This window comes from Crassostrea angulata, chromosome 7 (assembly GCF_025612915.1).
Source record: "Crassostrea angulata isolate pt1a10 chromosome 7, ASM2561291v2, whole genome shotgun sequence".
NCBI lineage: Eukaryota > Metazoa > Mollusca > Bivalvia > Ostreida > Ostreidae > Magallana > Magallana angulata.
In genome coordinates, this window is record NC_069117.1 from 3798342 (window position 1) to 3942520 (window position 144179).

At 35.2% G+C, this 144179-nt stretch overlaps 9 protein-coding genes across 15 annotated transcripts in view; 5 read left to right on the forward strand and 4 right to left on the reverse strand.

The window, feature by feature from the left end:
* The first annotated feature begins 520 nt into the window (after positions 1-520).
* LOC128191766 (innexin unc-9-like) lies at positions 521-6851 on the forward strand. 5 transcript variants are annotated; one of them, XM_052864044.1, is made up of 4 exons: positions 521-596; positions 3202-3276; positions 3738-3752; positions 4601-6851. In XM_052864044.1, coding segments are annotated over exons 2-4 (1278 nt in total). In that variant the 5' UTR covers positions 521-596; positions 3202-3274; the 3' UTR covers positions 5862-6851. The 5 variants fall into 5 exon arrangements, with proteins under 5 accessions (XP_052720004.1, XP_052720006.1, XP_052720003.1 ...); XM_052864043.1 differs by lacking the exon at positions 521-596 and adding an exon at positions 1614-1968; XM_052864042.1 differs by lacking the exon at positions 521-596 and adding an exon at positions 1614-1766.
* A 4332-nt stretch (positions 6852-11183) lies between these two features.
* LOC128191767 (uncharacterized) lies at positions 11184-12625 on the forward strand. Of its 2 annotated transcripts, XM_052864048.1 has the most exons (3): positions 11184-11458; positions 12015-12362; positions 12487-12625. In XM_052864048.1, the coding sequence occupies exons 2-3, from the start codon at positions 12020-12022 to the stop codon at positions 12594-12596; spliced, it is 453 nt and encodes a 150-aa protein (XP_052720008.1). In that variant the 5' UTR covers positions 11184-11458; positions 12015-12019; the 3' UTR covers positions 12597-12625. The 2 variants fall into 2 exon arrangements, with proteins under 2 accessions (XP_052720008.1, XP_052720007.1); XM_052864047.1 differs by lacking the exon at positions 11184-11458 and having other exon boundaries at positions 11972-12362.
* A 138-nt stretch (positions 12626-12763) lies between these two features.
* Positions 12764-74256, reverse strand: LOC128191768 (anion exchange protein 3-like). The gene is made up of 36 exons (XM_052864049.1): positions 72791-74256; positions 68096-68246; positions 65537-65596; positions 62281-62620; positions 61632-61831; positions 61026-61265; positions 60650-60911; positions 60258-60372; positions 59594-59772; positions 59186-59337; positions 58415-58595; positions 58026-58161; positions 54185-54380; positions 53752-54045; positions 53344-53536; positions 51062-51274; positions 50556-50704; positions 49744-49938; positions 49048-49329; positions 48759-48848; positions 48366-48532; positions 47902-48155; positions 47601-47770; positions 47271-47444; positions 41574-41690; positions 37744-37848; positions 34228-34362; positions 31938-31982; positions 23388-23468; positions 22963-23025; positions 22331-22416; positions 18391-18486; positions 17131-17310; positions 16830-16917; positions 16033-16186; positions 12764-15829 (listed from the first exon to the last, which is right to left on the reverse strand). The coding sequence occupies exons 3-36, from the start codon at positions 65570-65572 to the stop codon at positions 15372-15374; spliced, it is 5826 nt and encodes a 1941-aa protein (XP_052720009.1). The 5' UTR covers positions 65573-65596; positions 68096-68246; positions 72791-74256; the 3' UTR covers positions 12764-15371.
* Positions 74257-88947: 14691 nt separating this feature from the next.
* LOC128157391 (uncharacterized) lies at positions 88948-92219 on the reverse strand. Its single transcript, XM_052819908.1, has 9 exons — positions 92069-92219; positions 91507-91935; positions 91232-91408; positions 90922-91098; positions 90096-90303; positions 89729-89970; positions 89443-89547; positions 89304-89355; positions 88948-89124 (listed from the first exon to the last, which is right to left on the reverse strand). The coding sequence occupies exons 1-9, from the start codon at positions 92202-92204 to the stop codon at positions 89004-89006; spliced, it is 1647 nt and encodes a 548-aa protein (XP_052675868.1). The 5' UTR covers positions 92205-92219; the 3' UTR covers positions 88948-89003.
* A 6240-nt stretch (positions 92220-98459) lies between these two features.
* LOC128157393 (galanin receptor type 1-like) lies at positions 98460-108450 on the forward strand. The gene is made up of 6 exons (XM_052819911.1): positions 98460-98936; positions 103379-103500; positions 104338-104461; positions 104895-105097; positions 105238-105364; positions 107849-108450. The coding sequence occupies exons 1-6, from the start codon at positions 98658-98660 to the stop codon at positions 108185-108187; spliced, it is 1194 nt and encodes a 397-aa protein (XP_052675871.1). The 5' UTR covers positions 98460-98657; the 3' UTR covers positions 108188-108450.
* Positions 108451-108787: 337 nt separating this feature from the next.
* LOC128157392 (fibrinolytic enzyme, isozyme C-like) lies at positions 108788-112488 on the reverse strand. The gene is made up of 7 exons (XM_052819910.1): positions 112396-112488; positions 112092-112135; positions 111313-111479; positions 110188-110269; positions 109808-109982; positions 109414-109562; positions 108788-108980 (listed from the first exon to the last, which is right to left on the reverse strand). The coding sequence occupies exons 1-7, from the start codon at positions 112427-112429 to the stop codon at positions 108828-108830; spliced, it is 804 nt and encodes a 267-aa protein (XP_052675870.1). The 5' UTR covers positions 112430-112488; the 3' UTR covers positions 108788-108827.
* Positions 112489-113241: 753 nt separating this feature from the next.
* LOC128156072 (chymotrypsin-like serine proteinase) lies at positions 113242-116107 on the forward strand. The gene is made up of 7 exons (XM_052818063.1): positions 113242-113336; positions 113851-113930; positions 114876-115027; positions 115217-115304; positions 115402-115582; positions 115673-115821; positions 115915-116107. Exons 1-7 carry the CDS (start codon positions 113294-113296, stop codon positions 116065-116067), a joined length of 846 nt encoding a protein of 281 aa, XP_052674023.1. The 5' UTR covers positions 113242-113293; the 3' UTR covers positions 116068-116107.
* Positions 116108-121907: 5800 nt separating this feature from the next.
* Positions 121908-127792, forward strand: LOC128156255 (chymotrypsin-like serine proteinase). The gene is made up of 7 exons (XM_052818311.1): positions 121908-121965; positions 125988-126067; positions 126481-126632; positions 126899-126986; positions 127084-127264; positions 127356-127504; positions 127600-127792. Exons 1-7 carry the CDS (start codon positions 121923-121925, stop codon positions 127750-127752), a joined length of 846 nt encoding a protein of 281 aa, XP_052674271.1. The 5' UTR covers positions 121908-121922; the 3' UTR covers positions 127753-127792.
* A 12312-nt stretch (positions 127793-140104) lies between these two features.
* Positions 140105-144179, reverse strand: part of LOC128192867 (cytochrome P450 2C31-like) — a 10377-nt gene continuing 6302 nt past the window's right edge. Inside the window, exons 1-7 of one of the 2 annotated variants that reach the window (XM_052865881.1) lie at positions 142984-143131; positions 142346-142851; positions 141980-142189; positions 141541-141679; positions 141083-141348; positions 140576-140700; positions 140105-140461 (exon numbers count right to left, since the gene is read on the reverse strand). In XM_052865881.1, the coding sequence (XP_052721841.1) occupies positions 140251-140461; positions 140576-140700; positions 141083-141348; positions 141541-141679; positions 141980-142189; positions 142346-142851; positions 142984-143038 (1512 nt within the window). In that variant the 5' untranslated portion in view covers positions 143039-143131 and the 3' untranslated portion in view covers positions 140105-140250. Of the gene's footprint in view, positions 140462-140575; positions 140701-141082; positions 141349-141540; positions 141680-141979; positions 142190-142345; positions 142852-142983; positions 143132-144179 lie in introns of those variants that run through there. The other variant, XM_052865882.1, reaches the window with a different exon arrangement.

Below are 144179 nucleotides of genomic sequence, written 5' to 3' on the forward strand. Positions count from 1 at the left end.
TATATAAAAAAACATCTCATTATTTTGTTTGTTTATTTCGTTGATGTGTTTGCCCTTATCATCCATTAAAATCAAGAACAGAATATTTTTTTCACATTGTGAAATGCATTAAGAGAGATAACTCTAGGTAAACAGACAGTTTTCTTACTCAACTGTGACTAAACATATAAACTAATCAAGCAAAAAAAGGGTAATATTAATTTTTCAGTTTAACTTGTGTGTTTGGGAGGGTCCGAGGAATATTTTTTTTTTTTTTTATAATTTACTGTCATGGTGTGAATGAACAAATTTTTAATTTTCCCCCGCGCATGGGGATGGCCATGAATATTTTGTAGAATTAAAGTAAACATAATTTTTAGACTTAAAGTAAACATAATTTTAAGAATTAAATAAATATACGCAAACAGAAGGGCCCCATTCCAGAGAGAGAGAGAGAGAGAGAGAGAGAGAGAGAGAGAGAGAGAGAGAAGAGAGAGAGAGAGGGGGGAGAGAGAGAGAGAGACTGGCGCGAAAATTGATAAGTCGAGAACTTCCGGTACATTTTGTTACGATGATAGACTCATGAGGGACTTTCGGATTTCTCTTCATATTATAAAGTATGTTGTTTTTTTTTTTATCCATATTCATATTCATAGAAAAGTTGAATGGAATTTATAACATTGCTTGTTAATTGCAGTCTTCACGACAAATTTTTTTCAGCAAATGCCCTTCGGGCATGTAGACCCATCATTTTAACCCAGCCCATTCAAATTTTTACATGCCCAACTCAAAATTCTTATATTTACCAGTACATGTATGGTGCAACCAAAATAAATAAATAAATAGATAAAGGTTTTATATCAATTTAATTCTATTAGGGACAATGATTCAAATTCTTTCCAGCCCTCTCTCAATTTCAAGCTCTGTCATCTCCATGGGTGAGTTCGATCATTAACTAGAGTTAAACCACGGTAGTAAGGAAAATTAACTGTGTTCGAACGCACATTGGTCTATGTCTGGTTAAAAAAATGAGTAGATGTTAATTGCTACTTATAATTTTACTGTTCATGAAAAAAGATGGACAATACCCTGTAAACACATTAAATCTGACATGTGTGCGCTCTAAAATTTAACACATTGCATGCTGTGCTAATTAAAAAAAGCAATTTTTGGAGGTTTCGCTTTCTGCCGCCATTTTTAAACTACCTGACCAAAGACAGACCAGAGACTCTCCATTGGTTGGACCACCGTTTCATTTTAGTCCGACTAAAGTGAGTTCGATATCATTTTAGTCGAACTACGGCGACCGTGGTTTGTAATCGAACTTGCTCCATGTCGCTTTATTCACTTTCTGTAATTTAGCAAATGTTTATATACAATAGGTTTAACTAAACACTTCAATGATTACGATTGACGTTTATTTGACAAGTTGTACCGAGAATGTAGACTGCACAAAGCAAGTTACGGGAATACCTTGGGTAAGATGGAAGAAATGGCAAGTAAACACATAGTACATTGACAGAAAATTTACACATGCCCTCCGGGCATGTAATTTGGCAATTTTTACATGCCCGCCTGCAAATTTACTAGGCCCCGGGCATCGGACTCCCGGGTTATTTCGAAGACTGTAATTGTATGAACAGAGTGCATCAAGAAAATAATACAGTGTTTAAACAGTTAATACCGTGGGATTTAAAAAATGTGTGATGTGCAGCAGATTTCTTTGTTCAACTGCCGAACCGACCATTTCGTTGCGTTTCTTTGGGAAAACTCAGAGCCAAAAGCAGGTGGAGTTCCACTTTTTTATAAATATTATATTAGGATATACATATTGTTCAGTTATTGTAAAATTTAGTTGTAGTTTTTAGTTATTTTCTGTTTTTATCGGTATTAAACATGTGAATGCGCATATTATACTCGGTACATAGGCATATAGAGATCTAGTGAGAGGGGCGTTGCGGCATGGCTATTATCTTGAATTACCCATGGGTAAATGCTTTTGTTAAATATTTTGATTATGATAAACTGTTTCTTCTTGCTTGTTCAGTTTGTTTGTCATTGGAGAATTTTACTAAAAAGCTTGAACCCCCCCCCCAAAAAAAAGCAACGTTACATCATGTTTAAAATTCCCTTGACTGAAATAAATTCTATTTTAATAATGTGACATCAAGCAAAATACTGAGAGTGGAAATGTTTAGAAAAGGTCTGTAATAGCTTTAAGTATTGCAGCTGCTTATTTTTTTTTAAAGAATGATATTGCTTTCTGCGTAGAAAACAGAATTATGCTTATTTATTTCTAATGTCTGGGTCAAACAAAGACAAATTTTATATAAATAATTGCCATTTAAAGACATGAAATGAAATAGGCATGCCAATACATTGGATGAAGCATGTAATTTAAATGACATTTTTAAGAGTCAACGTCATTAATTGATTTACCAATGAATGAAATAACAAATCTCAAACTATTATATAAATAGTGCCTGTTTGGGAGGGTAACAGTTGAAATTGACACCCCGAGAAAACCATTGTCAACCGACGCGAAGCGGAGGTTGACAATGGTTTTCGAGGGGTGTCAATTTCAACTGTTATCCTCCCAAACAGGCACTATTTATTTTGTTATACTGAATGTCTTTTTTAAAAATTTTAAGAAAATTTTACTGCTTTTATATAGGAATAACGTGAATTCTACAGCGAACCGTACGCGCATAATTTTCGCGCATGTAACATTTTTTAATGTTACCCGTTGCCAAGTGCGTTGCTAACGCTGAGGGTAATAGTAAATATTATTAACTGCGTCTTAACCAATCAGATTTCAGTATTTAACATGAAAGTATAACAAAAAAAGATATATCCATATAAAAACATAGCTGGTTAAAAGCAGCTAAATCCAGAGAAGAAAGTCTTGTAATACCAACAGTTAAATGCTACAGGTTTAAAAGTATTTTTTATCTGCTTACTGGGCAAATGGCCAGCGATCTTTGGAGAAATAATTCCCTCTTTTGGCACTTTTGAATTAGTAACTTAAGCTTATAGAAATCATTTTCTTTACTCTATACAAGTAGTTAGATAGACATTAAACTTCAAAAACATATGTGATGTATTTGATAATTTTGTTTTAAACTGATAGCTTGATGACTATCCCATTGTTAAGGATTATTCTGGTAGGTTATATGCCATCTGACCCATGTCATGTGATGATTGCGTCATTGTGTTTTGTAGACAAAGAGTAAATCAACATGAAGCAGTGTTACATTAAATCTGAATTGGACAGTTAACCACCAGGACTAGCAAAATGTAAGTACACAGTCAAACCTCGTCATAAAAATCTCCCCACTTCATTCACTGGTCAGTGATCAGATCATCCATGTGTAAAGATTAAGAAACAGTTCTTTATTAATAATATGAAGTACCAGTAGTAATTACTTTAATTAGATACAATAATGAATTAAACATTTTTTGTCAATCTTTTTTTTTTAAATTATATATTATATACATAAGTACATCTCAGTTTCCTAAAGAAAATAATTTGTTGAAATCCAGCTTTCATCAGAATTAAGATAAGTCAATCAGAAGAATAATAACTAGAAATCCTTTGTGTCAGTTATTTAACATTCTCATGCTGTCATGAAATAGAGCTGTAAGCTTTTAACTTTTACTGATTTTTTATAGCAATAAGTTATCAAATCATTTACAATATATATGAATTGTACCTCACTAATGATATTTCTGAAACTTGTTGATTTGTTCAATGGTAGGTCAACTCATAGAGGGTAATAATTGCTGATCTTTCTGTCGTCAATACAGAGAATCAGATAATGCTTTTCTTTATTATTTTTTTTTTGTGGCTGTGGATTTAAACATGCTTATAATTGTGTGTGTTGTCAAAAACTGCTACTAAGGCCCACTTGGTTGCGGGTGACTTGTTAAATTAACTGATAATTTTTATGAATAGTGGTTTCCAAAAATATTTCTAAATTACCAATTTCAAAGGCATGAAAGTAAATTTTATGTATGACATGTGTACACACATGCACCCAAAAAAAAAAAAAAAGACGAAAAAGCTTCACATTTTCAACTACTGTCATCTTTACTTTACTTTTAAAAAAATTAAAACTTCAGAGTATGTCTGAAGTGTTAGATTACAGATTTGTTCAATATTTTAAATGTTTGCAAAATGAATGATTTTTAATGATAGAGGCTTTTGTTTAGTTCATTTATGTACAAAGAATTGGGTGTAGATTATGAAATCAGCAATGGACTTTGTACTAAACAAATTAGCCATGTAAGTGGTGTGTGCCTAAAGACTTTTGTATAGGGCTCTGGATTACAAGGAAAGATTTTGTTGTGTGATTTTTATTAACTCTTCTGATTAAGGGATAAACTTTAATCTGTTTTACAGAACAATAAATTTATATAGGATATTGTGGTTAAAGCATTAATTTTACAGATTGCAATGAAAGTAAAGAAGAAACAAATAAAAGACAAAAATAAATATTTTTTCCTCAAAACACTAAAAAATCAATTAAGGAACATGAAATTTTAATTACCAACATTTCATGATTTATAAATGATGTTGTAACTTGTGCAGTGTATTGAAGCATGTTCTCCTGTTTTGTAGGTTAACAACTGTGCTGGGAAGCTTAGCCAGCTTCTCCAAGATCTCGGGGAGCAGCGACGATGACTGGATAGACCGCCTCAACCACCTGTGGACTGTGGTGCTCATGACCTTGTTTGCGGTAGTGACCTCCTCCGGACAGTATGCAGGGAACCCCATTGAATGCTGGGTACCTGCCGAGTTTACCGGAGCATACACAAGTTATGCCAAATCTTACTGTTGGATTTCCAATACGTATTATGTTCCTCAGGAGGAACCAATTCCACACAGGATATCAGACAGGTACAATCAAGAATTAACTTACTACCAGTGGGTACCCATCATTCTGATGTTTCAGGCACTTATGTTTAAAGTTCCCAATATTGTTTGGCGAATGATGAATGGACAGTCTGGTGTGAACATGGAAAGGATAATTGCCCTCTCCGAAAATGGAATGATGGGAGATCCAGATGACAGAATGAAAAATATCTCGCACCTTGCCAAGTACTTGAACCGCTGGATTGAGACTCATCGAGAATACAGATACAACTTCATCGTAAAGATGCGGGAGAAATATTCTAACGTGCTTTGTTTTTGCTGTGGAAAAAGAGATGGCACTTTTCTGACGGGATTCTATATTTTTATCAAGTTTTTGTACTGTGCCAATGTTGTAGGACAGTTTTTCCTTCTGAATGCCTTTATGGCTACCGATTTCAATATGTTTGGTTTTGAAGTGATTGAAAATTTCATTTACGACAGAAACTGGAGGGAATCTCCTAGATTTCCCAGGGTAACTTTATGTGACTTCAAAATCCGCCAACTCGCAAATGTTCAGACTTTCACTGTGCAATGTGTTTTGCCAATCAACCTATTTAATGAAAAAATATTCATATTTTTATGGTTTTGGTTTTTTATTGTTGCCGCTTTGTCTTTTGGAAACCTTTTCCATTGGATATACCAAATCGTATTCGGAGAAAATAAAGTCACCTATGTTCGAAAATATCTCAAAGTAGCCGGTGAAATTCACACTAACTTTGACAAAAAATTGTCCAGAAAGTTTGCAGAACATTATTTGCGGTCAGATGGCATCTTTGTTTTAAGGATGGTGGGTAAGAATACATCTGCCATGTTTATGACGGATCTGGTTCAGTTACTGTGGAAGACTTTCAAGGAGGAGCACTGTTCGATGAAGAACGGAGTGACCGAGGTGGAGGAGACGCCGCTAATGAATGGAAACTGCCAGATGGGGGATATGGAGCCGCCATCTCTCAAAAGTAAACTGTAATACACTGTGGTCTCGGTGTCTATCCCACAATTCCAGTCGATTGTCTCACCATTTTTAATTGATTACCCATCCTGTATTTTCATTGAGTGAAAATCTCCTTAAGACTTACCGTACATTATGTATAGTTCATGGTATTCGATTTTTTTATAGTAATTAGTTAATATTTTGTATGTAGATTTCACATCCTGTGTTCTCATTTCTCAGTGAGGCTGCCTCTAAAACATTGCCCTACCCCAACACATGGTTAAAACATTGGGTTCATTGCTAGGAAAATAAACTTTTTTTTACACAATAACTAAATAGTTCATGAATAAAGATCTGCATATAACTTATTAATGGCTTTAAAAAATGTTATGCTGTGATTTTGTACAAAATTAGAACCGTTTTAACAAGAGCTTGGACTTTCTGTGGGATGTTACTATCTAGTTTGCTCACCAAAACAAGCTGTCAAATATTGACCTGCCTTCTTCTAATTCGCTAAGAGAGGTTCATAGACTGTCAAAACCGGAAAGTTTTTTGCCAATATCTGCTCTGCTGTGTGAAATTGGCGCTGTTTCAGCGAAATATACATCTCCGGGTGAAGTTGGGCAAGTGTCATTGCATTCAATATATTCATATCTATTAGCCAATGACTGGACAGTTAATCATAAGTAGACCCCGCCTTCATCAAATCGGAGTTTGTCACGTACTGCCCAAAGTCCAAGCTCTTGTTAAAACGGTTCTGTCTGGAGTTGGGTACTGTTATATCAGTCATTTAGGAGAGGGCAAACATTGTTTAGAGGTGGTCTGATACTGAGGTTTCGTTGTTGTTGCCTTCAGTGCCTTGTGTTATTTTTGTTCTAGTCAATAGCAGGTGCTCCTTATTAGAGAATAACTTTATTAAGTGGCTCTGTCAAATGTTGTGAGAATGCTTGTTTGCCGTAGTTGAATATGCATCATATTTTTGTAGAATTTTATTTTTTCTATAAAACAGCCTGAATTTACAAACTATGGATCTGTTGAAATAATTTATTTTTGTTTTTGATTTGACACACATTTGTATTATTATACCTAATTGGGCATTGTTCTTGTGCTGTGAAGTTTAGTATATAGGTTGTTATATTATAAAGTTCACATTAGTCACAAGTACTTTTACACAGCCCTTCCCCTGCACTTAGTCGGACAATCACTGCCATAGCTAGTCATTACTCGGGCATTTCTTCTTTATTTGGGCATTGCCGTATATAAGCCCTTTTTTCAATGGCATAATAAATAAAGCATTCTGTTTTACAAAATTCTAAAGATAGCATTCCATCGCATTTTGAAACAACCATTTAATTTACTTGGCTTCATAAATTTGTTTTATTATTAGATTTTCCTATATAGACTCAGTAATGAAATAGAATTAAAATCTTACTAAATAGGCCTACCTAATTTCTGAATGATTAAAGAAAAGGGATATATATTAACTGCTATTATATTTAATACAAGATCAATAGAAAGCTAACAAATCTTATTCTTTTGTTCCCTACATAAACTCTTTACTGTTGGAGAATAAAAGTATGTTGGCTCTTTTTACAGTCATGACACAGTAGGATTTAATTAAAGTACATGATGTTAATTGTCGGTCTTGTATAGAGGAAAAAACAAATCAATATGAGAAAAACCCATGTCTTGTCAATTTCTAAGGATGCATATGTTTCATTTTATGTATGTTTAATTTTTGCAACAGAACCAAGAGGAAATTGGTTAAGTTCTGAGTGATATGTTACAAGTATTTGTTCTGTAAACAACGGGACTGCGGTAACTGCTGTGTTGCATCAGTAACATGATTGTCTCAAGTGTCACTCTTCCTGCTCTTAATCAGAAGTACGTACTAATGGGGTGACCAGTAGATGACGGGGAGGAATTATACTGACTACGTCCTCACAGCAGCACTGAGCAGACATTGTACCAACCAGTACATTGTATTTTACTTGGGTTCCAACTCAAGATAAATCTATCAGGTTAAACTCAAAATGGTCATATGATCCTTTTGTATGATAATCTAGACACAAATCATTATTCAATCATTAAAGCTGAAACGCTTTAATCTGCTCATCAGCTAGTATTATATTTGACTACTTTAATTATCAGTATCTGTTTGTAATGGGGAATTTTTCTGCTTGTATCCACCTAAGTGATCTGTTTGGTAAATCAAAGCTCCTTTGGTTTTTAAAGACATAGTTCAATTTGGTAAGAGATTAAGTTTACATGGTTATAGGCAGTCCATTCTGGCTTGGGGTAAAATGCTGACGATGGACCCTCCACTTTGGAGGGTCCATAATGGAGGGGGTGGAGCTTGGTGTGTCAGTCTTAATTAAGAGTCCGTTTGATCTGTCATTCCAATTTCATCATGCACCAAATAGCTAAAACATATGGGTTGTTTATTAGAAATTAAAAAAAAGAAGAGGGAGGTCCTAACATTTAATGAATTTAGCAACTTCAAATGAACTTTATCAGGATACATAAATTACTCTATGTTTGTGTAACAATTATTCTGAGTCCAGTGAGACTGTGAACAGGAAGTTAACTCACCTCAACGTTGAGAGAGATTTATCTTTTTTCCCCGAGTAACAAATATTAATGTATAAATAGTAAAAAAAATGCTATCAATGGATGTTGACAATTATTTACAGAAAAATTAAGAAAACCACCCGATGATCTTGTTCTCAAACAATATGATTATCGGAAATATCTGAGTCCGAATTCCAAGTCAGCAAGAGTAATATAAAATAAATTAATCATTTTTACAAGACTTACACTTTTGTAGAATAAAATTCATAAGCTGTTATAAATTTTAAAAAGTTTGTCCATTTCAGCAATAATGCAACTGTAATATTTTTACTATATACACCTTGTGTAGAACTAATGAACAATTCTTTATTACCAGTACATGGGTTTTAATATGTTATTTCAAAAGATTTAGTACACTAGAGGTTTCTTTTTTTTTTGAATGTGATGTTAATAAAAATGTGCAAATACATGTATGACTGTAGCTACATAATGCGTGCAAATACGAAATATGAAGTAGTAAATGGATATAAGTGTACGCTATTAAGAGGTGCAATATTGTTGTTACAAGTAAACCCTGAATTTGTGGAGTGCTTCAAACCAGAATGATCTCAGCTTGTAAAACAAACTCTGTAACACATGTGTTTGATTTGAACTCCACTGAAGGGACTTCTCAAAGTTAATTTTTTGACAAACACTCAACATGTGCAAGATCTCTTCGTCCTATGATGGGGCGTTTTTCTTGGCTCTATTTATGATTTGCATGCAACAGTACTCAGCTTGCAGGTTTATGTTATTGTGACATGTTCAGTGGGAGAGATTTACCCATATGGAACAAGTTGATTACAGTGACCTTTTAGATTGATGTTGAAGTTGTGTATGTAAATGTCAGATTGTGAATGGTCACAGCGAGTGATGATTTGTTGTGCAGAATAGCTCCAAATTGATGTCAGTTTGTTGTTTTTGTTGTATGAATGACCTAGTTTTAGTACAGACATGTACAGTACAGATATTATGGAAAATGAATTTGGACCAATACCTATGACATTCACCAAAATGTTGCTCAATAAATCTTGCATAAAATTGAACAAGTGTTATGTGTTCTTACACTCCAAGAAATGTTACCATGAAATTGTTGTACCAATGTACCTGCTGTTTCCTGTTATATGTCTACTTATCTGTTCCTCAGTCTAATCTTTGGAAAGAAGGAATATGATACATCATTTTTCTGCCAAGTATAGGATATATAATACATGTATTAGAGAGTTTTAAATATGGCAATCAATATTTGATTACATTATACAAATCAAAGTTAATAAAAATGTAGGCATCTAGAAGACTAGAATCGCTCTTGTTCCTTGCATAAGTCGGGAACAATGTGAAGACATGGAGGAGGGCGACATGACGGAACAATGTGATGACATAGAGGAGGGCAACATGACGGTATAACTGACCCGCTGGTGGTTGACCTGGATGATAAATCTATAATTTTGAGGTCTTTCTCTACTGACCTCTCTGTGTTACTCATCAGTTTAGGTTCAGTCATTGTTGAGGTCAAATAACTCTTAGTATAAGCACTGATTCATGGCTTAATACTTTGGGTTGTTGATTGACCCAATCAAGAAAATTAGGGTGTATACAAATTTTTATCTTACTGTAAACATAGTTTAAGGCCTTAGGAGTACATGTATTTGATATATTTTTTAATTAGTTGGGAGGGCTATAGACTGTGAAACACTCGAGAAGTCAGTATAAAAGTAAAGTAGCTAATTTTCCCCAAATAACTTGGCATACTCAACAATGCATTTAGTGACTTCAGCATTGTTACATGTAGTAAGCATTGCAGTAAAACTAATACTGTGGAATCATTAATTTTATTTCGTGGGGGCCAATTTTTGTGGATGGCTTAAATTTTACAGGTTCGTTGGGACGTAATTTCGTGTATTCTTACATATTTACATTTTCCAGTGTCTTTGCCTGTGATAACACTACGTATCGATTTTGTACTATATAACCCATAATACAAATGACGCCAAATTGAGGCGCCAGCGGGGTTTGCTTATTCATATTTAAATATTTAATCGTACGATGCCTTAAAATTATATAAATATAAGTAATAAGGAATCATTCTTTGAATATTATGAGGTGATAATTTCAGTCGAGGCGTGATCAAATCTATCATAAAGCCCTTCGGGCTTTATTGGATTTGATCACGCCCCGACCAAAATTATCACCTCATAATACTCAAAGAATGATTCCTTATTCCTTATATATCTACAAAAGGAAATATGACTTTATTACCCTAATTTATCAATTCGTGGAGGATTTTATTTATGAATGAGAGGTACCCACGAATTTCACGAAAATTGAGCCACCACAAAATCTAATGATTCCACAGTACATGGCAGAGGAGGGGAAGGGGGGGGTGGGTCGATCATTTAATTCCACACTCACACCTGGTATCTGGCTACTTTTTCCTGTGGGTGGGGATTTCCTATTCTGTGTGTATGTTACTCAGGATTTCATAAAGTAAAACATGTTTGGTTGCATTACAATTTGTTGAAACAAATTTTTGTGGATTTTTGTTGTGTTGAGCTATAACCCCAAAAATGCAATGTTCATTAATGACATAATGTATATACATAGATACATGTAGTATCATTGGCCATGTATTAACATATTCTAGAATCACTTAATCCACGAAAATAGATACCACAAAAATTGATGAAAACAAAGACAGCTAGTATATAAAAGAAAACTACAAAATATTTACTATTGGCATGTTGTAATCAGGAAATGCTTGTATTCACAGTGCGTGCTTCTTTGACATTTCTGGACAATGGAATTCAGACAAAAGTTGTTTCCTTGTGCAATAAAACCTCAACTTCACAACACAGAGGTCAGAGAAGGCCGCGACTTCTTAAATAAAATGGTGGACCTTTTCTGTGATCTAGCACGACCTGTAATTAATATCTTACACCTGAACATGGGAAATGAACACTCAATGTATATATAAAATCAGCAAACCAAAGGATGGGCGGACTCCACAGTCATCATCCAACAAGGTAAGGAGATGGTCCTTCTGTCTGAATAGTTCTGTTTCCAAAGATGTCATCATCTTTGTTGATGATTTTTTATGGTTTAAGGAATATCTATGTATGACTATCAATATTGTGATCTTTTTAGGTACATGTATAACAGAAAATTTCAATTAAGATTTGTTAGCAAATTATAAGCAATAACACACTTGAGTTTTAGTTAATTAAACCAAATTATTTACAAATGATTATAACCAGTATTTTTCCAGATTTCATCTCTGATAAATGACAGTAATTTGCTAGTACATCAATTGATAATATATTGAAATGTTAGTAGGACAGACAGATGAAGGGATATTAATGAAACTACATGCATGGATACCCAGTTCTAATCATTGAAACTTGCAATATGTAAGAAAAAATTGGCAAAAAATAATTTTCTAACCATACAGAGTGATTCTGTTTCAACTAGTACTGTTAGTCAATTTTTTGGGAGAGTTTAATTTGTAAAACTGGTACTGGAAACAGTATCAAAAAATGGTCATTCCATGAAAGATGCAATTTAACATTGAAAGCCTTTCAGGCACCATGTCACTAGATACCCTCTGGAGCCTTTCTTTGGTGGCCTGCAGTTTGTTCCTCACTGTGCAGGGGGGATACGAAGGCAGTTCCAAGGGAAGATATGATGACAGACCTAGGGTGGGATATGATGACAGAGTTAGGGTGGGGTATGAAGGCAGACCCAGGGTCATGCTGGGGGAGACCCCTCTGGCAGGGATCATCCGACCAGTGCCATTAGGAAGCCTGGTCCCGACCTTTCACTCCCAGTGCTGTCCTTGCACTGCAGTCAACAGGATCTACCCCGATAGATATCATGTGATCAATGGGAACCAGGCACCCCCACCCCTCATTGATCTACCCTCATTTAATGGTATGGAATATACAGCAACCTGGAAGTATTCTATACATTTATCTATAACTTAACTTAAAATCAACTGCATGATTGAATATTTTTACATTTAAATCAACTTATTGATTTGGACCTTGTTTTCCAGCAGGTGCCCCCTTTTTGCTGTCACCTCCTTCAAAACCTGTACCAGTGCCATCAGAGGTGGAGCCCACTCCTGAATCAAATGAAGGACCAAACGGTGGTGGTGATCGCTGAGTCCCTATTTATCATACAGTAACGACCACAGCATCAAGGGAGAGCTGTCCATTGCAGCAAATTGACCCAATATAGGATCTTGCTCTGTTTCGACTCAAAGATGGATGGGATTTTTAATTTTTATACCAGTATTGTTCTTGTAAATGAATAATATGCAAACTAATAGCAATATTGATAATAATTTATTAAATAATACTCTAACTTACAAAAAATGAAAGGTTTTGTTTTCTTCCGATCACTTCACTACAGCTACTCATCTGTATTATTATAACAATTACATCCACTTATCAATAAACTATCTGTTTTCTTTACTCCAGGAAAAATCTCAGTTAAAAAAATCTATAAATTAAATAAAAGATTATTACAATTAGCAAAGGGCAATCACTTGGTGTTTTCATGCACCTAGCAGTGAGTTAATAGTGTTGCTAATGTAAATGTCTATATTACAAACAATATCACTCTAGTAAACAAGCTATATTTCAAATGCAAATCATAAATACCATTAGATTTTTTACAGCCAAAGACATGAAATTATAAAAAATGCCCTTCTTTTGCTCTAATCAATAAAGGAATTTAAACAAATGTACAATTATAAAAATTGAGGAATAAAATTCTTTGAACCTAGAGAAATGTTGTTTTGCATAAGTTTGAGGAAATGTTTACAGAGTTTCACTCTACATTAAGTTGATGCTAACTAAAACCAGATGTGTGGGGTTCCAGATGTCAAATATCTCCCTGAATCTGAAATCTGATCACTCAAAGAGCCTGGGAAATAGTTTGTAGAGTCAGAGTCATGGAGACACTGCAGATACTGCAGGGACTCTAAATAGTGTGATTATAATGTAGGCATAAGAACACCCCTAACTACAAGCCAACAAATGCTGAACTCCTGCAACTGAAAAACCTGCAGGTGACTATAGCACATGACAAGCCAGCTAAAACAATCTTTATTTAACAAAATTAATGATGAAGAAAATAGTTAATATAATCTAGAGCATTTCATATTCATGTACACACTGAACCGCACAAATTGAACTGATCTTGTACAAAATTGAGAAGAGGTAGATAGAATGAGAACTTCTTTCCAGTAGATCAAGGCATTATTGGTTCACCCTCAACATCCTATTGAAAAGGGACCCATGGGACAGTGCTTATCATAGAAACACTACGAAATGTAATGGGACCGTTAACTCAAATCTAAGCTGTTATGATAAAATGATTCCTGTTTACCTACATATTGCATAATCTGAGTATTCTTGATTTTACTGAATAACCAGTTTGAGCTTAATTACATTCTATGAACAGTTTTAATTTTGTAGATGGTATTTATGTGCTTCACATTTGTGAAATAAGTTATGAATATGCACAAAGTGTTACCAGTATTTAGTTAATTAAGTGACTGAATGTAAAATGAAGCAAAAATAAATGACCCTCAAGTAAATAGATATAAATCCAGGTAAATTATAATAGGTATGTATGCATCTGAATGTATTACCGATATAGAACATGAATCCCATACAGGACAAGTTTAGCTTTCAAAGTAGCTGTAAAGATCCTTATAATTTTTATCCTACTGAAATCGGGAATAGTTCCAGTTATGTATTGTAGAGCTGTAATGTTGACAGGTTAAACAGCAAACACCAGTCAGGGATCAAGAAAATCATTCATCTTGAGAGATAGTTTTATAAGGGTGCCTTTCTGAGAGTCCTAGAACTAGAGTTATGTTTAAACAAATAGACATAGAGTTGGTCTAGGATCATATTGACATTAAAAGACCTAGCCTGGGTCAAAGATCATTTAGGATATACTGACTGAAAGACCTAACCTGGGTCAAAGGTCATTTAGGATATACTGACTGAAAGACCTAACCTGGGTCAAAGATCTTTTAGTACATACTGACTGAAAGACTTAGCCTTGGTCAAAGGTCAATTAGTATATACTGACAGAAAGACCTCATCTGAGTCAAGGGTCATTTAGTATATACTGACTGAAAGACCTAGTCTGGGTCAAAGGTTATTTTCTATATACTGACTGAAAGACCTAGCCTGGGTCAAAAATGATTTAGTATACTGACTGAAAGACCTCACCTGAGTCAAGGTTCATTATACTGACTGAAAGACCTAGTCTGGGTCAAAGGATATTTACTATATACTGACTGAAAGACCTAGCCTGGGTCAAGGATCATTTAGTTTATACTGACTGAAAGACTTAGCCTGGGTCAAAGGTCATTTAGGATATACTGACTGACATACCTACTCTGGGTCAAGGGTCATTTAGTATATACTGACTAAAAGACTTAGCCTGGGTCAAAGGTCATTTAGGATATACTGACTGAAAGACCTAGCCTGGGTCAAGAATCATTTATTAACTGTAAGACCTAGCCTGAGACTTGGATGATGTAAAGTATATGTAGTAACTGAAAGACCTAGATGTAGCACACAGACAAGCACCATCATCAGAGATAAATAGGAGGACTTCTGCTATAAGTACACAGAGAGATTAATGTAGAAACCAGATGAAATTATTTATATTCCAGGCATCCATCTGCTTTTTACAATTAAATTTGACTTGAATAATTACTTCCCACTTGTGAAATAAATAACAAAAATGTACAGAGCTACACATATGTATGGAACAAACATATACTTTTATCTAAACCCAACAAATATACCAGTAACCTTATATATCTCAGTTCAAAAATATATAATTCTTTACATTCATAATAGAGACATTCAATGAGAACCAGTTAACAATAAGCGTGGTTTGTAACAATGTCTATAGATTTGTGCTATAATTGTCGGAGTTGACAGATGACCCTGAGGGATTTCGCTGATGGTCCTGGAGTTTCACTTTCATTTCCTTGCTGATGCTCCCAGTGGAGCGCGGCTTGGGAATCAGAGGAGACGACGCAGCTTTGTCATCATTGTTATCGTGGTCAACATTTTTTCGGTTATAAGGTTGCATTTCAATGTTGTCAACAACGACTCTGGAGTTGTTTTTGACAACACCAACGTGCACAGAATCGGGAGCGTCTCCATTGGTCAGACTAATTTTATGATCTATTGAGTCTCTTTTCGTATCCTTTGGTTTGGATTTGTCTCCCTTTAGAATTGCTTTGGCCAGGTTGAACTTGGAGGATTTGGCTGCTGCCTTTGATGTGGTTGTTTCTATTGAGTCTTCATCAATGGTTGCCAGTTTTGATGCATCTTCATCTTGTACAATGCTAATGTCATCTGCAAAGTAATCACTGGTCATTATATACTTAATCATGGAATACTATGGTTCAATTTCCTTGAATTTTATTGGTATATCATACCCATGAAATTTGATCTTCATTTCGTGAAACTAAATACCGGTAACTAATTACTCATTAAAATTAATTCTCAAAATTATGCGCCCAAACATAGAGTTCTCTAAGCTTTGACTGCTGTTTTACCTGGCAGTTTTTTTGCCCTAAAAGAGGCATTAGTAATGGCTGACTTGGAGATTGAGTGGGCGGAAGTCGAGGGTGTGACCGCCATCATCCCCCGCAGACTGTCCCTGGAGCTGGACACCACTGTCTGTAGGCTGTTAGTCATAGCACTGGTAACCTGTTAACAGCCAATCAAAATTCAATGTCAGGTATGTGTGGCCAATCAAAACTCAATGTCAGGTATCTGTAGCCAAACAAAATTCAATGTCAGGTACGTGTAACCAATCAAAACTCAATGTCAGGTATCTGTAGCCAATCAAAACTCAATATAAGGTATGTGTAGCTAATCAAAACTCAATGTCAGGTATGTGTAGCCAATCAAAACTCAATGTCAGGTATGTGTAGCCAATCAAAACTCAATGTCAGGTATACAAGTCAATGTCAGGTATGTGTGGCCAATCAAAACTAAATGTCAGATAAGTGTAGCCAATCAAAACTCAATGCCAGGTATAAACCAATCAAAGTTCAATATCGGTTTATATGTGTAGACAATTAAATTTCAACATCAAGTGTGTATAGCCAATCAAAATTGTATGTTGTGTATGTATAGTCAATTAAAATTCAATGTCAGATTTGTGCAATACTTGTTCTATACAAAAATGTCCTCCACCTAGTTTTCGTTAAGAATTTGTATTGCAATCTTGACTACTCTGCCTCATAATTTCTAAACACGATAAAATCTGAGAAGTAAGACTTGATTCAATCATGCAACACTCTCTTTTTAGTAAATTGTATTGATAACTCTGATGGTGTATACTGACCAATAAAACATCTGCATACAGTTCATAGCTGGCCCTGTAGTGAAGATCGTAGATAGCTTTCAACCCTAAGTGAGGCTGGCTGTTAAACCTGTACAAAGATCACAGAGTTATCTCCTCTTTCAAAAGTCAACACAATTGAAATGGTTGAATTGGATACATAAAATAACCTCTGAATATTCCATCGACACACAAAATTATCCCTAATGCTTTCAGAAACACACAAATGATTAGATTATTTGATACATACAAATAATCATCTCTTACAATCACAAGAGCACACAGTATCACCCCCGATACTTACGTGACATAGTAGAGGCCGGACAACATCTCTATGATGAGGGAGGGGCTGACGGCCAGTCTGGGAGGGAGGTCTCCGTACTGACTGTGTCGCCGCTTGGGCTCGGGGGAGTCGGACAGAGAGAAGGCAGTCTCCTCCTGACTCTGTATGTCCCCCAGGCTCAGAAAGCCTGTGGTTGCTATCCTACAACAGATAGATAGAAGGCTTTACATTTAGTTAATAACTCAGGAAAGGTGGCGCTGTCCTACAGAAAAAAAAGAAAGGGCCTCACAGATAGTACATATCTCAGGAAAGGTGGTCACTATCTTACAATGTAATAGAGAGAAGGCATCATAAAGGGTAAATAACTCGGGAAGGATGGTCACTAACTTATGACAGAGAAGGCCTGAGTGTAAACAAATAAAAAAAGATGGGAGTTCCAGGGACTTGAAACATTATGGATCTCAATCTTGATATCAATCAATTGATTATTCATTCTAAAAAATTCCAAATCTCTGCAATACCAGTAAATGTACCTGTAAATGTACTGTAGAAACATATATTTTCGTTGGGTCAAAATTTCGTTGTTTTTAAACCAAACAAGATTTCGTTGGCATTTAATTTCGTCATATCGTAATCTTTTTGTATTCATTAATACCAGGGTTAAAAATTCGTCATGGATTTAATTTCGTTGATTTATATTGCCAACGAAAATAACGAAATTAAATCCTCAACGAATATTTCTGCTTCTACAGTATATGAATTAGACATGACATACATTCAGGATGATTGATCTATAGAGCGCTTTTTTTTTTTTAATCTTGTATTTAAATTGAGGCTGAAGACCATGCCAGGTAGGGAGAATGAAGATATACGACATACATTCACTTTATCAATGCCACACATATTACCTACTATAACAGAAATATTTATGTTTTAAAACTGTGATGGTGTCCATGATTTAAACTGATGCCATGAAATAGCCTTAGCAATAAATTAAGCTCTGTCTCCAAACAAAATAAATATCATGTACGATGAGATTAATTGGAGGAATTTAAGACTCGTATTTGATCGTAAGTAATTCCGATTTTCCATTACACGATTAACTGAGATACGCAGTTTCTAGTAATTCACTGTTGATCCCCTGATCACTTCTTACAGACGAAGTTCGTCAGGAATCGGGGATTTTAGAAGGAAGACGTGAATCAGACCTGAAGAGCTCTGCTTGCGCTTAGCAGCTGTTAATTATAATTAATAATCCCGGCTTCATTATTGATTGTGTACCTGGAGCAAGATTTACAAAACCAATGATGAGACTGGGTTGTCAGCTCAGCAATCTCCGTCGTAAAAGTCTGAAGAACGGTGGACAGAATGGCTTGTCTGAAAAAGATATTAAAAATATTGTCCCTCAACAGAGCCTGCAAAAAGTAATCAACGAAATATCACATGTCACTTAAATTCTGCAACGAATGAACGCTCAGCCAAGTCTGGGACCTAAAGCCATATATATTCTACAGATCTGACGAAATGTTAACACGTAATGATACTCATGGTTTTAATGAATTTTAATTTCATTGATCTGCATATTTAGTTCTTCTATTCCATAAAGTTTATTATCGCCTCTATTTTCTGACATTAATGTCATGGTTTCTCTGCATATTAAAAGAGATCAGAGTTTACCTTCCTAATTAACTTGTCTATGAATTAAAAATGATCATCATTTCTTACAAAAATTGTTTTGTGATCCCCTAAAGCCTAAACACAATAGAGAGGTCAATGAGAACAAATTAACTTGCTCAAGTATGAAATTTCTAGTCTGGCTGTTTTTTCTTCATTATAGAAGAAAGAATTTTGTCTGCCCCCCAGAAGAAAATCTCTTCTATATTGATTAAAAGAGAAGACACATGTAGAGTTACCCTGCTAATCTGGAGTTGACACTGAAGAATTACAATGATTTAGAACTGTGAAGCAAAATCATAGTCAGATCAGTGGTAGATGGTTTGCTAATATGGCATCAAAAGCTGATCTTACATCTCTTAAAAATACATCATTTTATTATCTTACAGGTTACTGTGATTTCCATTTGTTTTTGTTCTATAATTTGGTTTCAAAATGTTGTTATTAATTACTGAATCTCAACACTACTTATATTATGAATTGTAGAATTGTTTATAGCTTATGTTAACTCTTTCATAACAAAACTGCTTAACCCTGCAGAAACCTCAGTCCATTTGATATCTTAATTCTGCTAAAACCTCAGTCCTACTAACTTGATCCTTCTCAAACTTCAATCCTGTAAATATTTTGATCCTGTTTAAAAACCTCAGTCCTACTATCTTGATCCTGCTCAAACCTCAATCCTGAAAATATCTTGATCCTGTTAAAACCTCAGTCTTACTACCTTAATCCTGCTCATACCCAAGTCCTGCTGCTATCTTAACCCCTAAAACCTCAGTCCTACATATATCTTGATTCTTAATCCTTGCAAACCTGACATGCCACTCATATTATGCCCTTGCTAATACATGTAATACCATGCTTTTTTAAACCTAAGCCCCTACTAATTCATGTACCTTCACCAGGTTAAAATTTGGACCTGCTTGAACCTCATCCTTTGTGAAAACCTTCCCCTTGTTATTACCTCAGCATTGAACCTCAACTGATACATCACAAGCAAACATAGACAGCACACTTTCAACAGATTAATGTACACAGCCACCATGTCTGATCAGCTCTAATCACTATAGACCTCAGCCAGGTGATTGATAGCTTACTGATTTGGAAAACCAACCACCTGATTTCTCATTCACCTAAATCTAAGGAGACTTCAACTCATGGGTATTGTGCATTGAATATTTGCCATGAATCTTCCAATCAATGATTTTTTGTCTGTATTCTGTCCAAAGATATTAATGCTGCACATTTTCTTAAATTTTTTGATATTTATAAATACCTCAGGGTTTTGATGATGTTCATTCAGTAGTATAAAAAAATCCCAAGAATTCTTTACCCCCTCTAGCTTGTCAGGTTTCAATACATGACTGAAAATAAAAAGTCTACTGGGATTTTGCAGTGCGACAGACAAGAAAAGTACCCGAATGATAACATTGAACATTTTTGAAAGTGCTCTGAGTGACTACTGGATGGAGAAAAGATGTCAACATTTCCCATTATAATTCTCCATAAGAAATCAGTTTTTGTTCCCATAAATTTTTATGAGTAAAAAATGATAAGGTATTAATAAAGATATCTTGGATATTTTCAATATCATTGATTTCAATTGCACTTTTTTTTTTACAGGTATGTGTATTTCTATTAAAAACTGTCCAAATGTGCTGCATATCTTGGGACAGACTATATAACATTCTGTCAATACAATTAAGTTTTTGTTAAGTGAATGGATTAGACTGTCTTGAACTCTTATTCTGCTAATATTTATAAACTCCCCTAATGACATCATTTGGTCATGTTCTGAGCCATGTCAGGCACAGGCCAGCAGTTTTCGATCTGAAATCATATGCCCTTTGATCATGTGAAAGCCTTAGTTGAACTTTGTTTTACTTCGATCAAGTGACATTTCTACCTACATCATGTGACAAACCTTACAACTGTAACAAATAGCAGTTGGACCATTTCTATAAAACAGTCCAATTAACTACCTTTGGCCAAGTGACAAAGATATGATCTCAACATTAGAGTTTTATTGAGGGACTCATTTTACCATTAGAAAAACTCTGACCAGTGTGTCCAAGGGATGAGATAAATTTTAGCCTAAGGATACTGGCTAAGTGCCTCAAAATTCTCCAAATTTTTAACTTTGGGATAGTGAACTTAATATATAGATTATTACATGGCAATTTTTCTATCGCATCCTATATTAGCCCAAGGTTGCTGTATATCAGCTCGATAGCCGTTAGAATAATATTACAGTGTGTATTAGTATATCAGGTCAGATATGATTCTTACATCCTATTTAGCTCATCTGTTATATCTACATCATAGCTCAATACCTCAGGTATATTTTTTCCCAGAAATCTTATTAAAGCTTACCATTTTTATTTTTTTACATTACATGTACCTCTAATTAGCTCACCTGTTCTGTCCATTGATGGCTCCATATTGAGGTAAGGACCCACTACAGAAAACCAATTAGCTCACCTGTTCTGTTCAGTGATTGCCTCTTAATGAGGTAGGGGACCACTACATCACAATTATAATTAGCTCACCTGTTCTGTTCAGTGATTGTCATGTACTGAGGTAGGGGACTACTACATCACAACTCTAATTAGCTCACCTGTTTTGTCCAGTGATTGCCTCGTACTGAGGTAGGGGACCACTGCACCACTCCTCTGCCTCCCGACGGTCCAGTCTGGATAGAGCACTCTCAGTGAGGGAGATACTGCTGATGCTTGATGGCTACAAAATGTTTGAGGCGATACATTAAACAATTTTTCTTAGCACAATATGACATCATCTGCTGGGCACAATATGCCATCTAGTGCTAAGCAACATACTGTAAACTAACCTTTATTCATGATGACCTTATTTATTTTGTGATTTACTAGAGATCGGCTGGTTTGTGGTGACAAATATTTGCAATCAATGTGTAGTTTACCTGGTAAATAAAATACCACGGACATATGAGGATTGGACTGTGCCAAGAAATAAGAGGCTTCCGAAATCCTTATGAAAATTTCTCCAACACGAATAAAAGGTGGTTTACAGTATGCCAGCAATCACTTAGCACATTATGCCTGTGAGTGCTTATAGCCCAATACACTTGCCCTGAAACCATTCTGATTGGCAAATTCATAAAAGTCTCCAATATATCAAACAATTCTCATTAATGATAATTCAATAAAATCCTACACTGAAAGAAAATGAAAATAGAAAAAAGTCAGAATGAAGATGATAATTACAGACTTAATAATCATCATTAGCGTCTGATACAAATACTGAGGAACTAAACAACTTTTTTCTGATTGTTACGGCACTGGATCTCTACCTTGAGACAAAATATCACTATTACTGCTGTCATATTTCATCAACTGATCCCTGAGTCGCTGTAATGAATATCTGACTTGTCATCTGTATCCGTCTTCGGTTTTAATGTAGACCACCTTATAATGAGAGATCTTGGCTTCATAAAAAGTATAGGATTTCTCTGGATGAAGAATAATATCTGGTTAGTCATTGTAACTGCTTCCCAGGAATCTATCCAGACAGGATGCTGCTGGCTGCTGATCCTTTCACTATCAAGTCTCGTTCACCTGACCAGTGAACGACCATTGGTCCAATTTCTTGTGTCCCCTGTTACCAGTACAATTATATCACAGCCAAGGATATTTGTTTACCTAGCAATAAAGGGACATGCTTTTTCTTCAAAAAGAATTTGATGAGTTAAGAAGTTGTCCTTGCATCACTATTATGACTGTAGGAAATTCTGACAAGTTTAAAAGTGATTCCAGAGCAACCTTGATTCAGAAACTACTGAACAGTTAAAAGTAGTTCCTCAGGTCTGTTTTCTGATTAAATACTATCAAGTTTTTAATTGGTTCCAATATTACATTATTTTAGGGAATGCTGACAAGTTTGGAGGTGGTGTCCATGTGTGCTTCTAGAGATGAATGGACTTTTCCAGACTCATTCCATTAACCTGGGACTCCAGTAGGACTGAAGACTTAACATTTATTGTCAGGCAACACTGGCTAGCTTCATTATAGAATTACTCCAATTACTGTAATGAAGTTTTCAGTGAGGAGTTGCAATTGCCCCTGTATCAGCAAGATAATCTGTTTTGGCATCACAAGCCAGATGGTGTTTCAATTGGCCATACAAAAAACATGCAAGGCTTACCAGTGCATGTTGTACCATTGTTGATGAAGTGTCTTTGATGTCTATGGTGAACCCAAAGCTTTTCTGAACAAATTTCTCAGAATTTCATCCACCCAATCTCAGTCAAGTTGTCAAAACTTTTCACTCAACCAAAAAGGAAATCGACCAATATTTATTCTTCGGAATCATTTCAGTTTATAGGGACCAGCTTTCTTAGATTGTCTACTCTTCAATGGTTGTTTTTCATTGATTTGCTTGTATACATTCATAATTGTATAAAGACAGTGTTTCATTAATTCTTTGGACATGAAGATTCATGGGTGAAGGGTACACACAAAAAAATAAGTAGCCATGAATTTTTATGGTTCATGATAGCTGCATGTTGACTTGATACATGCATTATGAACCTGTCATTCTACAATAAAGACAAGAAATCATTGACCTACCTCATGATAGATGGAGGGCTGAGAGAATGTGGGGATACGGAATGTCTTGACATTGGGTTTTCCATCAGGCAACGTTGTTTCCTGCAAAATCAAAATACCAATTAATTGCACACCGCAGTTACAGAGAAGACCAGTCATGGCTGACCTCCAATCTAAGGTAAAGAAAACCTGAATAGAAATATCATGGATGCCAAGAAATGCCAAATATTAAGCTGGATTAATCATAATATAGCAGTTTTTGGTGATGTCTGTTTGAGATACCAAGATAAGATAAGTGATGCTGAATTGAGACAGTAAGACATGAATGGCCCTCTCATGGAGTTTCAATTCTGCTGTCATAATGGCTCACTCCTAATATGTGCATCCTTGAAAATGAGGACAGAGATGCCTTAGAGAAAAATTAGCTGTCCTGTTCATAAATCTGACAAACAAATTCACTGGTCGTGGTCAATCAATGCAGTTAATATGGGCTCTTTGTTTCATCAATGCTCATAAAACAGGATTGTAATTTGTTTAATGTACAATTATTTTAGCTTTAATCTCATTTGGGAGTAAGTAAGAACGTCTGCATGTAAAGCATAGTGATTAAACAAATTAAAATCAATAAGAAAGAACCATGTGTTTTCTTTTTGCAATTACCTCTCCAGCAAGGCTTTCAATAATTACACAGAGCATTCAACATAAAACTATGCCATCATCAGAAGGCTTTTTTCTCCTTTCCAGACTGGATTTAAGTTTCAGTCTTCAGACAATTAAATTCTAAGGGTCTGTCCTGCAGATCTTTGATGAATTTTAATCATATCTCTGCAATGACTTGTGGAGAATATCACTATGCCTCATTATTTTTTGTAATAAAAGTTTCCTGGGTTTGATCATTATTTTTCCCTTATTACCTGCATCAGAGCCATTCAAAGGTAAAACTCAAAGATGGCAGTTTAAGTTTCCATGGACAGATTTTCTTGTTTTAATTTCTGCTTTTTAATATGAGACTATCCCTGTAATCACTGGGACAAAAAAATTGTTTTACCTTTTAAAAAAAAATCAAGAAGAAACTGATAACAAAGCCAGACTTGAAAAACAATGTATTTACACAACTCAAAAAAATCATTATAGAGGAAAACAAAATCTTCTAGTTTGTTCCAATAGTTTACTTTGAGACTAAACTGGTGTTTAAACAGTATTTTTAACAATGCTATACTTTTTAATCAACTTGTCCATCAGCTTATGACATTGTCAAAATTAGCCTTGGAGGAAACCACTTTGTGCAAATCAGCCCTGAAAATTACAAAGATGTCAAATTTCATTGGAAACTCTAATCATATGTCCACCAAAAATGACTGACTGCCAGGGTGATGACAGTCATCAGACACTGACCACTTCCTGTGTGGAGGCTGCTGACAGGATATTTAGGGTAATTAGCCCTCACTCACTTTTTTCTGCAGCATTCTTTTGAATTTCTCCTTCCTCCTAACAATATCTCTAGGAACTGATATAAAAGCTCTGGTAATATTTCACATGAATTGTCTAACAGGTGTTCTCCAATCACAAAGAGACTCATTACCTGGCTAAGGTGAGCAGCATCCTCTGAGATCTTAATGAGAAGGTTCCTTAAAACTTGCCGCACATTTCAGACAATAGACTTATTAGGAACAAAAACAGTGGCCATTATCATTCAGAGTCCCCTGTCCTCTCATGTGTCTCCTTTAAGGAGCCACCTACCACAATGAGTGGGCGTATCTTAGAACTAGAACAATGCTTAATCAGAATTTTACAGCTACAGAAAGCTTTCACCAGAAGATAAGACAAACTTCTTTCCTACATCAAACAAAAGTCATTAATCCACAGGGAAACGTCCCTTGCATCAAATAGAATTGATCTACTTAGGACATACTTTACTTTGATTTTTTTCATTAATATTTCTTTCTTTGCTGGTATACTATAGCTGTCAACTTCTGTTACGAGCATACAATGAGACTAATACATACAAAATCTTCCTGCAGAAATCAAGAAAATTTCTTAATTTTTATATCCATAAATTAGCTTTCTGCAGCTCAATGAAGAAAATGATACTGTTGTGATTTCAGCAGTAATGCTAAAAATTCAAGTTCTCGTGCTGTAATATCAAAATTGCATCACATGAAATATTGAGGCGAACATGATAATCAACATATATAAGACTTGTTGTCGCTAAGGCTCTTTAAGGCACATATCACGCATTACACCATAGAATCACATGACATACAAAGCTGACAGAAAATTACATATTAGTGCTAATGCACAAGTTAAAAGGAACAACGGCAAAGCGCTCTAATATATTATCAAGAACAAGCATTTTTTGTAGCAATTTCTAGCATCACAAATATGTTTCTGCATTTAAACATAGCAGTTGACTGGTTTAATGCACTAACTTAATACCACAAGACCACACAGCCACAGATGACAGAAGCAGACAACAAGACAGTGCTGTTAGTTTGGCTGTTTTCTCTGCAAATCAGTGGTACAACTGCTGATAAGTTGATTTATATCTAGCAATCCACCACTGACGAACAGAAATCACAAGGTTAGTAAGGCCAAGCTCCATGGCAACGACCCTCACAGACCATCATGACCCCTATATCACCACCAACAATTTCAATGTCTCCAAGAAAAAATGATGATCCTTAACAAAGAACATTTCATGGTAATTATCAAACTTGACACAGGGATTTTTTTTCTGATGGAGACTATATAATCTTGCTGTAGCTTACTTATAATTAGAATCCTAATACACTGATGTACTATAATGATCATGACATTAATTTAGTACATGATGTAGCTATCTGTACTTCTCTTAAAAGACTGGTGTCCCCAAGATGCTGTAATTCAGTAAACCCCAAAAACCTCTATCATAAATCGCCTTTATTACCTGTGAGCTGAAGGTCACCATTGAATTTCTTTATTCACACCAAAATCATGTTCTCGTTGTTCGAATCCGACATCAACTAACACCACAAGTAGTTGAACCTGGCCAAAAAATCATGACTAAACTGTGAGGAGGCTCATTCCACAATCCAAACCACTGCAGATGGCTGGAGCAAGATTCACACCTCCACCCAACACTTCTTGGTCAGACAAACCAATTTCACAGTTTCCCTCAGGTTTTTATGAAAAACATGCCATCACCTTTCTCTGTGTGGCCAGCCAGGTATATTCCCTTGTTGATTACAGGCTGTAGCCATAGGTAGTCAGACTACAGGTAACGTCTACAGGTAACGGCCACCTATCTCACTGACAGAACAATGGCCACCAACATAGTCCAGGTACTCTCTAGAACAGATCCCTGAACTGATGCAGCAATCACGGCAAAAAGCATGGGCTTAATGAAAACCAATCAAAACACCACACTGAAGCCTCAAAATACAGCAAACAGTCATACTTACCTTAAAAAATAATTTCAATTTACAGTATATTGGATTTAATGTACACCTTGATAATAAATCTGAACTCTACAACCTTTGTTATTTTTTCTAAAGAAATTGAAGTCTCAGAAATGAGTTCTTATCAATATTTGAAATTACTGGTAAATGAATACAAGGACAACTTAGAAGTTCAATCTGAGATGTAAGGTCAATCTTTAAACACAAGCCATTAGCAAAGAAAAATAGGAAATCATGTATGCAGGTTCAAAGGTCTGAATGAAAATTTTCATTGCCATAGATAAGTGCATATAATTTAATCATTCAATTTGTACTTGATTAATTTTTGTGAAAAGGAATTAATATGGAAAAATACTATTCTCCAGTCTATGAAACAAACCATTCCTTACAGTTGAAGAATGCAATCAAAGGCGAAAAACGCTAACACTGATCAAGTTCGGAAATTTAAAATATTTATAACGTTAATCTTTCCCCAAGCATTTGATCCAAGGCTACAATGGCTGGCCATTTTCTTTGATCGGTGGAGAGGCTTTGAGTGTCATCAATAATTCAAATTTAATCATGTATCTAGTTTAATGATCAAGCAAGCCTATTCAAAAAAACCCACCCAAAACACTTTCTTGTAAGTTAAACAATTTCTGTTGTAATTAAATAATAACATTAAGACCATCAGGGGTATAACAAACAAACCTTTTACAATAAGCATCAGAATTTGTTTAATTTCAACTGAATGGGTCTGATGGAAATCTTAACACCGAGACCAGAGGACTCTGGACACACTGAAATCCTGCGCGTTACATTCCTGAATTGATCTATCATAAAACAAAATGATTTCCCGATGAAAGAGGCCTGACAGATATTGTATTGTTGAGCATCAACCTGATTAAGAGTACCTGCTAGTCTACCTGAGTGAAAAATACCTTGAGGAAAAACGACAATCTTACCTGGAGTCATCCATCTGAGCCGGCGTAATTACAAGACCATCGGAGAGCATTCACACAGACAACACAGTGATGTGTGCATGAGAGGAGTAACTCCCATTGGGTTGATGGAAGCTACAAGGCTTGCAGCTATAATATACCACATTTAATTATCACCCTCAAACAGGTGGGATGAGGCTACACAGAATCCTACCAATCACAGTCCAGATGTAGAACTGTTTCCATGGAAACAGATATAAGGAAAAGTAGCCTAGGTAATATTTATATTACATGATAAGCAGCTATTTTAATCACTGAGAGGGAAAAGGGTTCAAAAAGCCAACGTATTGCAGCCACTTGTAATTATTAGCTAATTAGCTAAGTTCCCTTTCTGTAGTAGCAGTGTGTGATTTGGAGGAGATGAGTATGATTTGTCAAATTTTCACATACTTCACACAGGGAAAGCAGAAGAGGTGCTAATGAGCTTTACACCTGTGTAGCGTCACAGAGAACAGGTGTGCTACAAAAGTCACAGTGTCCGTCCCTATTGCTGACCAACAGAGCTAATTACTGAGCCCACCCTGGGCTGATTTTGACACCCTGGGGCTGGGGGAGACTTTAGTCAGCTGTCCGAGCTGAACTCAGTACAGTCAACAGTCGATAATTCTATTTCCAAGTTATTGTCATATAGGTTAAACCCAGATTCTAGAAGACTTAGTGATTATAAAATTAAAAATTGATGAAAATTTGAATTTACCAAATCAAAAAAACAAGAGTACTCAGTAATGATCCCATGTACACAGAGATATAAAATGTTGGACTCATAACACCTGACAGCAAATGATGTTTTTTTTATAAACATTTTACGAGTCTTTTTAGATAGGTAAGAGGACTCTGAAATAGGTCCAACAGACCTGATTATTAGAACCATTAAAAGTTGAGATGGAGTTAAAGAAAGATAAATCATATGGACACACAAAACTCATTCTGTAGAGAGATAAATGTCTGCAAACGACAAAAAACAAGGCAATGATCCACAATCAAAATTCTGATTTAACCTGTTGCACAAATAGATCTACTGCAGTATGATTTGGTAAAGAAGAATGTAGCAGAGGTATCTTGATCCACCAGTAGCTAGTATCAAATCAAACCTCATTGTGACAGTGGTATAGCATGCAGTGGAATTAGTACAAGCAGACACAATGTAGCTAGCATTGAATCATTGCAGTGGATAATATAGCATGGTGTGGAATAGGAGAAACAATATGAGGTAGCATAAAACTATACTTCAGTGCAATTGATTTATAGCAAAACTTCATAGCGACAGATATATAGCACCGTGTGGAAAGGAGAAACAATATGAAGTTGTATAAAATTATACTTCAGTGCAATATTGACTTTAATCATATGTTTATCTCAATATACGGTATATATCACTAATGGAATAAATTTTCATATTACACAGTGTATTCTTACGCCACATTCTTACGTCACAATTAAACATTACATGTTTTCTATCCCATCGCCAAGGCTTTGGGATAGAAAACACACAACTTGTTGGATAAAAATCATATACCACTGCAAATCATGAGAGATTCTTTGCAAGGCATGGAATAAGGCAGACAACGTGGTAGCATTAAATTATACTTCATAGCGACAGATATATAGAATAGCATGAGGCAAGGCAGACAATATGATGTAGTTTTAGAATATACTATTAAATAGCAAACATGAATTGATAATATTATATTCCCTTCAAAACAGGCCAGTAGAACTAACATTCTCATGTGAATGATTTTTATACATGACTGTTCAAAGTACTAGACAGTGTGATACAGTCCTACGATAAGACTGAATAGTAGGGCTGTTAGTCCTACCCAATGTAAAACATATACAGTTCTATCATTAGACTGAATAGTAGAACTGAAATTATACATATACAATCCTATTATTACACATATACTGAATAGTAGGAATATTAATCCTTCACAATGTAATACAAATACAATCCTATTATTACACTGTATAGTAGGATGATTAGTCCTTTACAATGTAATATAAATACAATCCTATTATTAAACTGAAAGGTAGGACTGAAATCCTTAACAATGTAATACATACACAATGCTATTATAAGTCTAAATAGAAGGATTGAAATCCTTAACAATGTAATACAAATACAATCCTTTAACTAGACTGAATGGTATGGCTGAATTCCGTCAGGATGTATTACATATACAAACTTATTATTAGACTGAATGGTAGGACTGAAATCCTTAACAATTTAATACATATACAATGCTATTACAAGTCTGAATGGAAGGATTAAAATCCTTCACAATGTAATACAAATACAATCCTATTATTGGTCTGAATGGTAGGGCTGAATTCCTTCAGGATGTATTACATATTACTAAAATCCTTAACAATTTAATACATATACAATGCTATTACAAGTCTGAATGGAAGGATTAAAATCCTTCACAATGTAATACAAATACAATCCTATTATTGGTCTGAATGGTAGGGCTGAATTCCTTCAGGATGTAATACATATACAACCCTTTTAGACTGAATGTTAGGACTGAATTCCTTCATGATGTAATACATATCAATCCTAGAACTTGAATTAGACTGAATGGCAGGACTAAGTTCTTAACAATGTAATATATATATACAATCCTACTATTGGACTGAATGGTAGGACTTTACAATGTATTACAATACTTTCATCAAACTGAACTAGAGGACTATACAATGTTATACAGTCCTATCATTTAACTAAACACTACCTGAAAAATTCTGCACAGTGATTTAGGATTGTTTTTGTAAGCATAAGGGGTCTTTTATATTGCACAATGACTCTTTCTGAGGAAGGAATAGTATGTGATAGGGGTATAGTCTTGTACAATCAGCAGGATTACTGCTGTGAGATGGTAGTAGTCTATAGATAATAATGTTACATCGTACTGCTGTCCTTTAGTTTCTGTTGTAGCTTTTCCTGTACAATATGGTAGGACTTTCTTTACAATATAAAATGACTATTCAATGAGGTAAGACTATTCCTGTGGTGAGGTTGCAGTCCCTTGTAATATAATAGGATATCTAATAGGATGTTTAACTTCAGTAATTTACAAAAGGTATATGCTGTCTTTATTCTTGTACAACACAATAGAACTAATTAACATTGAAAATGCATAAAAGTATAGTTGTTACAGAACAAAGAAAGCAGACTCAAAATGAATGTTACAAAACCCCATAATTTGATTTATATTTTCTAAAATAAGCCATAAAATACCCAAAGAATGTTTTGAAAGAAATATTAAATACTTCAAAATTTGAAGTCTTTGAACAAGTCTTTAGTTTAATATTCTGATATTTGGTAGTATGATGTTACATGAAACTACATATATTCGTTACTTTTATTCAGCAACATGGGAATACTTATCAAGTCTTAATAATTCACAAGATAATATACTGTAGTGAGGAATTCTGCTTACATTGTGCACACAACATTAAGAGGCAGGTTGGGAGCACCTGTTGGATCTAACAAGGAGCTAAGATGGTCATTACCAGCCGGTGCATTAGGGGTGGATCGTCAACACAACCATTAGTTGTCAACTGCAAACGAGATGCTAACTGCTGCAAAAAGCCACCAGTAATTACAGTGAGCAATCTGTGGCTTAGTGTGCATTTACCAGGTATTAACAGCAAGATGGTCCTCTCTCATACAATTTGACTAAATGCTTCATATTTTAGTAGATGATATTGCACAGAAATGAAATCGATTCCTGACAGACTACTGCTTCCCAAGGCACAGAAAAGACATGGTATCCAGGTACTGACCAAAATATTGGAGAATTAATTGAAAAACCTACAAATCTATACTTACTGCCTCCAATAGCCTCAGTAAACAATCAATGCTCCACTGAATTACCGATGCTCTGCACGTTTAGGATTTTTGTAGCAATCTCTCTTATATTTCATTGACAAACCACACAAAATAACCATGGTTAACCTTATCATTTTCTTCATAATTCTCCTGCTAACCACAGAATTTTTTCTTCAATGTGAAATCTTAAATTCAATATTTGATTCTCTAAAAATTACCTAAATCAAAATTTGGGGCTTGACTGAACATTTAAAGAAGGGGAATGAATAACTGCTGATCATGCCAACATGCACTTTATTGATATAAATCAAACAGTACTCACCAGATTGTACACTCCCAGCAGGAATGCCTCAAGTCCTCTCACTGACTGTAATTAAACAAAAAGAGAAGTTAAATCTTTCACAATTTATGTAATCGGGTTGTCAACAGTAATACCACTCTTAGCCAGTTAATGAACAGGCACCATCAGTTCTCCAGCATTTGTCACTCACGGGTTCCGCATGACTGCAGTAGCTGGCTGCAATTTGCTTTTTAAGTAACACGTAAGTCATTAAAAATTTATCATCTGGACACTACAAATATCTTAGAATAATCATCTGGTTTTGTTTTAATCATTGTCCTTTTTTTCTTATAAATGGCAAATTTGCTTAACTCTTATCTGGTATCAGATTTGACCTTTATTTTTTTTATCATTCATCAATTTCCTAAAAGACTAGCTATGATATAAGTAGATGCCAGAAGAAAGGAAAAAAAGAGAAAATGAGCCTCTGATCTTTAATTCAGGCTACCAAAAGCATTGTTGATTGTGCATCATTTTCAAAGATATATTTCTGGAATGTTAAAGTCAATACAGAATCAAGCATTAGACATAATTTGATTATTGAATAGCTTATAACGATAAAATTCACAATTTTACAAATTTTTCTGAGCTAACCGAACTTTATTTGCGAGTGAAATGGCAGTAGACATCTTGATGAGCCATTTGGGACCTACTCAAAAATAGAAAGAGAACAATTGCATTGTCTGTGGCTGGGAATAGTCCAAATGCTGTTGGATTCTGAGGATGAATGAACTTTAACAGTACCAAGAACTGGTGATAGACAATGTTGTGCAGAAGCTTACTATCGTATATCTTAGTACTGAAACCAAATTTTTTTCACGTGCGCGAATTTTTCGCGAGTTTAGCGAGAGCCTTTTCATCGCGAATATTTCTCACCGCAAACCAATCCTTTGTCTATAGTTTTTTTAACAATACAGGTCTGGATAAGGCTTGGTTGTGAACATTAGTCGTCGCAAACCAGTTTATTGGCATTTATTCGTGAAATAAAGTCGTTTGGAATAAAAATTGGTTTACAGTATGTAAAACACCAGAATTTTAATCAGTTGAGAAAAATACCTTATACACGGTTAATGTTTGTACAGTATAAGTTGTTTAGTACAACCATGGTTAAAGCAAAACCTTGGCTGTAGAGATGCAGAGTCCCATCAAAATTCTTCACAAAGCCTTGTAAAAGTTTACCATTAAAACAAACTTAGATATACATGTAATTAATTCACCTCTAATACTTGATGTAGTAGTAGCAAACTGAATTTGAGTCCTACAGAGGTAAAATATGATAATAATAATATCTTTTACAATGACTTGTTATATTGTTTCATAAGTAAGCAATACAAAATTACATAATTGTATGAATTAATTAATTTCACCATAGATCAAACAAATTACAATCCAATAATTAAAAGAAATCCCTGTAAATATTACGGTTAAAATGAACTAGGAAGATAATACAAATTAACAGATAAATCAGTGTATAACATTAGTGTTGGGAAAATTGTTTCCACATAAATTCCTCAAATTGCAATCCAATAATATTAGGTTTACAAAGAAGCTTTTTGATTTAATGCCTCAAATAGCATAACTGTAAGTAATGTGGAAGAATAAATGTACAGTTGAACCTCGGTATCTCCAACACTGTTATCTCGAATACAATGGATACATTGAAGTGATTTGTCAGTTTGCTATGCTTATATTTTCTATTTTGTGATAAATATATTATATACCTATTTACTGGCTATAAGGACAATGGTAAGTTTATTGTCCACCAAGCAGCAAGTATTTAGCAGGGCAAAGTCGAGGGAAATAGTTACTGTCGAGGGGGACAATTTGAATAGTCAGTAAAAAGTTATTTTATCATACCCACGAAAACTTATTTGTCGACAATGCAGATTTTGTTGAACCAATTTAAGTTGGACTTTGAATTTAACGTAGCGACTCGCATTACGCCAGAGGTGTTCCGAGATTAAAAATGAGAGAAATTGAATGCCATTGGTAAATAGTTTCAATAACTTTTCCCCGTGGGCAGATAGCACAGAAGCTATTTCACTGTTAAATAGAACAGTATGTTCATTTGTTGTCATTTTACATAGAAATTATACACAGTGGTATAATAAAAATAATTATGTGATACATGAATAGCAATGTAAATCTACTGATTTGTAAGGCTTCGCTATAACCAGGTTTTACTGTCTTTGTTTCTCTGATAAAGAATTTGACCCTATCAATGCATATTAAGAAAAGTTTGTATAGGTACTTCAACTATAATGATACACACCTTTTTGCCGGATGTACTAAGAGCAGACAGGTAGGTCCAGATAACGACAGGTATCAGCTCCCTGCTGAAAGTCTTCAGCTCCGATTCTTTGGACCGGTAGAACTCAAACAGCTGGTGACAGACTGGATCTAAAACCTGAAACATTCCACAGGCTCAGATTAAAGCTTCAGGGTTAGAGTTGAGGGATGGAAAGAGTACCTTAAAGGATGTGTTCATGAATTTGAAGAAATCATACAATTTTACTACAGCTGTACATGTTTTCTTACATTCAATATTGTCACTTTTGGTTTGGTGGTGCTTTTGCTTTTTTTTTATTACAACAAAGTCACAAGAATCCAATTTGTAAAATCTAACTTTATTGGGCATGGTCTTTGAACAAAAGTAATCTATATGCTTATATTATAAATGGTGAATTTTTATGCGACTGTGTTATCATATTCATCTGCAATTTTTTCGCAATTCAACTTATCAGTGATTTAAAGCAAACCTATGCTTGATATGCAATGAATTGTCAATAGCCAGAAAAACAAAGTTGGTTTCTTTTTTGTGCACAATTCAGTTGAATAAATAATTCTTATTATAAATTTACTGGTACTGCTTATAATTGAAACTTATCTTTCATGTTGATGACAGTGCAGAATAAAAATCTGCATGACTGCTTAAAGACTCTCAAGCATAATTCAATGCCAGACATGATCTATCTTCCATTATTTCGAAAAAACAATTTCTCATCTCTCCAATGTGAAGATTTCCACTACATCATTCAATAATTATTTTTCATGTCATATGATATTTACCTATTTGGATATAAAGTTTCAATGGCATAATATTATATTGAATTTCTATAACTTTATTTATAAGCGTCCAATTGCATTTTGCATGCTTTTAAAAGGAAATTCGGTACTGATCCCCAGGATTTTTGGCCATCAACAATGTTTAATGCAAATAAATAAAATAAATAAAGAATAAAGAATAATCTTTCATGGAAAATTATTTGAAATTGAGGAACATCTTGTGTGCCTTAAAAAATATTTATGTATCCTATGTAAATGTCATGTAGACTAAAGACCCATCCTGTACTAGATATGTAGACTAGAGATATTCATCCTGTAATAGCTATGTAGATTAAAGAAACATGCAGACTAAAGACTGATCCTATCTTAGCCACGTAGACTAAAGATTGATCCTATCTTAGCCATGTAGACTAAAGACTGATCCTATATTAGCCATGTAGACTAAAAACGGATCTTATCTTAGCCATGTAGACTAAAGACTGATACTATCTTAGCCATGTAGACTAAAGACTGATCCTTTTTTATTCATGTAAACTAAAGACTTATCTTATCTTAGCCATGTAGACTAAAGACTGATCCTATCTTAGCCATGTAGACTAAAGACTGATCCTATCTTAGCCATGTAGACTAAAGACTGATCCTATATTAGCCATGTAGACTAAAAACTGATCTTATCTTAGCCATGTAGACTAAAGACTGATCCTATCTTAGCCATGTAGACTAAAGACTGATCCTTTTTTATTCATGTAAACTAAAGACTTATCTTATCTTAGCCAGGTGGACTAAAGACTGATCCTATCTTAGCCATGTAGACTAATGACTGATCCTATCTTAGCAATGTAGACTAAAGACTGATCCTATATTATCCATGAAGACAAAGAGCAGTAGACAGAATAAAGAATCTCTCTCTTCAGAACCAGTTATCATCCAAGCAGACAACAGACTCCATGTTTTAGCTCTGTACCAGACCGTCAAGGCTAGATGAAATAATAGGAATGTGATAATCTGGTTAAGCCAATGCTTCATTGATTGTGTATACTATACTATGTTCCAAATGGGGAAAAAAACAAAGATCATAATTTACACAACAAGTTACCTAATCTTACAAACATGTGGTGCATTAAAATGCCTATTTACTGCTTGAAGTTGTTAAATTTTAGTTTGAATCATTTATATGGACATAGATTAGATTCATTTTTGCTTTGAGAGACTAGAATTGTGTTTTCTTTACTTTTAATAGAGTTATTGTAGCAAACAAAATCTACGGTATCTAAATATCATTCATAATATGAACAGCAAAATCAGGTGATAGTCAATAATTGTACTGTGCTGAAATTTAACAAAACCTTCCAACAAGTTTCCATGGAAACCGTAACATTTGATCTCATTACTGGTTTTCAGTATTTATAAGCAGCTTTTAAAGGGCGTAACTTAGATATGTAATTAATACAAGAATCAATAGGTATTAGGGATCACACATCACACATAAAATACAGGTGACCACATCAGAACTACCAAAAAGGTAATGAAAAAGATGACTTTCCATGGTGTACATGATATAGGAAAAACAAACAACATTAATAAAATTTTAATAATCACTGGAATCATGGTCTACTTTCTGGCTCTGTCCTAGAAATTCTACACTGCAGAGATCTCAAGTGGTCAAATACCTGACATTATATTCTCCATGGAAACAGGAGTCAGTAAGAGTACGAAGCTGTTCCTGTGGGAAATTCTATCACAATGCTTGTACATGAACAATAAAATGGTCGCTGAATTTTTTTAATTTGTTTATCTTAAGTAAGGTTAAAATGCTAACTCATCAATACCCTTCTTCTAAATAAGGAAATAAATACTGCTGCACAATTTATAGAAGGTAATAAACAACCCACAGTGATATACCATGTCTTCCCAGAGTCTAAGATTCTTAGAGAGTTCTAGTTTAATGTTATATAAAACAGAGACACTGCATGTGACCCTATCATCAATGCTTTAAAAAGGATGAACACATATTCCAACTTATTAAAATTATAATGAAAGGAGGCACTGCAGGTCATGGGGAGGGGCTGGTGGGGGTGGAGTGGGGGAAGTGTGTGTTCTATTGCAGACTTTCAGATTGAGAACTTGGCCATAAAACACAAAATCAGTGATGACATCCTGTAATGGGGTAAGATGTTGGGCCCTTACTTTGCCCTGTGGAAACATAAGCCCAACCTCTGGGACACCCTTTGGAACCAATACCTCCAACTATGGGATCATTACCTCAGCCTGTGGAACCAATAACTCCACCTATGGGATCATTGCCTCAGCCTGTGGAACCATTACCTCGGCCTGTGGAAACAAATACCTCAGACTATGGGATCATTACCTCAGCCTGTGGAACCCAATTACCTCTGTCTGTGGGACCATTACCTCAGCATGTGGGAGGTTCCCCTTTCCTTTGCATATGGGACATAACCTGGCCTGAAGGACCATTACATCTGCCTCTGAGACCCCTGTGGAACCAATATCTCAGCCTGTGTAATCCCTAAGGAATCCTTACCTTGGCCTGTAGGGCCCTTACCTCAGCATTACCTTGGCCTGTGGGACCAATACCTCCACCTATGAAACCATTACCTCAGTCTGTGGGACATTTACTTTCGCCTGTGGAACCCTTATCTTGGCCTGTTGGAATCTCTGTGGAACCCTGTGAGACAATTACCTTGGCCTGTGGGACTCTTACCTCAGCTTGTGGGAGACTCTCAAACAGACAGTACAGGTTGGTGGTCAGTTCCTCATTCTGCCTGACCGTGCTGGCATAACTGTGAACCTCATTGTCAGGGAGGGACTGCAAAAGCAGAACCACAACTCCTCAATCATCAGTTTAAATTATTCAGATAAAATCTTAATCTTTCCTAACAGTTATATCTACTTGTTCTTAAAGAAAACTGTCAAATGGTTAAAAATTCAATGTTTGCATAAGAAATAACATGATTTCTCATACATAATGTTAAATTTGAAGGTATTTCATATCATCTGTTCAATTAACTTTCAATTCACAGTCAAACTGCATGTACCGGTATATGATTGTCCAAAACTTTATATCATAAGCTGGAACTTCACATGAAGATCCATTCCTCATTTAAGCCATCAATTATTAAAAAAAAATATTTTTCATAGACCCCCCCCCCCCCTTTCTCTATTTTTTTTTTTACACCTTTTTAAAAAATTTAAAAATGAACTTATATCAAATGATGTTCATAAATATATACAGTACATGTACTTCAAAAAAGTAACGTGAAAATGATTATGTAATACACAATTCTATATTCAATAACAATACAACAGCTTGGGTCTGAATCAGAGCTCATTATTCAGGCTTATGAAACACTTACAATAGTATAATTGATTTACATGTTTATATAACATGTCTATCTATCATTGTCTGTGTAAATCTAATGGTCGCATGATAATTTCAAACATGTATACATAAATAAAAAAAGTTGGGTTGGGGAGAAAAACATTTACAAAGACAAGGCATGACAAAAATAAAGATGATATCCCAGGGTTCAATCAGAGAACATCAAATCAAGAACAGTAAGGATAATACCTAGGTGTTAAATTCACCATGACAACCCATCTTTCCTCCGACTAATTACTCAACGAGACTTCTGTGAATTTTGTCTTATATAAAATATATTTCATAACACATTAAATATTAAAGCTGCTTAATTGATTTGGTATTTTTTATGGTAGTTGAAGAAATAGTATGCACAAACTAAAATGGAGTAAAAATATCATCACACAAACATGACAAATGGGTTTATATTTTATTGAATTTTTGATTGATGAGCTTCATTTGCTGAGAGATTTACTCTATACATGTGTTAACTTTTTTTCCTGTGTCTCAATGACTTTCTTCTAAATCGTAAATAGATGCTTACTGAAATCGCAGACAAATTCTTATTGTATCTATGAGTCCATTTTTTACAAATCTAGAAGTTTAATTGCCTCACAATGTACATCTAAGTCAGGTCTGACTGGTTGATGGACTACATAAGCTGTATGTCTAACTCAGTAATGACTGGCATAGTGGACTACATAAGCTGTATGTCTAACTCAGTAATGACTGGCATAGTGGACTACATAAGCTGTATGTCAAACACAGTAATGACTGGCATAGTGGACAACATAAGCTGTATGTCTAACACAGTAGTGACTGGCATAGTGGACTTCATAAGCTGTATGTCTAACTCAGTAATGACTGGCGTAGTGGACTACATAAGCTGTATGTCTAACACAGTAATGACTGGCATAGTGGACTACATAAGCTGTATGTCTAACTCAGTAATGACTGGCATAGTGGACTACATAAGCTGTATGTCTAACTCAGTTATGACTGGCATAGTGGACTACATAAGCTGTAAATCTAACACAGTAATGACTGGCATAGTGGACTACATAAGCTGTATGTCTAACACAGTAGTGACTGGCATAGTGGACAACATAAGCTGTATGTCAAACACAGTAATGACTGGCATAGTGGACAACATAAGCTGTATGTCTAACACAGTAGTGACTGGCATAGTGGACTACATAAGCTGTATGTCTAACTCAGTAATGACTGGCGTAGTGGACTACATAAGCTGTATGTCTAATACAGTAATGACTGGCATAGTGGACTACATAAGCTGTATGTCTAACTCAGTAATGACTGGCATAGTGGACTACATAAGCTGTATGTCTAACTCAGCTATGACTGGCATAGTGGACTACATAAGCTGTATGTCTAACTCAGTTATGACTGGCGTAGTGGACTACATAAGCTACATGTCTAACTAAGTAATGACTGGCATAGTGGACTACATAAGCTGTAAATCTAACACAGTAATGACTGGCATAGTGGGCTACATAAGCTGTATGTCTAACTCAGTAATGACTGGCGTAGTGGACTACATACGCTACATGTCTAACTAAGTAATGACTGGCGTAGTGGACTACATAAGCTGTATGTCTAACTCAGTAATGACTGGCATAGTGGACTACATAAGCTGTATGTCTAACTCAGCTATGACTGGCATAGTGGACTACATTAGCTGTATGTCTAACTCAGTTATGACTGGCATAGTGGACTACATAAGCTGTAAATCTAACACAGTAATGACTGGCATAGTGGACTACATAAGCTGTATGTCTATCACAGTAGTGACTGGCATAGTTGACAACATAAGCTGTATGTCTAACTCAGTAATGACTAGCATAGTGGACTACATAAGCTGTATGTCTTACTCAGCTATGACTGGCATAGTGGACTACATAAGCTGTATGTCTAATACAGTAATGACTGGCATAGTGGACTACATAAGCTGTATGTCTAACTCAGTAATGACTTGCATAGTGGACAACATAAGCTGTATGTCAAACACAGTAATGACTGGCATAGTGGACTACATAAGCTGTATGTCTAACTCAGAAATGACTGGCATAGTGGACTACATAAGCTGTATGTCTAAATCAGTAATGACTGGCATAGTGGACTACATAAGCTGTATGTCTAACACAGTAATGACTGGCATAGTGGACTACATAAGCTGTATGTCTAACTCAGTAATGAATGGCATAGTGGACTACATAAGCTGTATGTCTAACACAGTAATGACTGGCATAGTGGACTACATAAGCTGTATGTCTAACTCAGTAATTACTGGCATAGTGGACTACATAAGCTGTTAATCTAACACAGTAATGACTGGCATAGTGGACTACATAAGCTGTATGTCTAACACAGTAATGAATGGCATAGTGGACTACATAAGCTATATGTCTAAATCAGTAATGAATGGCATAGTGGACTACATAAGCTGTATGTCTATATCAGTAATGACTGGCATAGTGGACTACATAAGCTGTATGTCTAAGTCAGTACTTACTGGTATAGTGAACTACATGTACACAAGCTGTACATCACGTCAGTATTTATTGGATAGTGGATTAACCTACCTTGAACTCTGCCAGCCACTCTCGCACTGTTTTGGGTAGAGTCATTCTGAGTGTCTACATGATCACCTGAAATTACAGGAGAAAAACAGCATACATTAGAGATACCTATATAAAACCCTTCTCTGCCTTTCTCAATGATCAGATTTCTTGGTTTACAAAACCCAAAAGCAAATGACAGAGTTTCGATTTCATACAGGCTAATAGACCTGAAACAGATGTATCATTATTTGAGAGATCTGAAAAAACCTGACTACTTCAGATAAAAAGCCAATTTAAGGTCAGAACAGGAGTCTGAGAGTTACCAGCATGTTGGAATCTAGAAAAAACCGTGAAAACTTCACAAATAATTAAAAAGTCAAGAAACAAGCTGATTTTTTGAGGTTACATAACATTACTTATATCATCATACAGGTACTTCTTTTTGTACTTGAGATTATCAGGCTGTTTGCTGTAATGAAAGAGAGAGTAAATAGCCTTGAAATGAATAATCCAAGAAAAGGGAATTTATTTCAGATTTCAGGGACTATCAGTGCCACTTTGCACAATGAATGAAACATGGTTGTGTATGTTTACAATATCTGCAGGGTTAGGTTTGAATTTGAGTCCCTGTTGGGTCTCCTTGCTTTTGTTACCAGGCAACTGGCGGATCACAGATCTGCGCTTAAGCCCCACCCACCGTGGCGACGGTAGCTAAGAAGTGAAATGCCCGACAAAAAAACTTTTTTTTATTCCTTCCAAAGTTTTGCTGAATGAATATTAAATGTTACAATGAATATTAAAGATAACCAAATGTTGTCAGATGACTGACTAACTAATAATAAACTTTTGATTTAGCACTAACTATTCCTTATTCATAAATTGATATTAAGTGATACAGCTTACTCTAGCTAATTTAATATAATGGGCAGCATGAAATCTTTTTTTTTATTTATTTCAGTCACATTCAATAGAAAGATTAAAAAAACCTTTAAGCTGTAAGGTATTATATTACATGTATTTAAATTATATCCTAGCACTGAAATATATATGCCATCTTCCAAAAAACCACTGTTGATGGTTATATATCATTCAAAGTGATAAATTATTCTATGTCAAATGTTTCTTAATCAGTCAAATTCATCTGCTTTGAAAGTATACCCATAAAATAAACAAATACTTTATTTGCCTCTTTTGATTACTAGTAACATTTTTATAGTACTTGTAATAAACACAAGAAACCTGGGGACTGCAATGAAACAAAATAGCAAATAAGCGAAATAGCAAATATTCAAATTTTTGAACTAAAATATTAGAAATTCTTCTTAACTTAATGACAGATTACATCTGAAGTATTTATATCTGAAAAATTCAGGAAAATCTGAAGGTTCATTTGTGGGCCACCCATCCTCCTTTAGTAGTACATGTATATCACATGTATATGGTATACCCCGGTAGGTAATTATTACATGTATATGGTATACCCCGGTAGGTAATTATTACATGTATATGGTATACCCCGGTAGGTAATTATTACATGTATATGGTATACCCCGGTAGGTAATTATTACATGTATATGGTATACCCCGGTAGGTAATTACTGATGTAAAGGTGCTACTGAAATGTTTGATAATGTTGTTAGTTGACCCAAAATCATTTCAATGCCACCCACCAATATTAACACTCCTCCTGTTTCAATAAGATAAATGTACTATACAGAGGCTTAATCATTTTAAAATACCATGCGAGTCTAAACAAATACCTATGTGGGCAGTTATGTCTACAGATGTACTGTGTATACTGTGGAATCATTAGATTTTGTGATGGCTCAGTTTTTGGGGAATTTGTGGATACCTTCATCCATGAACAAACATCCTCCATGAGTTAATAAAATTAGGGTTTAAAGATATCTTCTTTTATAGGTATAAGAGCATACACAAAATTACATTCCCACAAATCTGTAAATTTTAAGCAACCCATGAAAATTGCCCCTGGACACCAAAGATTGTATAACTATATCACCCAGTCTGATGGGTGCAGGACAACACACCCATTAACTGACAACATGCCCCAGGAGCCTGCTAATTCAACCCCAACCAACTGCCATCTCACTACCAGTCCAGTTAAATACTAAAAAGACTAAATACAGAAGCTTGTGCCGTAACTTGCAAGTAAGAAACTGAAGAATTGTTTACAAACTGGAAACAAGAATGTCAGCGATGCTATTGAAATAATATATCTATTGCCATGACAACACATTCAGTTTTAACCAAATCACATAAACAATCCTTAATAGTTAAAAGTGTGGCAGATAGTCACACACAGTCCAGACCCTGGTTAGGTGACACAGATGTTACAGTGATGCCCCAGTAACAGCAGGTAAACGGGTAAACATATCATTACTAGTTAACTGCCCTTTATATTTGTGTACACTGACTAGATATGAAAAGTTTGAAAAGTGCTCCTTCTATTGCTTGTTTTGTTTATAATTTGAGAAATATCTGGGTGTGATAAGAGTCATCATTTAGGAATTACTGCCTTACCAACAAGATCAACAGCATCCTGAAGTTATTTGAAACACAGGCCGAGACTTTGACATTTCTCTTGTATTTAAATCTAATGGGGTTTCAGTATCAAATAACACTATGTACATGACAATATTTCAACCGATGTTATTCATTAACTTTCCTCAGGTGTACTCACTCAGTTAAATAGGTGATAAAATCAATAGTTGGGCGTATGTTTGACTGAGGAAATTCGAAACCACAGAAAAATCATTTGATTACAGAGTTTGGCACTCAGAAACGACCAGAATTTGAGGATGATATTGTATATTGACTGGATAGAACTATCATGTAATTCATAGAGAACCGGCTACTTACAAGTAACAATTTTTGTTTTCGTTGACAAAAATAGATTAATCCGGAATACTCCACTTTTATTAGATAACTCGTACGATGTTGTTTCGACAATAAAGTATCCTAGCGTAAATTTCATCGTCGGATTTTTGCAAATAATTTTACTGCTTAAAATCTGACAATAGTGTCTATTTCTCTTGCAAGAAATCTGCAGAATTGAACCCTCCTAAACTTTCAACTTTAATCCATTTTGAACGACAAATTGCTAAATTCCGTTTTGTAATTCATCTAAAAAAATCAAGGCCTTATGACATATAAAGCGCTGTTTTGAAAAGCTGTTCAGTAACCATGAGCAATGGATAAATCCTGATATTCTGCATGCATTGCCAAGTTTACAATGTTGATGATTCTTAAATATTCCACTATATCTTAGATAATTAGATCCTTAATTCTTATACAGGATCTATATTTAGTAATAAAAAGAAACAACGAAAGAATTAAAAACAAAACAACCTTTAATCACAGACTTTCTAGTTATTTCCATTGTATAAAATCTTATCCCATCCAATCATCATTCACACTACAATCCTCGCCTCACAAAAACACACCTGTCCACATTACAATTAACAGTGCACACGTTGTTGTAGTAAACCAAGGAAGTGCATAAATACGATTACCCAGGGTTGGTGAGAGGTATCAAATAACAGATTAACATCATGATTATTAACAACATACACACAAAAATGCAAATGACAGCCCACTCAGCTGAAATGATTGAAATCATGAAAAGTAAACGGAGATGTCGGCTGTGGTCACCACTTCTATACCGATGAGACAAAATCATAAACATACATATATTCTACAGTACTATATAGGGCATAGCTGTCCGTTTAAAATTGTAAAATAAATACTCTAATATATATAAGTATATACTCATCATAATACAAAATTGTTAACTCTATTTCATATGTACAGTCAAATATTTATAAATAGAGTCCAAGGGAATGATGTTGTACATAGGAAGTTGCAACAAAAACCTTGAAGAATTGAGCAAAACTTGAATACATCAATATCAGGCATTATACAAACACACCATGCAGGCCTTATCAAACAAGTATTTCCAATCAAGATAAAATGATAAAATATAAACTATCCTGCTTTCATTCATACCATACATTAAAAACTTCTGAAGAGAGGCTCTCAATCTAACGACATTAAATATTTGTAAAATCTGGCCCAGGAAGATTACGGATGGGACTTAAAAAATGTACAGAGATTTGATGGCTGATGCATCTCGTTCGTTTGTTCAAATTAGGTAATGTTATTTGTTTTCTACTGACTTTTGAACACATAAGTGATGAAGGCTGGCATGTCATATACAAATAAATGCAACAAATTTCAGATTTCTCAGTCAACAGAATCAATCAGCACACAGTCTTCGGTGCACTCTTCATGAGTCATGCCTTGTCTCTCCTAATCAGGCAGAGAGATAACAGAAGCTCAATCACTGCGGTGTGTGTCAGTGAGTGGCCTGTCCAGTCAACTGCTACACCTCAAAGTAACGCCATTTATGTAGTTGTGACTAGATACTACAATTCAACACAAAACCAGAGTTCTACATGAAAAGACTAGAGAATGTGCATTGAGCTTAAATATATTGGACCTTTTAGTGAAACAAGTTAGATAACCTGCTGATTAAACCAGTGTAACTACACAGAGACAGAATGTTTCGGTGCAGAGTAACACTAAAAGCTAACATAAAATCGTGCTTCTGAAGGAATAATGAAAACTAAGAAAATTATTAAAACATGTCTTGGCAAAACTTGAAAGGCATGTCATAGAAACAATTCTGTAATACTTGTGTCGGTATTGCTACTCTTACCCACATAGCACCCATTTAGTTTCTAACATGCGCTGAATGACTTTAAAATACAAGTATGATTCAGCTTTCCATCCCGGCACATTAAAAACATATTGTTTGGTGCAACATTTTAATTTAACTCCAGGACCACTAACTCACTGCATTCATAAACTTTGCTTCTGTACAATTATCGAAAAAAAGTTTGCACATTTTATTAGCAATGTTTAGGCATAAAGAAGGTGGACGTATAACCTTAATTATTTAAATTGCAACTGTGTAAGGTTTTATCTGTCATTCTAGTGAAAATTTTGTAAAGTGAGTTGAATCTGTGTGAATAAATTTGTTCTCGAATTTGTATTATCCTCATTCTCAAATGTTATTCCAGTGCACAAGAGTTATTTCCCCTAGCAAATAAAAAAAGTCAGTTTCCTCTCTATCACTTATAATCCAATGTCTTAGTCAAGGTCTACAAAACAATTTAACTCTTTTCTATATGAGGTTACCAAGGAAATAGGTAATAAATCATGAGGGATTTTCACTTGGCACATCAATTTCTGGGAGAGACAAACTCACAATGCTGCTGCAAAATAATTCTAGAAAAATAATCATGTACATTAGATCACATGGTCTTTAATATACATCTAAAAAAATAAAATGCTGAATAAAAAATGGATTTCAGCCAGACATAGCATCAAAATTCAGTTCGCTGATTGAAACACAGATATGGCAACTCCTACATGTGTACTATTGCCCCAAAAGTGCAAAGCAAATAGCATTCATCTGACACAACACTCCAGATTATATTGTACAAAATTAATATCACAATAATTTGCCCCAAACTGGACAGACAGTGGTTTGAAATGGTCTAGGCTAGTGCATCGACTAACAGTGCTTGACACAAGGAACCATTCACTGAAGAGGGCACATGGACCAGCAGTGCCTGCACCCTCAGAACTATCAGTAGTCACTTCATATGGGCATTGGCCAGTGATGATAAAACTCTCAGAACTAGTTACTTCATATGGGTGTGGGCCAGTGATGATTGAACCCTCAGAAGTAGTCCCTTTATATGGGCATGGGCCAGTGATGATTGAACTCTTAAAAGTAGTCCCTTTATATGGGCATGTGGGCCAGCTGGTAGAAGTCACGATCATCTTCATCTTCAAAGTCGCTGTCCTCATCCTCTTTGTCGAGCTGTAAACAATAAAATGGGCACATCAAATAGGGTTTTCCTGGTTAAGGAAAAAATAGATTACTGTCCATAAACTTTGTCAGGATGTGTAAGAAACTGTAAACATATCACCAAAATATTGAAAAAAAACATTAATGAAAATACGGTACTCAATTTGAAGACTCCAAAATTTATTTAAGATTTGAGAGTGCAAATTTTTTTAAGCTGCTGCATTCACTTTTGCAACCAAGTAAACAAATATTCAGACAAATGTCACACTGGAAAGCTAATTTCAACAATATCAAGTCAATGTTGCTCCCCATACACCCAGTAATCAGAAAACCTCGCCATACATCCATTGATTGTAAAATCTCACAGTACATGTATTACATAAAGCACTCACCTCTTCAAGTTCATGTTCAGAAAAGAAATAGTTCATGATTCTGAGTCGGACTGGAATTAAAAGTATCACAAACAGAGGGAAAGCTATGGCCGCTGAGGAAAGCTTCAGGCCGAACATCAAAGCCAGCAAAAGGACTTGTATAACAGTGAACAGATGCATCTTGATGGTTCGGACCTACAAAGTCAATGGTCGTATTGTACATAAAACATATCAGTTAAATCTACCCGACCAAGATTTTTATAGAAGGAGAACTGGTTAAATCCAATTGCATGTGTAATTATAATCGCTAGAAATGAATGAGATAGGTTGATGATGCTTCTTTGGACTTACCCGTCGGACATATCCCGTGGAGGGATGATGTTTAACTGGAATAAATAACAACTTCATTCTGCGGTAAAGCTGTAAACTGCTAAGGGCCGACACACCCACGTATAAAAATATCCCAAACAGGACGGCCATGGGAATCAGCCTCAGCAATGGCCCCCATAGCAGAGATAAACCTACACAACATGAAACAATTCAACTTCATGCTTAATAGCACCCTAGTAGACTGAATCTGTACACGAAAAAAAAATTCATAGATAAAATTTAGATTCCCTTTAAATTTGCTGATATACACAAACTCGCTTACCTAATAATAAATTGACAGCAATATTTGTGACCCGTTGCTCCCGCACTTTCACGAGTTTTGGTTTTTCACCAGGTGCATGGTAACGACTATATACACTGAGAGATGAAACATGGCACAATGTTCGGACTGTGGCTGCACACATCCACGGCAATCCAAATACCCCCCCGATGAAGGTAATGATCCCCAATAACACCTGGTCCAGGTGATACCCAGAGCCTTTCTTCATTTTAAACTCCTTCTTATTCAGGGTCATTCTGAAAAATAAAGTAATAAATAAAAAAAATGCCTTAACAAATGTGAAGAAATCAGGTACTTTTGGATTAATGCCCAAATGCAAGATTTATGTGCAGTATGTGGTACATGTATAAGTATGAAGATATCCTCCTTACACTGGACACCAAAGATTTATTATTCCATTGTTCTTTGTGAAAACCTCTATGCCAATTTGTATATGAATCACTTACTCTGTAATTTGAGTTTCCAAGAACAGCAAAATAAAGAGAAGAAATGCTGGCAGACTTGCTCCGATGATCATGTCGGCATTCATCCTTTTTTTACTCCCCATGGGTGGGACAATCCAACCTCTCTTAGAGCTGTCTGTTGGTTCAAAGTTGTCAGAGATAATGAGTTTCTGAAAGGAACCAAAAACAGGTTTAATAATCCACTTAATAACTATGCACAAAGCCCACTTTTAAATTCAGAGTAAGACCAATTGTTTCTCTTTAAACCACTCTAAAGTCACTGAAGTATTGCAGGGCTATATGTTATAGGATAGTGATAGGTTACTTAAGAGACCAGTCACCCCAAACCCTGGTGATCTCTCGGGCCCCTTGTCGAGTTCCGTTGAGCTCACTCACCTGAGTATAAACTGTGGGGGTAATGGCATCTAGAAGCACCATCAAAAACAAGGCGATTACTACCCCAAAGTCTCCTAGGGCTCTCCTTGCCTGAAACAAACACAAAATCTTCTAAACGAATGGGGAATAACATACAGTAATAGTACATGCACGTATACATTTCATTCATTAGCGGTATGTGTACAGAATAATAAGTATGTAATAAGTATATATCAGTAGCTCCAGATACAAAGTGTTTTCAATGTAAATATTGAAAGTGTCGTAAGTGTAAAGTTTTCAATTATCTTACACTTCTGCCTAGGAATTTACTGTTCCTAAAGATTCGTAAAAAATAAGCGATGAAGAAAGTTCCGAGCATGAGGACGAGGGAGAGCAGGGCTGTGTTGGGTTGCGGGACTTCGTCGTGGAAGGCGTGATCCTGCTGGACGTGATACAGGTTCTCCGGGGTGGAGAGAGTGGAGTAGGCCGTGGAGTTGTCCAGTGACTTTGTATCGTTGAATGAGACGTTGTAAGCCGGCCCCACACCACCACAGTTAGTGTAGGAGACTTGTAAAGGATGATCATAGAATGTCTGAAAAAGGAGAAATTCAACAATTAAATCAACATAAAAGTATATATAGTAGTGTCAAATACTATGACCAACATGTAAATGGAGGACCAAACCCTCAAAGTAAAATTTGTAGCATTACTTCCATCAATAAATCTTCTTTTTCAAAGTTATCAAAATTTTTGTTAAATAAACACTGCTTTGTGGAAAATTAAGTTACAGGTTTTTTTTTTTATTTTCATGAACATATTTCAGACCCATACAAAATGATTCATGATCATTTTTTTTCTTGGCAATGCTGTGAATTTTTTCAGATCAATTTCATTTTAACTTTGTAAATGACATTTTCAACAGTCTTTGCCATCTTTACAGCTCCTAAAATATCATAGGACCCATATCAATGGACCATGATCCTTTGTCTTGAACTAATTAACTCACTGCTTTCATTTTTTTGACGACTTCATAGATGAAGATGAGCGAGATGACGATGGTAAATATTTCTTCGGTGAAGCGAGTGATGTTTTTGACGAGGAAGCTGCCTTCTAATCCAATCACAACAAAGGTTATAATCATCACCCAGAATCCAATCCAAAACCGCATTGGTAGAAACTCAATGTCGTAACTGGTACAGAACTACAATGAGGACACAGAATCAGTGAGCAGTGCTTTATTACTACATGTGTCTTTGTGAATTAATGTAAAAAAATACCTAAATCATGGACATATTCATCTTCGCTAGCCATGTGTCCGAGTCATTTTTCTCATCAGATAAGAAAAATGAATCAGACACTTGGCTAGTGAAGATGGGACATATTGTAATGTTTCTCTATAATTACAAACAAATGTTGATTGGAGACATATGAATACCTATTGCCTACCTACACAATATCCTTCTGCAGCTTACTGTTCCTTAGCTCATCTTATTCACTAAATGTCCCTTTGACAGGGAGTCAAATATTAATTACCAAAAAAAGTACATAAAAAGTTATGACATCAGTCTGTTGAGCATGTATGATATATATAACAAGTTAAAAAATTCAAAATGGTGTTTTTTGATTCAACTAAAAAAATTCACATTTCTCAAAATAAAAAATTTCAGGATAATAGAAGAGCAACATTTAAAAAAAATACCTTTTTTTTCTTGAAGCATTTCTTTTAAAAAATATCCTTTATTATTAGTCCAGTTGGGGATTTGTTAACAAAACCTGTCAGTAAAAAGAACCATAACTCTTGCCGACCAAAGATCATACCTGGTACAATGACTCCTCAAAGACCAGCACAGGGCCGGTGGCTCCGAGGATCATCATTGGCTGGGCGGAGAACAAACCAAACAGGACGCCACTGAATGAGGTGCTCAGAATGGTCTCTGTCACTCCCATGTACTCTTTGGTCTTCTCACCTACAAAACAGACACATAGCTCATACACAACCTACACATTACATTAACACAGTTCATGCACAGGTTTATATCTACATGATAAGTCACATCAATACAATCACTGGGAGGATAACAAACAAGAAATACTTGGTTTACAGTTAATTATCATATAAAAATTCAAGGTTTGGTCCGAGTGCAAAAACTATGAAAAAAATTACACCACATGCTAAAATAATCTTTTTTTCAACATTCTTACACTTATTTATGAACCAAGAGAGAAAGTATTTTGATGTTTGATCCTACTGTAATTTATCATTATCTCTCATATGACTGTGCTATTAAGAATTGAGAGAGGTTGCTTCTAAAGCTTGTACTAACCTAACAAACCTCCAAAGGCAATGGTCGGTGACAAACAAGCAAAGAAAATAAAAATAAAGGAGGTAACACATTGGAAATGTAGAGCGTCTTTAAAATCACTCAGGTACTGGGGGTAGCGCCTCTTGACATCATTAACCAGTCCTCCGAATAAGCGACCAGTCCTCTTGATGGGGTCCAGTGGAATCTTGTCTTTTTCCTCTTTCTTCAACAGAGCTGTTCAAATTCCAAATATCAAAAATGTACAACAGCAAGAGATAAATAATATCAATTCTTGTTACAACATATTTTGCAATAAAATAGAAGAGTTTCAAGACAAAATTTGTAACAAATTTAACAAACTGAATTTCCAATCAAGAACAGACAACAAAATGTCATTGGCCCGTCCTCTTTACCAACATTCCCTCTGTATCTACAGTAATTGACTAGTGCATTCCTGCCCAATAACACTGCTGAATCAAAACCAAATACCTAAAGCTTCTGACCACCCCCTTTACTAACAACACTTCTAAAAATACTGACCTCTTTCTGACTTATCCGGTTACCATGGCTATTCTATAGTTATAACTATGGTTACTGGCCCATCCTGTTACCATGGCTATATCTATAGTTATAACTATGGTTACTGGCCCATCCTGTTACCATGGCTATATCTATAGTTATAACTATGGTTACTGGCCCATCCTGTTACCATGGCTATATCTATAGTTATAACTATGGCTACTGACTCATCCTGTTACCATGGCTATATCTATAGTTATAACTATGGTACTGACCCATCCTGTTACCATTGCTATATCTATAGTTATAACTATGGTTACTGGCCCATCCTGTTACCATGGCTATATCTATAGTTATAACTATGGCTACTGACCCATCCTGTTACCATGGCTATATCTATAGTTATAACTATGGCTACTGACTCATCCTGTTACCATGGCTATATCTATAGTTATAACTATGGCTACTGATCCATCCGGTTATCATGGCTATATCTATAGTTATAACTATGGCTACTGATCCATCCTGTTACCATTGCTATATCTATAATTATAACTATGGCTACTGACCCATTCTGTTACCATGGCTATATCTATTATAATAACTATGGCTACTGACCCATCCTGTTACCATGGCTATATCTATAGTTATAACTATGGCTACTGACCCATCCTGTTACCATGGCTATATCTATAGTTATCCTGTTACCATGGCTATATTCATAACTATGGCTACTGAACTATACCTTTGATAAACAATACCACTACAGCTATTGGTAGTACCCCTTTACTGACAATACAGATTAATCTACAGATGGCTTCACTGACAATGCAGCTCTGTCTACAGAGGGCTCCACTGACAATGCGGCTCTGTCTACAGATGGCTTCACTGACAATGCAGCTCAGTTTACAGATGGCTTCACTGACAATGCGGCTCTGTTTACAGATGGCTTCACTGACAATGCAGTTCTGTTTACAAGATGGCTTAACTGACAATGCAGCTCTGTTTACAGATGGCTTCACTGACAATGCAGCTCTGTTTACAGATGGCTTCACTGACAATACAGATTAATCTACAGATGGCTTCACTGACAATGCGGTTCTGTCTACAGATGGCTCCACTGACAATGCAGCTCTGTCTACAGATGCTTCACTGACAATGCAGCTCTGTTTACAGATGGCTTCACTGACAATGCAGCTCTGTTTACAGATGGCTTCACTGACAATACAGATTAATCTACAGATGGCTTCACTGACAATACAGATTAATCTACAGATGGCTTCACTGACAATGCAGTTCTGTTTACAGATGGCTTCACTGACAATGCAGCTCTGTTTACAGATGGCTTCACTGACAATGCAGTTCTGTTTACAGATGGCTCCACTGACAATGCAGCTCTGTTTACAGATGGCTTCACTGATAATGCAGTTCTGTTTACAGATGGCTTCACTGACAATGCAGTTCTGTTTACAGATGGCTCCACTGACAATGCAGCTCTGTTTACAGATGGCTTCACTGACAAGGCGGCTGTGTTTACAGATGGCTTCACTGACAATGCAGCTCTGTCTACAGATGGCTCCACTGACAATGCAGTTCTGTTTACAGATGGCTCCACTGACAATGCAGCTCTGTCTACAGATGGCTTCACTGACAATGCAGCTCTGTCTACAGATGGCTTCACTGACAATGCAGCTCTGTCTACAGATGGCTTCACTGACAATGCAGCTCTGTCTACAGATGGCTTCACTGACAATGCAGCTCTGTCTACAGATGGCTCCACTGACCTATTTTCTCCTCCTCCTTGTGTTTCTTCCTGCGCATGGCCCGGGCTTTCTTCCTGGCCATGTCCATGATAGGGAGCAGAGTCTTCTGGTCCCAGTCACCAGGAGGCAGCACTATTGACTCATCCAAGAACTCATTGATCGCGTGAAGCAGCTCGTCTCTGCTGATTGCCTTGTATGCAATGTCGTGGAAATGCTGCAAACACAAGATTTACAACTATAGCACAATCTGGTATACTTAAGTATAGGTATATCTAATTTACTCAACTGTCTACAACTATGATATACGATCTCAGGCTTTTTATTTTTGATTTATGGTACATCATAATACAATGGTTCTTCATACACACTTCCATGAAGAAAAAATGTCATTGATGTTCTCTTTCACGACACAAACAGACCATACTTTACCTGGTTAGCCATCAGAGTGGAGATAGATCGCCCAACTTCGTGATAGTCCATTGCATTCTCTGGACCGAGGAGAATGAACAGGAAACGAACAGGAAGTGGAACTTCCGTCAGATTGTCCAAAACTTGGCCCTCAGCCAGGCGGACGAATGCCATGGCGGGTTTTTCCAGGTAGTCCACACAGCCGACCAGTACGGTAAGGGCCTCCGCGTCCTTGGGGATCCGCTTCATGATGTCCTGAATGTTCTTCTGCCTGCTCTCATTGGTCGTGATCCCAATGTGGACCCCGTCGGCATGCTAAAAAAATTAATTCATCATCAAAATCATTAGAATCATCATTTAATCATCATCATCAAAATCATCGTTGTACATAGAATAGATAAAATGCTTATTACATCTTTAAAAAGTACATTTTAGCAAAGTTTGAAGTATTTACCAAGTTATTATCGACATCAACTTTGACAAATTCTAGATTTTTAACTTCGTTGTCCTTGGCTTTCTGGGCAGCTTCTTTCTCCTTCTTTGCTAAGTTCTCTGACGTAGGACTGTCCAGCATTTTCTCCAGTGAGGTAGAGGAACGGAAACTGGCGGACGATGTGAGGGAACGCCTCAAAGACTTCTCCTTCTGATGTCTGCAAACGAGGCACACTGAGTTGTAGACCATGAAAGTACCATCCCAAGAATAATTTTAATGTGTTAATAAATTGTGTTAAGAGCTTGATGTAAGTGATTTATTAATTGTAAGCATACGTTACATGTTCTTTGTTTATACATTATAAAAAATATACAGTAAATAAATATTTATTTTTGCTTTGTATCTATTGTTATTGCTTTAAAAAGTTAATGATACAATTGTCTCTAAAGCTGAAATACATGTAGGATCTATATACACATATATTTACTAGTTTGTATCTATCTATGAACATAAAAATGCAAGCAAACTAAAGAAATAACTTTACAAGGAAGAATAATATTGTTGAAATATACACTGCAATTAAATGCATGCAGCATAACAATGAACGGAAAAAAGCAAAGTGTCCATAAATACACCATACTGGTAAAAGATGGCATCATGCTGTGCTGGAAATTGTTCAGAAAACATAAATATAACATGCAGCAGGTTTCCCACAGACACAAGGACATGGCCCCCCAAGCCCTACCGCCAATTAGTCCTGCTAAATGACAAGACTCAAGTTGTAGGATGCAGATGATGCTGATGATGAAATGTTGGAGTAGTGACTGGGGTCTAACCGTTGACTTAACACAGCTCTTGTGATGGCTTACACTCGTCCTCTATTTATACTGTAAAGGCATCTGCTCATGGCCTCATGATTTCACTGGACTTTTGCTATGACAACTGGGACATCTCTGTCTTGTAATGCAGGGATGGGAGGGAATATGATACCAATAATATACCAAAGCATCAAGCAATTATTAACTTATAACTGGATATGGCAATGAAAATTCCTGGAGATTTCTCCCTGTATTCACTGGATGCAAGGGAGTAGAATCTGCCCTTGGGATGTAATTAGATGTTAGTCACAGCTAAGTTTTGCTACCACAACCGAAACCTTGTGTTTTCTATATTATTAAACAGAATGTTGACTATACAGGTAAGGATTAAAATTAAAGGGAGAAATTATTCAACTAAATATCATATCACGTGACATTGTGACAAAGAACAATCAATTTGTGTGCAGTGTTAACAACCAATCCTTGAGTCATCTCAGGCCCATTGGATAGAAGACATTAAAGACTGATTAAGCTAAAGTATGGATGATATAAATAAATGAAGCCACATTTACAGAGCACTGATCTGCATCTTCATTATTGTCCAGTCTCTCCATTTACTTTTGTAAAGTTTTTGATGAATCAGTGATTGCCTTTCAAACGTGATGAATTCTTCTGGAGGAGACTGACATTAGAAGACCAGAATGCACGTGACCAACACATCACCAGTAAAAACAAACTAGAAATATGTAGTGATTAGTACATAACCATGGCAACATGTTGGCCCTCTGACAAGGGCAGCCATATTGGATTTATTCTTATATATATGTACAACCTGGTCTTACTGCTGCTGTCAAGTCCACTCAGATTCATGTAGGAAATGTTGCGAGGAATTAAAGTTTTCATTTTGTCTCCAACATGTCTGAAAACAATGTAACAAGACCACAGATGAGGAACAATGCTGACAAATCACCTAAAAATCTGCCTTCTTTTCTCCTAGACCCTATCTAATCATGGTAGGTCCTATCTAATCACGGTAGGTCCTATCTAATCACAGTAGGTCCTATCTATTCATGGACTGCTCTGTTATAGGTAAGTGCGGAAAAAATGAACACTTACATGTGTTAGGTAAAAGGCCAGAAATATCTAGTCTTGTCATTTTTCATTTCTTATTGCCACATGCACAGCTTAAAAATTAGGAAATACTGTAGTCTTTAAAAATCAAAATACTTTATCAATTATATATTATTATTCATATATCAACAAAAAATGGTGAAACATTTGTTAGAGGCTCTCACTATTTTTTGTTCTGTAGTGGCATGATTAATACAATAACATAGAAAATGATGCATGCCCCAATACGATCCTCAATATCAAATAGTCCAGTCAAAATTAGAACATCCGTTGCCCAGTTAAACATGAACAAGTAAGACATGCTGAAAAGCTGCATAATACATGATAAAAGGATTGGCAGAAATGTTAAGTACAAACAACAAATCCAATGATAATATCTATATTACAGTACAACAAAATAAGATAAACCCGAAGATTCTCTCGCCATTTAACCTTGTTGTGTGGTATTCTTGCATGATATTAAAAACATGGTATGCTTAAAGGCTGAGATTTAAAGTATTTCCCATAATCCCACTTCTAAAAACTTTAAATAAAAAAAACCCTCATGGTCCACAGGTTAAAAAAACTATTTTCCAAGATCCTAACATACGTAGATTTTTAAAATATACTTCCTGCAACATTTAAACATTTCACTTACATTACGAGATTATATAGGCTAAAATTAAGCACAAATAAGTAAAGTATTAATAAGGTTTGGATTTTGCAGTTTTGAAATAGCTTCTCTACTGCATCATTTATGGGCTTTGAATTGTACTAAAAAAATTAGAAAAGCTATACAGTCAAACTGAGTTATCATGAACTAGATGGGACTGGTTAAAAACTGAGAGATATCCAAGTATTCTAGATATCAAGGGTAAAATACCTTAAAAATAAGTGGTTGGGACTTACAAATCACTTTGACATATCCATTGTATTCGAGATATCAGTGTTCGAGATATTGAAGTTCAACTGTATCTAATCTTTTTTTTTTCTGGGGGGGGGGGGGGTCAAATTAACTCTCACAGCAATATATCATTAAACGTTTAATATTCCGACACAGGTAAATTAGAAGATTATCAGGAATGGCTCTGACAGTAGATTGGAACCCCTGGAAGCACCACACACCTTAAAGTTGAGCCCCATTGAAAACCTCAGCCTTTAAACACCATGCAAAGATGACTACATTATCATATTTTACATGTTACAGAATATGCAATGGTCAAAGTTCAAAATGACAAATTCATTGTGATACACAACGGTTAAATAAATCAAACTGCATCACTCATTCATTAGACTGAGGTCAAACAAAGCTGATTAACCAACAAAATTTTTATTTTACCCAGAGTTCATCTGTATTTACCTGTGTCTGATAAATCATAGACAATCAGACAGTGCTCGCAAGGAAATCTTTAGTCATATTTATCTTATTTACACATAAATGATCACACTGTTCTCTACAACATCCAAACAACAAATCATTCTCTCAAAGTTTCATCACTGCCATGCTTTATTTTAAGTATAAAAAAAAGTTCAGCATACTTTTATACCGTTCATGCCTGAATTTGTATGTTTGAAGACAAATAGTGCAGAAAATTATCATTTAAATTTACAACAACACTTCTTGTACTCTTAAAAAGTTGTTGGCAAAAAGTCTATAATATGGGATAAATCTACTCTAAAGTAACTCTGTCATGCTTTTAGTTAAGAATTCCCAACTCCTTAACAAGAAAGAAATATTATCATCATGCAGTGCATAGACTCTCCCATTTAAAGAGAATAAAACTTTCCCAAGACTACATATCATATTTCTACAATGTGTTTTGTCAAGTTATGCATCTACAAAACTGTCAACTCTCTGGATTATATCAATAACAAAAGTGATTCTGCTGGTGACAGCATAGATCATACTGATGCTTCACGAGCAGCATACATACTTGTGCTTCATCAGCAGCGTCTTTAACACCTTCCCCTTGTGTTCGCTCTTGATGTGGTCATGGATGACCAAGTCGTCTACCACGTAGGTAACTATGGACGGCAGGTCCTCCGCGACCAAGTCCAGGACCATCGTACCTGTTTAAAGTACAATATGTCATTGAGAACCAAACGATTCACCCTCTAAATGAACCATATTCAACATCTACTAAGATGACCACAACTTGAAATTTTCAATATATTTTCCATAAGATACTCTAAGAAAATAAAATGCCACTTTTCATTAATGAGCATGACTGAAAAATATCTATGGATAAAAACAAAGAAGTCCCAATAGCAGCTGAGTAAAAACAGAGACCCGGAGGGCCGCACAGTAAAGACACCACCGTACCATTTTCCAGGCCCCGCCTCAGTTCCAACAGACTGTGGAAGGACAGAGATGCCACGTGGGGCTTGCCCCACCTCTCGGCCCCTTCCTCCACATCCTCCTCAAACTTGATCCACCTGGCCTTCTCCCTCCACTCGTAGTTTTCACCCTCGCCTTCGTACAGCTCATCCAGCTCCACAAACACCTACAACACACAATGGCCCAGGATTGACTAATAGATATCTTATTGATAACACGATAATTCTGTGACTGGTTACTAGATTATTTATAGATTGGTAATTACATAAATCTGTGAATACCGGTAGTTACTAGATAATTCTGTGAAACTGACAAATAAATAAATAAGCTAATCATTTACTAGATAATTCTGTGACTTGAAACTAGATCATTCCAAGATTGGAAATTACATATTTCTGTGAATAGTTTAATACTAGATAATTCTGTATAATTGAATAATAGATAAATTCTCTAATTGTTAACTACATAATTCTGTAACTTGTAACTAGATTATATATACTAAAATTGGTTATTTTATACTTCTGTGAATGGTTACTAAATAATTCTGTGGTTGGTAGCTACATCATTCTAGTTTTGGTAATGACATAATTATGAATTGTTACTAGATAATTCTATGCTTAGAAACTAAATAATTCTGTGGGTGGTAATTATAATACTCTTTCATGTTAATTACATATTTCTATGATTTGTTACTATAGAAACATGAAACTGTTACTATGGCTACAAGATGGCTGTGTGATTGACTCATTACAGTACCTCATGAGGGCGGTGGTCAACCTTCTTCTTGGGCTGGAAGATCTTGTGTTTGGCTTTCTTGTGCTTGCCTACATGTACAATAGAGGACATGGCACTGTGGTTCTTTCTGAGGCGATGTCGCCTCCCTCCGTGGAAGTTGTCCAGACGATGACCTGTAACAATCAACAGTGAAGGTAAAACGAATGGCTACATATTTCACATTGAAAAAAAGATCAAATTCAAATGTATATTAGGTCTCCATGATTTGGAAAATCATGGTTAAAAACAAGCTACTTAAATAAACTTTGTGTAAATTGCCACAAATCTAAGATTTTTTTCAAGTATTTGAATTAATGTCCATTAAAATATACTTCTTTCAGAGGAAAGGGCATGGATAAATATTTTGAGAGAATGGAAGGCAAGACTTACTGGCCATTTCATCCAGATCCACCTTGTGCAACATTTTGGCTTCATCCACTTCTGTTGGTTCGCTTTGCATCATGATATCCAGACGAACCTCACTTCCTTTCTGTCGCCGTAGCAACAGATCCTCCGTCTTGTAGTGGTCATAATGGTGGTGCCGCTTTGAGCGGTGTGATTTACTGGACCTAAATGGACAACACATCAATGTTCATCAACGATGAAAACTCGGCTTATCTTAATTGTTATATCATCACATGTCTTGTTTATACACCACAAACATGTTCCAAAAACAGCCTGAAAGATAAACTCATTTCTAAAAAAAAAATAGCACATAAGTAAAAATAAAGTAAAAGTGGTCTTTTATGCTTACATAAATGCTTTTATTAAGTTCACATTTTCAATAGTCAAACAAATATGCCTGAGTATCAAATACATGTACATGGATGCATGATTTACCGCACTAACGTTTTGATTTTTTACCATATGTGTGGGGTTTTTTTTTTCAAGGTTTTAAGTTTACTGTGTTACTAGTGTAATTTTCCCCCTTGCATGAATAACCAATAATACTGTATCAATTTTTTTTGGAATCCCCTCGCTAAATTCTGCCCAGGATTTTTCTGTGTTTCTCTTTTTCTGTTTACCATACTTTCTGTGCCTACGTCACACTTACTTCCCACTACTCAGGGATCCAAATGATGCCTTGTTTTGCTTGTTCCCCGAGGAGAGGGATGGATCCGAGCCTTCTCTATTGATGCTCAACAAGTTGGCCGAACTTTCATCACCACCTACAATATAGTCATAATAATCTACAAATAAATATACATGCAGTAAAACCTAAAAGCCTGAGACAAGCAATTAAAATTCTTTTATAAGTAATTCATTTTATCCAATCATTTTATTTTAACAATTTTAAGATCAAGAAACCTGTGAATGAATTCATTATATACAACCGTTTTATAGTATATTAACAACTCAATACAGAATTAAGGTGTTACTACAGCATGTGATGATATAGAGCACAAATGAAAAACGAATTCTCTGAGCGATGAATAGACAACGTACCAACAGAGAAGTGGACGCGACTCCTGCCATCCTCGTTCAGTGAGCGGGCACTTCCTGCGGGCTTGTGCTGGGCCTGCACCGAAAGCAGGGGTTCCTGTTCCGTGGTGCCGATGTCCAACAGACTAAACTGGTCCTCCATGTTGAAATCGCTCTGTTGTGATGTCTCATCGGAAATGTACTTGTACTGCTTGGAATCCATGGAGCCCTTCGAAGAATCTCGTGGTGGTGATGACTCATTTTCTCCGATGAAAAAATCAGCCACCTATATATGGTATTACAAATCATAATAATACAATAGCAGCAATGTTTCACTTGTGAAATATTATCAATAGAACAACCATCAAATCTTGGAGGATTTTTCTGTAGTCTAGTGTACCTTTCTACCAGAGGATTTCTTTTTGGGCGTTCCGTTGACAGGCACCACTAGCTGAGGGCTGCTGGGTGAGGGGGAGGAGGGCTCTAAGGGGACGTCCCCGAGAGCTTTGTCAAGGTCAACTGATGAGCTCCTGTCAATGTCACCAATCTCGGTGATGACCAGGGGTCCATCAGCGAAGTCCTGACTGGCGGTGCTGTTGCGTCGGCTGAGGGAGGAATCGCTGTCAGAGTCCGAAGTGTACTGAAACAAAACAGACAGCATGAATCATCATGAGCATGAAATATCAGCAGCATGATAAATCAGTAGCTTGAAATAATAGCAGCATAATATATCAGCAGCACGAAATATTAGCATCTTGATATAACAGCAGTATGATAAATCAACGGTATTCTGATTAATTTCTGGTCAAATATTATCATTGCTTGTCATGAAATTTCAACACACTGATGTATTTATCGTTATTACTTATAATAACTGACAAAATCTACATAATAAATGCAAGTATAATGATGCAATTCAGTTTATATTTCCATTCATTTCTAAAACACGGCCTTCTGAGATGAAATGTACGACATATCAATCTAACAACACTTTATTTCTCACTACCTCTTCCTCGTTGTCCTCTGGAATTGGGGGAGACTGCACGGCCATCTTAGAGGGGAAGCTTTTGTTGACATGCATCCTTCGCTTCTTTTTCTTCTTCTTTTTTTTGTGGTGATGGTCAGCATGACGGACATTTTTCTGTGACTTGCTTCGAAGAGGTCGTAGAGGATGGTGAATATGAGGGAATGAACTGCTGCGATGGCCTGAAAAAGTCAAAATAAGATCAATTAATGCTACTATTAATGCAGTATTAATGATAAAAAAAACCTATGTAATATGTATTTCAGAAAAACTTTTCTTTATCATAACAAAGTAAGACATAAAAAGCTTGTGCTTAATTCTTCTAGACTGGATGGTCCACATATAACACATCAGGCGGATCTACCTTAAAATTTTAAAATATGTTTTTGGCCATAAGCTATCATCTAGTAAAGAAAAATTCCATATATTTAAGCTTTAAAATTTGAATATCTCCCTATATCTTCATACAGGGCTCTTTGTATCAGTGAGATAAAAATAGTCTAAAAAATGGCCACTACCACCCCGTCCTCTTAATAACCAGTTCGGTTGGAGTAACTTGTTATTACATATAGGACAGACTAGGAAGCTAGGGCCCAGTTATTAAAACGCTTGGCCTATCTGAAATACTCACTACTGAAATCTTCGTCTGTAAACAACGTGGTATCTTTTGCAGGAATAACTCGATCTCCATCTCGAGAAGTCACATGTTCTGACGGTAACAACTCAGAACCAGCCGACAGATCGTTGACGTCGAATCGTGGGTACCGCTCAAAAATCTTCTGGACGTCGTCGAACAAGTCGACGATGTGATCCAAAGTGTGACCCTGACGGGGCATCTCTGGGGAGGTCGGGGACCGGGTCAGCCCTGGGGCAGAGTGAGAGTGGTCGGCTGCAGAGTCCGAGTTCAGATCCAGTAGGAACGAGGTCGAGTTCGCCTGTCTGGGGGCTACCGACTGATTCCCATCATAATTCTGAAAGAAGAGGGACACAACAGTCATTGTGGGGCTGATATTGCGGGGAGACTGATCACTCATTGCTGTTTAAGCAGCTGTGGTTAGTTCTATTATGAACACAATTTGATTATTTGAAAGCTTCAAAATTCAATTTTGATTGAAAGGTTTTAATAACAAAATATTTGTGATGTTAAATAGTCAACACCATAGACATAAATGTCAATGCAGAGTCTGTTTATAGATCATAATTTGCAATATCAGTACATATTCATAGTTTGTGGTTACTTAGAGATAAATTCAATTCCTTGACAGATGAGTAACAAAAAGTAGTTGCTTGGTAAACAAGCCCACGAAAAAAATGACACTCAACAGAGAATAAAGGAATTGCACAGTAGCTTTGATTCCATGCACAAACATATCCTTATGAAGAGTCAAAACTCGTACAAACTTCTCAAGAATTGACTGACCTTCAGATAAAAAGGACTTGAAAAGCTCATAAGACTTCGTTTCTGATAAACTGTTAATACACAGAAGCTGTGATCAAAATTTGACAGGCCATCCGTCTGCTTATTTGAGTAGAATTTTACTGAGGTCTTACATCATATTTTATGGCTTAGATGTAGGGTGTAGGTACCATCCATTACATGGGATTTATCACTCTCTCCCTCTTTGATGTATATACAAACTCTCTTAATATATACATTTGATATACTGGGTCATGTAAATGAGGGAGACATATAAGCCATAGAGTCAGTCATTAACTTTCCCAGATTATTTTAATACTTGACATGATCTTATTTAACAATGTACATATTAAACAATCTCTAAGTAATTATTTCCTCTTTTAAAAAGTAAAAATACATTGGGTAATATATAAGACATTACAAAACATCAAATTTACTTTTAAAATTTCTAATAATTCTAATAATTTTCTCATGTAAACAAATTAAACATGTAGAAATTCTTATATCTTCTTGGCACTAGTACATTGGTCTTACCTCTACAGAAATTGTTCCCTGTACTATGAAAGTTCTACCTTGGGATTAAGTCTAGCATATAAAACTATTGACTTACAGACACCCCCTCCCCATATATACATTTTAAATTGCATTGAATTTTAAATCATACACAGCAGTATAAATACATCAAACTTATTCTGTAATAACTTTCTCAATTAGGCAAGTAAAACCTCTCAAAATCTGCTAAACACTGTACAATGGTCTTACCTATAGAGAAAAATAGGTCCTTATGATATCTTTATACCTGTTACAACTGTGGGTCACAGAGAAATGATTCACCAACCACTACTTTGTCTATCACTACGACTTGTTACACTGGATCTTGGCCGGTACCTGTTGTCTTTTAAAATACAGCAGAGTCCAACATCTTGAATAAACTGTTGTAAATCTATGTCAACTTGACAACAAACGTTTTTTGTTTTACCTGGTTCTACGTCACAGCTACTGCATGTGGCCAACCTCCGACTCACAAACACATTCCAAAGTTACCTAATTAATCACCTAATTAATTCTTACAACTCCCCAACAGGTGAGCACTGTATGATGGCTTGTTTATTCATTGCTTCTGTGGATTTAGTAGTGCACTGTTTATTTCCTTACAACCTGATTACTTTTATCAAGAGGTGATGAAATCACACATCTATTGACCAAAACAACACAGGTACACAGCCAACCAAAGTGCAATAAACTATCTGAACGGGAGCTGAGGAGTGGGATTGGACCATGCAGGCAAAAAAATGAAGCCATCAGGGCAGGCATTCACTGACCGATTCGACTGGCCTGGTTTTTCCAGTAGGCAACATCCTGATGACAGTCATAGAAAGCCCTAGTTAATTCATATTATCTCATGCTAGAGGCTGCCGACCTAACACTGAAAGAAACTCATTCAGAGTTGGTTTATTGATGTCACATAGATCTTAAATCAATCTGAAAAGGCTCTAGTTAATCTGCTAAAAGAATTGATAAGATAGTTGACCTTTTCATTAAAAGAGTCTTAAAGATGTACCCAATTTAGGAATACAACACAGATGGCAGTTAATTCTGCTGCAGTTCCAACAAAGTCAGAACTCTGTGACTTTGACCGAGATAATCACGGAGCTGTAATACTTCGTGTTAGAAAGGATTATAGGAGTCTATGTCCTTCAGGGGCGGTATCAAAGGAAAACGAAACATGTCAAAGTAAGATACTGCTAAAGCCTTTATCTGTAAGAAATACACAGGATGGGGGGGGCATCAAAGATTAGGAATTTCTTAAAACATGGAATGATCTCTCTCACATTACTTGTCTACTTGGATCACTACAAAAACAAAAAATAATAGTAGGCAAGCCTCTACCAAGGACATCCTTGTACATGCACAACAACAAAAATTACACTGAATATTCAAACCTTATAGAATCATTTTTTGTTATTGTTTTAAAATCATTCTTTTAGTCCGCAAAGTGTAAAATGCGTAGAAGACTGCCTTTGAATTGCAATCTACATTTTGTTGGAACCTTAAGCTCTCCTACCCGGATCTAATCATTATTCTACCAGGATCTTGCTCATATTTTTTTATTAAGTCTATTGCCACTGGATCATGAAGGTCTAATGTATATGTTATGGAAATCAAGTCCCTGAATATCTGATGACTCTTTAACTGAAACCCTACTGCTCTATGTAACAATGAATGAGTCTGTGGACAGGTGCTAATTACCAAAATGTTGAGTGATACTGAACGAGTAATCCTTTGACATTACTCTTAAGTCAATTAAGTATACTATTTTAAGAGCATATTAAAGGATTCTGCTGAAGTCTATCAAAAATAGATCTTCCAAATGAATTGTCTTCAATTATTTTTCAGATTAAGCTGACTGTATTAGCTGGCGGTACTACCCACCAGCAGTGGTCTGAGGTAGAGAGAATACGGTACTCACCAGATCCTCATGGTTATCTCTTCCATGCAGAGCCATAATGCTACGTCATAAACTGTCCCTCTGTCAACAGAGAAAATTCAGAACTCAGAATATAAATAGAGAAAAGAATGGCAGGTTAATTCAAATATATATATATATAAATTACATAAAATGTACGCAATCATTAACCAGTGGTACACATGCAAGTAGTCAGTTGTGTACATTATAATTAGACCCACAGACAAATGCACTACTTAGACTCCCAACTTCAGATTGATACATCATCACTCATCTATTGCCATGTCTTGTTGCATTTAATTTACTATATTTACATTCTACTGTGTTTTTCCATTACATTCTGTGATCTTCAAATGCCTCTAAATGCAACAAGTAGTCAAAGGTCAAATTGACGATTTTTATTATGACGTAACAAACGCTGAACGCTACAAACTGCAACGTCACAAGCGAAAATCAGCTTATGGCTGTTACTGTGGCTCTTCCATTAATATTAACTTACCCTTAGAATAAGATAGGAATTTTAAGGCATGAATCACATTTGCAGACAAGGCAAGAAGTTAAAAAAATGTAAATATAAGCATTAAATCTTGATTTTTTGAAGTATACACTCTCATAACTGCCGCGGTGTGTGCATACAAATTTTCATAACGCGCTAACGCGCGTTACTCAATTTGTATGCACACACAGCGGCAGTTATGAGAGTGTATACTTCAAAAAATCATGATTCAATGCTATAGTATCCTTTGTCATGCAAGCTAACATACATTCATCTGAAGGTAATTCCTACATCTTGTTTTGGATTCGTTTCCTCCTTTCTTTTTCCAAAGGGGGTAGGGGATGTACGTGACTTTTAAATATTCTGATCCATGTATAACTGTGTTTTTCATTTGACCCAATTACATATGGTTCGTACAGGTTTTAGGCGGTGTTTACTTCACTGTAGAAATATAGGACAGTTTACATCTTTGTATCAATCACAACATCAATTTCCGTGACTGCATTCATTAATTAGCAAAGCAAGAATTGATATTGATTTTTGATATGAAACATAATCCAATTATAAATAGCATGTGATCTACCCCAGATACAAATGCGACAACAAGTTAATTGCTATCGTGAGAACCCACTTTTCTTCAGCTGTAAAGCAAAAATCAAGAGTACAAAATACTAATTTCATTTCTGATACAGAACAACAGTATTCTGGATAGAGACAATATCAAGCCTACCTTAGATTCATCAGAATAATTATCAAAAGTCACTAATCAAGGACAAGCCCACTGTTGATTTCAGTGATTGGGACCTCGCAAGGTGCCCTCATTCCTGCCTCTCCAAGGAGTATTCCCTGAGAGAAATCCTTGTGTCATTGGTACCGACCCTCTAAATCCTACTGGTTAATTCAGACTACCTTCACAAGTAGATGAAGTTTGGGTAGGGAGACTAGTTCTTTATGACAATAATTCTCCCTGTTTTACACATACTATGGGGGCAATGAGAGAGAGATTTTACACTAAAGAAATTATCTCTGTAATCTTACAGTGTTTACGTAGCACCGTCACTTGTAAAAACATTGGTTTTTATGGTTCTATTTTTCCCTATTTCTTGCAGTAGTGTGAAAATTAGGATAGCTTTCCTCTTCAATCTTGACAACAAAGTAAAATCTCCACTTAAAAAAGTAAAAAAAGATTAGAGTATACGTAGTACATATAAGTCCTTGTTCATAATGTTATTTCTTAAACTAAGATATTCATACAATGACATTGTTAAATTCCAAAACTTTCTACATCTAACTTTTCAAACCTAATAGGTAACCTTGAAGAGTTATTATCTCTATTAATAAAATCACTGATATCTAAATATACCATCAGTTTTATTTGAATCTGAATTGTGTTGCAACTTCAACCAGCCACTGTTTGAGGTTTACTTACAGTGAGAAACAGTCAGATACACAGAAACAGAGCAATGTTGATGTAAACTTCTGATACATGGTGGTGGGGTGGGTGGGGGTAGTTTGGGTGGGGTCCTATACAGATTACAGAGTTACGACCTTAGTCACCTTGAAAAACGTGACCTTGACACTAGCCATTTTGTCCGACTTTCAATGACCTACCTCTACATCTGATGGTGCTATACCACCAACTGTTTATCATTATAACTATTCTCATGTCCAGGCTTCTTATTCATCTAAACTACCATGGGGAGCAGCTACAAGACTGCAAGCCATTAACACCTTCACTCAACTCAACCAATCACAAAGTCTCAAAAGCTGGGATACACAAATATCACATGGACTGTACAAAACACTGGGGACTGACAGCGAGCAATAATGACAACACATTATCTATCATTATCAACTCCATAATCTACTGAGAAAATACAGTTACATGCTAATTTAAATACCCAGTGTATCAAACTAGACCTTATTACCCTGCTTGTTGGTGTGTACACAATTAACCAGTTAAAGAGTTGGTAAACAGATAATCACATTATACAATGGTATACAGGTCCCAGACCACTTAGTGTGTCAACAGTAGCATTACACAACAACAAACCTAACTAGCTTACCTTTATATACAATCTGGACTTTGAGATCGGACGGCGTCTTGAACTTGTGGTGGTCTCACCTGTGAGACACAGGGAGAACTCGGGGGTTAGGCTGTGTGGTGGTGTCAATTTCCAAAACTTTCTCTTTCTCCCTCTAGTGAGGGTCTGCGTTCTGCAAACACAAAGAACAAGATTATCATCAAACCTCCACAATCTACATGCATTATTGGATTTTTTCCGATTTTGGATTTAAAAATAGTCACTGAAGTCCATGCATGTATATCCCAAATAAAGAAATGACATAACAGCATTCAAAAGGTGGCCTAATTATGAATAAAATATATACATACAATACTGTTTTTGATCAATATTTAAAACCGGACAAAACCTGTGTATGAAAGAAAGAAAACCTATACTCTTTACTTTGAAGAAATTAGTTAAAATTAATTACATTTCAGTAGCATCTTGCTTTACTATATTTGCTTATATAATACCTTACACTTAAAAATGAATAAAAAATATCAAATGTTTCACACTAGGAAAGAATTAGATCTTAAAAGTATATCACAAGATTATCATAATGCTGGAATACATTATGTAGTGCACACATGCCACCATTATTCAGTGGCTGTGTTGGGCTGCGTTAATGGGGTCCACACTATACACTGTACATCGACCATTATCCCTGTACTTTTTATTATCTTAATTACCTATACAACAGTACAGACACAATAGCTTTCTTACAGACACAATAGCTTTCTTGTGCTCGACTTATCAGGAAAAAAATCATCAATCATATTCATATAGAAATCCTCACTAAATCCTTGAAGAGGAATGGGGATATAAATCAAACCAAATCGGAGACCAGCGTGTCTTCTTCACAAAGAGGAGGGACATACATGCAATGTCATCTCCAGATTTGTCACTCAGAGACCAAACCCTGCTCTCATCCTTATCATCACTGTTTACAGTCCAACATAAGTACAATGTAAACTAAAGGACGTAGAGCCAGAAGAAAATATTGTACGTAAATCGAAGAAGGACAGGATTTTTATCATCAAGAAATGGACAAGAAACCCTACAAGAAAAGAGCAAGCAATTTTTTCGCATGGATTTAAATTTTGGTATTATTTACAAGAATATTTAGATATTGGTATTTAAAATTGAATACAGCTTATTAATTTTTAATTACTTTTTCCATAACTATATATTATAAACCAGTAACATTTCTCTTACTAATATAAAATAAACCTTTAAAGTTGCACCATAAAAAATTCCCCTTGTACGGCATGTATAATTTTGAATATTAGAAAATATGTAAATCCATCATCATATATATGTAAATGTATAGGGAAACAGAGAAATACCAGTAATTAGAAAATATATGAATTTGAATTTAAAATCAACTAACATAACACTAAGTGTTTTTTGATGAAATCACAAAGTTAAATCTAGTTTTTATTGGTCAAGTTCAATTTGAAATTTTTACGTCTCAATTTTCATTTTATGATAGCATATGGATCCAGAGAAAACTATAGGATAGAACTTTGAACTGTATTTCTTATGAAAAAGACTGGTGAGTGGGATTGAAGACAAATGATATAGAGCTAGGATTAGAGAATCTTTGCGAGAGGATTGTGGGATTAGAGACAATGTTGTAGAGCAGCAGGGATTAGAGAATCTTTCAGTGGGATGATGGGATGGAATTAGAGATAATGTTGTAGAACTGGGATTAGAGAATCTTTCAGTGGGATGATGGGGTGGAATTAGAGATAATGTTGTAGAACTGGGATTAGAGAATCTTTCAGTGGGATGATGGGATGGAATTAGAGATAATGTTGTAGAACTGGGATTAGAAAATCTTTCAGTGGTACTGTGGGCTGGGATTAGAGAATCTTTCAGTGGGATTTTGGGATTGGATTATATAGGGACAAGGTTGTAGAGCTGTAGGGATTGGAGAATCTTTCAGTGGGATTGGATTAGGGACAATGTTGCATCTATGTAGACAGCTGATGCTGATTCCTGAAGCATGGACGGGATCATACAGAGACCAGAGAGTATTACTGTGTATGGACGGGATCATACAGAGACCAGAAAGTATTACTGTGTATGGACGGGATCATACAGAGACCAGAGAGTATTACTGTGTATGGACGGGATCATACAGAGACCAGAGAGTATTACTGTGTATGGATGGGATCATACAGAGACCAGAGAGTATTACTGTGTATGGACGGGATCATACAGAGACCAGAGAGTATTACTGTGTATGGACGGGATCATACAGAGACCAGAGAGTATTACTGTGTATGGATGGGATCATACAGAGACCAGAGAGTATTACTGTGTACTAATTCCTGAAGCATGGACGGGATCATACAGAGACCAGGGATTATTACTGTGTACTTTTTCCTGTATTTCATAGTCACTCTCATTATACACACTTCTAGCTGCTGCCTTCTTTCTTTTCAGAACAAAATGAGGCATAAAACTCTTCTTTCTGGCAGCAAAATATCAATATGTAACCATCCGCTTATACAGTTACGCTTAATTAAAATGAGAGAGAACTTACAAGACATCAAATAGTAAGACTGCATCTCCTAGAAAGCATAAACTAATACAATCCAAAAATTCACACCTTATTCTGAATCAGAACTTTTCTGATCCGGTTTCTCTTTCCTAAGCATGTTACATTTCCAAAATGACCATTTTCCACACAACACAAGTACCTATAGAATATTGGAAAATTCAGACCCAGTTCCTTTGGCATGCACCCACAGAATGGAAGACATTGCTTCAATATCAATCATCCTGCAGCCACTTCATTAGCATACTCTAGCCTACAGATTTGTAATTTATTGTTATGTTGTTAATCATTTTAACACAGTCTTCAGCTAACTGTCAATTATCGTACACTCAGCTACTTCAAACAACTTGACACACTTACTCCAATACACATGTAGTGAGCAGTTTCTAGTGTGTGTTTTGTTCTGCTTCTATTAAGGTATAACAAAACATCCGTCAAAAGTCTAAATGAGCATGTGTCGCCGGTCATCTTACCTGCTGTCAAACCGTCTGATCTCATAAATCCCCAGCAGATAATCCTAATCTGGGTTAAAGATGGTCCTTATCTACTAGTATACAGGGCCCGAACCTTCAAACTCCAAAGTCTTGCGTAATAGGACAGTAAAGTTTCCAGTCTCTTAACACACCGATCTGTAAAACCATTCATTACATATCTGCAATCTATAAGAAACTGAGCATGAAAAACCAGTGGGTGGAATAGAATTGCTTGCATATTTCTCACACACAGCTTTCATCTTTTATTCCCTTGTGAATTATCAATAAACAAGACAAATACACACATACTAGTGGTATGATCAAATAAGGACACACAAGTGCAATACATATATGCACAAGATGGTGACCAAGCCATCCCTAGTGTACAACAAATTGACATAAGATGGTGTCATCTACCGATACACCCCAGGTCTGCCCTTGTGGGGAACAGTAATACCCTTCACCCAGAAGCAGGGAGACTTATCTCTCCTCCAATTTAGCACAGTAGGCCAGTTTTGGAATTGGACTTTGATCGAGGAATTCTAGCACTGGAGTGAAATTTAAATGAACACTTCTGTAAACATTGACTGTCCAAATACAATTCAAATTTGGCTGATTTGTTTATTAAATGTGTAATCAAAACTAAAAGTTGACATTGACATCACAGTTAAAAATAAACCAAAAAACCCTCCTTAATTAATCCTCTATAGATCATGTAGATTTACTGCTGAATAATCAAATCTAGATATATATGGATTTATTTTATCCTTATCATCGGTCTTCAAACACATGGTAACAAGAAAAGATGAATAAGTCAATCTGCTTACATAAAACAATTTAGAGCACACTGGTGACCATACCTAGAGTTATGTACAGGTGAGTAGGACACACCTTGAACAGGTGAACAGGGCAGTCACTCTGGGCCCTGAATGTTAAGGTCACCCGTTCTTACAGTCTCCACCCTAGCCTAGCCATTACATCACATGCATGTTGACAAACATCCAGGGGGCAGGCGGCAGACAGAAACGTCTTAGAGGGGAAATTCCTGTGGAGGTATCTGACCTAGCTCCCTATCAACCAAGTCATCTCTATCAGGAGTGACATAAACACCAGAGTAACATGACATGGGCAGCTCGTTTATGTAAGGCTGTGTTAACAGTCTATGTTGTGTGTATACTGTGTTATGTAAATCAAACACTCCTCTCCCCAATTACAAACACCGTACTATACAAAGTCTTCTGTCCTCCTGTAGTCAATGTCCATTATTATTAGATTTGTAACTATGTCACAACAACATTCATTGTCTGTGAACATTGTACATCATAGATTCCAACACTTCCTTAGATCTGCCGTGTACCTGATCAGTGGTATATTACAAAATAAAACACCCCATCCCCATCCTTATCCCCCAAATATCAAAATAATATTAAGTTCATGTATTTACCAACAAAAATAAACATCATTTTAATCCTGTAGCTTGGGTTATACTTCATATGCATGTGCTGTTTTACTGTAAACATCTTTATGATGATTCAATAACCAATGATTGTTCAGCCCAGGTTCACTGACCACCCCGACAGCTTCTGGTCCGGGCCGTGAACAGAGTGCCCACTTTCCAGCCAGAATCATTCCCATCCTCACTGGTTCAGTGTTTACCTTATAAAATCCAGTCTGGATAATTCCCACCCGCACTGGTTCCGACTGCTCTGATCCCAATGAACATCATTCCTTGGCACAATTCACAGGGATATAATGCCAATGTTGTTTTATCAAGTGATTTTACTGCTACCAATGACATAGAGTCCTTAATGAGCTAATAAGAACTGATATATGTATCATCATATGTGTCATTATAGGATCGTTTTCACAGGAAAACAATGTATGTACTTGTAACATGCTCCATTGAAACTTGCATCTACTATGCATTGTATTCTCATTAATACCTTCCCTGTCTTGGAAAAAAAAGATCATTAATGACTGAATAGTTAATCGAGCCATATCACATACCAATGATAAGGGTTGTTTAACAAACACAGAATTTAAAGTTCGCATTGTGTTACATACAATTCCTCCGCCAAGGCCAACAATACACTAAAAATAGGCATCCTGGACAAATATGACACAATGAACCTCTGCACATGGAGCTCTCAAACAGATTTGATAAAATGAATAACTTCTATGTGGCCATTGGCTTCATTTTTGACAGGGATATTGCATTTATTAGTACATAGAATACCGGGTCTTTTTTACATAATGAAATAAAAAATTACAAAAAGTTTAAACATAACTACAAAAACTCATTTCAGTTATGCATATATACCAAGCAGCATGTATGTAAACATAAAGCAAATATCTCCCTTGCAATTACGTGTACTGGAATCAAGAAAGTTTAAAAAGAAAAAAAGAGAATAAAAGGCAGAATACACTGCAAACTCAGTGAAGTCCAGGTGAATGACTTGTTAATTACAGGTACCTGAGTTTTCAGGTAACAATACGTAAATGTTGTAGAAAATAGATCCCACAAGGAAGCTTGATTATGCAAAAGCCTTCCTTTATCATTTGTCATCAAAAGCAGATTTTCCATTCATAACCATTAAATAGGTACCACTTAATATGATACATAATGCAGACACCTGCCAATGCATTTACATGTAGCAATCAATCACTGCATATGCAGGATATCATAAAAGAGACACTGGAGCAACAGCTGTAAGAATTCTATCAAATTCAGATTTGTCAAGATACAAAACAAAGGAACATCTGGTTCAAAATAAATGTACAGGGTTTTCCCAGCACAAATTATAGTATGTAGTCATATATTCAAATGACATTTGGGAATAAGAAATATTTCAAAGACACAGTTTAATATTTCTATCTACACAGTAAATATACTACTCATTCTATCAAAGGTACTGCATGTCAGTAAGTTACTCTGATCTTCAAAATCATCATAATTCAGGTGCAACTGTATTTATCTGGACATCTTAGCATTTCATTGGGTGTATATTTTAACTTCAAATTAAACTCACTAATTAAAAGATCATGTTGAAAAATCATGATTTGGTTTTGTTTTGAAAACCCTTTAAACAAAAAAGGAATTTATATGATAATTATCATAATCATTTATTTTTGTTTATGTCTAAAATAGAAATAAAAAAAAACCCTTAACATTCAAAACAGAATAAAGATTTGTTTGATCCTCAATGAGACATTGTATTACAGACAAAAACAGTGCTTCAGGTGTAAAGAAAGTGTCTCAATCCAACCTAAATTGTCTTAAGAAAAATCCTTTATGAAAAACCTGAATATTTCGATAAATGCTGGACAAGCAAGCTAAAACTTTGTAAAACGCCTGGATCCTATGATTAAATTTCATTTCAAATAATGTATATTGTATTAAAAACAGATAACACCTTATAACAGTATAAATGACAACAATACTTTAAGCCAAGGATCAAAGAGCTTCAAGATTGTTTTCTCTGAAACAGATTTTCTTGGAAATTGCAATGAGTTTATGTATGCCAATCAAAACAATTGTTTATAAGAAAAAGAAGGTTGTACAGGGTGTTAGATTTGTGCTTGTTTCTGTTGATATTACATTTGAAATTGAATTGTATATAATACACATGTCACTATAAATAAATAACTTCCCTACTTATAGTGTTATACCACATACGAAATGGTCATTTCACTAAAAATTTTCAATTTAATTCAATTTAATGACAAAAACCATATGTGGCATAAGTCATGTCATACAGTATACACATATAGTTTGTATATAGATATTTTTACGTTATTAATGCAAATATTTCTTGTTTATATAATTTTTTTCAGCACGAAACTGACTTCTACAGCCAAGTAACTGAGATATCACATAAAAACTGCTAACAAACAATTATAAAACAAGATTCTAAGCTTTTCATACCACACCGAAATCTATGAAAAAATCACAGTACACAAATTCTACATGCTTGCCAAGATGAAAGAATTAGCAAAGCAAAGTCATTGACTTATTTTTCAGACTTACAAATTTGGTTTTAGATCACTGCAAATTCCCTAAAACTGTATATATGCAATTACTACTGCACATATCAAAACTGTTCCGAGCAGTAATACATAGTCAATCATTGTGAACGAAAACAAAAACCCTTTCTGCAATCTTAGGCTGTTACGAATTTGGCAGATGTCCAGAGCAATCAATTGGCACCATGTTTGAAACATAATTAATGCTAATAAAACAAAATTTTACTTATTTTACCTCTAGTTGACTGTTACGACGATACTGCTTGTAAATATTAAATGTTGATACAAGTTGACGTTCCCTGTCGCATGACGAATATTGTGAAACGGAAATGCCGTATTTCAGCAGATCGTTCGTAAAATAGGGTTCCGGGTCAAATCGTTACCACGTTGACGACAAGAAACATTCCCCAGGCCACGACTTGTCCATCATAGACTTTATAGTAAACATGACTTTTATTACCCCTATATCCATCATTAACACATTCTTTGTAAAACAAAACAAAAAGAATATTAAATGTATCTACAGACTTTACAAATGAATAAAAATCGATAAATTATACACTGGTAGGCCTAACGTTAAATAAAAAATGAATAATTTAAAGTAAAAAAAAAACCAAAAACACAACACCACAATTAAAAAAAAAAAGTTTCCTTTCACTCAACTTGACTGATAATTTCAAAAAAGTCAAATCTGATTTTATTATACGTTATTTTAAACGAAAGACCATTTGACCGTTAATAAAACCTATAGATGCTTCATGCGCGGATCTAGAGGGGGGGGGGTCGGGGGGGGGGGGGTCCCGACCCCCCTGGAAAATGAAAATTTATTAAATTTACATAGTAAAATTATCGCGAAAATATGCCTCGGACCCCCCCTGGCAAACACAATTATCCTTCGGACCCCCCCCTGGAAAAATTTTCTGGATCCGCGCATGTGCTTTGCTCCTTTTTTATTGTCATGTTTAAAATGAATTTGTTGTAACCTTAGGGATCAAATATTCTAAACATGCGATAAGTGAGATTTTCGCATGGATGACGAGTTTGCCCGAGGGATGAGGGTATTGTGCTACTTTGGTCAATTAATATCTTCTCAACCCCAGGTTGTTCGAATGCGTAAAACAACAAAAGACTTTTAATTTCAGAGCTGTTAATTCAACCTATTTTACTCTCGATGGTGTGACCATCGAAATTAACACTTTTACAACTAGATTTTGAACTAAAAAAACAATCTAGGCAATAAAAAAAATGAATCAAAGTCCTAAACGCTATCATCATTTAACAGAGTTCATAATCTTCATAGGGTGTATATATCTTCATTAAACAAATACACATTTATGTATTTTAAAGAGACATATAATTTTAAAATAAATAATGCACGTTTAAATTTCTGGTATAAAACCATGTAAATGTGTTCTCGAGTCCTCCAAAAAGTACAAAAGCTGCCAACTTTGGACGTGTGGTTTTGTTGCATGTACTGATAATTTGTACGTCAGTGCAATCCAATTCACACTTTCATTCGCGAGTTATCATCTAATAAACAAACTACTGTGACATGCAAAAGACTAAAGTGAATTTACAAATGCTAATTTGAAAAGTAAAATCCGTCAAAATATCGAAATATAATCATTGAATCCAATTGCCATTTCAAAATTTAGCCTCTGTTAATTTTCAAACATTACAACAAATGTTGCTAGAAGAGCTTTGAAAAGTATTTACTTTACTAGGGGTATTTTTTATGGCCCCAGTGACAGAAAATGTTTTGAACAACCGGGGTGATATATCAGGTAAACTATAATAAAACAAAATCAGAATTGAACGATTTTAGTCTTGTCTCTAATTGGAGACCAAAATAAACCAATTGAAATGTTGAACATTGATAGTATAACTCAAACTATAGAAAGATACAAATGAAGATAATAAGAAAGAGAGAAAAAAATTAAAGATATGATTCCGGTTTAAAAAGAATATATATTATATTAAGACTAGATATTATTTTCATAGACATTTACAAAATGCGTTTTGTTGCTGCAATAACAGTATGTACTGCTTTAACTATTTGAACAGTGATATAAAGTTTATGATTAGGACTACCATATAACATTAATTCAAGGAAAAGTTGATGATCATTTCTACTTATGATATGTTTTATGGCCTAAAAATGTGTAATTCTACATGATTCATATGTGAGACATTTGAAAAAATAATCAGAATTGAATTATCTATTGATTGTCAAAATAACTCTTTTGATTCAAAGATTACTCCGCTTTGCTATACCAACCTGCTAGGTATTTATTAGATCGAGTCATCCGGTATTTTCTCGGGCTGTGTCAGTTCATAACTCCGCTGCTCACAGTCCAAGGGGATAGCTACACAGTCTAAAAATACGTTACGCTAGATCTCCCAATACCCACCAATCAAAATTGTAATGTTTGATGTGATGTTTTTCCCCTGAGGATTGAAACAGATCGCTACACAAAGGAATCGGCGGAGGACATAATTTGTAACTTATGTGACTTGAATGAAATTGAAACTGAAAAGCATAATAAATACATTGTCCATTCTTTAAAACGCCGAAGTCATTTATTTTATAATATTGGATATAATTTAACTATAAGCATGATAAGTCAAAATATTACCAATTATTAGCACTCTCTTCGTTGATTTAATTTGCAAATACCCCCACCAAATCGCTTATTTTATTTATGAATTATTAAATCAAATCATTAAAGAAACACCTGACAAAACAATATTACCCCTAAAACATGCAAATTTCATTCGTTTAGTAACAATTTTAAAGTGTCTTATAGGTCCGATGACCGGGTGTATTGACATTTTATCTGTAAAATAAATTTTGTAATTATTATGTGATACACAAGTCACTGTAATAAACTATTTACTTACTTACTTATTGTGGATAAATGATGAATTCAGAATGATAAAACTTGGTCTACATACTTCCATATTTTTTTTTATAAATGCTTTAATTCAGTTTCTTTAATAAATTTTAAATCTTCTATGATGTCGGGGAGATACTGATACCATGTGAATTCATGGTTAACAATTAACACCAAGAAGCCTCGTCGACTGTACAAACAAGCTGGAATTTAAAAAAAAAATCCATTCTAGACATTGCTGGCGCAAACTTTGAAAAGTCCATTGTGAACATCATATAAATTCATACTTTATTTGGGTACTACGATCAGTTGAAAGAAGGTGTTGCAAAAAAATAATAATAAATAATTAATTAATTAAAAATGCGGGATATTATTACTTAACGTGGAAAGGACCATTAAATATCCGCTTAAAGAGTCATATCTAAATATAGACACATTTCGAAGTATACAATACATATTTACATAGCGGGTATGTTCCGTATGCAAGGAAAAAACTCACACATTTTACGCGCATTTATATAGATGACGGTAACCTTTGACTTTCATTAATACAGTTAGGAAGATGCCCATAGCGGTATATCGGGTATTCTGTATTTTTAAAGCTTAACACATATCAATTTTATTCCTACTGTCCAACTTCTTTAAAATAGCACATGAATATTTCTGATTCTGGCTTTTTAAACCCGTCAGAGTTGTAATTATAATCACCGCATATTTCTATAGTAAAAGGGTGGACATTTATTCGTACATAGAGCTTTGTCACCGATTCATACTTTTTGTAATGATTTTTTTACTTTTAACAACCTGTACATGTATCTTTGAAAAAGGTATACCCGATTCTTTGATTACAAGGGGGGAAACAAACTTGCCACATTGTTGCGTACATCGTTTTGAAATATCTCTCTTGTTCAGAAGGAAATGTTTATAATTCAAGTTTAAAACGGGGACTTCACACAGTAAGTAATGTTGAAAATAAATTAAGCATGCAAGCAAAATATCACACTGACAAAACGTTTTATTCTGACATTCTTGAATTATCTATATATATTACCTAATTTTTTTTCTCCAAAAGTTAGATGTTTAAAAAAAAAATCTGCGTCTTTGAAACTAAAATAGGAAATGGCAGTTTTTAAGGAATTGTCGGACTCAAAACGTGAAGATTAAATTAGTATTGTTTCAGGAGGGCAGTTTTTTTTTTTCAAACATCAATAAGGAGGTTTCCCTTTCATAAAACGTGAACTCTGCCACATTTATCTCAAATTTATTCAATGGTCATATAAAATTAAAGTTAGAGTAATCTAATAATGTCATACAATTCTACACTGATGTATGTACAACGTTGCCCACAAAAAAAAAAGAAAAAAGATTTACATCGAATTCTGTAACTTTGATTTTTCCATTTTATCTGCAACTCCTTCGGGACAAAATAGCATTACACCCCTGTCCGTCTTACCGTGCTGTCATCAAGCCCTTTTATAAGCGGTCGGTAATGAGCTAAATGAGCCGCCATTCTCTCTATTCAAGTTAACAACATCAAATTTTGAATTTACCTTTGCAAATTTTGTTTTTTTACTGCTACCTCACCCCTGAGAATGTTATCGTCATTTAAATTTTAGACCACGTGGTTTTATTTGACCCTTTCAGTTTCGCGGTAACAATCGTGCCTCGTGTTTATAGTCTATTTTATAGAATCTAGGTACTTGTTGTCAAATATGAATTCTAGACGTATATTGATTTTAAACTTTATTTTCATTAATTGGTGGATAAAATATGTTCTAGAAATAAATGTGACAATACAAAAATAGGGTTTTTTTTCTGCTGTTGCAACAGTTAACATGAGTAGTAGAGATCCCCCCTAGGAATTAATTTTCGATCCGCGCCAGACCTATAATAACATCAATAGTGAAAGAGACTACACTATTTTATGCAGAATGTTCCTTGAAAATGGCTCGATATACTAAATTTTTATGCAAAACATTCACCCATTATTTTTTTTAAAAACATAGTATTGCACACCACAAGCATCAAACATGGCTATGATTTTATTTAGCAACCCAAAGTTTATATTTTCTACCACTCTACACGTGGTTGAACACGAACGATAACTCTGTTCACTCTGTTCTGAATATCAACTTTAAATTTAAATAACCGCTAGATGGTGAAATAAGACATTCATCTTAAAAGATTTTGATGTTTTAACATAAATCAAAGTAGGATTTGATATGAAAAACGACCAGTACTTGCGTATTTTGAGAATATTATCCGAACACTTATACTTCCGCTCGAAATTTCACAGGAACTGAACAAATCTCGGCGAAGTCTCGTAAACTTTCATTCGAGCACTTCTGGATTTATTACATACTTAGCAACGATAAAGAAAACATTCCGAACACATTTGCAGGGGTGGCCTGGTAAATCAAAATTTACAACACGACAGAATACTCGTAAATAAAAGTTGCGAGGAAACACAATCAGACACTTTGTTTCTGCTATGAAGCTTACCCAAAGCATAGCATGTAATTAAGTAATCTTTAAAAGTAAATGTGTCAGAAAGTGATTAAAATTGTAAACGTCGTGTCACACACTGTTACACTAACATCAGTATATAGACTTTTAAATCATTCTAATTAAATCTGCATAAATCTTAAGCAACAAAATCGTTTTCATGTTGTAATTTCATACAGATATTCTTAGGGCCGAAAGTTTTTTTCTCTTCTGGTATCGATCCTCTTTGTTGTTCGAATCGGGTTATCTTTCTTTGCACATCTAGATGTAATGTAGCTAGACAGAAGCAAAAATTTGAATACTGATACAGTCGGTAATTCTTGCGGCAGATGACCGAAAGACAGGATGAGTTACATGTACTTTGGCTTGGCAGTACTAACGTCTAACGAGGGAGTTTTTCAATACTAAGTAAAGATCTAGCGTAGACAGTTAATTAAGGTGGTATGGAACACTTCCATGTTGTGACGTACTGTTAATCAAAAAACAACCCAATAAAGCCAAGTGTAATTATTGTCCGCTCCGCTCTACATTAACCCTTATGTAGAGGGCAGCGGATCATACACCATTGACTTGGGAAGATGCTATGAGCGTAGCGCAGTGGGTTAGAGGATTTACTACGAATCTGTAAGTCATGGGTTTGAATCCCGCCTGGGGTTTTACAACTTTTACCACTCCAAATATTAAATTAAAATATCAAAAGTTATTCTTTTGTTAAAAATTGTAAAATTTGAAAATTTTAAACATGTGAAAATATTTCAATTATAATGTTACAGTATTTTAATCCAGTCGACACAAATAATGCAAAAGATCAAACATCATGGCATATTTAAGCTGGCACTGTAGTGTCATGTGTTAACTGGTACCCAGTAACGATATTTTTTGAGCAAGTGCTATATTTATTGAAACATTTCTGGGCTCGATAAGTATGGAGGGTAATCGTGTTCAAAAATCCAGACACGTAAACTTGTAAATCCGAATATGCAATCGTGTTGATGTGTGAGCCTGAGTATGAGTATGTGTAATTCCGATCGTGTAACCTAAAAAACTCGGGCATACATACGTGTAAGATTTGACTCAGTTCCTTCGCATAATGCACATTTTGCAACTTATTGTTTACATTAGTTAATTAAATCTTCAACTTTGCACACTTTCAATCCGTAGTTTCTGCATTTGTAACTCCAGGCTCGGCAATAGCACATCTGACATGATACAAATTGACAAATGTAAAGTCTACAAGTTTGTCGAATTTTAACATGACCTTATATGGCAACTGCCTTAAAATTGCTGCGGGAAAAGGCATGCCGTAACCGCCGGAATGAACGAAAAATAAACATAATATTCACCTAAACTGTTGCAATAAGCTTTTAATGAACGACACCTTTTCTATCGAAAACACCAGTATTATTTTTATCAAAAAAAATGAGGTATGATTGAAACTGGACCAAACAGGAGGAGGTTAACGTTCATGTAAAAAAAAAATCGTTGCCGATGTGATGAATGCGCTAAATTCCGTAATATAAATCTCGTGGTATTAAGATAAAAGGAAATGCCTAATATCTTATTTCTATTTAAAAAAAATTGACATGTAATTTAAACTGGAATATAAGTTAATGCGTACTCTTTTCTAAAAATGAGACGGATCAAGAAATTTCCTAGGGGGTAAATATATTTTAAGCGGCATGGGGTTCGAAGACCGCCGTGAGGTCCCATGTAACTCCATTGCTTCTGAATTCTACGAATTTTGAGAGAGAATTTTTAACCGGGTTTCCGATTATTGAAATAGTTGAAATGGCTGTCAAAAAGGTACCCTTATTGTACCGATAACTCCTCGAACAGTTTTCCAGATAGGAAGTTGTTCTTTTGCAGATCAATGTTACATATATCAGAGGTATGCAAATTGCTAGGATTTTGATTTCTGATAATTTATGAAAAATATCAGCTGTTGAACTTAGTCATTTTTGGGCAAAAGCATTGCATATAGAGTACCCCATTTCTTTGGATATGTAGTATTTATCAATTCAGGATTGACAAATGGATTATGGATAATGTTCACACAAAAGAAAACCCAGTTTGCTGTCACATTGACAGCTTTACTCTTGTTATTTTTCTGAATTAGTTAGAATAAACGACCTGCAAAGATTTGGTAATTTTTCGTGGAAAATTTTTATGTTACTTTACATGTATTTAGACTTTTTTTGTTGTGTAAGTGAAATAACACAATCTTCATAATAATAAAAAAAACTAGCGCATATTTTTTGTGCGCCGTAAATTGAAGTTTTACTATGGGAGGCACTGTAGCTCCCAGGTCGTCCATCTGAATTTTTTCAAACCGGGAACTATAGACCCGCAGCTAGTTCACAAGTGGCTGTAAAGCTGTATTATAATATATACACCGTAAACAACCCCTAACGCGGGGGAGTCGACAAAAAGTAGGGGGGAGTCGATTCCAACGCATGGGGGAGTCGTTTTTCTTCGCTTCGGAGACGGAAGGAATTTACGTCACGCCTTTTGTAGGTATTTATAAGAAGTATTTCCAAAAAAGATATACCGCACGGAAGACAGCGATAGTCAAACTTTGTGTCGGTCATTGGTCCGAGTTCTCTATGCGTCTAGTAGTCTCAAACACTTCGAAACTATTTGACAAATTTCAAATTCACGGTTATCGGGTGGTCAAAATATGCATGATTTGTAAAATATACGACTTGCTCTGGATTATAGACAGTTGAAACAGCCGAACAAATGATCAATCTTACAAGTGCAATAATCAAATCCTAACAATTCTTGGAAAAAAATGAATAAACAAGACATTTTCTGTTCAGATGTAACGGTAACGTGGGGGGGGGGGGGGGGGTGGTGGTGTCGATTTTCGGAAAACAGAACGCACGGGGGAGTAGAAAATAGTGTATATTTAATTTTACATTGAACTTGTATCATCTTGCAAAACTTTATTTGATATCAGTTGTCAATATATAAAGTATATTAAACACTGTTTACAAATGGTTTTATAACCAGTAGCTAAAAATGCAAAATATATGTGTTCAAATAATACGAAATATCTTCATAACTTTACTTTTTCTCTTTTCTTGTGATTTGTGTATCTCAAACCATATCAAAGACACATGGGGTTCACAACAACATTCAAAAAACTACGTTTATCTGTTGTGTTTTGTCATTATCCTGTGTGTGTGTTTTTTGTTTTTTTTAATTCGTTGTTTTCATACATATAAACACACTAGTAATACAGGGGATATGATTTAAAATGCTGTATTTGTTTTTGTCATATGTATATCATGTATGTATTTGCTACCGAAGGGTGGTTGGTGGGTGCTCTTGTCAATATGATTATCTAGTAAGGCCGCGGCGTCGTTGACTTGTTAAATTGGGGGGTGGGGGTGTCTACAAAGTAGTTGTATTCCTGTGGACTGTATGTGAACAGAATGCCTGCTTTTCTTTTTTGGGCTGATTGAAGCATAGTTAATTCATAAATTTTATATTTGACTGATGAATTATATAATTATCCACATATGTACTCCTATTGTACGATAAATAGTACAGTCATCAATTGTGTTTATTCAAACAATAAAGTGCTTTCTTTGGTTATGCATACCGGTATATGATGAAAGCTAACATTCAAGAAAAGTACATAACCCGAGTTATCAGTTTACGATTGTATATATCCTGATATGCTTGCTACTATCATAGCCCTAAGAATCACTGAAGAAAGTATTTTACCGTTTATTTTGTAATAGTGTATATATAATAGGCACAGTACTGTCACGCTCCTACTAGCACTAGCTAGTTGGAGCGTTGGTTATAAAACTGAATAGTCGCAGGTTCGAGCCTAGATCTGGTCATTGCTCCTTTTCTATCACTATATTTTTCCATCCACCAAGTATACTTTCCTCTATTTCTTACGATTGATTGAACAATTCATAGCTCTGAAGAAACTGACAGGACTGAAGTCTATACGCCTCGTTTATCAACAGCTCGAAATCTTCATCAGGCTAGGAAAAATCACAAACTGAACGAAATGATCATGATGATGTCAGATTCAATTTCTAATTAAATACGATTTGGCTGCTGCTCTTAAATAACGTACTGAAATTTAGTAAGTTTTACTTTTTGCGATCAATTTATTAATCTTTCAAAAGAAAGATGTACATATAAACAATGAAATGCTTTCTTTGATGAATAATGTAGTTAAAGAATGTAGCAATTATTTCAGAAAAAATACGCATTTTTTCCTGCAATGTCGCCATCTTCATATCCCGCATGAATCACTAAAAAAACATTTTATTTTTTATTTATTGTCAAAACGTTACACAGAAGTAACAGCCATATTCCGGATCCATTTATGAAGAAGTTACCATGGTAATGAGAACTATAGCTACTTGGAAGTTTGAACTTAGCCCATGTACAGTCCGTGCTTTCGATATGTAGCTTTAGTAAAAACGCTCAATCAAGAAAAAGTAGTTCTTGAGAGTCAATTAAACGTTTATGAATACATTCACACACATGTGGTTCGTTTCAATAGTTCGCGTAACTATATATTTTTTAAAGAAATAGAAATAAAATACCTTTTAATAAATGTATTCTTTTTTAATTCAATTTAAAAATAAAATAAAAACAAAATACGAAATTAAATGGAAAACATGAGTAGTACATGTACCTGTCTTTATTCTTAAATATCTGTGAATAAGTTGAACCATTTTATTTATTAGATAAAGTCGACTTCTATAGATCTTGTAATTCTTTATGAAAATATATTAAGTTGAGCATTCCCGATAGAGTGAATTGAATTGAATTTTTCTACTCCCCCATGCGTTCTTTTTTCCGAAAATCGACTCCCCCTACGTTACCGTTACATCTGAACAGAAAATGTCTTGATTATTCATTTTTTCCTAAGATTTGTTAGGATTTGATTATTGCACTTGTAAGATTGATCATTTGTTCGGCTGTTTCAACTGTCTATAATCCAGAGCAAGTCGTATATTTTACAAATCATGCATATTTTGACCACCCGATAACCGTGAATTTGAAATTTGTCAAATAGTTTCGAAGTGTTTGAGACTACTAGACGCATAGAGAACTCGGACCAATGACCGACACAAAGTTTGACTATCGCTGTCTTCCGTGCGGTATATCTTTTTTGGAAATATAATACTTCTTATAAATACCTACAAAAGGCGTGACGTAAATTCCTTCCGTCTCCGAAGCGAAGAAAATCGACTCCCCCATGCGTTGGAATCGACTCCCCCCTACTTTTTGACGACTCCCCCGCGTTAGGGGTTGTTTACGGTGATATAGCTCTCCAGAATATTTTTATCAACCAACTTCACAAAGTGAGTCTGTATTGAACCGACATTCAGGACGTCATACTACGGAAGCGTATTAGTGCCAAATATACACTTCACATTTTTTTATTTTCTACACTTTAAAGTTTAAATTTTACACTTTAATCTGTAAAATTTACACTTTAATCTGTACAATTCACACTTTAAAGTGTAAAAATTACACATTAATCTGTAAATTTTACACTTTAATCTGTAAAATTCACACTTTAATCTGTAAAATTTACACTTTAAAGTGTAAAATTTACACTTTAAAGTGTAAAATTCACACTTTAATCTGTAAATTTTACACTTTAATTTGTAAAATTCACACTTTAATCTGTAAAATTCACACTTTAAAGTGTAAAATTCACACTTTAATCTGTTAAATTCACACTTTATCTGTAAATTTTACACTTTAATCTGTAAATTTTACACTTTAATCTGTAAAATTCACACTTTAATATGTAAAATTCACATTTTTAAGTGTAAAATTCACACTTTAAAGTGTAAAATTCACACTTTAATCTGTAAATTTAACACTTTAATCTGTAAATTTTACACTTTAATCTGTAAAATTCACACTTTAATCTGTAGAATTCACACTTTAAAGTGTAAAATTCACACTTTAATCTGTAAAATTCACACACTATCTTGTAAAATTGTCTATGACATGTTTCAGTATTCTAAGTATATTCAGCCTCTTACAAGCCTTTTCATGTATATTTGTTACTATAGTATATGATAAGTCCAAGTTCCATCAACCTGAAAATGTATTTCTAAATGTACATGAGCATTTGATTTTTTTTTTATATAACCACCACCATTGCCAAATTGAATGCTGTGATAATTTCTCTGCTTTCTTGTAAATTTAACATTAGTTGTTTTTACACTATTAGAATCAACAGCCCAAAATTGGGATCATATAATTTTTATTTTTTCAAGATCCTCAATAAGGGACATAGAAGGTGTAATAATGTCATTATCACAATGGCAAACAGGGATATTGTATCATCAGCAAATAATCTAATGTTGATATGCCATCAGCAATATCATTAATATATATCAAAAACCAAAAAAAGGGTCAAGCACTGATACTGACCCTTGTGGTATCCCAGATTCATTAATTTCAATCTCAAAACCACTTTACAATGGTATGAAGAGACCATGTAATTCATAAATGTTTGAGATTTTCTAATTCAATAACAATTTTCCTGGCATGTATAGTTTTATAAGTAGATGAAAACCCTTCTAAATTCACTCTTTGTTAATTTCTATCGGTAAGATAAGCTTCAATCCACCACAGAATATTTGCACTAAAAAGTAAATTATAACTATCTAACATGCTAAAATATTTATGTACATGTATAAGATATTCAAAATAAGTTATAACTACTAAACAGGGTGTGTTATTGACTATGATTGTACATGTATTTAAAATAAACTTTAATGCAACCAAGTTTGTTTTCCTTCTCCTCAAAAGAATGAATATTGAGTAATTTTACATACAATAAAATTAAGCCACCCTCAATCATAAAACAAACCCTTTTTAATTATTAAAATTTACTAATATTATATGTATTTAATTTTTTTTTAAATTTTAAACATAATTTAAGAAAATTGCCTGTTTTTTTTTAAATATTTAATTAAACATTTACTGAAGGTCAATAATTGAACAGACTATAGTTCACCTATAATTAATTTCCTTTGTTCCTTGACACCCTTACCTGTGCACCATTCCCACTTAGCTAAAATCAGTCACCCATAAAAAATTCAGAATTTTAGCTAAGTGGGAAGACACCATTCAGCCGAGGCCTATACTTTAACAATTTGTTGCATGTACTCTAGCTAATAACAGTGGCGTCAGAAGCAAATTGAAAGGGGGGCTAAAGTAATCATAAAAAATCTTGACAAGAATTCCCAAAATCATGAAAATCCTAAATAATCCGTGGGGGGAGGTATACCTATAACTCCAATCTTACCTGCCCAGTTTTTCCCCCCAAATCATGAAATTCCTAATCCGTGGTGGTGATGGGTGGGGGGTGGGGGGTGTGCTAGTATACCTACTATGACTCTACTAGTATACCTACTATCACTATTAACATTTCATTCTCTTTAAGGTCTTTTAAGGAACAATTTTGTTTGTTGCGAGGAAAAAGTGGGGGGGGGGGGCTGAATCCACCCTGTTGCTATGTTCCTAATGGTTAGGTCTAACTTGGCAAAAAAAGTGGGGGGGGGGGGTGTTAAGCCCCCCTAGCCCCTCCCCCGGTTCCGACGACTATGAACAAAAATGCGTATATATCTTTATACACGTGTATTCACACAAAGTCATTAAATGTATTTTTTTTTTTCATTTCTAAGATTATATCTTAAGCCGATCGAATTCTTTACTCGCATCTTTTATACATTCTCTTGATAAAATGTACACCAATCTCATAATTTAATTTTCCGAAAAATGATACTTTCTATGAAATGTTGTTATTCAGAGACATTATGATTATAGGCCTACCTAATATTTTTTTTCATTTATTCCGTCCCTATTCCGGCGATTACGGCATGCCTTAACCTGCAGCTATCCTTTTTCTATCGGCGACGTCACTGTTTCCCTATATGGTCATGTCAAAATTCGACAAACTTGTAGACTTTACATTTGTCAATTTGTAAGATGTCAGCCGTGATATTTCAGAAATACAAATGCAGACGTTACAGATTGAAAGTTTGTATTATAGTGGCAGGTTACATGTGAATAACAAACAGCATTTTACAGCTGCAATTAGCATCTGTAGGAAAATTTAGATTAAAGGCCTGCGGGGTCAACTCTAAATTAAAGTGTTTATCCCTGAGTTGTTTAGGTTACACGATCAGAATAACACATATTCATACTCAGACCCACACACCAACACGATTGCAAATTCGGATTTACAAGTTTACATGTCTGGATTTTTGAACACGATTACCCTCCATAGATAAGTTACCTATAAATGTTGCATTCACCACTCTTGGGTGTAGATTCTCAGTACAAGATATATGTAACTTTTCAAAGAAATTCGTGAAATCTCCATACAAATTAATATAATTTATTAACAAAGGTACCAAAAAACAACAAAAAGTTACATATTAAACAACAGTGTGAGAGGGGAGATAACTCAAAAGCCTGTCCAGTCGGGTCACTGCTTCCGTCACAAGCTTTTTCATGTCATCTGGACTTCCGGTGGATGATTCCAACATGTACAGTAATCTATGAAAAATTGAAAGATAAAAATAGTGTTCATTAACTGCCAAAACTATTATAAAAAATAACTTTGTTAAAGAATAAATTTCTAACTTGCATATACATGTAATTGATAAAAGGTCAAAGATTTGGAGATCAATTCTGAACAATGACCGATCTTCTCAGTGATGACGTCATATACCCACCTTTTCAGGTAGCTCTGGCTTTCCTGAACTTTAATCCTAATGGTGTTCCAATCTACAAGTAAAACAGACTGTTAGAGCACCAAACAATTGATGGATGTAGATAAGCTTTAAAAGAGCGCAGAATTATCATACATCGTACCTGTTGTAGGTGAGCCGCTGGGGTAAGGTGAGGGAGGGAAGGGTGTGGGGTGAGGGGAGGTCAGGAAATTTATAATGTGTCGGAACTCTTGCTGTTGTCCTGGTGCTGAGGAAAGAAAAAAATAATAACTGCAAAAAATTCACGTGCAAACAACCTTAAACTTTGAAAAATATGATTATTTTCCTGATTTACCATCTTTTTTTGTAACAAAATACGTTTACGTTTTGTTAGTAGTACAAATTTTGTCGGCTACGCTGATGTCATTACGCTTAAACTACCGCCATACCTAGGTACTTGGACAAGATTGCCTCGATGCTGTTGAGGGGGCTGTTGAAGAGTTTGCGCTCGTAGTCCGCCATGACGTTCATCACCTGCTTAGTGTAGCCGATCAAGGAGTTCATGATGGTGTCATACGGGAAAGTAGTCTCATAGTTGGGCCACTCTTTGCCGTAGAACTCCGAGGCCAACCGAGTCAGCATCCGGAGGCCTACTCTGTGAATGTACCCAGTCTGCTCCATGTCTAGAAAACTGAAATAAAATATTCAAATAGAATAAAGCATTATGCTACTGGTACAGTAAAAGTAAGTTATTCAAAATATTTATAGCTACACCCCTAAACTATTGATTCCCCCCATTATTGAACAGTCATATACCCATTTTTGGTTTCATTAACCACCCAGGCATGGTTCCACTTCATCTTCTCTAGGCTGGTACACTGAAGCCCAGGCTGGTTGACCAGGAAGTGACGCATTTCCTCCAGGAAGTTGGGTGCCCACGTGTCTCGTGACCCACCGTGCATGATCATCTCTCTGAAGCGGCGCTCCACGTAGTTATAGAACCTCTCCACCAAGGCGTCAAGCTCTGAAAAGAGTTTGATGTGTTTGAATGAGAGAGAGAGAGAGAGAGAGAGAGAGAGAGACAGAGACAGAGACAGAGATTTATTTTGTGAAAGGCATGCATAGGGTAGATAAACATAAGTTTTTTTTGTCTGCAAGTTGAAAAATCCCTGAACCCAGCCCCATGAGCTGTTCAGTTTGTGTAAAGCTGAAAAAAAATAATGTAATCTTTAAAAATCGTTCTCTATAATCCTGGTCAGAAGACAAGGGATACCTGTAAAGTGCGAAACGAAATCGAAGCAAACGAAACGAAACCAATGAAAACAAAACCAAATCGAAAATCGAATCGAAACGAATCCAACGAAACGAAACGAATCAAACAAAACTAAAAATTAATTATAACTACATAACAGTGAAAATACCTTCATTGAAATGATTTTTTAAACCATAAACAAAACAGCCTGTTGTTTTTCAGAATGGCGTTGTAAATTCTTAAGCCGCAAAAATGATTTAATAATGTAAATAAATGTTGTACATTCTAATATCTTATGTTTCTAATTGGTTTCATTAAAGGAATAGTCAGACGTCTTGAAAGAGAGAGAGAGAGAGAGAGAGAGAGAGAGAGAGAGAGAGAGAGAGAGACCCCCAAACTCCATTTTGATTGCAAAATCCATTAGGTCGTTGAAAATCGCGCCCTTGACAGAGTTCATGATCATCTGCGATAAATTCTGGGACCTCGGAAACCCCTGTAGACTGGCTACAATGTTTCCAGCCACCGAGTTATTCTGTAACAGCATCTTCATTTCCTGGATGATGGCATCTGCAACAATAAAAAAATATCATGGACTTTCTTGGTTTTGAAAATTTTCGCTATAATTCATTTCATTCTATATGGCATTCATACAAAAGCGTCATAAAACAAGACTACATGTGCCACGTATTTGACTACTTACAAATGAAGACCTGCTGGTATTTAGCCGTGCCACATCTTAGCCGTGATTCCATGACATCCCGTGTAAATCTTCTGAGCAGGAAAAGAGCTGCGACATCCGGGTCTTTAGCAAAGGACAGGAGTTTGATGGCGGTTCTCAACAAGGGACGAAACTTCTCCGGGTAAACAGTAATAGAATCTAAACAACAAAGAATCACCAGTTTACTCTAAGTTGGAAAAATTCTTGTAGGTAAGGTTGATTAAAGTTAAGTATAATTAGAGAGATAAATGCCCTACCCGTCATATCATCTGTTCGTGGGAACTTGACGACGCGCCTCATGAGAAGTTCCGTCAGAATGGGACAATGGAGGTTTGTATCCAAGCTAAAGTTTCCTTGAAACGGTCCAACACTGGGTCCAGAGGAAGGTGTCGCTGGGAAGCTACCATTCATGAAGTAAGGGTATTGTGTTGACGGGGCGAGTGGAGTGCCAGGGGGTGCGTGGGTAGTATCCGGTCGTGACGACGTACTCCCGGCGGCATTGGTTCCCGGGGAAGGCGTGGGTCCTGGGGAGGGTTTGGGACCCGGGGAGGGTGTAGCGTCAGGAGTTCTGGTGCTGGGCGCCGCTATGTCATTCTGACGCAGAGCCAGGTAACGCTGAATTCTGTCTATCAGCTCATCGTATGGAACGTCTCGGTTCACGTGCGATTTATGGGAAGAGGCACAATCTGAGAGTAAAATTGGTCAAACACAAAGCAAATGCAAAAAGAAATCTGCTATGGAAAGTGCGAAGACATTTTATATTAGTCTCTCATGTTCAAAAATTGTTCACAGTTAATAAAAGTTCTTGCATAAACTTACCCTTAAATATACCGAACACAAGAATTGTGAATACAGCGAACGAGAACATTGCGATGCTCGTGTTTCCTGGGATGACCAAGTACTTTGCCCAGCACGGTGTTATATAGGGAATAGAAAGTGTTTGATTGGACATCATGTTCTATTGTTAGATAACAATGGCAATATGTCACGTGACTTTGCGATCCAATCGAACCAATGTCCAGTTTTGGTATTGATAATAAGTACACCAAAACGTGCTCACTGTATAGACGATGTGCATTACATTGCTTAGATTTACTGATATTAAGTTAATGAACCGTATGCTAAAGTCGTATGTATGGGACCCTTGTCATGTGTAATCTCTTTTATTAAAAGAAAACGTGTTTAATTCAGGTAAGGGAACATTGTTTACATCCACTTCCCATTTATCTTTAACCCCGCCCCCTATTTTCAAAAGGCCGTAAAATACTCTCCGGGAGTGACATGTCATGTTTATCGAAGATTTCTTGCAGTAGAAGAAAATGTACCTCATTGCGCTCACGTCCACAAAAATATTGCAATAATCCGAATCACCTTGCCCATAGGAAAATAATTTGTGTTTACCTGGCGTGAGATCACATGACCTTTGATATGTCATGTGATGTGAATTCAAATAAACGTGTTTGATGCGTAAATGCCATATTTCTATAACAGTTTTGTTTTGATTACTGTTTTTGTATGGTTGTATATTGGCAAAATAGTTTATTTACTAATTGCGAGATACATTGCAACTATACGTATATAATTTATTGAAGAGAAATTAGATCAAGGGCGGATCATGAGGAAATAGGAAGAGAGGTCAGGAGATTAGGACCCCGCCCCTTTTTCAGCTTTAGTGTTTTTCCTACTTTCTAAGCTCGACATCCGTGTTTTATAGCTTGTCCGATATAAAAAAAAAATACCTGGTGTTTGACATCTTAATAGCTTATTTTACATTTTACAATAAAACATGTGTCTTTTATTTTTGGAAACTGTCTTTTAACATTCAGTCCTTCAGGCTCCATTTGATTTGATCACGTTTTTACCTGTATTGATATCCACAGAAAAGTCAAAGAATAGAATATTGTTACCAGCAAACAGGTGCTACAAATGTATCTCTTTCTTTTGGAGTAAAAACAAAGCAGACTCTTTAAATGAAAAAATAAGGACAATTGTATGATAATTCAAAGGATTTTCCTGGAACGAAGATACAGGAATAAATTACACTAAATTAAATAGGTCTCCATATCCACCGACTGTGTCCAAAAATTGACAACAAAATCTCCTAATGAAAAAAACCCCGTTCTGATGGAATAGATGCTACAGGCGCGTTCCCAAGGTCGAAATCCAATTCAATGATCGAACCTGTAGCTACATCCCTGGAAGAGAGGAATTTGTATGGAGACAAATATATTTGCACATTTGTGATTTTCATCACTGAAAATATATGTATGTCATATCTACGTACCTCAAATGTATTGATTATGTTTTGTTCTTGTTTTTGTTTTTGTTTTTTTACTTCTACAAAGAATTTCAAGAATCTTTTTTCAACCGCAATTCTTTTCATGAGTGTGAAGACAGGAAATATGTTAATAAATGTAGCATTCAAGAAAACAAAAAATGTAGGTGTTAATTAAACATAAAATTCGCTGAAACGTCGGATTAGTCTTTGAAATCGAAAGAAAATTTTCTGAAGTGTAAGTTAATGGAAGGCTGATAGCCTCACAAGATATCAACAGGAAACCCGGTCATTGATGTTAAGTGTTACGTGAGTATTACATAACTCACACACTGTGTTAATGGTTTCTGGGAGGTATAAATACTAATCACCAAATATTTTGGGGAAACAGGAGAACTGCTTTAACCAACACAGAATGAAACTTCTGTGTTTTAAACGTGATTTTTAAAGCTAAAGAGTTTTGAAAAATATTAACCAAAATATTGCATTATATTTTTACGATTTCCAAAAAAATAATTCACGTTTCATTTTATTGGATGATATATCAAAATGATCAGCCTACCAATTATAAGATATCATAGTACGATCATTTCGAAGGATGTCAAAATAACACTCTTACGAGTAATATACATGTATAGATTCACAACTAGGCATTCTTATAAAGCTTCTTTATCCAATTTGATGACTATATTTTTAAACTGAATTTTTCCTCCTAGAAACCTAAAAAACTTGCTCATAAGTACTTCACATAAAGAGTTTTTAAAAAAAAATAGAACATTTACAATTTTTAAAAGCGTTGGGAACGGACGGTTAACGTTTCATTGACTAGAACGTTATGAACATGGTTTACGTGGTTTTTGGGGAATGCCGACGTTCTATTTACACCCCCCCCCCCCCCCATTCACGAGCCACATTTTTGTGACTAAAGTATGTCGATTTGGGATTTTTTGGCGGAAAAATTACAATAGCAAACCACTTTATTTTTTAACTATAGGTAATTTACACCAACTCTGGTTTATTTGCGATGTTTCAAGAAAATAGACCATCTCGTTCTTTTTAGGGGCCATATCAAAATACATGTAAATTTACAATAGGAATATTTAGGAAATTGTCATTTTCCGCAATTTGAAGCAGATTAAAATACAATAATAGCTTTTTTTAAAAATTGTAACATGTGATTAGTAATATAATTTTCTACCTTTTATATATATATATATATATATATATATATATATATATATATATATATATATATATATATATATATATATATATATATGTTATTTTTTATTATTTAATACTTGTGTGGATTAACTTTACTCATTTTGGATTTTATATATATATATATATATAAATATATATATATATATATATATATATATATATATATATATATATATATATATATATATATATATACATATATATATATATATATATATATATATATATATATATATATAGAAATTCTACCATCAGTTTTTAGTGGGGCCCATCTCATAAAGTATTTAAAATGCACCAAATTTTGCTATATATTTGAAGCATTAAAAATGTAGATGGGTGTAATGGATTCATTTGAAAATCAAGAAAAATACTTCCGAGGTTAGCATAATTCTGTGTATAGCTTTTCAAGGGCTTACGATTTTTACCTTTTTTTATGTTATTTCGTTTTTTTTTGTAAGTTGAGAAATCCCTGAACCCAGCCCCATGAGCTGTTCAGTTTGTGTAAAGCTGAAAAAAATAATGTAATCTTTGAAAACCGTTCTCTGTAATCCTGGTCATCTCGCAGATGTAATGTGCGAAACGTAATCGAAGGAAACGAAACGAAACCTATCAAAACAAAACCAAATAAAAAATCGAAACAAAACGAATTCAACGGAACGACACGAATTAAACAAAACTAAAAGTCAATTATAACTACATAACAGTAATCACTGAAGTACTGACGGGAGTTGATTTTATCGATTATTATTTATTATAGAATCAACGATAATGTTATTTTGCATGGCAAGTGGTTTCTTATATGTATTTGATTTACGCACATTTTTTATAATATGAATACTCGGACTCTTCCGAAAAGAATTTCGAGAAAACCCCATATGAATCATGTCGTGTAATATTTCAGATATTATTAATTCCATCAACGTACGTATCAGTAATCGAAATATTTCTGAAAAATTGTATGGATCCAGGCAATATTGAAATCTAGCTTCGTTCAACCAGACGCTCGGCTCTCTCCGTTAATCTCCGACAAGCAAGAGAAATTCTCTGCTTGTCGAAGATTAACGGAAACCACCGATCGTCTGGTTGACGAGAGAGAGAGAGAGAGAGAGAGAGAGAGAGAGAGAGAGAGAGAGTTTGTTTTGGTTTTCATTTCGAATTCGTTTCGCACTTAACAGATACCCGAAAACAAGTAAGAGTACACTGATATCTTAAAGTCGGTAGAACAGGCTGCTATACTGTATGCAGCGTCCCCTGCCGTGATAAAGGTCAATGTTCTCATAGATAAAGAGAGAGGTGGACCCTTGTACAAGGAATAACGACCTTGACCTCTATAAACATTTTCAATTTACTTAAATAAATACTATCGATAGAGAACTTAATTCTCCCAATTTTTCCATTTCTTATTGACACCATTCCATTTTTGGATACTTGCAACAAGAAGTCAATGAGATTAATGATCTTAAAATACTGTGTCTACAGATTTATTAGTTTTCTTTCATCTCTAGGAAACCATCGCAGGCCCCGATGAGAATGTATATCGATTTTGATCCAAATTACTCGTAATTTGGTCTTGTGTTTTGAAGTTTATTTGGTGATAACAAACATTTAAATTAGCAAACATGTGAAAGCAATTTATGGCTTCGTTTGAAAATTAAAATAAACCCCTTAATTGTTACTCAAAATCCTTGTAGCTGAGATACAGTTGTAAGACAAGAAATCCAAAACCATCGAGTGAATTAATTATTCATATCTTGAAGTGATAAGACAAAACTCCCATGTTTCTACATTGAATTGATATGCCAATGTCATACATGCATATTCGTGTATATATGTGACCAATCGGATAAATCCGCAAAGAAATTTTCATCTTTGCTGAAAAATATTCATTCCATTTCTTGTAATAATAACACCCAAATCGTTTAACATTACTTATTATAAGATCTCGACTATGAAACCAATTACAAATTCTATGTTTAATTACGACAAAAATAATCATAGAATTTTAACAAATATCTTTCCTGTATCAAATTGTATTTGATCTGGTGACATTTCCTCAACTCAACTTATATATTATATGTATAATATAGTAAAAAGGATTTCCCTCCCAAGAAAAAAAAGAAAAAAAAGAATCTGATTACGCCACATGAATATAGATTCCTGTTACATATACTACCTTATCTATTTCAAGAAACTAGCAATTTAAGACTAAACTTGTTGTACAATTTATGAAATCACATTCAAGAAAATTACAAGGAGTTGTTCTAACTTCAGGGCCAGCTGATCTATACTCCGTTCTACATATGGTTATTTCATGTATTCAGTCGAAATATTAAAAATATAGGGCTACTTAAAGATTGGAAAAGATGAAAATTTAATGTCTAACAAAATTCATGTATGATTATTTAATATTTAGTCATGCTCTCAAGAAGCAAGATTTATTTAACCCGTATTTTAAGCGCGATCAAGCAACGGATAAAAAGTTAATGTCGTTTCAGACGAAAAATGCAATATATTTTAATGAACAGTTAATCGATTGGATTGTATCAGAGACATATATACGTTCCTTCTTATATCATCATAGAAGTTTGTGAGTATTAATATATATAAAATAAACAATAAAAAAACGTTTTTGTGTGTGTGTGTGTGTGTGTGTGTGTGTGTGTGTGTATATATATATATGTGTGTCTGTGTGTATTAACCCCGACATGGAAAAGGGTGGGGTTGTTCATACCGAAATGCCTATAGAAGCAGCATTTCTGGTAAAAATGCAAAAGTCTTAGAAGTAAATAGGTTCTTTTTTCTATTGATAAAATGATAAATACATCCATTAATGCATAATATTTCCTGTAAAGTACACACTAAAATATAAAACATCCAATCAAAAAAGCAAACCCTATTATTATATTACAAATCTGAAAAAGGACGGTTTTGACAGCCTGGAACTCACATTGAAGGAGTTTTCTGTAACAGGGTGTTTGTGTGTATGGATGCTCGAACATTTTATTAACGGAGATAATATAATCCTCTTTTCCTCACGAATCTTACAGATCCTGAGGATGTTATCTGATTCTAAACAATTAAACTTCCCAAGGAACATTGAAACCAATTATTTTGACAACTTATTGAATTCTTAAATAACCTTGCAAAGTCTCTAGAAATGCGATAGCTGGTTGTTTCGACTATAGGCTGTATCGACCAACTGGGGAATTTACCCTTTAATCGAACTGTTCAAAGCAGGGTTTTTTTTCTACATAAAATCAAAGAAGGCAGATCTTAGAAGCTTGATGTATAAATGGGTGCTTTGCTATAGTTTATTAATGCAATAGCATATGTAACATTTAAAATAAAAACAGCACGCCTGTTGCTTACCTTTGAAGAACATGAAATCCTAGTACAAATGAACACTTTCTGCTCGGAAACATTCAGGCTTTACAATTTTTCTTGACTGCACGTTTGATTCAGACCAGGCGGATCTATGGTAGTTATAGTGTGTCTCAAGATATTTCTTTACATCATATTTGGACGATTTGCAATGAAATACCTGTGAAAGAAGTAAAATTGAAACTTTTGTGAATCGTGGATATCATGGGACAGAGTAGTATCTTCGCTTTATTTTGCCTAAACAGTATATCCCGAGGAGGACTTTTATAATTGAGTAAACTTCTTTTAATCAATATTTATCTTAAATCTCTAAATGGAGAACCAGCAAATCTAATGGTTCCGTTAAATTGTTACATCAGCAACATGCGTCGAACATTTCTAATGTGAACTTCATAAAAAGGTTGGATGCAAAGTGCACTTTGTACGGAGGCTCAGCACGAGAGCAAACCCAGCGTAAAGTTTGTCATTGCAGCGTAGAGGAGGGCAACTTACACCGGTGGTTTTTAACTTGTGATATATCTTTTAACAATGAATGACACATCCGAAGAAAGCGTTGATGTGTTGGTCTCTTATGACGATTTCAACTATACCTACAGTTACCAAGACAGCCTGGACTGGCTACCTCTGAATGAACTGGTACCCTGTGTAACATTCTACGTCATCATTGGACTGTTGGGAATTACCGGGAATTCTCTGGTCATTATAGTCATTTTGGCGCTCCCCAGGACGAGGAATATAACTAACCTGTTCCTGTTGAGCCTGGCCTCGGCAGACCTATTGCTCGTACTTGTTTGTGTTCCAATCAAGGTAGATCATTCAACAATTTTTAAATATAATAGTGCCACGTATGATAGTCGAGTAAGTATGAAGAAAGATCGCATAAATACGCATAGTATTACTCCTTTAAAAAAAGTTGCATTTTGATACTTTTATTTAGTTTGAAGATTATTTTCTAAAATTCTATTAATAGTAACTGTTCTAGAAATGTTAATTTTTTTTAAAACAGTGATATCATAAACAAATACCGTTATTTCATTTGAGGCTTTACCAAATGACGGTAAGCTTAGGCGCTCATGGCTATTTCACAGTGAATCTGGGGACTAGTCTTTTTCGCAGTTTGTTCAGTCATTCTGTTTTTCATCGTTTTACAGACTTTTATTCATTATGATTTGACTAATTGATTTCAAACCTTATGTGTAGTTTCCTAATGTTGCCCTTTTTGGATAAAATATGATGTAGTGATGGAAGAAAGCCGCTGGGAAAACGGTGGTTCCTGTTTTTGTTCTGTTTAACCTCTTGTGGATATTATGATATTGGACCATGGCTCAACTCGTTTAACCATGGCGGGCTGTTATACATGTATATATTTAATCCGACGGACGGTAATGGTAAAACCCCTTGTAAAGAATCCTATAGGTACAACGTAAATTAGTTCGAAATGACGTCATTGAATCATTATTCTACTAACGTCTGCGTTAATACGTCACATTCGGGGTGTTCATGGATATTTCTACTCAAAACATTAATATTTTGATGGTTTCTACGCAAAAACCCAGTTTTTAAGATTTGATGCAAAAGCTTTGAATTATCCTTTTTGTATGCATAAGTATATAAGTACTTTAATATATATAAATATAAAATACTTATAATCAAAGCTTTACCTAATTATTGTCTTTACACGAGAGACTACTTTTTAAAGAAAATAATATCAACATTAGGAACAAACGTTTGAAGTTTATGTGATTATTGAAATCTTTTAAATTTGTTAGCAATTTTGCATTGCTTGAGATATTTTTGTTTGTTCAACATTATAAAAAGAAAAGTTTCATTCGGTTTTCTTTATTGCTATTTTTGATATCATTCATGACATAATTTGCAATTGCAATGGAGATCATTTTAATGATGTAATATTATCTAAATCCCATTGCAATGATGATTGTTTGCCGACATAACGTCTACACACTGGTCTAACATAAATTATATTTAAACAAAAATAGTAATATATAGACCAAGGACTCAACCTTGAGATAATCCAGGATTTATATACGTGTATCTACAGAAGATAAAGTTGTTTTAACTGTTCACTGTTGCTTAAGTAGCTTATTATCCATTTAGGAATTCGAAGAGATTGTTATTTATTTTGTTAGTCGTAAATCAGAAGCTAAAAAATACAAAGCTTTTTATATAGATACCAAGCTAATAAGTTAAATATTGTTGGAGGGTAGAAATTATACATGTATTTTGAAATGATCAAACCAGTATGAAACTGATACAGCTCATCTGAATCAAAGCTTTCTGATAAAAAAACAATTTATCAGTAATCTGTTGTTAACTTTTTCACATTTTTGACTTCTAGTTTCTCTAGACCTCCGACTTCTAGTTTCTCTAGACCTCCGACTTCTAGTTTCTCTAGACCTCCGACTTCTAGTTTCTCTAGACCTCCATGTACTGGGTTAATTTGTCAGAAACATTATAAGCCTTGGTAATGTGATTTCGAATTTCAAATGAAAGATCCTGTCTATATCTCTTTAAAAGTGAATTAATAAAAATAAAAATAGTTTTTGATAACGTATCTTTACAGTATTTATCTCTTTATTAATACCATGGTTTCCATGCAGAACCTTTAGTCTTATTCACAGAAATTATGTCAAATTAACACTTACCCTTCATGAAAAAAACATAAGTACATTTTAACTTCCCGTATTAGATGCATAAACGCTATCTATCTATTATGATATATTAAAAAGATTAACCACGAAAATTTGCTTGGTTTTTGTCAATGGCAAACTTTAAAAACTCAATAAAACATTTTATTGATGAATTCGATAGGATTTGGCTCAGTCTGTCCCAAATACAGTCAAGTCATGGAACTCTTGTACACTAAAGATAGTTAGGTTAAGTCAGTCCTAAATACAGTAAAGTCATGGAACTCTTGTACACCAGTGGTAGTTAGGTTAAGTCTGTCCCAAATACAGTCAAGTCATGGAACTCTTGTACACCAGTGGTAGTTATGATAAGTCTGTCCCAAATACAGTCAAGTCATGGAACTATTGTACACCAGTGGTAGTTATGATAAGTCTGTCCCAAATACAGTCAAGTCATGGAACTCTTGTACACCAGTGGTAGTTAGGTTAAGTCTGTCCCAAATACAGTCAAGTCATGGAACTCTTGTACACCAGTGGTAGTTAGGTTCAGTCCGTCCCAAATATAGTCAAGTCATGGAACTATTGTACACCAGTGGTAGTTATGATAAGTCTGTCCTAAATACAGTCAAGTCATGAAACTCTTGTACACCAGTGGTAGTTAGGTTAAGTCTGTCCCAAATACAGTAAAGTCATGGAACTATTGTACACCAGTGGTAGTTATGATAAGTCTGTCCTAAATACAGCCAAGTCATGGAAATATTGTACACCAGTGGTAGTTAGGTTCAGTCCGTCCCAAATATAGTCAAGTCATGGAACTATTGTACACCAGTGGTAGTTATGATAAGTCTGTCCTAAATACAGTCAAGTCATGAAACTATTGTACACCAGTGGTAGTTATGTTTAGTCGGTCCTCAATAAAGTCAAGCCACGGAACTCTTGTACACCAGTGGTAGTTATGATAAGTCTGTCCCAAATACAGTCAAGTCATGGAACTATTGTACACCAGTGGTAGTTATGATAAGTCTGTCCCAAATACAGTCAAGTCATGGAACTATTGTACACCAGTGGTAGTTATGATAAGTCTGTCCCAAATACAGTCAAGTCATGGAACTATTGTACACCAGTGGTAGTTATGATAAGTCTGTCCCAAATACAGTCAAGCCACGGAACTATTGTACACCAGTAGTAGTTAGGTTAAGTCTGTCCCAAATATAGTCAAGTCATGGAACTAATAGGAGCTATCAGCATTTACAGAATGACAATGAGTAATATCTATCATTATTTTATTATTTTGCATATCTGCATAACAAAAATTAGATAGCGCCTCGTCTCCCCTTAACAATGAAGTGCTATTTCGCTAATTCATGCTGATATGAGGTAGCAAGCATTGCAGAAAAATATGTAATTTTTTTCTACAATTATGATCGCTACCTTCATAGCCTGCATTTATCATCAAAGGGAGCATTTTTATTGTATATATTTATATCTTTCTTTTAAGAAATTAATGAATTGATCAAAAAGAGTAAGACAAAGTAACTAAATTGTTGTTTAGTATATCAGCACTCTAAATGGAAAAAATAGCCAAATAATTATACTTGAGTATGACGTCATTTCTTACAGTCCGCGGTTTTTTTTAAGTTGCTGAAAGTTTTGATATAAAAAATATACAATGTACAATAAACTGAGTAGAACTGGATCGTTTATTAATTACTTAATGGGGAAAAAACTAGATATGTATTTTTTTTTTTTTCATTTATTAATTTTCTTTCCTTCTTTCGTTTTTATATTTTAATTTTTAAATCAACCCTTTAAGGTTTTAATGGTCTAAACCAGGAGAGATTTTTGTACAATATATAAACCAATTTGATAGATCTTCCATTGAAGCTTTGGCTAGTTCTACGAAAACTCTCTTTCTGTGCTGGAGAGGTTAATGGGTTGGATACTCATTCGCAGCAAACCTAGTACCTATACGACAAGTATGATTTATTTCGGTTGAACTGGGTTAGGGTTAGGGTGAACGGGAATAAAATTATTTTTTTGTGTGGAAGCACCAATAGTTGTTAGGGGCGTGGGTTGAAGGTTTTGATGGGTAATTAGGTCAAATTCTATTGTTCATGCTTTGCACATGAAAGTTTACTTTAACAGGTTATAAATAAATGTCGATTCAGTACCTTATAAATGCTTAATGCGTGGTAAATTATTGACCTTGAGCCATTACGACAAATTGATTGTAAGATTGATAACTTTTAGAAGTGTTGTGTGTTTGGTGTTGAAGATTATATTGGAGTGATTTTCTGCAATTCAGTAAACGAAATTGCAATTATTGTTTAGTTGTTTATTGTTATTATGAAGTGCATCAACAACCCACCCCTCAGTTTTATTTAGCTTAAAATGGTTTTAAGAATTGTGAATAGTAATTGTTCGATTCCCCTCGCGTTTTATTTCTGGGTTTTAATACACCGGCAATTCGCTGCTTCACGAGAAATACCGGACGTTGCTATCAATGCAGTGGTTCTGTCCCCACAGCAAGTAAATTATTCTATGGTACATTAATTAACCCTGTTTACATACGTACATGTACAACCTAGGCGTCCTCTGTTTCAGTGCGCCACCTTTTTCTCCTACACGTGGCGGATGGGCGCCTTCCTGTGTATCTTCACCCACTTCACTCAGACTGTCTCCATGGTGTGTTCTGTCATGACCTTGACCGTGATGAGCATAGAGAGGTAAAGGTTACACTCAAGTAAAGCGATTGTCACACCTCGCGGCACGGTACCAATGTATGAACAGTACGACAAAATATATATTTAATACTAACAGATAAGTACGACCTATACATAAATAGAAAAGAACCATAAGACTTAATACTTTAAATGTGGGACAAGGAAACATTGTATTTATGCCTTTTTGATAGGATTTTTATGTCAGTATATCTACTGTACAACCGTCGTGTCGTATACGTTGAAAACACGCAATGTTTGTAGAAATTGATCATAACAAAATAAAAGTACAGAAATATGGTTTAATTGATAAATGGCTAGGAGCAGAAAATAATACATGTAATTTGATTGTGGAAAATAAATGCTTCGATTTTTAACTTTTAATGCGCGCGTGGCCATAAAACATTTAATCTAGCTTTGATCTAGGCTGCCTAATTAAGTTCTGACGAAAATAAATGATAAATTGAATGGAATCTAATTATTAAAAAGACATTTCTACATGTTTAAGAAAAATAATTAAATATTGATTTTAAAATCGTTCCTTTTAAATATCATTTCGTGACGATAGCATAAATGATGTCTTTGAGAAATGTGTTAATTAAATTTCCTTTCAATTTAGTTCAAGCAAACCGACATGTTTATTTTTATTCGCAGGTTCTAGGGTTGTAATACGACACCATTATTTTTTGTGACGTCATGCCTCTCGAGACAGTTACTTCGCATATTAATGAAAATAAAGACTATCTATACCTTAGCCGTATCATGCTTTATCATCTTTCATAAACCAATAACTGCGTGATAAATATGACTTACTGTACTCATGATGACCTACTTTTGCTGCAGGTTTGTGGCCATCGTGTACCCTCTACGTGCACGGTCCGTCTGCACGGTTCGTCACGCTAGAGTTGTCATTGGTGTCATCTGGACACTCTCCTGTGTCCTCAGTGCTCCTGTACTTTACATTCAGGCAAGTTCACTGTTCATTATTCCTCTATGTCCGAGACCAGTGAGAGACCAGTTCAATATACACAAGTCCACTTTAGTGGCGTCCATTGCTTTACATATTCCTGCTGCTCGTTTAATGTAAATTTGTTACTTTTAGATTAAAAACTTGCCTTTTTCATTTAATTTTTTTGTGTGATGTCGAAATAATTTGTTACATACACCATTTCTATGACATTATGAAAACAAAAATACAACGACAACTTAGAACTGCTTTTACGGACCTGGTATACTTGGTATACATGCATTTGATGAAATAAAGGTTAGCGATCAATGTAACGGGGTCTACCTACTGAGACATCGACTCCTTATCTTTGCCCATTACAAAGTATTGGCAATATTATCAAAGCCCTTATATCTAATTTAAAAAGTCATGTTTATTAAAAAATCTTTTTCAGGACCTAAAAGAAGTGGGGCATCAAATCAAGGCCTACTGGTGTATAAAGACGGCCCAGTCCCCCGTCCACAGCCTGCTGTTTGAGGTCTACATGTTTGTCATCCTGTTCATCGTACCTATTACAATCATGGTGATCTCGTACAGTCGGATATCTCACGAGATTTGGAACGTATCCTCCAGGCGAGCATCGCTGTCAGCGAGAAGGTTGGATTGCACAGCTCGCGTTGAACATGTTTAAAATTAAATTATTTAATTATGCCTCTGTGAATAAAGTAATAATCTTTTTATTTGCCATGTTTTATAAACAATTAACAAGCCGATTCTTTCCTTCGAAATTATTGTAGACTTGAAGAAGTTAGAATAAGGTCAAAACGTTATTCGAAAGAAAATGGCGCCTCGCAAGAACTGATAACGAAAAAGCGAATAAATGACGCTCAGATCATATCTAACGATGCTAAAACAAGAAAACAGGTACGGTCTTATATGTGGTACCCATACCGCCATGGACTGCATGCTATGTTACAACGCACTTTGAAAAATAACGCACTTACACAATTTTACAAGTTTGAGACAAAATCAACGTGCTTTATAAAACGGGGAAATGTTTTCAAAGTGCGTTACCACCATGCTACGGTTGTCATCATGAAATTTTAAGCCAAATATTAAATTTAATATTAAAAAAATAACCAAACGAAGACCTTTTATAACTCACTGAACTCAATTGAGCTTTTCTGATCAAAATTCATCGTTGTTGTCAATTCACATTTTTATCTTCTTTTCCATAACCACTGGGTCAAATTTAATCAAACTGGGCTCGAAATATTCTTTGGGGAAAGGCTTTCAAGTTTGTTTGAACGAGAACCATGTCCACGTTAAATGGGAGATAATTTAGAATTATTGAAAACTTTCGAAGTTTGTCAAATCATGATCCCCAGGGCTAGGGTTGGGCTATTGCAATGGGTGTTCAAAGTTTTTATAGTAATATGCAGAAACAAATCTTTAAAATCGATTTGCCAATAAAGCTGTTACCTGTGTGGAAGCATACTCAAGTAGTGCAGATTCAAGTTTGTTCAAATCATACTCATTAGGCATAGGGTTGGACCACAATGAGAGTCAAATTTATTTTATATAGGAATATATAGAGAAAAATCATTTAAAAACATTCTTCTCAAAAGCCATTTGATGAGAAAATCTGTAACTTGTATGGCAGCATCCTCAGGTATGGTGGATTAAATGTTTTTTTTTCAAATCAGGACCCTAGGAGTAGGATGGGGTCACAATGGGGGGGGGGGGGGGGTCGAATTTTTACAGAGAAATATTTAGAGAAAAATCTTTAAAAATCTTCTCGATTAGTCAGAAAACCTGTAACTTGTGTGGAAGCACTCTCAGACGATTTAAATTCAAGTGTATTAAAATCATGATCGCTGGGATGGGGTGGGGCACAATGGGGGTTGTGTTGGAATTTTTGTTGGGAGTTGATTTTAATCAACTCTCCTATGCACTTACTCGGGCAAAACGAAAGTGAATCAGTGTTTGGACCTATGCACAAATCAATTATACCGCTGACAACACTTAATTCTTGAAAATAATCGATAAATCCGATGCTATGTATTCTGAAGCATTGTTTTTCAAGAAAACTTATTTCTTAATACCATGAAAATAGTAAGATTTTAAATTGTACAAACAGTTTAGATATTTTTTAAAGTCGTATGTATTCCTACGCTTGAGTTCAATGTAGTCTCGTTCAACCAGACGCTTGGCTTGGCTGGCTCCGTTAATATCCGACAAAACAGAGTCTCTCTTGCTTGTCGGAGATAAACGGAGACAGCCGAGCGTTTGGTTGAACAAGACAAGAGTTCAATCTTGAGGGATCCATACAATTTCTCAGAAATATTTCGATTACTGATACTACTTGCCATGCAAAATCACATATCGTTGATTTTGAATGAATGATAATCGATAAAATCAACCCCCGTCAGTACTTCAGTACTTTGATATTGAAATAAGTAGAAAAAAACTTTTGAATATTTTATTCTCAAAAACAGAAACATTTAAAGGTGCTCAATGATTAACTTAAGAATATGCATAAAAATGTGAAAATCTTTATAAACAAGACATTACATGATACTATGGTAACTTGTCTAGATATTTTGTATTTTAATTCTATAAAGATGATCTAATCTTTTCTGATCTGTTACTGCTATTGTGGCTCAGGTGAGCGATGTGGCTCTTGGGCCTCTTGTTACAATTTTCATTGAACTTAAAAAACAATTTGATGATTGTTATGAATGCGATATTGAACCGTAGGGAACAACCTTTTAAGAATGGGAAACATGCTGAAACATTAGTGATGAAGCGATGAAGTCAGACAGTGTATAAAATGATTTATCACCCGCTCTGTTACTGAGCGAAATGTTGCACCAAGTCTTTTATTTGTTACTCTTACATTTATTTCATGATCATCGTTATATCTCTAGAACTTGTAAAAAGGTTATCGTTACGTAATATTTCTACAAGAATATAATTTGGTCATCAAAACAAATCGTTTTTGATTGTGTTATATTCTATCACAAAGACAAATTGAATCTTTGCGTTTAGGAAAACGATATTTAAACCAAAGATATACGTTAGAGAAATCGTTAGCATTACTGAATACAATTATTCTTCATTTTAAGACCACATAAGGTTCGGGAAATCTTATTTGATCAGGGAATTTGGTTTCAATTATATTCATGGATCACAAAACTGATTTCTTTTTTTGAAACAATTCACAAAATGAAATTAATTTCGAACATCACATCTTGTTCATAGGGTCATTGTTTATGCGTATCCACGAATCAGTGAGCTTTATCAAATTTACCAAAACCGAAAATATGAAGAAACCACAGTATTACATAAGCATGAATAAGAAATCATCGACATATTTCTGTAGTATTTCTTTTCTATTGTGTCCAGGTCATCCTTATGCTGATAGTCATAGTACTATTCTTCTTCTTATGCTGGGGGCCCATACTTCTGAACAACTTATTGGTGGCCTTAAATGTCCTGGATAAACTGAACATAGGCTTCCTGAAGCCGATGAGGATGGCCTTTCACCTCTTGTCCTACTCTAACAGTTGCGTTAACCCCATTGTCTATGGCATCATGTCCCACAACTTTAGAGACCGTTTGCGGAGGACCCTGTCTAGAAGAGCGACCAGGAGCCGCAGTCTGACGGCCACAAGTACATTTCAAAGCAGATCGTCTACAATGAGGCGTCGGCAAAATTCAAACTACAGTAAAACACGGTTATAACAAAGCCTCTGGGACGAGCGACTTTGATTCGCTGTAAACGTTATTCGGTATATCCGATAAGTAATAGTACAGTCTTCGCTGTAATCGTGTTTTCGATGTAGCTATGTTACATATTTATCATTATGTGACTGTAATGTGACTGGCAACATCCGGGTTTCATCATCTCATGGATTCATACCTCATTCAAAGGAGGTCCACTCTGATTGACTTTTGTGACAAGTTTTAGTAAAGCCCTGACACATTCTGCGGGAGGCATCATGACACTGTTGTACGCATTCAAATGTCAACGTCTGCGAGCAACCTGATACACGATACCTTGTGTTTGTTCAGAAAATTGACATGTATGAGTATTTTTTTGTAAAAGATTTTATTCAATGTGACTTGAGTTAATCAGGTGACATGTTGTTTTGCTATTGGTCATTTTTCGTAGCTTTTTCTTAATCTACCTAGCCAATTTCGATCGGAAGGTTATTTAATTTAAATAAATTCTAAATTGTTTGTCGATTGTTTGTTTATAATTGAGAACTGACCGAATGGTAGAACTCAAAAATAAGTTTTGGTCTTCTTATAAGTCAATCAAAAACAAAGAACACCAGCCTATCGGGTCGTCTCCGAATGTTTAATGACGTCACAGTATACATCAGATGGAGATTGATATCCAGTCCAGATAGTTGGAGACCCTGACGCAGACACTGGGGTAGTCGCCGCTACAGGTCTGTATCCCCCAGGACATGACCCCCACCAGCTTGTACTGACCGTCCTTCATACAGACATACGGGCCGCCGATGTCACCCTACAAAAGCGGGACCATTAATAGCTATCCGATAACTTAAAATGTGCACTGATTAGAATGTATGACAAACAGTAGTGTTTGGTACTAAGGGAACCATGAAGGACTTCATAAAAACCGTGTAAGATTAAATGATATTACTGAGAGATTAATTTAAGTGGACGAAAGAGGGAGAAAGAAGGAGAGAAATTATTGCCCAGTGTTTATGACTAAGTGTACTTACACTACAAGACGACTTTCCTATTTCATTAGAGAGATGTGTCTGTCTAGTGTAGTGGTTTCTAGTGTACTTACACTACAAGACGACTTTCCTATTTCATTAGAGAGATGTGTCTGTCTAGTGTAGTGGTTTCTAGTGTACTTACACTACAAGACGACTTTCCTATTTCATTAGAGAGATGTGTCTGTCTAGTGTAGTGGTTTCTAGTGTACTTACACTACAAGACGACTTTCCTATTTCATAGGTACAGACATGGTTGTCCAGTATGGCGGCGCTTGGAACGTTGTTCCATTGATTGACACACTGTGTGTTTCTTATATTGGTCACTTGGGCTTCCATCAAAACGTCAGAATATCCGGAACTACCTGATTGACAGAACACAAGCATGCTTGTAAAATAAATAAAAACAACTACTCCAGACATTAATTAATTATGTTTACTCAGTATTAGTAATGGTTATTAATACATGTAGTACTATTTGAATGTAATATTTATCTGGGAAGCTTCACCTCCACTTTCACACTATTCATCTATACCAACTCACTTATTTACTTTTTTGTATCAACTCTTGCTATCAAAGATAAAGACAACACTTAATACAGATTACTACCGGAAGTCCTTCCCCATCCCGTCATCCAACAGTCGGGAAGATTGGAGAAATCCTCAGTCTTACTGGACGGTAGACTGGCGATCTGGATGGACCCACCGGCCAGGAATGGCGTCTGGAGTTCAACAAGAGCGATGTCGTTCGGGAATCCTGGAGAGCTACTGCCGAACTGGGGATGCTACAACAACCAGCCCTTAACAAATTTAACAACTCTAATAATGTATTTAACCCTGCAATTATTTATTGGAAAGGTAAATAAGCGGCTAACCTTGAGCTACTCTGCAATTAAGATACCGGAGTTTCCGGATTTTAGCCTATTCCATTCCAACACCCCCCCCCCCCCCAATTACAGTTAGTTCAAAAGACAGTTTACATTCTCTCACCACAGTCACTTTAGATATTCCTGATGTCATCCCGCCTTCTGATATCCTGTTCATTCCTGCCGCAACTCTCAAAGACGAAATGCTACAGAAGAAGCGCATACTAAGTCAGGAAAGTGAAGTGTTTGCACATATATGTACTTAAAATAACAAATTGGTAACTATGCACACTTTATACGCTTTAATATGTCGCCTTGACATCAGGATCCGTTTCTTATCGAGATGGAAGTTTTACCTAACCCTGGATGCAAGTTAACTCTATGTTCGACAAAACACACTTTATTGATTTTCCTTTCCCATATTAGAGACAACACTGGTTTCACCTTAGTAAAGCACTCTGATTCGAACAAGTCAAGAAATAAACAGATATCGGGACAATCTGATTTTACCCGAGACCGGACACACACAGTTTACCGAGTTAAGGCATGCACTGAAAACACATCTAAGTGAGACCGGACAAACCGATTTTACCTGAATCTGGGCACGCTAATTTTATTTATGTTCAAACATGCAATTATTTAGCCTTAACTTACTGATTTTACCTGAGTAATTACACACTATTGTACCATAATACTGGAATACCACTGATTTTACCTCGACTTACCAATTTTTACCCGAGACCGGACACATTGATTTTACTCGAGTCCCGGCACACTGATTTTGTTTAAATCGGCCACAGTGGTTTTATCTGAGTCCGTACACACTGATTTTACTTATATGTTCGGACATGCAATCATTTAATCTAAAACCAAGCATACCTATTCCTGACATATATTTCTTGAGTCCGCACATGCACTTATTTGATAATTTTCTGGACACGCTGTTTTTCCTTGAGTGCGGAAATGCACAGATATCATTTAATATTATACGAGTACAAACAAACCTAACACATTGATTCTACCCGAGTCCAGGAACGCTAATTTTATCTGAGTTCTGACTCACTGAGTTAACCTGAGCCCAGAATCACGGAGCTAACCTGACTGAGTTTTACGTGAATCCGGACAAACAGGTTCTACCTGAGTCCGGACACTTTGAGTTTACCTACGTTCGGACACCTGAGTTAATTTGCCTAAGTTTAGACACACTGAGTTTACCTACAATTCAAGTCCTGACATGCACTGAGTTTACCTGAGCCCCGACACACACTGAGCCGCCGTCAGGACCACGTTCTGCTGGATGAGCGTCCCCCCACAGATGTGTCGCCAGGTGTTACTGTAGTCATACTGTATGGAGACCTGCCACCCCCACTCCCCGGGGTCCGCCACCTGTCCCCCCACAATCCGGCTCTCTGAAAGCTTCACAAGTTCGGTGGAATATTATAAAGGCAGTACGTTTTTTGTTATACATGTATGCATCACATTTTAGAATATAAAACGCAGTTTGTATGAAGGAACTCCGACCTTCAGACTGATTGATTTCAAAGTTTTTTTGTCATCCAAATAATAATAGTAATGGCTTTTCATTCATAATTCATAAATTAGAATTGTCGACAATTGCTTTAAACAGTTATTTTTCCCAAATGAATTGTTATGGAACATATATAAAAATGGAAATATGATGAAAAACGTTTCATTGGAACAGCTAGGGATTGTTGATCATTTATAGTAATTCAAATAAACACTAAATAAACATTTAAAGATTATTATAACCTCCTATTCAAAATTAAAGCATAATATTTAAGAGTTATCGAACATTGTTGAGGATAGAACACCGTTAATTTATGAGGCTAGGTGTCCAACAAATTATGATCAAATCTTTGTTGAAATGTTACGTATGATGATTTTAACGATAGAAATATAAATATCTCGTTATAGAGCTCTTCTTATTAACGAGATGAATGTAGTCTATAAATGGCCACAACCACTGAACCCTCTTAAAGAGATCTGCTATGACTGTAAATTGTTTACCTCATTTTCGCTTGGTCTGCATTTGACACAGAGCAGAAATAAAGCTGAAATAATACAAAATCTTGAACACACTTGTATAAAGCGCAATAACTGGTTCAGGACTTTAAAAGGAAATATTTTCCCCGAACGAGATCATAGGGAATAAAAATATACATGTATACACACATACATGTATACAGCTGCCTACATACATGTATATATATCTACAACAGCCTATATGCATGTATACATACACACATATACAGCCCTTATATACATGTATACATATACAACTACATACACACCTAAATAGCTGCCAACATACCTACAGACAAAGCGGAGAACGCCGCCCGCATCATGTCGCTTATTCAATGGTCAGAGAAAACCAGTCTAAAACTATTTTTCAGCATGTGTTGAGTGGTAGGGGTAGTAAAACGGTCTAGATGTTAGCAGATGTTTGTTCACAAGCTCCTTCACGAACACAAAAACACGAATCTATCTTTGGATATTTTTTTGGTACTAGCTATGCTACCAAATCTTTGTATTTTGTTATTTTTAACCCCCCCCCCCCAAGTTCAAAGGTAGTCTTTAAAGATATTGAAATCTACCTGAGAATTACGCAATTTATTTTTAATACATTCAATCAGATAGATTTTATGACATTTTGTGACTTTTTCCATTACATTGTGGTTTTTTTTTTTTAAATTGTCATACCGACAAATCATTTCTACTATCACCACCTACAATACAGAATTTTGATATCTGATGTATTTCTCATTTATCATTTTTATGTACCTCTTTAATGAATGAAATAAATTTAAACACATTTAATGTTATACACAAATACGCGTTTTATTTGCATTCCAGAAATAAAATCACCAATATGAATGAACATAAAAACACAGTATCTATGAAACATTGCAAACAATTAATGAAAAACTAAAGCATATGCATGGAAAAAATTAAAACAAAAAAGAATTTGAAAATGAATTACATGCATAGTAATAGCCCAAAGTCATGACATTAAAACTTTAAAAACCAAAAATAGAATATCAATGTCTTCATAAGTGTTTTCGCACAACGAAAGTAGCCATGCAGATTTTTAATTTATGACAGTCACTTTGTCAAAATGGTGAGAAAAGCGCGCACATGTTGCGTGTGGCCGTGGGTATATAAACAAGTGCCCGTGTCTCCAACATCACCTCACAGAGCCCAGTGTGACCATGAAGACAACCGCCGTATTCCTCTGCCTGCTCGGTTTGGCCGGTAAATCGTCTACTTATATTACCTTTTAGATTAGTTTAGATTTTGTAAACCATGTCTTTTTATAGAAAGTCATTGAGGTGAGTTGGTCATCGAATAACCCCTCAGATCCTACTTCATTTTTAGAAATAATTTGTTTAGTTATAAACTATCATTTGATAAAATTCCATGTATTTTAACTTTGAAACCTCTATCTGTTTACCCAGCTCTTCTTAAGAGTGTTCGATAGTTGTGGCCATTTTTTGACTGTACTGATCTCCTTTACAAGGAGAGCGCTACTAATATATAACAATAAAAGAAATAGGGACTTTTCCTTTAATAGTTTATAGCTATAGACATCATATCTTGACATTTAAGGAGGATCTGATGGCTAATTTGTTGAGCACACAGCCTCCTTAAGATTTATAGAGTTAAAAAATGGCCTTGTCCAGCCAGCTCCCTGATAATTTTCATATCGAGAGTACTATTTTTGATTGGTGCATGTGATGTAACTTATTTCCTATTTGCACTTCTGTAGTTGCTGTGCCCACGTTGTTTCAACCTGCCAAGGAGATCCTGAGGTCGCCTGTCAGCAGAATCGCGCACCCGATGGATGAGGTAAACCCGGTCAAAATAATTCAATACTAGCAGGTTTGGTTTGTTATTCAAAGTAAGATGATCAAAATTATAGAGGATACATAAATCTTAGATAAAGAAAATCCTTTTGAGAAAAATTAAGGTAGCCGATCCATAATAGCCCCAGATTCAATAAATCTGGTTGCATAACAGACGTGTATGGGGTTAATACTCCACATACTTAGACATAATTGTCATGTTATAGTATCAATATGTAAGAGTGGAATGTGTCCTAATTAATGACCTTTTTCCTTTTCTTAAAGAGTTGTCCCCCTTTGCTTTGATTCCATAAAAAAATACTTTTTTTTAAATCTATACGGTATTAAATTTATTTTCAATAGTTTTTGTATTCCTAAGAACAAAATACACCTTTCCACCAAGGCATTTATTGATATTCCTATTTTTTTTTTAAAATTAAAAAAACTTAGTTAATAATATTTTTGAAAATTTCTCTCGGTAAATCTTTTTCTTCTCTAAAATGCTTTGAATTAATATCAAAGTATTAAATACATGATGGATATTCAAGGTTGGAAGAATTAGGTCTTAACATGGATCGGATACCTTAAACTATAACAAGATTTTAACCATGATCATATAAATTTGTTTTTGCTTTGCTTAAAATAGTGAAGAATAATATAAATTGCTATTTTAATGCTCATATGATTATTACTACTTAGGCGTTTGGACGAAGTTTGACAATGACTAATGTGAAGGATTTAATAGCCATATGTGATGAATTACTGAAACAAATTTCACTTGCGACGACCTTTTATTGCAAAATGAAAACTTTTCACTATATCAAGTCACATATGCTTTGAAACCTTAACATGACATTAAGTAATCAAGATAAACTGGGGCAGCGGGGGTTGTAGTGTACAGTATTGTAAAAGAATCGAATCGGCAATAATTCTGATTGTCCCTATTTAGGTGGAGTCCCGTGTGGTGGGGGGTGAGACCGCTAGCACCGGGGAGTGGCCGTGGCAGGTGTCCCTCCAGATCGGTACCTCCCACATCTGTGGGGGCTCACTGATCTCAACCACCCGGGTCCTGACAGCGGCCCACTGTGTGGAGGCTTACGTGTAGGAAATTAACCGTATCTCTGTTTGTCTGTCCGTCCCTCTGTCTGTCTGTCTGTCTGTCTGTCTCTCTCTCTCTCTCTGCCTCTTTTACTCTATGTGCATATAGTAGATATTATAGATAAATTTCTGTCACAAAAATAACTTATACATGCAAGTGATGCAAAAAGAACTGTTGACATTTGTTTACAGAAACCAGCCCACCAGATACAGCGTCGAGGCTGGTATCACAAGGGTCAGCGCCAATGGAGAAACAAGAACCGTCACCAAGGTCAACTTGGTGAGTAGACTCTTTTGCAAGCTTTATTGTTTTGCTATGAACACATTCCAAGGGTAAAATTGATCTGGGTGTCTACACATCTCTTATTCTACTGCAGCACCCCCAGTACAGCGGGTCTAGTGCCGGATTCCCCAATGACATCGCTGTCCTGGAGCTGAGCTCCCCCATTCCCCTGGGCTCTACCATTGCCCTGGCGACCCTCGCCTCAAACAACGAAGATTTCCTCTCTGGAACACAGAACTGCTGGATTACTGGATGGGGTCGCACCAATGTCGGAAGTAAGATGCCTAGGTTTCTACAATAGCGTTCATTATACATTTGATGTCATTTGAAAAATGGTAATATTTTTTTTGTTTTTGTTTATGAAGCATCCGGATCTACCTCAAACTCTCTGATGGAAGCAAAGATGAATAACATTGCTAACACTGAATGCTCCAACAGATGGAGCGGTGTTTCAGGTGCAAGCATTTTCAGCAGCCATATTTGTTTGTACGAGGAAGGAAAATCAGCTTGCAGTGTAAGTCAAATATGGGTGTCAAGTGAAATAAGTCTGTAAAACGAGTAAATAGTATAGGTGTTGTGTGTGACAGCTATTTTTGATATTCCACAGGGTGACAGTGGCGGACCCTATGTTTGCGAGAAGAACGGTGCATGGATCCAGGCTGGAGTGACGTCATGGGGCATCAGCACGTGCTCCGGAACTTACCCCAGTGTCTACACCCGGGTGTCCAGCTACAGCAGCTGGATTCAAAACTTCCTGTAACTGAACCAATAATGTTGAACTAATAAACACATAAATTTAGTTTTTATTGTTTTTCTCTTTGTTAGGTTTTGACTCACATGAGCTTAAATTTTGAGTGAACTTTTCTGCAATCGCAACTTCTCGGGCCTTTCCGGCACGCTTGGAAAAACACCTCAAATGAGAATTTTATACAAAATGGAGTCGCTTCCCAATAAAATTAGTATCTGCTAGACAGCGTCGTGTGTCGCCTTTGTGGTATATTTTAGAGTATGTTATTGACTTTAATGAAGTCTAGCTCTCATCTCAACAGATCGTAAAATGTGTTGTATTTATATCAAGTTTTATAAAAGTGGGGGGGGGGGGATGTTGTCATGGACACCAAGGTAATACATTCGAGGTGTTTTTCCGAGCCTGTCGGAAAGACCCGAGAAGTTGCGATTGAACTTTTCTGATCACGTTTTGTCTGTCTTCTGTCTCCCTGTCTGTCTGTTCGTTTGTAAACTTTTCACAATTTCGACTTCTTCCCCAGAACCACTAAGCCAATTTCAACCAAACTTAGTACAAAACCAAGCATACCTATTCCTGACACATATTTTTCTTGAGTCCGCACATGCACTGATTTTATGATTGTCGGGACAGGCTGATATTCCTTGAGTGCGGAATGCACTGATGTTATGGAATATATATTCATATATACTTTTTTAATATGACAAACTGGTTTTACCCGAGTCTAAGAAAACTAATTTTACCAGAGCTCTGACTCTCTGAATTTACCTGAGCCCAGAATCACGGAGCTAACCCGATTCTGAGTCACGGCGCGTGTTTTTACGTGAATCCGGACAAACGGGTTCTATCAGAGCACCAACACTTTGAGTTTACCTATGTTCGGACAACTGAGTTAACTTACCTGAGTTTGGACACACTGAGTTTACCTTCATTCAAAGGAGGTTTGGGATATCTCCATGTTGTGACGTATTGTTTATCGAAATAAACAATAAAATGTAGTGTAATCGTGTAACTAGTTTCTTTCCATATATTGTCACCTAACAGCGAAACGCAGTGGGTTTGAGGGTTTACTACGAATCTGTAATTCATGAGTTCGAATCCCGCTGAAGGTTTTACATTGTTCACCTCTCCCAATATTTTGAAAAGCTAATTAATATCAAGAGATGTCAGATCCATCTTAGGTCTGGACATGCACCGAGTTTACCTGAGCACCGAAACACAGAAAAAAATATATGAAATACTTTTATCTTTACATTTAAAAGTTTTCCTGTTTTTGTTTTATAGAGCTCTTCTTCTCAACGAGATGAATATAGTCTAAAAGTGGCGACACCCACTGAACCCTCTTAAAGAGATCTGCTATGTGGTCTGCATTTGACACAGAACAGAATCAAAGCTGAAAAATACAAACTCTTTAACACACTTGTATAAAGCGCAATAACTGGTTCAGGACTTACAAGAAACACTTTCTTCGAAAGAGAATACATGTACATGTATAGAGAATAGACATGTATACATACATATACATGTACATACATTGAAACTTTGAATTTTACATAACCAATTTAATATGTACCTTTGAAAAACAATCTGAATTAATTATCCACTCCATAATAAAAAAGATTTTTCTCTACAAAGTTTCTAGCACTATATTTTGAGTCGCGGAAGCGAACTAAATAACATGTTTACATGGCTGTTTCATGTACATGTATGTTTCATATCCCTGACTCAAAGCGTATATAATGGCTTTACAGCGACAATACACATGTATTTCAAACAAATAGACATCAGTATGAATATAAATATAAGCACTGGATGCTTATTTTTGGATGTTGTCGGTCCTGTAACACACCAGGCGTTGAAGACAAGTTAGCGCGGTATTCAATTAGTATGCACCGTATATACAGGTGCCTATATATACATGTATGTACATACACAGCTATACAGCTTGCAATATACATGTATACACCGACATATACAGCTAGATATATACATGTATGCATACAGACCTACATGTATACAACTGACTATATACATGTATAAAGACAGACATATACAGCTGGCTATTTACATGTATACAAACAGACATATACAGCTGGCTATATACATGTATACACCGACATATACAGCTGGATATATACATGTATGCATACAGACCTACATGTATACAACTGCCTATATACATGTATACAGACAGACATATACAGCTGGCTATATACATGTATACAAACAGACATATACAGGTGCCTATGTACATGTATACAAACAGACATATACAGCTGGCTATTTACATGTATACAAACAGACATATACAGGTGCCTATGTACATGTATACAAACAGACATATACAGCTGGCTATTTACATGTATACAAACAGACATATACAGGTGGCTATTTACATGTATACATACACACCTATACAGCTTGCTATATACATGTATACAAACAGACATATACAGCTGGCTATTTACATGTATACATACACACCTATACAGCTTGCTATATACATGTATACAAACAGACCTGTACAGCTGGCTATATACATGTATACAAACAGACATATACAGGTGCCTATGTACATGTATACAAACAGACATATACAGCTGGCTATTTACATGTATACATACACACCTATACAGCTTGCTATATACATGTATACAAACAGACCTGTACAGCTGGCTATATACATGTATACAAACAGACATATACAGGTGCCTATGTACATGTATACATGCACAGCTATACAGCTGTATATATTCAAGCAATGAAATAAAAGAAAGCATTTTATTGTTTATATTTACATCTTTCTTTTAAAACATTAGTAGACTGATTATAAAAAGTAAGTAAAATTATACTCTGTCTCGAGTTTTTGCTTCCACCACTTTTCGCTTGATATTTTGATAATGATAAATACCTTAATGCTCAAACTACGTTCATCCACTAATATGAAAAATGTCCAGATTATCTGTCTTGAAACGCCCCCTCTACCGCTTCAGGTTTCAATAAACATCCCAAAATAGATAAGCCCGGATGATAACGTTGAAAAATTGCGCAAGGTGTCCCGAGTACTTCCCAATGGAGAAAAGATGTAAACATTTCCCATTATAAATCTCCGTAAGAAATTTGTTTTCGTTCCCGTAAACTTTAATGAGTGAATAGGGATCATTTGTCAATGAAGTTATCTTGGATATTTTCCATTTCATCGATTTCAACTGTACTTCTTTCACAAGTATGTGTATTTTTATTAAAAATCATCAAAAGGTGGTGGAAGCAATAACTTAGGACATACTATAACTAAATTACTGTTGATGTACATCAGTACGCAAGATAACAGAAACAGCCAAATCGTCCCCTATGGGAATTTAATCTGACATCAGCATGATTATATCATGCAGTCCGTGATTACTCTTTACGTCACTGAATGTTTCTACTAATCAATAAACGGGTAATGTAGATTTCAGTCAGGCTGTACGAAATAATCATGATGATGTCAGACTCAAATTATAGGAAACGATTTAGCTGTTTCTTTTAGCAGGGGAAATGCATTTCCCGGGGGAAAAACCACTTTTGAAAAACAAGTTTTTTTGTTATTTTCTATCGTAAATATTTCTAAATATTTCGAACTAGCATTTTGAACCTACCATTTTGCTTGTGCAATTTTATTATTAATCTTCAAAGTTGGATTAAACCACATTTTCTCAGTAAAATGCATGGTTTTTGGCCTAGATATCCTTCCGGTAAAGGAACACTTTAACAAAAGATTTACCTATGGGGCCGGTTTGATTTTTTAAGGTAGTAACAAAGAGGGAGAATCGTATGAAGGATTCTGTACCGTAAACATTGTAGTCAGAAATCAAAAGGAGTTTTAAAACTTTAAACCCGTCTTGTATACATATACCTATAAGTCCATGTGGAGACAGCTCTTCATTCCATTTATATACTGACTTGGGAACAATATTGTTTTTGTTAATACATTTATAAATCACTTTAGTACATTTCTCATTTAATGAATATTTTCAAAATAAAAAGGTAGATGTGGACTACAGCTACCTGCCAAAAGTTTCTGTTCAATTACATACTTTTCAAAAAACTGAAAATAGCAGTAATAATTCTATTGTACTGCATTACACACTCATATAAACTTTTGCAGAAATATCTTTTTTAATAAAAAGTAGCCATCATTTGACAAAAAATCACCAAGAGTTTTAACACCAATTTGATACCATTGTTTGTAAAAAAAAAATTGTTATTAATCCTTTTATTAGAATTAAACCATACTGGAACGTTATAGAAATTATTTTTAGCATACATTTCATTTTCAGTATTCTTCGTAATATATAGCTACATGTATAAGGTAAAAACATCATACCAAAAATCATATTTCTATGCATCAAAATTACTAAATTACTTACTAAATGCACCATCAAAATCAATTATATTATTTACAATGTCGCTACCATTAATTATTAAGAATATATCTAGTCATGGGTTGTTGCTAATTACTTAATCCATGAGCATTTTAATGACTTGATAAAAAATTCTACATTAACCATTTTTAAGCCCCCAGATACACTATAAGTAGTCCTAGAGAGGTACATCAACTAGTTTTACTTTATCATATTTCAATTTTTATATCAATTCAAATATAAATCATTACATAGTAAAGTTATTTTTTCACATTTTGGTGAGGGAAGAGAAATACCGGTAAATAAATGATTAAGTTTTGGCAAATTGAGAGTTTTAACAATTGTAATCCGGCCTACTGGTTTGAGTATTCGTATACTCCATTCCATTCTTCCTTATCTAACTTTCCTAGGCAAACTGCAAAATTTGTATATTCAGCTTTTATGTGCAGACAATCTATCCTATATAAAAACAACAATGCGTAGACTTAATTGCCATTTGTATATTCATGTTTATAAAGTGACGTATAGGTCCGATGAGCCGGGTGTTTATTAATTAAGTTGTTATATCATATACATGTCTCTATATTTGTTTTTAAAACACTGTAATAAATCATTTACTGACTTACTTACTCTACCTAGGAATCATTCTTTGATCCTTTGTACACGCATTGAATCAACATGATTTTACGGACCTTCTCTGACTTTTTCCATTATGTTTTATATTAAACTGTAATATCGATATATCATTTCTACTATCACAACCATGTAATTTTAATATCTGATGTATTTCTTCTTTATCATATTAATCAATTATGATTTATATTTAAAAATATCTGTCTAATTCAACGAGTAATGCGCAGTTAACTGGAAGAGCCATTGGAACAGCCGAATTATGTTAAAAATATTTACATCAATGAAATATCAATCAGCGTAAGTATAATATCAGGTCGTGAAGGAAGATTGAATGTATTTATACGCACCAGATTTGACTTCTGTGTTTTGAGTAAATATCACTAAAATCAATCAATGCAATTGAACGAAATATTTATGTCTTCAATGAATGAAATAAATTTAAACGCGTTTATTTTTTGTTATACACAAAATATGCGTTTTATTTGCATTCTTGAAAAAAAAAATGATAATCAATAAATGAATATAAATCTATGAAATATTGCTAGATATTAATAAAAATTATATTATATGCATGAAACAATTGCATGAATTACATGCACACTAATAGCCCAAAGTCATGACAATTAAAAAATTTAAACCTTTAAAAACCAAAAATAGAATATCAATACGTCATCATAAGTGCTCTCGCACAACGAAAGTAGCCATGCAGATTTTTAATTTATGACAGTCACTTTGTCAAAATGGTGAGAAAAGCGCGCACATGTTGCATGTGGCCGTGGGTATATAAACAAGTGCCCGTGTCTCCAACATCACCTCACAGAGCCCAGTGTGACCATGAAGACAGCCGCCGTATTCCTTTGCCTGCTCGGTTTGACCGGTAAATCGTCTACTTATATCACCTTTTAGATTAGTTTAGCTTTTTGTAAACCATGTCTTTTTATAGAAAGTTATTGGGGCTAGTTGGTTATAAAATGATTCATCAGATCTAACTTCATCTTTAGAAATAATTTGTTTTGCTATAAACTATCATTTGATAAAATTCCATGTATTTTAACTTTGAAACTTCTATCTGTTTACAAGCTCTTCTTAAGAGTGTTCGAGAATTGTGGCCAGTTCGTTCAAGAAGGGGCACAAGAAAGTAGTTACAGCATATCATCCTTTAAGCAAGACATTTCTATTGATCAACCAAAATTTCAGCGTCAATCGTAGAATTATAAGCAAGACTAAACTTTGACCCATGCGTGCACGGGTTGACATTGCATATGATATCGGACATTGAGATACATCCACTCACCGTGTTGTTGACATTTACATAACCAAGCTTTAAGCCTACAATACTGCTATTAATTTCACTTCACTTTTCTTTGTTTGAATAATCTAACTGGGTCTCGGGACAGGCCTTCACCACATTTAAAATGCCTCCCATATACCCGTAATGTAGCAAAAAATTGCAGAATCGCTCCGAAACAATTTTGGAGAAAATGAATGAAGCTGCATTGAAAATAACAGTCAAATTATTCATAACAAACCATTTTGAGGCTGTAAATACCTTTCATCTAAATTTTATTCATATTAATGAAGAATTCAACACTTTTTGGGAGTTGATTTTAGTCAACTCTCCTATGCAGTCACTCTGGCAAACCGAAAGTGACTGTTTGGACCTAAGCAATCATCACCGCTGACAAGTCTTAGTTCTTGAATATAATTAGAAAAATTCGACGTAATGTATGCTGAAGCATTGTTTTTCAAGGAAACTTATAAACACTTTGAAAATAGTAAGATTTTATATAATACGAACAATTTAGATATTTATGAAGTCTCATGTATTCCTACGCCAGAGTTTAATATAGTCTCGTTCAACCAGACGCTCGGCTGTCTCCGTAAATCACCGACAAACAGAGAGGCTCTCTTGCTTGTCGGAGATAAACGGAGACAGCTGAGCGTCTGGTTGAACGAGACTGGAGTTCAATATCAAAAATGCTTGGATCCATACATTTTTTAAGAATTGTTTCGATTACTAATACATAGTTTGAAATCTATCTTTAAATATAACACAACATGATTCATATGGGGTTTCTCTAAATTCTTGTCTGAAAAGTCTAATTAAAATTCATATTATAAAAAAGTGTGTAATTTAAATACAGACTAGAAACTAATTGCCACGCAAGATAAGTTGATTTTAAAATAAATGATAATCGATAAAATCAACTCCCGTCAGTACTTCAGTACTTTGATTCACCAACGTTTTTACTCGTTTCGAATTTACACACCATGTTGACATTCTGAACTCTCGGGATTTTCATATTAAATGAACTGAGTTAGAGTTATCTCCGGTATTTCCTTTGATGAACAGAATATATGACAAATTTTCAATGAAAATTTACACGTACACGTTGTAATATCGTTTCTGAGTTTATCCATGCAAATGTGATATTGTGGCAACATAAACTAAAGAGCCTCCTGTGATTTAGCGTGAATGTAATGCGCAATATTGTAAAATCCAAAAAATCCAGATGATTTCCGGATTTTTGATAGGAATTTTCGTTGATTATTAATTAGCGAAGCTTGACTGAGAAAAAATAAAAACAAATTGGTAATCTTCAAGTACCAATAATGTTTTAAATATATGAAACAAAAGACAGTACTCTTCCGATTTCTCGGTATTAAAGCCCAAATTAATTATTATTTTAATAGAGTAGTATAGATACATAGCTTGGTTTGAGTCGTGTTTTTGTTCACATGAATTTATTACATTCAACTTAAGATTTTTAAACTTGGTATTTCCTATTCAGGATACCTGCATTTAAAATATAAACGAACTAAAGCATGACCCCAGCTTTGTGTACAAACATACAGTGGCATTGTGCGCAAAGCTCTGTATCTTGCTTATAAAGAAGATGGGGGAATAAGATGGCGCAACTGTCCATTTGGTTTAGTCGTAAAATACAATTTCAAATTTAACATTTTTTCAATTAAATATATTTGATATCTTATAATACAAGTTGACAAAAGGGTAATTTCTAACTATTTACAGTTTGAAATATTTCAAAAAAAGATAACAAAAAAATAATAAATTCTTAAGTTTTGGTGGTATCGAACCCACAACCTAAAAACGTATGTTCTATAAACTAACTTAATGTCTGGTGCTCTAACCACTGAGCCATTTCATTAACAACAAATTGCGTTGTTTAAATGCTATATGAGACGTTGGCCGCAAATTTACGGACTCGTATTATTTTTCTAAAACGTTCAATTGTTGGGCTACAAAATGGCATTTTTAAAGTATAGTGGGTCATCTCTCCACATTTTTGTTGATTTAAATCGGTTTTAATTCCATTTAACCGCATTTAGACTATGACAAAAATATGGAGCTCAGACCCACTCTATAAAAGAAAAGGCATTGAAGTTTTAAAAATGACACTATTTGGAGGTTTTGACAAGCATACGCCAGTTTGAATCATCCTATTGCAAGTAATTAAAATATTTAAGGGTTACAAACCGATTTTACGTTAAATATACATTGTTTTCAATTATTTTTTTTTTTAAAAGTATCAGATTTAATGATATTTTAATTTTGCAGTATCTAATCATTACTCATATGGGCATTTTACACGCCTTATTCATTCATCTTCTTTGTTAACAATTAAAACAAGAGAAAAATGCACTAAAACAAAGAAAAAACACAATTTTTTTTTCATCTTATATATAAACTTATATATTTCTAGCAGCGAGAATAATCTTCGTTTAGATTGAAATTGATGAGTATCTTAACTAAACATGTTGCATTAATCAACCATTACGTAGGGATCGTACCGAATTACATGTACCAACATAACATGAATAGTATTTTATAATATGTTGTTAGTGCATCAGATTTTGCACAGGTACATGTAAACAATCAGCTGTCTGATTTACCGGTCTACACGTAAAGATTTTAAATTCTAAAATAAAGACGATGGTTCCTCTCAAGTTAAAATTAAAAGAAACTAAACATGCTAAACGAAAATCAAATCAAGCTAAAACCACCTTCACAAATGAAAATGTCAACGCATTGAAATATTTAACCTCAATTCACTTCACACGGCGCAAATATATTTTGGATGTTTTAAATATTCCCCTCGCGTGTAAAATGTTGCTCAACCAGCAAATTCATCTCCGTTCAAGATGGCTGCTTCTAACATAGACTGGTCCTCTAAACTGATTTTCGATATATGAAATATCGAGCCCGAAGTTAAACTAATTGACCCCCATTCTCTCTGTCTTATTATTTTCGTAAATTACTCAAATTTAAAACAGAATTAACCCTTAATTTTTGCAATTTATATTTTCCTTCCCATAAGGATGATTTATGCTAAATTACGTTGAATTTGACTCAGTAGTTCTTGAGTAGAAGATTTTTTAAAAATGCATCCCCCCTTTTTCTACAGTTTTGAGGTTTTCTCCGCTTTGAATAAAGCTCAGTCTTTCATTTCTGCAATTTGTCGGATGCTTTGTGCCAAATTGGTTGAAATTGGCCAAGGGGTTTTAGAAAAGAAGTTCAAAATGTAAAAAGTTAACAGACGGACAGACGGACGACGGACAAAATGTAATCAAAATAGCTCACCTAAGCTTTCAGCTCAGGTGAGCTAACAATATAAGAAAATGCCCAGGTCAAAAAGGAAAAATATAAGGACTTTTTCCTTAAAAGTTTATAGCTAGATACATCATATCTTTAAATATAAGGAGGACATGATGGCTCAGTTGTTGAGCACCCAGCCTCCTTAGGGGGATTTATACAGTTCAAAAATGGCGTTGACCAGCCAGCTTCCTTAACTTTCATTTCTGATAATTTTCATATCGAGAGCACTATTCCTGATTGTGCATGTGATATAACGTTATTTCCTATTTGTACTTTTGCAGTTGCTGTGCCCACATTGTTTCAACCTGCCAACGAGATCCTGAGGTCGTCTGTCAGCAGAATCTCGCACCCGATGGATGAGGTAAACCCGGTCAAAATAATTCAATACTAGCAGTTATTTAAATTCTTTGTTTTTGCTATGCCTAATATAGTAAAGAGTTATTTATATTTTAATGATTACATAATTATTACCACTCAGGCGTTTGAACAAAGCTTGACAACGCAATCGTAATGTTAAGGATTGAATTAGACAAAAGTGTTGAATTACCGTGACAAATTTCACTTGCGACTTTTTATTGCGAAAGACAACTTTTACTATTAATTTCAAGTCTAATATGTTTTCAAGTCTTAAAATAAGTCATTAATAAACAAGAGAAAAATATTCATGACAACAGAGGGAGGTGGGGTTGCAAAATTTTCTCGTATGCGAAAAGTAAAAATAGTGCACAGTATGGTAAAAGAATCGAATCGCTAATTCCGAATGCCATTTTCTAGGCGGAGTCCCGTGTGGTGGGGGGTCAGACCGCTGACACCGGGGAGTGGCCGTGGCAGGTGTCCCTCCAGATCGGTACCTCCCATATCTGTGGGGGCTCACTGATCTCAACCACCCGGGTCCTGACAGCGGCCCACTGTGTGGAGGCTTACGTGTAGGAAATTAACCACATCTCTGTCTGTCTCTGTCTGTCCGTCCGTCTGTCTGTCTGTCTGTCTCTGTCTGTTTGTCAAACTGTCTGTCTGTCTCTGTCTGTCTGTCTGTTTGTCTGTCTGTCTGTCTGTCTGGCTGTCTGGCTGTCTCCCTCTATTTCTTCTGTGTGCATATAGCAGATATTATAGATATATTTCTGTCACGAGAATAATTACACAATTCATACATGCAAGTGATGCAAAAAGAACTGTTGATGTTTGTTTACAGAAACCAGCCCACCAGATACAGCGTCGAGGCTGGTATCACAAGGGTCAGCGCCAATGGAGAAACAAGAACCGTCACCAAGGTCAACTTGGTGAGAACACTCTTTTGCAAGCTTTATTGATTTGCTATGAACACATTCCAAGGATAAAAATGATCTGAGTGCTAAAACATCTCTTATTCTTCCGCAGCACCCCCAGTACAGCGGGTCTAGTGCCGGATTCCCCAATGACATCGCTGTCCTGGAGCTGAGCTCCCCCATTCCCCTGGGCTCTACCATTGCCCTGGCGACCCTCGCCTCAAACAACGAAGATTTCCTCTCTGGAACACAGAACTGCTGGATTACTGGATGGGGTCGCACCAATGTCGGAAGTAAGATGCCTAGGTTTCTACAATAGCGTTCAATTATACATTTGATGTCATTTGATAAATGGTAATATTTTTTTTGTTTTTGTTTATGAAGCATCCGGATCTACCTCAAACTCTCTGATGGAAGCAAAGATGAACAACATTGCTAACACTGAATGCTCCAACAGATGGAGCGGTGTTTCAGGTGCAAGCATTTTCAGCAGCCATATTTGTTTGTACGAGGAAGGAAAATCAGCTTGCAGTGTAAGTCAAACATGGGGATCAAGTGAAATAAGTCTGTAAATCGAGTGTAAATAGTATAGGCGTTGTGTGTGACAGCTATTTTTGATATTCCACAGGGTGACAGTGGCGGACCCTATGTTTGCGAGAAGAACGGTGCATGGATCCAGGCTGGAGTGACGTCATGGGGCATCAGCACGTGCTCCGGAACTTACCCCAGTGTCTACACCCGGGTGTCCAGCTACAGCAGCTGGATTCAAAACTTCCTGTAATTCAACCGATGGTGATTAACTAATAAACACATAAATTTAGTTTTTATTGTTGTTTTTGTTTTTTCTGCGTTAGTTTGTAGCTAACCTGAGCTGAAAGGTCAAATGAGCTTTTCTGAACCCTTGACAGGAAAAACAACGTAAAACCTCTTGACGCTGTCGCTGTGGAAACGATCCACAAGTCAGCCATGATTGAAACGGAGCCGATGTGTGCCTTTGGCCAAGATGGGAGTATTTCGAATTCTTACCTTGGAAAACATAGCGAACATTTTTTGAAAAAAAACTTCTCAAATCAAATTGCCCCGACAATTTGTAACTTGTGTGGAGGAATCCTCTGGTAGTGTAAATTCCTTAGGAGTCGATGTAGGGGGATGTCATAATCAGAGGGAGTTCGAAGTGTAAAGAGAAAAATCTTTAAAAGTCTTATTTAAAAAAATCATATATCATCCTTTGATAATATGAATTCACGTTTGTAAAAAAAAAAACCCCATGATCTTTGGGGGTAGCGTTGGGCCACAATAGTGTGTCAAACTTCATATCAGAAATATTTTAGAAATGATTTTCAAAAACCTAATTGTTATTATACAATTATTTAATGCTTGAGCAGTCAATAGACTAGAATATTTTTCCCGAGGTGCAGGGAACAGCTCAGTATGATCTATTGCCCGAGGCCAACGGCCGAGGGCAATAGATCATACTTAGCTGTTCCCTGCACCAAGGGAAAAATTCTGGTCTATTGACTGTTCAAGCATTAAATAATTGTTTTATTACCAAATTCCTTTTTTAGTTTTCGGGGTTTACAATTTGCATATTGCAGATGGTTTTCGTGCCATTATGCAATATACTCAGATTTTTTTTTCATTTTTTACATGCACAAAACCAGTTGCATGCATTACAATATCTCCATTTAATATAAGTTTACACAAAGAAGGGTGAGTCTTCAACCCATTAGATTTTAAATAGTCTTTTACCTTATATAAAGCTTTAAAACTGTTGATTATTTGATACTCCATTTTGATAACATTGAATTCGGTTTCACCAAGTACTAAATACAGCGTATATGTGAAGGAATATACATTCCCTGAGAACTATCGAAAGGATGTAACATTAACATACCCGCGTTTCTGAAATACGTTGCCGGTCCAATAGATCGCAGTCTATTGACCGGCGGTCCAATAGATCGAAGTCTATTGACCGGCGGTGTAATAGATCGCAGTCTATTGACCGGCAGTTCAAAATAGACGCAAATATTTAATTTGCAGTAACAACAAAATCCCTTTGATTAGGTAATAAAAATAAATATAATATATTGTATTACTTATATGCAACCATCTTGACATTCAGGAGTCCATCGTTGATAATGTATAATGTCTGAACTAATTCTCCTAAAATAACTCCTCCCCCAAATAGAATAGAAAACAATGAATAAAAAATTAACCAAAGAGAAAAACCATCAAAACGGCTATTTGTTTGTACTCCCTACGAAAGTAAATGGTATCTCGAGGGAGAGTAATCGCTCTTGGTGAAGAAAATAATTGCTAAGGTGATTAGTTATTATATATAGAAAAAAATATTTTCTCCGTAAAAAACATATATTTAATTAAATATGGTGCCAATTAATGATTTAAAAAAATACATATTTATTCAATCATATATATGTAACAAAACAGAAGGTAATGCCTGAGCAGAGGCTTATAATTAAGGTCAGACGCGACTTATCTTCCATTTTTATGATTTTTTCCTATCTCCACAATTTGAAGATTTCCACTAAGTAATTCCATAATTATGTTTTCATGAAAAAATGACAATAACAAACCGTAAACCATGTACAAAATCCATAAAACGAAATACAAATTCAAAGCAGAGCAACACAGACCTCCAAAAAGATAGAAGTAGGATCAGGTGCCTAGGAGGAGTGAGCATCCTCTGCTTACCGGTCACACCCGCCGTGTGGTCTTCGTTGTAATCGAAAAAAAAATCGTTTTATGATACTTCATGTTTTTATATGTAATGGTATATGATACTTTTTAGATTAAGATATAAAGTGTTCAATTAAATATATATTGTTTTCCCTCGGACTGAAATGTCACACTTTCATTGGATTAAACATGGCACGTGATTGCCTCATATATCAATATGTAGGTTCTTTGAAGATTTATATTAGGCAATATGGCCGTCATTGGCAGCCGCCTCACCTACTCATCTCGATATATCATTATATTTAACACAGAAATCGTGTTCAGTAAGTCCTTAAAATATTTAGAGTAGTTGCCCTTTGGAATTATTTTTAAATTAGAGTAGTTGCCCTTTGAATATTGACGTCACATTGTTATGTCTGGAGCAGAGCAAAATGGCAGCGTCGAAATTTGCTCAAATCTCTGCAGAGGTTTAAAATTAAATAGCAACAAAACATTGTAAGTAATATGGGTGAAGCGAAGATTTTTTAAGTGTATTTAAAAGGGAGTATTGATAATTTTTAAGAGTTTAAAACTTTAAATGAGTTTAACTGGACGAGATGTAAGGCATCTTGTACATGGCTTTGCGTAGATCACTGCTATTTGTTAATGATTATGTCGTTTGATAGTCCTTGGAAAAACAAAACACTTATTAGGTTAGTTACTGACTCACTACGAAAATATATTGGGTTGATAAATCTCATAGACGGCTCGGCTTCGCCTCGCCATCTATGAGATTGATCAACCCAATATATTTCCGTAGTGAGTCAGTAACTAACCTAATAAGTAATAATATGACTTTATTTATAAGCATTAAAATGTATTTTGCATGCTATTTTATGGAAAATTCTAAATATTCTAGCTCCGAAAATAGCCTGGTAATGTACCCTGAATTTTTGGTAGGTAACAGGTTTAAATATAAATAAATAAGGAATAATATATCAGGGAAAATTATATAAAACCGAGGAACGTCTCGCGTGTCCTTAAAGGGGCATGGTCACTATTTTGGTCGAATTCTATTTTTCTCTTTTTATTATTTACAATACTTAAGAAATGCATTTCTAATGATCATATAAAATTTGAGAGTCAATCGTAGAGTTATAAGAAAGATACAGGGCTCACAAATCTTTGTCATGTAAACAAGGCTCGACAGTCGTGCCCTGTTTTTGTTAACATAGGTTCAATATACCAGTACAAAATCTTTTTCAAGCTTATTTGTCTATCTTTTTATTCATTTTAAGCATAGACAAACAGTTCCTAACGTTTAACACATTCGTTTTAGGTTTAATAATAAAATTTTTACTTCAACGTTTAAAATGTAAACAAACGCTTTGTTTACATAGCGAAGAATTCCAAGCTCTGTAACTCGCCTATACTCATCAAATGACACTCAAATTTCGGTTGCCTATTAAAATTTCTTTCTGAAGCATTGTAAATATTAAAATCGGAAAAATAATTTTTGACCAAAATCGTGACCATGCCCTTTTAAGTGCAACATACAAATCGGATTTTTTTTTACACAATTTAGCACGACGAAAAAGGTATACATTTACAATTAAATTTCCGCTTATGAAATGTTACTAGCTAATTATGTTATTGATTTAATAAAGATAGAAAAAACCCACGTTGTTACATCAAAAATATATAAATATCTTACATATGTTTAGTGACTTCAAGTTGAACTTAAACTCCCTGTCCCAGACATAAAGGCGAAAAGGCCGGTGCTTATCCTCAGTTTCCGCTAAACGGAAATTATTTTTTATAGGATAGGCAATAGATTAAAGGCAAAAATCAAAATATTGCCCCGTTTTTAATAACGATACCATTAATGATTATTAAATTTAAAAGTTTAATGTAAACGAAACATTCAGGATGAACTAACAAAAAAATAAGTAGTGTTTTTAAAATCAAAACAAATTCTGCGCCATTTTAGATCCCACGTACAACGTGTTCATGCTGTTTGGGTCTATTGAATACAAAACATTATATATCTTGGTTAATTCAATGTATGTAATGTATTGCCCGGATGTATTCAATCAGGTACAGTACTATCTGAATCTATGCAATACATGTACAATATTGTCCGGATCTATTTAATGCATGCACAGTATTGTCTGGATCTATTCAATCTAGGGACAGTATTGTCTGGATTTATTCAATAAATGGACAATATTGTCTAAATATATTCAATGCATGTTCAACATTGTCAGGATCTATTCAACGCATGTACTGTATTGATTGGATCTATTTGATACACGTTCAGTATTGTCAGGTACTATTCAATACATGTGCAGTATTGTCCGGATCTATTCAATTTACGTACAGTAATGTCTAGATCTATTCAATACATGTACAGTATTGTCTGAATCTATTCAATGCATGTACAGTATTCATTTTTTCGTTGGTTAAACGTTAAAATACTCAATTATGTATATTTATTCATACTCAACAAACCATCTGACCATACAAAACCTATACATTTCGTCGATATCGTTAAAGATAATGAAGTTTTACCTAGCTACTAGTATTTGTATAATTTGCATTTCACTATAGGTTTGACTTGAAAATTGATATTTGTAAATACATGCACGCTGCAGTAAAGGCCATGTTATAAGTTGAAATGCTTCGCTGCAAAGACCGAGGCTCCCTCAGCATACTTGCTACCATTACCTGATGGATAGTTCCTTTCAATTCAATTTATCGTCATTGAGTTATAACTTGTTGGAACACAAATATCATAATATACAAAAACATTCCATGAAAAGCAATCGGTGAGTGGACATACATGTACCATGAGATTTAAGCTTGTTCCAGGAATGAAAAATATATATGACAAGCATAAACATTTTGTATGGTCCATACAAGCATAAACATTTTGTATGGTCCATACAAGCATAAACATTTTGTATCGTCCATACAAACATTAACATTTGTATCGTCCATACAAGCATAGACTTTTTGTATCATCCATACAAGCATAAACATTTTGTATCGTCCATACAAGCATAAACATTTGTATCGTCCATACAAACATAAACATTTTGTATCGTCCATACAAACATTTACATTTTGTATCGTCCATACAAACATAAACATTTTGTATCGCCCATACAAGCATAAACATTTTGTATAGTCCATACAAGCATATACATTTTGTATCGTCCATACAAACATTAACATTTTGTATCGTCCATACAAACATTAACATTTTGTATCGTCCATACAAACATTAACATTTTGTATAGTCCATACAAGCATAAACATTTTGTATCGTCCATACAAACATTAACATTTTGTATCGTCCATACAAACATTAACATTTTGTATCGTCCATACAAGCATAAACCTTTTGTATCGTCCATACAAGCATAAACATTTCGTATCGTCCATACAAACATAAACATTTTGTATCGCCCATACAAGCATAAACATTTTGTATAGTCCATACAAGCATAAACATTTTGTATCGTCCATACAAACATTAACATTTTGTATCGTCCATACAAACATTAACATTTTGTATCGTCCATACAAACATTAACATTTTGTATAGTCCATACAAGCATAAACATTTTGTATCGTCCATACAAACATTAACATTTTGTATCGTCCATACAAACATTAACATTTTGTATCGTCCATACAAACATTAACATTTTGTATCGTCCATACAAGTATAAACTTTTTGTATTGTCCACACAAGCATAAACGTTTTGTATCGTCCATACAAACATAAACATTTTGTATCGTCCATACAAGCATAAGCATTTTGTATCGTCCATACAAACATTAACATTTTGTATCGTCCATACAAACATTAACATTTTGTATCGTCCATACAAGCATAAACCTTTTGTATCGTCCATACAAGCATAAACATTTCGTATCGTCCATACAAACATTAACATTTTGTATCGTCAATACAAACATTAACATTTTGCATCGTCCATAAAAACATTAACATTTGTATCGTCCATACAAGTAAAAACATTTTGTACCGTCCACACAAACATAAACATTTTGTATCGTCCATACAAACATAAACGTTCTGTATCGTCCATACAAACATAAACGTTCTGTATCGTCCATACAAACATTAACATTTTGTATCGTCCATACAAGTATAAACATTTTGTACCGTCCATAAAAACATTAACATTTTGTATCGTCCATACAAGCATAAACATTTCGTATCGTCCATAAAAAACATTAACATTTGTATCGTCCATACAAGCATAAACATTTTGTATCGTCCATACAAGCATAAACATTTGTATCGTCCATACAAACATTAACATTTGTATCGTCTATACAAGCATAAACATTTTGTGTCGTCGATACAAACATGAACATTTTGTATCGTCCATACAAGCATTAACATTTTGTATCGTCAATACAAGCATTAACATTTTGTACTGTCCATACAAACATTAATTGTATCGTCCTTACAAGCATAAACATTTGTACCGTCCATACAAACATAAATTGTATCGTCCATACAAGCATTGACTTTTTGTATCGTCCATACAAACATTAATTGTATCGTCCATACAAGCAGAAACATTTTGTATCGTCCATAGAAACATTAACATTTTGTACCGTCCATACAAACATTAATTGTTTCGTCCATACAAGCATAAACATTTTGTATCGTCCATACAAACATGAATTGTATCGTCCATACAAGCATAAACATTTTGTATCGTCCATACAAACATGAACAGTTTGTATCGTCCATACAAGCATGAACATTTTGTATCGTCCATAAAAACATTAAAATTTTGTATCGTCCATATAAACATTTTGTATCGCCCATACAGACATAAACGTTTTGTATCGTCCATACAAGCATAAACTTTTTGTATCGTCCATAAAAGCATGAACATTTTGTATCGTCCATACAAGCATAAACATTTTGTATCGTCAATACAAACATAAACATTTTGCATCGTCCATAAAAACATTCACATTTTGTATCTACCATACAAACATAAACATTTTGTATCGTCCATACAAGTATAAACTTTTTGTATCGTCCATACAAACATGAACATTTTGTATCGTCCATAAAAACATTAACATTTTGTATTGTCCATATAAGCATGAACATTTTGTATCGTCCATACAAACATTAACATTTGTATCGTCCATAAAAACATAAACTTTTTGTATCGTCCATACAAGCATGAACATTTTGTATCGTCCATACAAGCATGAACATTTTGTATCGTCAATACAAACATAACGTTTTGTATCATCAATACAAACATGAACAGTCTGTATCGTTCATACAAACATAAACATTTTGTACCGTCCATACAAACATAAACATTTTTATCGTCCATACAAACATAAACATTTTGTATCGTCCATACAAACATTAACATTTGCATCGTCTATACAAACATGAACATTTTGTATCGTCCATAAAAACATTAACATTTTGTATCGTCCATACAAGTATAAACATTTTGTATCGTCCATAAAAACATGAACATTTTGTATCGTCCATACAAACATAGACATTTTATATCGTCCATACAAACATTAACATTCTGTTTCTTCCATGCAAGCATAAACTTTTTGTATCGTCCATACAAGCATAAACTTTTTATATCATCCACACAAGCATAAACATTTTGTTTTTCATAATGATAAATCTTAATATATTTCCTTCTTAATTCTCCACAAAGAATTGTTCAAAATAAATGTATGTTTGGATATCTACAACAAAAACTTCAAAGTCAGGTAAACTACAACCCCTCCCCTCATTTTCCCGTAGATATTCTATCAAATACAAGGAGATCCATATAAACTGAGTCAATCCCTCTCTATAGGTACACTGTACCAGTACAGAACCAACTTACAGGATAAATAACTTGCAATTGGTTTTTTTTTCAACCCGAGATGTACTGCTTATATAAAAGTATAGCCAGACTATTATTTTTCTTTTTCCTCATTGATAAATACATGTACTATTCTATAATTGTTCATTGTAGTCACGTGATTTGGACTGCGGATCTTATGTAATCAATTTTTAAGACATAATATTATACAGAACTTGCACTGTGTAATGTTTCATCGCATAGAGATACCGGAGAATGCAAATATGAAGAAAAAATCAAGAAAGTGAATTGAGTGGACAATCTATACTACTATATTAAAATAATAGACTCGAATATTTGGGCTTTAATACCGATAAATCGGAAGAGTACTGTCTTCTGTTTTATATATTTTAAACCTCGTTGTTACTTGAAGATTACCAATTTGTTTTTATTTTTTTTCTCAATCAAGCTTCGCTAATTTTTAAATAATCAACGAAACTTCCTAAAAAAATTCCGGAAATCATCTGGATTTTTTGGATTTTACAATCTTGCGCATGCGCATTACATTCACGCTAAATCACAGTATGCTCTTTAGTTTTTGTTTCCAAAATATCACATTTGCATGGATAAACTCAGAAACGATAATACAAATACGTGTAAATTTCAATTGGAAATATGCTAAAAATTATGTTCATCAAGGAAAATACGGGAGATAACTCTAACACAGTGCATTTACTATAAAAATTCCCTGGAGTTTCGAATGTCAAAATGGAGTGTCGATTTGAAGCGAGTAAAAAAGGTTGAAAAAAAAGAGGTGTTGAATTCTTTAATAATAGAATTAAATTTTTAATTGAAAGGTATTTACAGCCTCAAAATGGTTTGTCATGAATAATTTGACGGTTATTTCAAAGCAACTTCATTATTTTTCTCCAAAATCTTTTCAGAGCGATTCGATCTTCAATTTTCTGCTAGGCCTACATTACGGTAGAGACATAAATATGTGTTATACGTGTTATATATGTCTCTTATTTTTACAGGTATATGGGAGGCATTTCAACCGTGGTGAAAGCCTGTCCCGAGACACAGTTAGATATAATATGCAATGTCAACCCGTTAACGGGTCAAGGCCTAGTTTATTATAAGAGCGCTTGAGATGATTTGATAAACACAATACTTCAGAGAAAAGTAGGATGCATCATTTCACGCACGTCGGAGTAGACATGTTTCATTGTAAAAACTATACCACCGTTATTTTGTTCTAAGAATTGTGAGCTTTTTGAATGAATCACCAGCCAGCTGATAAATATCAGGGATGGGTGAAAAGTTTCACACAGGAAAAAATCCAAATACCTTTCTATCAGGGCTATGCATATCAACAAAATATGCACAAAAGATATATGAGACATTAAATCTGGATATTTCCAGACATTTAATGGAAGAAACACCCAAAACTCATCACAAAATCTCATTTATTGATAATTGTATTTCGGCGTGGACAGGAACAGTTCTGATAAGATGGACGCCAGTTATTGAGTCGGTGAAATCACAGGAACTTCGGCATAGGCATGTATACCCCCCCCCCCCCCCCCCCCCCCGCCCATATTTTCTATTCAAACAAGAGGCCCACAGGCCTTGACAGTCGCCTGAGTATCATAGCCCTTAGATTGACAAGTAAGAAAGTCTCATGTTTGCAATTTAAGCTTTATTTTGAAATCGAAGCCCTAGTCTGAGACTCCTCTGATTGTTACCTTGCTTGTATTATTTGAAGTTTAAAATAATCATTCACAATTTATGTAGAGGACTTCGTGGAGATCAGAATCATGCATTAAGGTTTTCTCAAATATAAATGTGAGTGAAGAAGATTTTCTATGCTTAATACATTTTCACTATATGGTTCAATTTACCCCCCCCCCTTCCCAGGGCTTGAACCCCTGGGTATGAATTTCATAATTTTGGTAGAAGGCTTCATGGACATCATAACAATGCATCAGTTTTTCTCAACTATATAAGATACTATAGAAGAACATTTTTTAAAAGTGCGGTCAGACGATACGATTTTCCATCAGATTTTCCATATTATTTTCTCATCCGATTCGCTTTCGACTAAAATCGTATCGTGTGACCACCTAAGTCAAAAGTCGAAAGCAAAGTCTGAAGTCAATAGACCCCTTCACGGTAACTGCGGTACAGCTCTTTTGCAGGGCAAAATGACATAGTTTGGTGAAATATGACGTACCGTCAATTGTTTCATTTACGTCATTTAATCATCTACCTACTAAATATATCAATTTGCCCTGCAAGAGAGCAGTACCGCAGTTATCGTGAAAAGGTCTATTGAAAATCTGAAGTGCGTCCGATTTTCAATCGACTCTCTGGTGAGAGTCTTGACGTCACAATGACTTTTTCCGTACAACAAAAATATTGACAAGGTTTTATTAAAAAACACGTGTGACTCAGGTGACCTAAAATCTGAAGCTGACATGCCCCGTTTTGAATTTATATCATAAATCGCACTAGTATTTTCCTTTAAATATGCTTTTTAAATATACAAAAAAATTCTTCATGATAAAGCAACTAATTCCCTTAATATGAGTATTTTCAAGAAAAAATTCTTATTATACGACTGACAAAAGAGAGAAGGTATGCAACTCCTTCTCGAAGATTGTTAACTTCATGTCATTCAGGCGCGGATCCAAGTTCTTTTTTTTGGGGGGGGGGGTGGTGTAAGGGTGTGGGTGTCCAGCCTTATCCTTGCCTCTCCTACAATAAATTTCAATTAATTTCTTTTCTCAAACCAGAAAAAACCCCAATATATTTGAATTATTTAAACCACATACCTACATTCTCACTAAGTCCTGTTGTTGTGAAGGGGGTACAATGTCTATTTCTGATAAGTTTTCTATTTGAAAAGACCCCAGCTTTTGAATCAATTCTCAACGCATATTATGGCGCAAGATGTTATTATACTCGAAAACAATTAGCAATTTGTACAGCACATGTATATTTGATATTGTTATACTTTCATGTTAAATACTGAAATCTGATTGGTTTAGATGCAGTTCATAATCCGTTCTATTACCCTCAGCGTTAGCAACGCACTTAGCAACGGGTAACATTAAAAATTGTTAAATGCGCGAAAATTATGCGCGTACGGTTCGCCGTAGAATTCACGTTATTCCTATGTAAAAGCAGTTAAGTTTTCTTTAAAATTAAGACATTCAGTATAACAAAATAAATAGTGCCTGTTTGGTAGGATAACAGTTGAAATTGACACCCCTCGAAAACCATTGTCAACCTCCGCTTCGCGTCGGTTGACAATGGTTTTCTTGGGGTGTCATTTCAACTGTTACCCTCCAAAACAGGCACTATTTATATACTCTTAACCAGTCGCAGGTGAAAAAAAGTCACTGAAAGATATGCAGTCATTACATGAAATAGAAAACTATACCATACACAGTGTGATGGTAGGAACATATCAGAGAACATCTCACACGACACTTGTATTTTTTTTTATATACATACTTAGCACAGACCCACTCTCTGACACTAATAAAATAATACTCTTCTTCCAGGAAGTAAATTGGAGGAAGAATAAACTTGGTAAATTGGCGAAAAATCGCGGAAATGTCCAGATTCAATCTAATTTCAGCAACTCTCTGAATGCATGTAGATTTTATGACATTGACGAGAGAACAACTACCGAGAGCATGTATATCAAGAATCAAGACGTAATAACCCGTCACTCTTGTTATACCACTATCATTTTTGTTGATGCATGGGATGGCCAGTTTTATATTTGTCGACTTGCTACTCAATGAAAAATATTTGAAACATTTAATTTCAACACGTCCGTTTCAACAAGATTAAGAGAAAAAAAATCTTCATTTCCTTTCACAGTTGTCTTTTATTACGGGCCGCCAGAAGGCGGTTCGTTATTTGATATACATTTAAATATTGTCACTGCGTTTCTGCGGGATAGCTTTTTGTTTACAGAATTAATACTATGCTTATTTTTATGAATTAAAAGAAAATTTGCATGAAGAAATATGTTTTATGCCTTTTAAAAAATATAACATATTTTTGGTTTTGCTCGTAAATGTAAATTAGGTCATAGACTGTCGTGATAGGTGCGTTTTTATCGAGACTATAATCTATTCGGGAAATTTCGGATGTTTTCATTCTTTTCAAAACAATGTATCGGGATCGGTATACGGCACATAAAGACCCAAATGACATGAAATTTAATATAAATGATATCACTTCATACTATGGCAATAATCATACAATTACCGTTAGAAATGCTTAAAGTAACGAACTCGACTTAATAATAGTGGTAAAATGTTAAACTTCAAAACGTGTTACTAAAAATATATAAAAATTTACCATAAAAATTAGTACAGCCAACTCGTTATTTTCTTCTTTGTGGAATGTTTTTGATGTAAACAACCAATGATGATTCAAACAAAAATTATAATATTTTTTGCGGCCCATTTGACGCTTGCGTCAATATGATTTCTTGTTAAGTTTCTAGTTTATGACTTCTAGATTTCATATGGTCATTGACTGATAAGAAGAGGATGTTTCTAACATTTATTTTCTGGATTTCAATACATAACATCATATCTCTAATAAATAAAAGCAATAGACAAGCCATGTATTATACATAGCAAGACTTTCATTCACAACCGGTCTCTGTAGACTGAGATCTCGAGCATTCACGTTCAACACTCAACAAAACAATACTGCATAGGTGGCGGTAAAATCACAGGGGACTCCGAAAGTAACGCTCTTGGGTCATGTGACGGAAGTGACGTATCTTTTGGGACTTCGATTTTAAATTTCTGCAAGAGACACGTGGTGTACAGGAACATTCTGATTCTAGCCATTTGCTGACCCACACACCGCCGCCTCCCGACGCCAAATCCAATAAAACTAAAATGTAAAAAATACACAGATTTGAAAATATCTATAGATGAAAACTCTGCATAATCATATCTCAAAATAATATCAATGCAATAAAAAAAAATGAAATAATGTCACACGTACTTTCTGACCGCTGGGTGGTCGGCTCCGACTAACTTTCCTTCCTCCAGGAACCGGTCAGGTTTGAACTCCCAGGGGTCAGGGTACACGGTCTCATCGTGGTGGCAGGCAAACAAGTTCCCGAAAATCTGCGTAGAAGAAAGACAAACATTATTAAAAATGTTATCATTATTTGCCAGAATCCTGAAAGGTGAAGAGAGTGCGAGGCGCCCCTCTCACGGCGGGCTGGCTGTTTTACCAATCAACAGAAGTGTAGCATAGATCTGGCTACCATTGTCTACACCGCAGGAAAGCATAGAAAGATTTTTGGGGGAAATTTTCAGTTAAAAGACGATCTTAAACCGGGGACTTAAGCAAGGGAAATTGGGAAAAAACTTGTTCTCTTTTAAAATAAATCAATTATGTAAAAAGCTTTATTGTGTATGTAGTATGCAGTAAATTTTTCAGTTTGGGTTGCTGTCATTTTACATTATCGACACTCCTTCCGATGAACCTCCTTTAGGTACTCACCACTGTTCCTTTGGGGATCGTATAGCCCTCCAGTTCTACTTCCTGGCTTAGGTTTGCGTGGGGCGCGGTGAGGGGAAGATGGGACTGATAGCGTAAGATCTCCATCATACAGGCCTCCGTGTACGGCATTGACGCCATGTCCTCTGTCGTGGGAGATCGAGAGCCGACAATGTTAGTGATCTCCTCGCGAATCTTTTCCTGTATCTCCGGAAAGTGAGAGAGGAGAAAGAGGGCACCTGCCATCACAGCTTTGGTTGTCAACACGGCTAAAATAGAGCACGTGGTTTATTACAACAATTATCCATGTCTACATGTTCGAGACAATTTCCAATTCAAGTCAATCCAGATTCGGTTTTAATTTTTAAACGAATACAGAGTCAAGAATACAGTGCTAAAGACAATCCATTAAGTCCAGTAAAAATTTAAATTTTCAAAATGAAAGAAGTAAAGGTACATACACGTGTTGATAAGATCCATAATCATTCCTAGAACGTGTTCATCTGTGAGCCAGCCTTTATCCGGGTCCTCAGCAAAGTCCCGATGCTCCCCCAGAAGTTCGTGGATGAAGTTTTGAACCTCGGTTTTGTCATATTTACTCTTAAAAAATAAAAGAAACCAATTAGTTTTAAGTATAGTTTAACATACTAGCAATTGTCATAAAATATGGCGGCAATATTAATACTTGTTTCGAATTTGAGTCAAAATATATATCTGTTTGATATATCCCGACGCAGATTTACTTTTTTTGTAGTTTCATTGAATAAAGTCCACAAAAGTACGTGCGAACTAAAGCTATTATTGTTGCGGGGAAATATTTGTGTCAGACCTAATTTTCTCCATTTTCGTTGCTTTCTGAAAAAAATCTGACTTTTCGCACATGGCTGATAACAAGCTCACCTTCATATCTTGGACCAGATTGTGTAGTTCTGTTCTCCCCCGAATAACATTGCGATACAGACCGCCGTAATAGCCGGGAAAATGACGAATCCAGGGGAATAGTTTGTACACTGCGTGAACCTGGGGCTGAATCATGGTGTCCCCGTCTCGGTCGAAATCCACCAAGACCTTTAGGAGCCTGTCCTCGTCCTGGCATCGGCGCCCTGTGAACTAGAAACACGTGTCACGTGATTAAAATGGACTGGGAATGCCAGAGAGAGGCCATACACCAATAAACATTGCACAACAACGAAATAGATGACAATGGACATAAATAATGCATAACGACCAGAGAGTGTTCCACAACAGAAACCTTCTCCTACTCACCAGCATTCCGATGATGTTACAGAAGGACGGCACCAACATGTCCATCGGCTCCGTTGGCTTTCCTTCTGTCTTCTGGAACTTAGACAGTATGTGTGAAAGCTCCTCTGACATCAGCTGTTTAAACTTGTCCGAGTTATAATCGTGGAGCTTCATCGATCGTATCATCAGTTTCTTCATCTTCATAAACTCGTCGTCATATCGCCTTAAAAGAACGTCTTTGTAACCAAAAAATATATTTTCTCCAATGAAATTTAATGGTCGATCACTCATTAAGGCGCCGATTTCGTCGCTCTCGAATGCCTTCCTGATAATGTCTATATTATTCAGTACAAGAAAATTCTTCCCGTTCATTTTGAAAGACACGATGTCTCCATATCGTTCCTTCCATTTCAGAAAATCCAGGTGAATATTTTTAAGGTCGATGTCGAAAAAAGAACCAAAGAAGGGTAAACCACATGGTCCCGGCGGGGACTTTTTCTTTCTCTTTGATGTCATGACTTCAAAAGCTGTAAGGAGAAACCAAAGAAATGACAAAATCAGGGATAATTCTACAAGCATAGTTGCAGTCTCCAAGGAAGTTAACAAATACATGACTGAAGAGTTTGAGATAGCATATATATATATACTTGAAACTATACCTTTCAAGAAATAAACTTCCCCTATCCCCAAATCCCTACACATAACGCTTGTCATTTTGTGGGCTTATACCAACTATATAAGATAAACTGGTATTGTGTTTGAGATCCAGCGGCTTTATACTAATACCACTCACTGCTTAAAGAGACCATTTCCGCTTCTTAGGACATTTTGTCAATTAACCATCAGTTAGGAGTGTGAGAAAACACAAAGAAGTATGAACAGCGTACGTAAATGTAAATCGGATCTGGTTTTTACTACACACAGAAGTACATATAAGGCGGTCAATCAAACATACTTAAAATGTCACCAGTGCTGACGTTTTTTTTTTCAATAAGGAACTAGTTCTTTTGGATAAGTGGGGGGGGGGGGGGGGGGGGGGACTACTGACTATGCTATGAATTCAAGTTATTGTGCAGATGAATTGAACATTTCATTCGTGAAGAAAATTGTGCACACGTTTCTAGTAAAAAAGACCTAGACAGTTTTTAAGAGATCTAAGAAATGTTCAAATTCTAAAGCTAAAATATTTGGATCTTTTGTACTAAAAATATGGTCTTGGTCCAAAATGTTCTACAGATATAAGACGGACCTGACAGTCACCTTGTTGACATCCGGGCTCCTTGACGTTCGCGGGACTGAATAGCGGATGTTCATCATATGGATCTTGTACAGTGCCTTGTTTAATCAAACATACATGTTTTTATATAGCATTAGTATTCACGACTGCTGGCCACTGTCCTATATATTCTTACTTTAATATCTTTCGCAATGTTTTTCCGAGCCTGCCGGAAAGACCCGAGAAGTTGCGATTGTTGATATTAATGGAATGCTTTTACTACAATAAAAATTTTTGTGTACCGACCGGGACTCTAGTTGTCGGCTTAGTATTTTAGGTACATGCATGTGCGGAATTTATCAGACTACTTGAGGTTTGCATTTTATGAGCACAAGTGGAATTTACTCGGGCACCTTCCTGGTTTCTGTCATATTTGTCCTACATGTAGGCTCCATGCTTTTTATGCTATTATACCATTCCTTGTTAACCACATTGATTTCTACTTAAAAAAAACCCATTACTTTTGTTAAAAAGGTTGCAATAAAATGAAAGGACTGAATCTCAGTAAAGACTCGACTCAGCTTAATATTTGAATGACGCATCCATCGAATCTTTGATTGAGAGGGAGATATGAAAATT

Excerpts from the sequence above, each read along its gene's own strand:
- LOC128191767 (XM_052864047.1), top strand. The coding sequence starts at position 11,987 with ATGCAATTTAACATTGAAAGCCTTTCAGGCACCATGTCACTAGATACC. Across the intron at positions 12,363-12,486 it reads TGATCTACCCTCATTTAATG|CAGGTGCCCCCTTTTTGCTG; the intron begins GTATGGAATATA and ends CTTGTTTTCCAG.
- LOC128191768 (XM_052864049.1), bottom strand. The coding sequence starts at position 65,572 with ATGGCTCTGCATGGAAGAGATAACCATGAGGATCTG. Across the intron at positions 62,621-65,536 it reads GAGATAACCATGAGGATCTG|AATTATGATGGGAATCAGTC; the intron begins GTGAGTACCGTA and ends CTCTTCTTTCAG. Across the intron at positions 54,381-58,025 it reads ACGCTGCTGATGAAGCACAA|ACATCAGAAGGAGAAGTCTT; the intron begins GTATGTATGCTG and ends CCTCGTTTGCAG.
- LOC128157391 (XM_052819908.1), bottom strand. The coding sequence starts at position 92,204 with ATGATGTCCAATCAAACACTTTCTATTCCCTATATAACACCGTGCTGG. Across the intron at positions 90,304-90,921 it reads AATCAAAATGGAGTTTGGGG|AGCTTGACGCCTTGGTGGAG; the intron begins GTCTCTCTCTCT and ends AACTCTTTTCAG. Across the intron at positions 89,356-89,442 it reads CAGCGGCTCACCTACAACAG|ATTGGAACACCATTAGGATT; the intron begins GTACGATGTATG and ends TTTTACTTGTAG.
- LOC128157393 (XM_052819911.1), top strand. The coding sequence starts at position 98,658 with ATGAATGACACATCCGAAGAAAGCGTTGATGTGTTGGTCTCTTATGAC. Across the intron at positions 104,462-104,894 it reads CTCCTGTACTTTACATTCAG|GACCTAAAAGAAGTGGGGCA; the intron begins GCAAGTTCACTG and ends AATCTTTTTCAG. Across the intron at positions 105,365-107,848 it reads ATGCTAAAACAAGAAAACAG|GTCATCCTTATGCTGATAGT; the intron begins GTACGGTCTTAT and ends TATTGTGTCCAG.
- LOC128157392 (XM_052819910.1), bottom strand. The coding sequence starts at position 112,429 with ATGATGCGGGCGGCGTTCTCCGCTTTGTCTGTAG. Across the intron at positions 109,563-109,807 it reads GGGATGGGGAAGGACTTCCG|GTAGTTCCGGATATTCTGAC; the intron begins GTAGTAATCTGT and ends TCTGTCAATCAG. Across the intron at positions 108,981-109,413 it reads TAGGAAAGTCGTCTTGTAGT|GGTGACATCGGCGGCCCGTA; the intron begins GTAAGTACACTA and ends CCGCTTTTGTAG.
- LOC128156072 (XM_052818063.1), top strand. The coding sequence starts at position 113,294 with ATGAAGACAACCGCCGTATTCCTCTGCCTGCTCGGTTTGGCCG. Across the intron at positions 115,028-115,216 it reads CACTGTGTGGAGGCTTACGT|AAACCAGCCCACCAGATACA; the intron begins GTAGGAAATTAA and ends ATTTGTTTACAG. Across the intron at positions 115,822-115,914 it reads AAGGAAAATCAGCTTGCAGT|GGTGACAGTGGCGGACCCTA; the intron begins GTAAGTCAAATA and ends GATATTCCACAG.
- LOC128156255 (XM_052818311.1), top strand. The coding sequence starts at position 121,923 with ATGAAGACAGCCGCCGTATTCCTTTGCCTGCTCGGTTTGACCG. Across the intron at positions 127,265-127,355 it reads GGGTCGCACCAATGTCGGAA|CATCCGGATCTACCTCAAAC; the intron begins GTAAGATGCCTA and ends TTGTTTATGAAG. Across the intron at positions 127,505-127,599 it reads AAGGAAAATCAGCTTGCAGT|GGTGACAGTGGCGGACCCTA; the intron begins GTAAGTCAAACA and ends GATATTCCACAG.